This window comes from Lithobates pipiens, unplaced genomic scaffold (genome assembly GCF_037356315.1).
Source record: "Lithobates pipiens isolate NorthernLeopardFrog02 unplaced genomic scaffold, aLitPip1_a1.2 Scaffold_8, whole genome shotgun sequence".
Taxonomy (NCBI): Eukaryota; Metazoa; Chordata; class Amphibia; order Anura; family Ranidae; genus Lithobates; species Lithobates pipiens.
In genome coordinates this window covers 499,325,116-499,469,294 of record NW_027507903.1, presented here as the reverse complement: position 1 = coordinate 499,469,294, position 144,179 = coordinate 499,325,116, and the positions used below count along the sequence as shown (strand labels likewise).

Genomic DNA, 144,179 nt, shown 5'->3' with positions numbered 1-144,179 from the left:
ACTATGGCTTTTCAGAGACGGAATCATAGATCAACAGATTGGAGTTTGAGTCCTTTGAGCACATGCGCCTATCAATACCAAAGACTTTGGTATTCGGTCTGTTGTCACCAGTTTGAGGAGATATCTTGTTTGTTCCTTTGAGACAAGACTTTTAGTAAACAGTTTATAATTTAGAGATATCCAATTTTGTGGACTCCCATAGAGAAGACGGGACTAAATATAATGAAGGCAACCGTAAGAAAAGATGTTGACAAGGAGATGAAGCAGGTTCAGAGAACTTCAATCTCTAAAAATGAGTAACAAAATGAAGGGAACAAATAGAGCTGGTGGTCTTTGGATCAGAATCATTATTTCCCCCTCAATGATGCCCTCAAAAAGAAGTGGTACAATACATAGTTTTTGCCCAGGATTAGCAGAGTAGCAAGCCTAAAGCCTAAATCCTTGTGAAGTTCTAACTGAAGTGCAGACCTGGGATGTGAGGTACCTGTCTACTGTTATACTTTTTTGTTTTGTAAAGATCTTGCTCTGCCTTTTCTAGGAAAAAATAAAACTCTCCCTGGTGAATTTCAACTCATCAAGAGAGCCCCAGGTAAGAGCTACAACTTACATTTAGATATTACATAGAGCAAATAAAACAGTTATAAAATAAAAGTATTAAAATACTTAAACTAAAAAACTGAAAGGAAAACTGAATATAAAAGTTTCCCTTTTTGAAAAAGGGCTTCAGGTGTTTTATGTCTTCTGTTTAATGAACTATCTAGCTAAAATGTGGATTGTGGCACTGGTGAGATACATTTCTTTGATTTAGTTGCAGAGACATGTTGATGGTTTCATAGGAATGGGAGATCGATCAGAATTGCCAAAAACTGAATAACTAGGAAGATACCAGGAGTGAAAATAATCTGCTGAAAGGCTAACAGTTCAGTTGAACTAGTACTGAAAAGAAACAAATTGCATTACACAGCTAAATGTCTGTTCTCTTTTTTTTTAAATAAATTAGTTATTTGCGACAGATTAAGATAGAGACAGCAAACATACATTGGTGCAAAGGACATAACAATTTTGTTTATACTGTAGATACATCTCGACTGGTCAGACCATGTTAATCAAACAATAAGGCATGCTGTGTCCCCAGTAAGCTTGCTGTGTCCCCAGTAAGAGTAGATTCCAATTTGTAAATAAGTAGTGTGGGGGAGAGTACGACCTATGGGTCATCAGTTCTATTGAGAAGCTAAGAGAGAATACTAGGTAAAATGAGATTAAGAAAGAGAGAGAAGAAAAGGGGAGAAAAAAAGGGGGGAGGGAAGGATTGGAGAGGAAAGAGAGGGGGGGAAATGGGGGGGGGGACCCAACCTCCAGTCCTTCCATTGGGTTCTCAGTCTTCATTCCGGATTTCCCAATCACTAGGTATTTATGCCAGCAGCCTTGCATACTCCTCAGAATAGAAGAATTCAAGCCAATAGAACCATTTCTTGAGGAACTGCTCTCTGAGTCCCCTGTCGATTGCTACAAGGTCCTCCATTTTGTGTATATCAGCTATCCTCCTTAATCACATTGCCACCCCCCTGAGGCTCCGTCCTCTTCCAAAACAGGGGCATACAACCTTTCGACGGTGCTGTGACCAGCAGGGGTAGGATTGATTTCCTGTATGTCTTGCTTGATATTTTATGGTGATGTAGTAGAAAGAACTCGGGAGTCCTTGGCAGCTCCCGGTCTGTGAACTTCTGTGTGATGCCCTGAACCTCTGTCCAAAAGGGGGTCAGGAACCTACAAGACCAGAAGATATGAAGGGTGCCCACCTCTTCTCCACATCTCCAACATAGGTCTGAACTCTGAGAGAACATTCGGTGCAACCTGACTTGAGTGTAGTACCACTGTGACAACACCCTGTTTCCTGTTGGTTGGCACACACCGATGTTTTATACGTGAAGAGAATTATTCTTTCCACCTGTCTCTCGGTTAGCTGTATTCCCAGATCTCATTCCCCCTTGGCTATATAAGGAACTCTGGACCCCTTGGTGGGTGTGAAAAGGAGTTGGTATGATAACGAGATGGTATGACGCACTGGCTCTTGCTCTGAGCAGAGAAGCGTAAAAGATGGCAAGGCTCTTAAAAAAGGCGCCGGAGGGGGCTGCGATCTAATAAAGTGAGCTAATTGGAGCTTTTGCCCGAAGGAGAGGCTTGCTAAAAGAGGATCAGCCATGATTTTTTCCCTGGACATCCACTTTCCATTATTAGTGAAGTGGCGAAATTGACATCTGTCACTCCCTTTCAGATCCTGAAATCTGGGATCACTCAGTCCCGGGCTAAAATCAGGATTCCCAGTTACCAGGGTAAGTGGTGAGGGGATGGGCATGATCGAGTGCTCGCAAAAGTTTTTTTGGGCCATTCACCACGTCTCTCCTACCGTAGGATGGTTTATTACATGGTCTGGTAGGTTCTTCTGACACCAAGGTGATCCATCTAATTCCGCCCCCGACAGAAGCTGCTCTATTTGGATCCATTGTTTTAGTGTCCCGTGGCGACACCGATCAATGATTCCCATCAAGTGGCAAGCCACGTGATACAAAGTCACATCTGGGAGGGCCATACCTCCTAGCGTTTTTGGTAAGCGTAAAATTGACTGAGCCAGCCACGGGGGGTTTCCGAGTCCAAATGAACCTGACCAATGCTCGGTTCGCTGCTCTAAGGAAAGCATTCGGGATCCTAACGGGGAGGGTCTGAAGGTGATATAATAGTCGGGGCATAATGTTCATTTTTATTATGCTAAACCGTCCAAACCAGGAGAACATACCCGTCTGCCACTTCTGTAGGTCTTTTTGATGTCCATCAAAAGGGGGGGAAGTTGAGGGAAAAGATATCCTCAGTCTTACTAGGCAGGCGGATGCCCAAATATTTGATGTAGGAACCCGTCCATTTAAAGGGGAAATCTGCTCGCAGCAGGTTGTCCAAGGAGGTTAGCATGGAGACATTTAAAGCCTACGATTTCTGGAAATTGACCTTGAAGAAGGACAACGTTCCGTATTTCTGCAATTCTGACATCAGGTTTGGTATAAAAACCAAAGGATTGGATATAAAAAAAGTAAGTCATCAGCAAAAGCTGCTATTTTAGCGGACAGGGAGTCACTTAGATGAATTCCCGATATGTTAGGGTTGTCTCTCAGGGACAAGATAAATATCAATGGAGACAAGGGGCATCCCTGCCTCATCCCATTGGTTATCCCAAAGGGGGAGGAGAGATGACCATTTGCTTTTACTTGGGCTGAGGGCTTGGAATAGATGGCTCGTATCCAGTTCATCATCTGCTGACTTAAACCTACGTGACAAAGGGTCTCAACCAGAAAGGGCCAGTGCACCCTGTCAAATGCCTTTTCAGCGTCGGTCGAAAGGAGCAATATCGGGGTTCCCTGTGTTTTGGCAGTATGGATAAGGTTAATTGCTTTTTGTGGTGTTGTCCCTCGCCTCTTTCGAGGGCACAAAACTGACCTGGTCTGAATAGCGATGGAAGGTCAACGTTGAGGAGGGATATTGGTCTGTAGTTTTGACAGAGTAAGGAGTCCTTGTCCTTCTTGGGTATCACCGAAATAAAAGCTCATAGTGAGTCCTCTAGGGGAATCACCCCCTCCCCAGCATCGTTATAGGCTGCTAGAAAATGTGGCATCAGAAGAGCGCCGAAAGTCTTGTAATATGCTAACGAGTACCCGTCGGGGCCTGGGGCTTTGCCATTTTGCATTTGGGCTATGGCTAGCGTCACCTCCTCTCCCGATAGCGGCACCTCCAAAACATCAAAGCCTTGTCCGGCAGCGGAGGAAAGCCAGATTTTTGAATATACTCCCGTATGGCTTTCTGTTCTAGGGACTTCTCTTTTTCTGATGATTGACACGGCAGATTATACAATGAGGTATAGTACTTGCGGAACTGGTCCGCAATCTCATCAGTGGTATGCACCTTGGAGTTACCTTCCCCCATAAGCTCAGGAATAAAGGCTTGCGCCCGTTTTCCACACTTGTTACTATGCTCATAGAAGGTACGTTTGCATTTTGCAATAACTGCCTCAGCCCTGACCAAGGCCAGGGATCTCAGTTGATTTCTCAGGGTTGTGAGGTCCAGCAGTACCTGGGTAGATAGGGATTGTTTATGGGTGGACTCTAGAGCCCTATTTTTTTCTAGAAGTGTTTGCTGAGCTCTTGCCTTCTTGAGGCGGGTACTAATTTTTATTAAGAATCCTCTAATGGTACACTTATGGGCTTCCCAGACCATCAGGGGAGCACTGTCCGAATCTGCATTAGAGTAGAAAAAAATCCTCAATTCCCTGGAGACCTCCACCACCTCAGGGTTTTGAATCAGTGTGTCATTAAGCTTCCACTGCTATTGTTTGGGCACTGGAGGCAATATATCTGTGTCCACAAAGACCGAAAAAGTGATGGACCCTATAGAGGCTCATCTCACCCTAGAAAGTAGTGATTGGGGCAACATGAGTGGAATGATTCTAGTGTAAGAATCATGAGGGTGTGAATTGAACGTATAGTCCTTTTGGGTCAAGTTAAGAACCTTCCATACGTCCACAAGGTGGAAAGAATAAAGGTTATTTTTTCAGATGTTTGAGTGCTGCATAGGAAACCTGGGAGGTTTACCTGGATGTGTCCAGGGAGGGATCCATGGTGAAGTTGAGATCACCCCCAGGATCACTGCTCCCTCGGCAAAGTCTTGCAATTTTGTCAGCGTAGACTCAAGGAATCCAATATGGCCAGTGTTGGGGAGGTACAGGTTCACCAAAGTCACCAAGGAGCTGCCCAGAGTCCTTTTCTCAAACAGGGCCCGCCCCTCATTGTCACTCCACCGGTCACGCATCGTCCATGGTGTTGTGGATCATATCAATACGCTAATCCCTTTGGACTTAGACTCAGAGGAATACCCGTGATAGGCAGTCGGGAAGCAGCGATCATGGAGTCTCGGTGTTCTATCGGCTTGAAAATGAGTCTCCTGGAGGAAGCATATGTGGGCTTTTGCATGTCTAAAGATGGATAATACCATGGAGCGTTTTTCCGGGGTATTAAGTAGTGATGCACCGAAATTTCGGCCGCCGAAACATATCGGCCGAAAATGCCCTTTTCGGCAATTTGCCGAAAGAGAAAAATGGGCGATAATGGAGCCGAAAATGGGGCGGGGCCTGGGTGGGGGGGCGGGGCTCCGCCCCCCTCCCCTGGTGATGCCCATCATGGGGGCCGCCTCCGCCGCCTCCGCCGCCTGTTTGATCACAGCGCCGGGAACATCACAGCTTTCATTTCAATAGCTGTGTGTTCCTGGCCGCGCGCCGTCACACACAGCCCCTCCCCCTTGTCCGGGCACTTAGATAGACAGATCATCCGCAGGATTGGACGGATGATCTGTCTATCAAAGTGGCCGGACAAGGGGGAGGGGCTGTGTGTGATGGCGCGCGGCCGGGAACACACAGCTATTGAAATGAAAGCTGTGATGTTCCCTGGGCTGTGATCAAACAGGCGGCGGAGGCGGCTCTCTTCCCTGCACACAGTGCACAGGCTGGCTGCAAAATGGCACACAGGCTGCAATGGGACACACTGGCTGCAATTGGCTGCAATGGGGCACACTGGCTGCAATGGGGAACACTGGCTGCAATGGGGGATGCCTCCTGTACCACGTCCTCTGTCTCTGACCATCTCCTGTACCATGTCCCCAGTCTGACCATCTCCTATACCGTGTCCCCAGTCTGACCATCTCCTGTACCGTGTCCCCAGTCTCTGACCAACTCCTGTACCGTGTCCCCAGTCTATGGCCACCTCCTGTACCGTGTCCCCAGTCTCTGACCCCCTCCTGTACCATGCATGCAGTCTCTGACCACCCCAGTCTCTGGCCATCTCCTGTACCATGTCCCCAGTCTCTGGCCATCTCCTGTACCATGTCCCCAGTCTCTGACCACCTCCTGTACCATGTCCCCAGTCTCTGACCACCTCCTGTACCATGTCCCCAGTCTCTGACCACCTCCTGTACCATGTCCCCAGTCTCTGACCACCTCCTGTACCATGTCCCCAGTCTCTGACCACCTCCTGTACCATGTCCCCAGTCTCTGACCACCTCCTGTACCATGTCCCCAGTCTCTGACCACCTCCTGTACCATGTCCCCAGTCTCTGACCACCTCCTGTACCATGTCCCCAGTCTCTGACCACCTCCTGTACCATGTCCCCAGTCTCTGACCACCTCCTGTACCATGTCCCCAGTCTCTGACCACCTCCTGTACCATATCCCCAGTTTCTGACCACCTCCTGTACCATGTCCCCAGTGTCTGACCACCTCCTGTACCATGTCCCCAGTCTCTGACCACCTCCTGTACCATGTCCCCAGTCTCTGACCACCTCCTGTACCATGTCCCCAGTCTCTGACCACCTCCTGTACCATGCATGCAGTCTCTGACCACCTCCTGTACCATGTCCCCAGTCTTTGACCACCTCCTGTACCATGTCCCCAGTCTCTGACCACCTCCTGTACCATGTCCCCAGTCTCTGACCACCTCCTGTACCATGTCCCCAGTCTCTGACCACCTCCTGTACCATGTCCCCAGTCTCTGACCATCTCCTGTACCATGTCCCCAGTCTCTGACCATCTCCTGTACCATGTCCCCAGTCTCTGACCATCTCCTGTACCATGTCCCTAGTCTCTGACCACCTCCTGTACCATGTCCCCAGTCTCTGACCACCTCCTGTACCATGTCCCCAGTCTCTGACCACCTCCTGTACCATGTCCCCAGTCCCTGACCACCTCCTGTACCATGTCCCCAGTCTCTGACCACCTCCTGTACCATGTCCCCAGTCTCTGACCACCTCCTGTACCATGTCCCCAGTCTCTGACCACCTCCTGTACCATGTCCCCAGTCTCTGACCACCTCCTGTACCATGTCCCCAGTCTCTGACCACCTCCTGTACCATGTCCCCAGTCTCTGACCACCTCCTGTACCATGTCCCCAGTCTCTGACCACCTCCTGTACCATGTCCCCAGTCTCTGACCACCTCCTGTACCATGTCCCCAGTCTCTGACCACCTCCTGTACCATGTCCCCAGTCTCTGACCACCTCCTGTACCATGTCCCCAGTCTCTGACCACCTCCTGTACCACGTCCCCAGTCTCTGACCATCTCCTGTACCATGTCCCCAGTCTCTGACCACCTCCTGTACCATGTCCCCAGTCTCTGACCACCTCCTGTATAAAAATATTTTTTAAAAACAGTCATTTTTGGTATCGGTGCTGTTTCGGTATCGGTTTCGGTTTTCGGCCTAGTGTATTTTTCATTTTCGGTATCGGTTTCGGCACCAAAAAATCCATTCGGTGCATCCCTAGTATTAAGTCCCTTCACGTTAATAGACATTAGTCTAAGCCCATGTACACACGGTCGGAGATTCCGACAACCAAATCCGTCGGATTTAGTCCGTTGGATTTTGTCCGACGGATTTTGTCCGAAACTGTTGCATACACACAGTCGGACAAAGGTGTTGGAAAATCCGACGTGATTACGGTATTTCGTTACAACGAGACAACGTTCACGCTAGTAGCCAATAGTTTTGGTGTAGGAATTTGATTGAAGTATGTCCGATCGGAGCATTTTGTCGGAAAATTTTACCAACAATTAGGAAAACTTGGTCCGTCGGAAACAGTCCGATGTAGACCACACACAGTCGGAATATCCGACAAAACGATCCGATCGGACACATTCCGTCGGAAATCTCCGACTGTGTGTACAAGGGCTTAGGCCGCGTACACACGCGCGGACTGTTCGCCCAACTTTGTCCGCTGAACAGTGTTTGGGCGGACAGTCCGCTCGTGTGTGGGCTTTCAGCGGACAGTTTCAGCGGACAGTTTGACGAACAAGGTTTTTCGGAAATTCCGTAAAACTGTCCGCTGAAACCTTGTTTGAGCGAACAGTCCGCCCGTGTGTAGGCTTGTTCGTCAAACTAAGTTCCGCGCATGCTCAGAAAGGATTTACACGCCGAAAGTTATAATGCAGTGTATAGGACGTCGTATTTTTCGTCCCGTCGTACGTGCCGTTCACGTCATCGCGCACGGTTTCAGCAAACTGTTCGTTCGTCGTGTGTGGCCATGTCCGTCCATGCTAATTTTGAGCGGACTGTTTGCCGAAACTGTTTGACGGACAAAGTTGGGCGAACAGTCCCCGCGTGTGTACGCGGCCTTAGAGTTTCCGTTGGGCTATGTCTGGTTTCTTGATTTATGATTTGGGTTGGTTTATGAGCTGCTTCAGTTATCTGATGTGCAGCGTGTTTGTTACAAAAGTTTAGTTGGCAACCAAGGTCTTATAAGGTTGTCAGTATGAGATACATGGAAACCAATGCTTATAGGAAGTATAATATTAAGGGAGTGGTAGATGCGTGAGTCCATGCCAGGCAGGAACTATATTTAAGGACATGGTAGCCCACTTTATAATTGGTCTTCACTCACTCACCCCCTGCCATTCCAATGCCGGCCAACATTCGGCCCATGTGTACTAGACATTACCACCTTTAACAGGAACTCCCAGCTCTCCTGACAGGACTCTACATAGTTGTCAGATTTGGCTGATAACGAGTGTGTGTACCTGGATACACACACAACCTACAGAATTTCAGGAATACCTGAAAACAGGACTGAAGGCTCCGTCCGGAATCTTCAAGCTCCTGACCCTGATCCAGAACTATCAAATGCAGAGAAAACTTAAGACAGTTTTCTCTGCTCACAGAACATCCATCTGCTGGCACTTCTCAAACTGACTCTTCGAGAGTCATGTGTCTTTTTTAAACCCATTTACATAGTGGCAGGGATTCTCACTGTTTCAGAAGATATATATTTGGCATATATTTGGAGAGGGTTAGGGGTACGGGAAACCCCAAAAAATAAAACATTCCTGCTGCTTAACAGTATCCTCTAGTATCTTGTTGCCTCTCTCATAGGCTAATATTGATTTGGTAGGCCAGACTGACAGCTACCTTTAAAGAGGAAGTAAACCCTGATGGGTTTTACTTCCTCTTTTTCCCTGCAAAGTAAAAGCATAATGGGCTAGTATGCATCGCGTAGTAGCTCATTATGTGGCACTTACCTGAAAATGAAGGCTGCGATGCCAGCGATGTCCCCACTGGTGGCCACATCCATCTTCACCCCTCTTCCTTCTGGGGCCGTGGACTCTGGTTCTGTGACTGGCCAGAGTCGCATTATGTCACTCCCGCATAAATGCACCCGGGAGCCGCCAGTCACGGCACGACCCCCTTAGTAACGGCATGATCTTGCCCTTTCTTCAGTGTGTATGCGCCGATGATGTCAGCGCAAGTGTATATGGTAAATATCTCCTAAACTGTGCAGGTTTAGGAGATATTTCCAGTACCTACAGGTAAGCCTTATTATAGGCTTACCTGTAGGTAAACAAACCCGAAACAATACCCTCTAGTCAGACTTTAAAGGGCAATACCTCCGAAAAGAGCGTATACAGATTCATTAAAAAAAGGATTGTTTTTATTAATACAAGCATCTAAAAGACACAGCATAAGTTGTGTGAAACAAGATACAAAAATAGATAGAAAATGTATAGCATATTGTTCATCATGAAATCAAATCCACTAATTTAAATAACTTCTGCACTAGTGCATAGAGTGATACCCAATGCGTTTCAAGATCATGCTTTTGTTCCTCTTCCTCAGGAGAAAGTGGCAAAAGTATTTATGATACCTGCAGTTTATGAAACTGAAAAAAGAAAAATGAACAACAGATCTATACATGCAACTAATTGTACAAAGATAGAAAGATATATGAAAATAGATATATATAACAAACAGTCATTGTATAAGGTAAATCTAGTGTCTACTAACCATGTGGAAGCAGGGGTCTTGATGTGTATCATCAAGACTTTGAAAACAAAGAAGTATGGCCGTGCTGGCCAGGCAATGCCCAGGAGGCTGGAGATGAGAGCGGCCATCCCGGATGACAGCACAAAAGGGAGGGCAAAGAGAGGAAACCTGAATCGGTAGGTGGACCCACACTACAGGTCAAGATACCAGAGATCTGGCCATAAACATAAAATAATAATAAGTATGTTGATAGAGATCATTAAAAAAAATTATTTAGCTCTAAATATATTAATTATGTTAATTTGTTTAGCCCTATCTGTGAGTGTACAAGGTATAGTCACTCACAAAGGGCCTGAAACCCACATCGGTCCCTGGGCACAATAAGGAAAGAGGGAGACCAGGAATGAACCTCTCACATAGCGTCTCTCACCAGGCGAGATGGTCTGGACTTATATCCTCACTATGCAAAACCTGGGAGGCAAAGACCCTTCTAGAAGGTCCCCTCAAGCACTTCCTCAGCTCTCTTCACTTGAATAAACTTCAGTGATTAACCAAGGCAGAATAAATATTCATAACTACCATACATTGTAACTACTGGAGAATACTCAACAGCTAGCAGGTCTTCAATGTTCTGAGATTTTGGAAACCCAACAAGCTCAGAAAATATCAACAAAACTCAGGGTGGCTAGAGCCTAGCTGCAAACATTACATTTAGAGAGGGATACACCACCTTAATGCAGGGTCCCTACATTTTTTTATTGCCAATCAGGTGACATAATAATAATAAAGGCATGCCCTTTTGACCACTTCAGCTCTCAGTTTTGAAGAGAAACTAAAATAAGTGGTGGAAAGGCCAAGTTTTTCTTAGCCAGCTAGTCACTTTTTGGCTAGCCTCTAACATCATGACAGTGAAGCCACCAAATATTTTGAAAATATGAATTCATTTTAAGTAAAATGATTTATCTCTCAAAGTAGGGACAATGCAGGTTACAGAAGAACATACAGCTTTAACATCTTGCTTTACACTAAATCCATTCAGTCTTCAGGTCTCTCTGCCCATGTCATCTTGCTTGTGTTGCAGATTTTGGTCCAAATAATTGCTGTTGTTCAGTAATAATAATCAATAGAATAAATTAAAAATAAATCTATTCTTTTGATGCAAGCTTAACCACTTGGTTCCCACACTACGTCTATTGACGTCATGGGGTTTCGGTGGTTATATCTAAATGATGCCTGAGGCCACAGACATCATTCAGATATTGCCGTTTTCAGCCGGCGATTCCCTACACCAGAAGAACGATCATAGCGGCTGTTCCACCGCTTGATCGTTCTTACGGGCGGCGGGAGGGGATGCCCCCCCTCCCGCCGCCCTCCGGTGCTTCTACCGACTCACCGTTTCCATTGGTGAGTCGGTCACAGGATCCGCCGGCCCCAGCAAGTAATCATAGAGATTTCCGGCGGACTAGATTGTCCCCGGAGTCTCTATGATCGTTCGGAGGCCGGGCGCGATGTTATGACGTCACGCCCGGCCTCGGTATTCAAATTAATGGCGCCGATCTGGCTAGGAAGCCATGATCGTTTTTTTTTTTTTGTTTTTTTTATTCTTCCCAGCCTAGAGGTGAGATATGGGGTCTTATTGACCCCATATTTCACTGTAAATAGGTCAGATCGTGCCATATTCCTATTACAAAGGATGCTTACATTCCTTGTAATAGGAATAAAAGTAATCTTTTTTTTTATTTTTTTTAAGTGTAAAACTAAAAAAATAAAAATAAAATTAACAATAAAAAAAAAAAATTTAAAGCGCCCCTGTCCCTGTGAGCTCGCACACAGAAGCGAACGCATACGTAAGTCCCGCCCACATATGAAAACGGTGTTCAAAGCACACATGTGAGATATGGGGTCTTATTGACCCCATATTTCACTGTAAATAGGTCAGATCGTGCCATATTCCTATTACAAAGGATGCTTACATTCCTTGTAATAGGAATAAAAGTAATCTTTTTTTTTATTTTTTTTAAGTGTAAAACTAAAAAAATAAAAATAAAATTAACAATAAAAAAAAAAAATTTAAAGCGCCCCTGTCCCTGTGAGCTCGCACACAGAAGCGAACGCATACGTAAGTCCCGCCCACATATGAAAACGGTGTTCAAAGCACACATGTGAGGTATCGCCGCGAACGTTAGAGCGAGAGCAATAATTCTAGCCCTAGACCTCCTCTGTAACCCAAAATATGTAACCAGTAAAAAAATTTAAAGCGTCGCCTATGGGGATTTTTAAATACCAAAGTTTGGCGCCATTCCACGAGCGCGTGCAATTTTGAAGCGTGACATGTTGGGTATCTATTTACTCGGCGTATCCTCCTCTTTCACATTATGCAAAAAAATTGGGCTAACTTTACTTTTTTTTTAAGTATGAAACAGTTTTTTTTCTGAAAAAAACGCGTTCGAAAAATTGCTGCGCAAATACCGTGCGAGATAAAAAGTTGCAATGACCGCCATTGTATTCTCTAGGGTCTTTGCTAAAAAAAACATATATAATGTTTGGGGGTTCTATGTAATTTTCTAGCAAAAAAATTAGGAATTTTACATGTAGGAGAGAAATGTCAGAATTAGCCTGGGTCCGAAGTGGTTAAAAGCATATTGGTAGAATAAATGGCATTGGGCAGACACAGTTTAATTCTTGTCACTCCTAGGCTTTACATGGTCATATATTTAGCAATATGCAATTTAAGTGGATATGAACCCCATAATAAATATATTGCAGTTTACCAGCCCTTAGATGTGGTGGCTACATTTTCCTTTATTTTCTCCTAGTGATCCTGTCATAGGGTGACGACACTTACGCACCCCCCTCTCTTCTCTATAGAATGTATTGAAGTGTCCTGTAGTTCAAGGAGGTGAGTTGGGCTGGACTGATAAGACTTGAGATAACACTGCAGAGTACACAGGACACAGGACAGCACTGGATTTCTGGCAAGAACAAAAAGCATTGTTTCACTTATTTTACAGATATAACAAAATGCTATCAATGATATAACAGACCAAAAGGAAGACAATTAGAGATGTTCATGGTTAGGGTTTATATGTACTTTAAACTTTACTTCATCATTACAGGATGTGTTTAGCTATAAAAAGAACATTGTATCAAAAAGTAATGAAATATAAAAAGGGAAAGATAAAATGGAGTTGCACCTATTCGTACATATTGAAAAGGGGAGACATCATTAATTGCCACCCTTCATAATAGGCTGTTTTTTGTACCATAGATGTGCTAAAAAATAATTTTGCAGTGTTCTTTAGTACTTTTCATGGTCTCCTATTTTTTTCCACAAGAGGGAGCAATCATCTAGAACTCAGCTGAAAGACGCGTGCATTTTCCATCATTGCCAATTACAGAAGTGATAATATATCTAGGCAAGCCTTGGGATGTGAGCCTGAGAAGGGAAGAACAGACAATGAAGTGGATTTTCTCTGACTTTGGAAACTTTTTTGTTCCACACTTGTCACTCTGGTTGGGTCTCTTCCCAGAACAAAAAAAAAAGTTTTAATGATTCTTCTATAGCCATTTCTTATCCACAGCCTAAGACAGAAGATGCATGCAATTCTCACTTTCTGAACTTTTCCTAACAAAACCCACTTTTCATTTGTCTGTTATCCATTCTCTGCACTCTACCTTGTATAAAAAGAAGTATGGGATTTTTTTTTGGGGGGGGGGGATCGTACTTAATGAATAAGTGCACCTGTTAGTGTGTGAAACGTGTCTGCCATTTGAACTGTCTGTAACAGTTGGGATGTTCGTTTATTAAAGAATTTTGATGGATCTTGGAGTGCAGCCATTTCTTCGGTGTTGATCATATGTGGCGGCAAGCCGAGGTGGGCACCTGAGATATCATTAGGCTTCCTGTCTCACCTGGAGCAGCGAGTTCTTTTGTTTGGAGAATCATACTTACTTAGGTAGATGAGCAATCTGTGTTCAAAGCTGCATCTGTCCCTGACTGAGAAATGAGCAACCAAACACCGCTGATCAACGGTTCTCAGAGCTCCATGAGCAGGGAGCCGGTGACTGTCAGTAATCGACTGTCTACTCTGCCCCCCCCCATGCTCACTGGAGCGCTGGACTGTGGAGGGGGCAGGAGCGGCTGGCTCAGGCTCTCAGAGGCTCGCTGAGAGGCTGAGCCAGGTGCCAGTCCAAGAATGTGGGCCGATCCCGACCATATGGTCTTGATCTTTCTCGAGCCTGGACCAGGTCTGTGAAATCAGCCAGCTTCAGCCCGCTGTCTACTGAAAACAGGTCACAGGAGTACAAAACAAACTGCACTCCTGTGAGGCACAGGGGAAGTACAGCCAAACGAGCTTTGGCTGCACTTCTCCTTTAACAGTCAACATATTTTTCGGGTTGGTCCTCCCATAACTAGTCTGCACACCTGCTGTTCCCATTAGGAGGTACTGACCCTGTTGGATTTTCATTTATTTTCTATTATGAAGAATACTTGAGGTGATTGTAGCCATATATCATGGAGAATGTAACAAAAGGAGCTGAAATACATAAAGGTAGCGGGAACAACAAAAACTCCCAGGAGTACAGAGACACAGACATTAATGGGAGGGCGCTCTAACTGTTGGAGATTTATAAGAACTTGTCCATTATTTGTGATGTATATAACAAATCAGCAGACATGTAAGTGAAATTTTTAACAAATTAAGGATTTTTTTTCCCTAAAAGTACCTAAAGAAATAGTATGAGGGTGGGAACACATTACTGTGATATGATCGGTCTTTGGAGCAATCATTAAAAAAGAGAAGAGCAGAAAAGGGTATGTTTGTATCCTAAGCAGACAGCTGTGGTTGGTGGCCTCATTTCTGGGAAACAGTAAAAATAATCTCTGGAAATCCATCCCAGGTGATCAGATTTTTGTGGGATCAGTCAGCTAAGGGAACTTTTAAATGGCTTAGATGATGATCATTTTATCTATGTGATACCCTAAAGCACATCTAGAGTATAAAGTTACACCTTTAATAGATTAAATGTTAAATATGAAAATAACTTTCCACGCTATCCTTATATATAAACCACCTATTACTCATCTCTACATACTATAGGAAGCAGCTAACACCACTATGCATCCAACAACCTGTTCAAAATGCAATAAATATATAGTCACAAAAAAGTGCATTGCTCGCCTTCAATAAAGTGCATTTAAATTATAGTGCATAAATATCTAAAAACAGCGTAAAAAATACATTTACGTGAGTCCATATTTTCTTTTAAATACACATACAGTCCATCAATAAATGATTCAATGTCCATGAAAAAAAAGTGCAGTCCCATACACCAACAGTTCTTCGGTAATTGATCACCACAGTGCCCTTCACCCTACCTATGGGTGTCTTCTCACCTGCTCAAATGGACCTCACTAATTAAAGGAGGTCTATATGTGCTTTGCAGTGTTATAAGTGGTACTGCTCCACTGGCTGTACACTCCAAATTTGTGGCTCTCAGCAACATTCATCGTGGTGTCAATCATATGTGAGGAAAGAGTAAAGAACCATAGTGCAAATTGCTAATAAAAAAGTATTTCCATATAAAAATCCGCTCACATTTCAGAAGTAAAAAAACGAGCATTACACAATACAATCCTCAGTATACACAGCTCCACCTAGTCCCAGTGTGATTATGTCACCTTTCACCTCACGCTTAGCACCCAATAGGCTTTCTCTAGCGTTCAGGCTGGGTGCAGGCAGGGAGCTCATCTCAGCTCCATAGAAGGCAATGAGGAAGGAAAAGAAGTTCCAGGAGCCACACATCACATAAAACTACCATGTAAAGTGACTTCGTCCAGCCCAACATGTTTCAACTAAGGGCGGGGAAAAACATATCGGGGGTGTTGTCTGGACGGAATCTAGGCTGAGGCTGTTTCCCCTCTTTATGTGAGGGTTTTGTGTGATATGTGGCTCCTGGAACTTCTTTTCCTTCCTCATTGACCTTTAATAAAATTTCCTTGGATAATGCAATCTAGTGAGGGTAAGGTTATCCTATACTAGAAATGAGTAAAAAATTAAAATTTTGCCCAGCGGAACAGTGATCGACTGTTTTGCTTGCGTCTATTTAGCAAGGTTACTTTGTGGTATAAGCAAGGAAGCTGAGACCTCTGCAGTGTGTAAATGTGCTTTTACTATACAATATTAGGAATACAATAGAAGACTAACAGATATTTATAACAAGCAAAATGCCTACCAAATAAACAGCCTATGGTCTATAACAGTAGAAATACACTTAAAAGTTACTTAGCTCCAGTTGCTGTGTTCATGATCTCCATTTCTTCTGGAGAACAGGCACCTTCTTGTTCGCTGATTACAGATTCGAGTGTCCTTGGGTGTTAATCCATGTTGAGTGGGCTTCACTATCAGTCGCTACTGCTCCTTTTATTTGGGCTTTTGTTTACCAGTTTGTTGACAATGGTTAAAAAACAACCAAACTTCCAAATGCCAACAGTTCCCATTGTTACCAAGGCATTCGTTGGAGAAATATCCTCAGACAAAACTGATCTCTGTTAGAATAGCAATCAGACTAGTTTTTATCACAGTTTTATAGAAAAATCATATATTTCTTATCAAACGCAACACATCAACAAAGGATGTCCTCTAATAGAGATCATACAGTCATTCCACAAACAAGAAGCTCACATCTCAAGTAACCCAGCAGACTTCAATTAGTATCCTACTATTACTTCCAAAGGGGGTCATGTCTGAAACACAGGCTTCCTGCTCATTCTGCAAGCTAGAAGTGGGCTGTTGGACTACGTTACCAGTTCACAAACCTAGTTTAACCAGTTGATTTAGTGTTGGGGGTTAAGTGGTATGATTGGCAAAAGCAGACCATAGATGGGGTCAGAAGAATTGATATTTGGTTCATTTTAAAGGGCATTACATTTCCAGTAGAAGAAAACATGTACTAATCATCATCTTATATGTTTTTTTGGTTAAGGGTTTCAGGTGCATTTCTACAGGAAAACAAGTTAAACATGGTAATTCTGCCATGTTCCAGGAGGATAAGTGCTCTATGCGGTTTGTTTGGAATTGCTCCCTTATATCAACAAACATTGATGTACATTTTTCTGGTTGTACCCCAACAGATCAAATTTTCAATATCTCTTGCACCTTACACAAGTCCTTGGTTTAGTATTTATGACAGCTGTTTTATCTAAGGGAAATTCTCAAAACATTGCCTCTTGGGAGTATATGAAGAATGAGGTTTGGAACCACTGGTGTAGGGGTAGGGGTGTAAAGGGATAGTTGAAAGCCCATGGCAATATGGTAAGGTGACCAGATTTTTAAAATGAAATCAGGGGACATACTTTTTTTTTACTAGTAATGGCAGCAATCAGCGACTCATAGCGGGACTGCGATATTGCGGTGGACAAATCGGACACTAACGCCGCGTACACACGACAGGACTAGAAAAAGGAAGTTCAATAGCCAATAGCTTCCATCTCGTACTTGCTTCAGAGCATGCGTCATTTTTGGTTCGTTGGAACAGCATATAGACGAGCGGTTTTTCCGATAGGAATTGGTTATGTCGGAAATATTTAGAACATGTTCAATTTTAGGTTCGTCAGAATTTTCAGGAAAAAAAGTCAGATGAGGCACACCCACGATCGGAATATCCGATGAAAATATTCTGTATGACTTTTTCTGTCGGAAATTCCGCTCGTGTGTACGTGGCATTAGTGACACTTTTGACACTTTGTGGGAACCAGTGACCCTAATACAGTGATCAGTGCTAAAAATATGTACTGTCACTGTACTAATGACACTGGCTGGGAAGGGGATAACATCTAGGGCAATCAATGGGTTAAATGTGTGCTTAACAAGTGTTTTCTCACTGTGGGGGGGGGGGGGGGGGTGCTTTTACTAAGGGAAGACATAGATCCCTGTACTTGCTTTGCAGGAACACAGGATCAATGTCTTCTACACTGACAGACTGGTGAATTGCCTTGTTTACATAGGCAGACGTCTAGGCGAGTCCGCCCGATCCGCTGATTGGCTCTGACTCTCAGAAATGCAGGATCACGTATATAAGTGATCCTGTGCAGCCCTACCGCCCTGTAGCAGTAAATCTGCTATCAGGCGATCGGCAACTGATCAGCATTATGATAACTCACAGGCAGGGGGCGCTCTATCATGGGCCTGGCTGGCTCTGTCAGCATTATGATAACTCACAGGCAGCAGGCACTCTATCATGGCTCTGGCTGGCTCTGTCACAGTGTGTCACATAACATGACTGCTGGGTGCTGATTTTGTTAACTTATGACCAATAAGTGCTGCTGCCTGTGAGTTCTGATACCATCCATTATGCCAGAGAGACAGACACAGTGCAATGTAGTCTATTCACAGACACCCCCAAAGCACACCTGTGTTGAAGCCTTGAAGGCACTGCCAGCCCCATGATTGGATCTGCTTCCCCTCTATTCCTGCTGCTGGATATCAGCTGAGCTCAGCTGCCTCTCTCTGCCCGCCGCCACCACCTGCCTCACAGCCTCTCAGGTCTCACTCTCCAGGCCTGGTTACTACTGGGTGGGCAGCGGAGGAAAATGACTCTGCCGGGGAAGGCAAGGAGATAATCAGGCAGACGGCTGGCTGGGATTTGAGCCAAGGCAGAAGAATATGTGAGCATAGCTGAATGGGCATGTGCCGGAAACTGAATAAATAGTCCATCCATCAGAAAGGGACACAGATAATGGAAAAAATACACCCCCTAAGCTAGTAGGAGCAGGGGTGTGTAATTCTGATTTTTTTTTTTATTCTGCACTGACTGTCTTTGAAAATTGCCCCAGCTCCTGTTGAAGTCAAATCCGGGGACAAAACCGGGGACAGAATTGGTCCGGGGACAGTGTCCTCAATCTGGGGACTGTCCCCTGAAACCGGGGACATCTGGTCACCCTACAATATGGCCTACACTAGACAGAAAACTACAGGCTGGACAAAAGTGTACCTTATCTACTCTAACCTACATTCACCATGTTACAAGCCCTGTTCTTTGGATACACCATGCATTACTCCACTTAACTTCAGACCAGGCATTAAATGGGTAATGGTACCTTTACTGAAGGTAGCCATTACACAAGAACCTTTCTTATCAAGCAGCTTCTCACATGAATTACCACACATCAACAGGTAACAATTTCACAGGAAAGGCAGCAAACTTTACCCAGATAACTGAAGAGCATGAGTCAGCACAGAGAAAATCATTAACCTTTCTGTAACCCTTCTGTAGTCATCTGCCTACAAGGGGACCTCTCAAGGTTACACCCAGAGGGCACTTGGTTTCATATGGGACATTCATTACATATATGGTTCATCATAACTCTAACATAAGCTTCACTTTGACAGTTTTATCTTGGAAGACCACTCCGGTACTTAGGTAACCAGTGTTAACCAAAGTCCTGATGTTTCATGCATAGTTGCCAGCAGTTCTGAAATGCCCAAGAATCCAGGCAGAATCCTGAAAATTAAGCTCTGCCACAGACAACTGAGACTCTAGGGCGATGAAAGAGAGATCTCTCAACCCTACCTCCTCACAGGGGTGCCAGGATGAAACAGCACAGGAAGGCCAGGAAGAAACAATATAGCATAGGCAGGGGGGCCAGGAGAGAACAGGGTAGGGGGACCAGGAGAGAACAGGGTAGGGGGACCAGGAGAGAACAGGGTAGGGGGGCCATGAGAGAACAGGGTAGGGGGACCAGGAAAGAACAGGGTAGGGGGGCCAGGAGAGAACAGGGTAGGGGGACCAGAAGAGAACAGTATAGCACAGGAGAGCCAGGGGGAAATTGAAGGTTGACTTGGATGGGCTATATAACCATGTAATACTGGGATCTGTAGTGGTTAGGCAAGCTACTGAATTGTATCTTGTGCGCTGATTCCTGCCCGCCTTCCTCACAAGTGATGTCTCACACAGGCACCTGGAGAGGACAGGCTGGGATCTGCACACAACAGTGATGCAAGTTGTTTATTTCTGTGCTCTGCAGCCTGGCAGCTATGAGAGAATGTAATTTACCATTTGCCATCTTCTTGCAATGAGCAGGTAGATCGTGGCGGAACCCCTGGGGACCTCTTGCATGACCCCGTTTGAGAAATACTCATGTAAGTCATCTCAAACTCTATTTAACCCCCCCTCACCCCCCACGATTCGGACGCCTCATTTTTATTTCTCCTGTTTCTTATAGAACCACACCTATAATAAAAGAAAGCCCCACCCTTAAAGTAATGCTTCACCTACAGTGGTTTTCTGGACACAGAAAAAAAAGGTGTCCCTAAAAACTTTTTTAAAATGTTGGTAACTAGGTTTCATGCAGTGCCGAATGTTTAGGGTTGTGCCAGATAGTGTGTGAAATCGAATTTGGGGGAAATGAAGGAGCATGTAAAAAGTACTGGCTATAAGTGTTTGTGAGAAGGTGACTAGCGTGGAAGTGGGAAAAATGTCATTAGCACAGCAGAGGCTGCTTTTGGGATGGAATCTGAAAAATAGCAAGGAAATGCCTTTTGTAGCTTGAAGCTTGAAGCTCCAAAACGCTGGGGGAGAAAAAAAATCAATTGTTCTCCATGGAGATGGTTCACATCACTCCAAGTCGCCTAAAGCCAAATACCAGAAGCTCAAAGAAGTTCTGGAGCTTTTTTTGTAGCTCAAATCGGGCAGATTTGAGCATTTTTTGGTACGTTATTTGTTCCCATAGAAATTAATAGAAACATGCCATGCGTGCGGTTTTGTGCCCTTTGCACGTTTTGTCGCACATTTGTGCGTGATTTTTTGCTCAAATTAAAAATCGTAAAACATAAAATACCAATAATATATGAATAAATAAATGTAAACTACATTCAAAAATAACTAAAAATCATCATGAATAAATAAAATAAATGAATAATATGTAATAATACATAAATAAATGATAATTAACTCCTAACTTTAAAAAAATTTAATAAATTATTATAAATAATAATAATAAATAAACGCCCAAACCCAAAAAAAAAGAAAAAAAATATTAATATCATTAAAAAATATTAACATTAGTAATTTATTTATTTTGTGTTAGGGTGTATAAAAACACATCAAAATCGCAAAATAAAATTTCAAGAAAAACACTAGAAAAGCGGTCAAAGACGCTACATTCAGGTGTGAATGCAGCCGTAGAGGGCTTTGTAGTTTGGAGTTATAGGTCAAAATCAAAATCTGGAAGCAACAGGCAGCAAGATGATGGACTGTCACAGAGGAGCAGCATTTGAGGAGCTAAAGTCATTTAAAACATGGGGTTGGTGCTGCTTCACTGTGGATGGCTTAGCTTGGATTGTTGCTTGAGACAAAAGCTAAATAATTGTCCATTATTTCCTCTAAAAATTTACTTTTTTAATATGATGTTTATACATTTAAAAGTACATTATTTTGAACAGGAAGCAAAAATATATTCACAGGAAAAAATTATAAAGACCTGAGCTTAAATGTCTTAACAAGCAGGATAAACATATGCTATAATGTATACAAAGTATAGTTGAATGATATATGTGCTAAACATATGACCCCGCTGCATCAAAATTGGCTCTTGTACTGTATATACACAGAGCTTCTGTTGTTGCAGATTTCAGCAAGTCTTACAGAATATAATCCAGCGCCATAAATAGTCAGAGAAAGTGCTAAACACATTTTTATAAGCTTACATATACATAGATAGGTGGGGGTATGTGTGTTTAGGACCTTAAAGGAAAAGTATAGTGTATTTCAGGGAGCACATTCTTTGAGTCGTGTGACTTTCACATTTTTACTCTTCCATACTGCTGTTCTTGTATTAAATATTGCAGTTTGCAGGTTAGCCACTAGAAAGAGCAAACAACCAGGGGTTGATTTACTAAAGGCAAATAGACTGCACTCTGCAAGTTGCTCCAGATCTTAGTAAATTAGGTAAAACTTCACTTTGTAAAGAATACCCAATCACACGCAAGAAAAAAAGCCCCCAAAAAACAGCATTTTTGCTTGCACATGATTGGATGATATAAGTTAGCAGAGCTTCTGCTCATTTACTAAGTTCTGGAGCAACTGCACTTGCACTTTGAAAAGTGCACAGTCTATATGCCTTTGGTAAATCAACCCCACTGAGAGAGCAGAATGAATTGTGGACCCAGACAAAAAAAAATTAAAAATGAATTAATAAAAAATAAATGACGGGAACCTCTGGAACAATACTTAAGGGGACTAAATGTACACAGATTTATGGGGACTAAATGCACACAGATTTTTTTTTTAAGAAACCCGATGAACAATTGCGAATAAAAACTTGAAGCATATATGTAATTTTTGTTTTTTTATATTTGAACCACTTTAAAAGACCAATAGGGAGCCTTGGGAGAAAGGCCACATTCAGTTTTTACTGGAAAAGTGAATATTTGCATATACTGTAACTTCAGCTGCCTATTTTTCAGGATCTACTGGTCATTTTGCCATTTGGATTTTAAAGCAGGTAACCTCTGATAAGGCATTATTAAATATTTTATTTAGTGGTATGCGACATACAATGCAAAGGTAACTTCACACAAAATGAAATATAAACAATTACAAACATGTGATCACATAGCATGGGTATCTGAGCCAATGATGAAAATTCAAAGGAAAATAACACATGTGCACCTTTGTGAACACGTCAAGAACCCGAATACCCAGGAGGTGTAAAAATAAGGCTTTAATACATTGGGTTCCCCTAGCACCCAAAGTACTATAGGTATTAGCCCCGATACCCTTGGAGAGTCTTGGTATCTATATATAGGGGAAGAGTATTATTGCTCAGTGGTCAGTTGGGGTCGGGACATGGGAAAAGAGATTCGTTTTGGGAAGGAAATTATGGAGAAGGGAGAGAAGAGATGGGGGGATTTGGATAAAATGGAGGGGGTGGGACTTCCACCCAGGGAGCAAGGGACATCTCCGGCCTGCAAGCCCGTTCGTTGGTCATGGTTTGGAGCAATAACCACTGGCGGTCATAAGGAGCATACTATGTCTCGCGGTGATAAGGCATTATAATGAAATGTTCTGTTTGAATTGCCCCAGTTTGTGAAAACTGATAGTGTGTATGGGGCTTTAAAGCAATGAAGGGGAAAGACAGAAATTGTTAGTGTGAATCTTAGCTTGACAAGCGACTTCTGCAAAATGTCTTTTTCCAGTTTCAAGTGGATGCCGGGTGTTCGGATGGAGAGGACATTCCACGTCCATGTTCTGTAAGAGAACATTTTGCTTCCATAAGCAGAAACCCTTGTGTGGTTAATGTTAAGTCTCCTAAATCCCACAATGCACTTCTTTGAAGCCTATCTCATGGCACAGTGACAAGACTACTGCAGTTAGCACTGAGCAGGGGTCATCGTGACTGATGGAAAGCATTCTGCAGATATTCAGCCTCCAGTTTTTGGAATTCCGCAGAAGCAGCGGCTCCAAACAGCAGCCAGATAAACCAGCAAAACTTTCCGGGAAAGAAACCATCTTAAGCAATGAAGTTATGGGAAGAATTTCCTGCATTCTCTAAGCTCATTTCAAGACTTTCTTCCATCCAATTCAAAATAAAATACAGCAAACTGTGTTTTATATCTTGGAAACAGTCAAGCTTATATAATGAGGTTGACAGCAGAGAGCTTACCCATTGTGTCCAATTGGCAATCAATTTTATTGCCCTGTCTGGCAGGAAATACATACAAAAGCATCCTTTGCACAGCTTTTTAACAGTTTTGCTGGAATGGATGAATACAAAACAACAGAAGGCCTGAAACAGGAATGGGACAAGGGGTAGGCAGTAGAAGCACCTGCCCAGGGCGCGGTGGGGTTTTTGGGGGTTGTAGTAGAAGGGGTGATTTGTAGGGGGGATTTATACTAGGTGAGTGGATGTCTGCTAGAAAGGAGGATGCGGGGGATTTGTGTTAGTAGGGATGATTGAAGGGATTTGTGCTAGGAGGGGAAAGGGAATTTTGGGGGGAGGATAATTGTTAGTAGAGGGGATATGGGCTGGGAGGCGGGTATTTCGCTGACACATAAAGCTTGTACATTTTTTTTGGGGGGGGGGGGCCTTTTAGCATCTTCACCCTGGGCGCTAGCTGGCCTTAATACCATAAATGTCAACTGTCTTCCATACAAAGGGGTGGGACTGTACAGAAAGTGGGTGTGATTTAGGCAGGAACACCCAGAAAGAGGGTATGATCTGGACAGAACCACGAGAAGGTAGGCATATAAAGTGGGACCATTGGAGTGATGTAACTTTGGTAAGTCTGAAATACTAATAGCCCAATTCCAGTTAAACCCTTCCTAAGCTTTTCAAAATATAAAAAAACTCCAGCTCTGGCTCCAATACTCACCTACTCTTCGGTGCTGTCCCCCAGAGAGTTACTGGTTTCTGGTCTAGTGCTGCTCCTGTTCTAAGTTGAATGACATCCACTGTCCTTCAACCCATGTCCTGTACATGCAGGGCATCGTGGACCTACCCACTGGTGGTGTGTCATGATCCAGAGAGCATCATGTTGATGTGTTCCCTGTATATCAGAATGGATTATGGCCAGATGTGGGATGCTGGAGCAAGTGGGGAATAAGGCCTCAGCAAACAAAAGAAAATATGTTGCCAGCGCATACCAATCTTCTTGCACTAAAACCGCTTATATTTGCATATGTTTTGCATGTTTAAAATCAGATTGAAAGATTACGAAACCCCCAGGGCTCCAGTCATCACTTCATTACTTTGTCTGATGGAGAGACCCATATCGGTTCTGAAACATTGCCCTCTGTTTGCCGACATGCTGAATATATGCAAATATAAGCAGTTTTACTGCAAGATTGAGGGATGATATAGAGAATGGCACTCTCTGCATGCACCCAGGAGGTACATTGTACCAGCACCTTAGAGACACTGTGGAATGGTGTGGCAGTGTACACCATAAAAAACTTGCAAGGGCACAGAAGAAAGGTTTTGAGATACATTCAAAGTATCTTGTGTTACAAAAAAAAAGACAAGTTTTGTATTTCATAACCCCCCAGCCCAGAGGAGTAGCTTGAGGCTTGTGGGCCCGATGCAAAAGTTGACCTGCCCCCCCACTACTTACATTGTGCGTTCAGATACATCCACCGCACGCCAGGATACTCAAAGTGGCTTAAGAGTTTTTAGTTCCCAGAGTTCCTCTTTACTTCAGAGGACATGGATTACCGCTGGAGAAGCAGAGGACAGGGATTACCGCTGGAGAAGCAGAGGACAGGAACCCCTGGCAGGTCACTTGGCAGAGCTCCTTTCCCATCCCAGCACTGTATACAGCTCCCCCCCCACACTATATAGGGCTTAAATCACATTCCTTTACATACAGTCTGTCAGTCTTCACAGGGTGTATCTGGCTTTTATGTTGCCCTTCTGAACCATGAAATTCTGTGGTCGGAACGGCAGTGTAGTTGCAGTAGGCAGACACACCCTGTGCAGATCGTGGCTAACTGGCTGTGTTGTAAAGGAATGTGATTTCAGCCCTGTGGAGGAGGAACAGTATAGAGTGCTGCAATGGGAAAGGAGCTCAGCAGCTGGGCATAGCCTGCAGGGTAGATGGGGTGGTCAGGGGGCTTTGGGGTGGGGCAACTTAGATCTGGGAGGGCAAAGCCATGTGACACAAAATCTGGAGCCTGCAGCCCTTCAGGGGCCCCCTGAGGAGGTGTTAAGGGATTTGTTTTAGCAATTTCTGAAGGTTTCTCTGTCAGTGTTGGGAAGGTATGTGTCTTTTCCCCAGTTGTCAGGGAAGTAGGGTAAGTAGACATCCCTGGGTGGTACAGAGAATCCCAGCTTGTGACTAGGAGACACTGAGCGGTGTCATACCTCACCAGTGACATTGGTCCCATTGTGGCTACAGGACGGCACTCTCCTCTTGCCTCGCTGAGCTCGGTTAACATGCCATGTTGCCAGCACACAACACAGACACTTCCCCATCCTGGGCTGTTCTCACCCCATGCTCCTCTCCATTCAGGAAATGGCTCACAGCTTCTCCCCAGCCAATGGGAACAGAGGGGTGTGGACTGTGGAAGGCAAAGTAGAAGCCCAGTACTGGAGTGTGGCTGTGGGGCCCTAGGGCAGATCGGAGCTGGATTTTGTGGAGGATATGATAATATGACAGGGAGGCTGCAGGGACCCCCTGGATTTAGGCGTGGGGTTGCAATTGTGACCTCTGCAACCCCTTATGCTACGTCGATAACCCAGCCTCACCTTAGCCTCTTAAATGCACTAAACTGCACCACGCAGCTCCTTCTACAGGTGCCTATTTACCTCCTCCAAAGCTAAACATCTCCTGCGTTGTTTTCAGGGTGACCATTAAAAATCTAAAGCTGGGCTGATAGCACTTGCATACTAAGGTCCTAGACTTGAATTGGAGATACCCATACCGCAGGAGCAATGTCCAGTTCTAGGCTATGAGATGTTGGTGCGCTGGCACCAATTTTTTACTGGCCAGGCTGTGAAAAATGTGAGCGGCCACTAACTTTTGAAGACTTTTGGCTTATTTACACCAGATGCAGTTACACAGTATGAACATCAATGCAAGAAAAATAATGTGTTTCAATGAGTTGGGTTAACACCATTGTAGTGCTTTCAAGTGTGCTTAAAAAAAAGACAGCATGCTGGATTTTTTCACACAAAAAAATAACTGCATTTAAACACGCATGGGGGGACCCCACCTCCTTGTGATGCCATTGACTGAGCATGTCCCTGGCCGATTGTGTCACAAGGGGGTGGGATCACCAGAAACTGTCTAATGTCTTTTTTTTGGGTAAATGAGTAGGGGTACTGTGTACCCCTACTTATTCACATGGGGGGGCAGGATCTAGGAGCCCTATTGTTAAAGAGGGCTTCCAGATTTCAAAAAGGCATCAACATGGGGACAAGGATGCATTCAGGAGCCCCCCTGCCCAAAAGCACTCCTACATGTTGAGGGCAAGTGGCCTGGTATGGTTCCAAAGAGGGGGGGCACTCATCCCCACCCTTTTCTGACCTGCCAGGCTGCATGCTTGAATAAGGGTCTGGTATGGATATCGGGGGGGGGGGGGGGCAATAGGAAAAAAATGGCGTGGGAGTTCCCTTCAAATTCCAAAGGGCCTGGTATGGATTGGGGGGACTCTACGTGTTTTCTTCCCTGATTTTTTAATTGCTGATAATTGTTTTTTTACTTTCAGCTGTCAGCGGGGAATCCCGCTGACAGCTGATGACTCATGGGTTGTTAAGGACGCTGCGGCTGTCTGCTCATTAACAACCAGGTTATTTACTGGTTGTTTAGGATACCGGCGGCTGCCAGTTCCTTGAATATCGCATGCCGGGACCACTTCTTATTTATCGCATGCAAGGTTTTTTTTGTGAATTGACTCATACTCCTGTCTTATACAGTATTTACCAAACGTTTTTACTTTATGCAGTAAATATTGTGAAAAGCAGTAGTGGATTTTCAGGATCTCATGCGGTATTTGGCAAAACACCTAAATACCGCATGAGATCTGGTTCTGTGAATGGAGCCCATTGTCTTTAGTATCTCTGTTGTGAATTTCTCCACAATGTCTATACCTACAAAGGTCAGTGAGGGTTGTTCTATTATTGCTTGTTCGGAATATGTACGTAATCTATTGTTATTGTCATTAGCATAATGATGGGGAAGAGGAGGAACCAGGGGAGGCAAAATATAAGCAGATTAAACTTCAGCTTTATGTTATGAAGAGTATGAAATATTAGAAGTTTTGTTACTTTGGCAATTTGTATGTCCTTTTTTATCCCTTGGACTGTAATGCCGCGTACACACGATTGGATTTTCCGATGGGAAATGTTGGATGTGAGCTTGCTGGCTGAAAGTCTGACCGTGTGTATGCTCCATCGAACATTTGTTGGCGGACTTTCCGCCAACAAATGTTGGCTAGCAGGTTCTCAAATTTTCCGCCAACAAAACGTTGTTTTCTGACTTTCCGATCGTGTGTACATTAGTCCGTCGCTCAATAGTTCACGCATGCTTGGAATCAAGTACAAGCTGGAAGTGTTTGGTCTTGTAAAACTAGCGTTCATATTGGAGATATCACATGACTATAGAACTTCCTTTTTTTTCGGCTCGCCGTACGTCTTGTACATTACTACATTCGTAATTGTTGGCCAACATTTGTGTGACCATGTGTATGCAAGACACGTTGGAGCCAACAACCTTCCAACAAAATTCCATGGTTTTGTTGTCGGAAAGTCCGATCGTGTGTACGGGGCATTAGACTTCATGTTACACTAGCCTACACAGGCAGTGTAGGAGCTTTTGGTGTTTTTTGCCAATGCTCCTAAACTCAACTGCATAAAGGCCTATGTGTCCATGTACACAGAGGCTTTTAGCATAAATTAGGAGCTGCCGCAGTTAGGTGAGCTTCTACCTCCCTTTCCTGAACGCGGAAGAATCGGCACATTACCATAGGCTTAAATGGAAGGAGTTGACAAGCCTCAATTCCTCCCAGACTCGACATGTAGATCATTTTTACTGCACATCTACGCAAAGTGACACAAACGCTATGTTTTTCAAATGTGAATAGCTCTGTCCATTATCCATATTATCCATTGCAGACTACTTTACTAGGCTTTCGAGGAGTGGCAAAAACACGCCTCAAATGCCTGTTTCTAATGCCAGTGTGAATGGGGCCTTTTTGCTTCTGTGTTCTCAGTCGAGAGGTTTACCATCCCTTTCAGGATTAATTGACTAAAGAGGTAGCGATTGTTCTCTTAGGAAAGTGAATGTTCACTGAGCTTAGTGAATAAGATGAAGCTGCGTTTACTTCAATCATCCAATCATTTGCAAGCAAAAATAATATCTTTTTGACTGTTTGACCTTTTCTGTAATCCTATGTAAGGAATGACCCTGGACTTCAAACAAGTTTCATATCAGGTGATAACATATGAAGCCCACAGGACCGATTACAGCATAGACAGAAACATAGAGAATCGGATAATGTTTGGGTTCTTCAGGCGGTCGAGCTCTCACGTGCCACATTCCTGACTCTTTCCAGATGTGTAAGAGTGGAAAAAAAAATCAGCCAGCCATAAGTCAATGTACTAGAGGTTTCAGAGAGCACAGAAGCAACTACTGGGAGGATCAGCAGCTGTACTCAGGAGAACAGGTCCTTCTGAATACAAGCACACATCCCTCTGAAGAAGATCGCACAACCTACAGGGGCCACAGAGACCATGTATCTTCTACCCTGCCTACTACTGCTCTTCTACAACTATGTGGAAGCCAACTTCACCAGAAAGTGGCAACGAGGTAAAAATATATGGATTTTTTTTCATGTGTTTATATATATATATATATATATATATATATATATATATATATATATACATATATATATATATATTTTTTTTTTTTTTTTGTGTCTTTGTTTGTGTTATATAGTTACATGATTTTTTCCTTATTTTCCTACTTTTTGTGTGTGTGTGTGTGTGTGTGTCTGTGTATGCTTGTCATAGTGTCCATTTTAATTTTATTTGTTTTCGTATATAAAATGACTTTCACCAAAAAAATAAAAAATCAATCTATAGCAATACATTAGTAAAATTTATCAATCCTGCTGTCATTCCCAGACAAATGGGACATTCCACCTGCGCATGTAGCTCTGATTTGAGTCACGCATGGCAGGCTGGGTAAGTATTGTTATCTGTGTTTTTTTTTAAGATGTTATTTTTTTTATTTATATTTATTTTTAAGGCCAGGTTTGCATCAAAAAGGTTTTAAAATTGAAAGTTAAGAGGAAAAATCTATATCATACTTATTTATTCAAACATTGCAATATGTGCATACAGAAGTGTCAAGTAATATGGAGTGATGCTTGTAGATACAGAAAACTTTTATGTGCACTGTTTTTAATCCCTTGAAATACAGAAGCACAAAGAGACTGTACAGTAAAAAACTTTCCAAAAAAGAAATTCCACTTCCACGTATTGATTTTTCTGGTGACGTCGGTCTGTTGGTGATGGAGGCTTTATTTCAATTTAAGTTTCATGGGGAACTTTTTTTTTTTAAGAGGTGCAAATGATCAGCTGGAAATTAAATTGTTCTGAAAGGAAATGTGAGGATAGAAATAGTTGAGAATCATGGTCGACTTGTTTATAAAAGTACAGGCTCCAGTTCTATAATCTCGATCCTGGCTCTAGTCCTACATAGCCACTGATTAAAAACAAAAATATAAGCCAAACATTAACACAGTAATAACCCAAAAACATTTATTATATTGCATACCTCCCAACTTTTTTAAATGGGAATGAGGGACACCTATTGGTAAAAGCATGCAGGCATAGGACACACCCCTTGCCATGCCCCTTAAACGTGCATTTTATATACATCTATATAGATCAGACCAAAATGAGACCAAAATGAGGGACAAATGAGGAGGAATGAAGGACAGAGGGACATTGCTCCAAATCAGGGACATTTGGGAGCTATGATATTGCAGCTTACCAATTCTTAGATATGATGGCTGCATTCATTTTCTTTTTTAGGCTTCCTCTTCTTCTATTTTTGATTTGGTGATCCAGACAGTAAGTCTGTTGTTTTTCAAAAGAACAAGCTCTCTTGCAGTTACAGGGATGAGACAAACCATTTACCGCTGCCAGGGGTATTTAGAATAATCAGCTGTTATTTATTAATGGAAAACCTTTATCTGTAACTGCTTATAAAATGTTAGCTGGAGTTTGGCTTCAGTTTGTTAGTGTATCTAAAGGCAGGCATACATGGATCGCAATTCGGCCTGTTCAGCAGGGACTGGGCGAATTTTGATCCATGTATGGGCACCCTGGTTGTACAGAAGTCAGTTGGTAAACAAGACTTTCGGGTTTTTCCTGATCAATCAGTGTCGCTGGCTATAACTAGCAGCATTGATCATTGTATTCTGACTGCGGGGAAGGCTTCTCACTGTAAGAATAAAATAGCACAGTGAGAGGATTCCTCCATCCACACTCATTCAATCAGATCAAATGGGGGAAATCTCTAATAAATAAGAATTACTTTTTTAGACAGCTGTCACCGGAAAGGGTGTCCACAGTGCAGTGGTGGCCTGTCCATTAGGGGTGCCCAGGCGTCGCCACCCTCTATCCTCACCACCCCCTATATGATTAAAGGATAGATTCATGCATAGCATGAATCTAATCATGATCGCTGCGGCCACTCCCTAGTCAGGTGTCCAGCCTCTTTCAGGACGCCGGGCACCTGAATTACAGCGGCGGGGGTATTTTTTTGAAGCACCTGATTAGAGCCAGAGGCTGTAATAAGATTCAAAATAGGATTGCTCTTGGCGCAGAGCATTGCGCTATGAACCCACCCAGGTATTAAAACAGCAAATGAGTATTCGCTGTTGTAACACCGATTCTCAATCTGGCCAATCAGAAGCGGGTGTGAGACCTGTTTTCTGATTGGCCAAAAAGATAAGACTCCAGATTGGCCACTGAGAAGGAGGGAGGAAATGGAAGCCCCCACTGCCCCAGAGATCTGGGGAACGGGAGGCCGCAATGGGGTAAGTGCAACTGACCGAAGGGGAGGTGTCAGGGGCATACTGTTTGCCGCCCCCCCAAAATAAAATTCCACTGGCCGCCACTGCCACAGTGGAAAATGTCCCCATATCTCCTGTTCTGGTGACAACTGTAAAATGTTGGATTTCCCATCACTTTTTATATCACTGACAATGGTCACAGGGTAACTAGAGGTGGTGAATCTCCCCAGAGAGGACACAGACAGATCAAAATAATCAGGGATTTTAACCTTTATTTTATTCAAAACTGAGGTTTATAGTCCCTTTAACTGGTTTATTTATCTTATTACAGTATATAGCGTCATTCATTTACATATGTATTCTACATTCACATCAGTTCCTGGTTTCCTCCGGGTACTCTGATGGGAGGAAATCAGAGTACCCAGAGGAAACCTATGCAAGCACACGGAGAACATGCAAACTCCTTGCAGGTAGTGGTGTGGTTGGGATTTGAACCGATGACCTCAGTGCTGCCAGGTGTAAGTGCTAACCGCTCAGCCACTTTGCTGCCCAACCTAGAACTGATGTTTATCCTGCTTACATTTTACCTGGTTGACCTTATTGCTCCTGGTCAACACAATAATGAAATTTTTAAATAAAACCTTCCTGTTTTCATTTCATAACGTATTTCTTACCCAGTGAGGTCATCACTGAATCTCTGTGCTCCTCTATGCATTGCAGGCAGAATGTGGCTAATGGGATGTGCATCAATACTCCTCTCAAGAGCCCTCAGCCCTGATGCAAGCTTTGAGCTGGCTCTTGAGAGAAGTTATGCAAATATTAAAATGCCTTGATGAGTGGATGTTAGTCTGGAGGCATGGGCTTTCCTAGACAGGTGTATTTTGCTTTCAACCTACCCTAGGTAATGTCCACATATGATGTTGAGATTCTGTGTTTGAAATCCAATGAATGAAAGGGGTGGCTCAAGGACAGTCAGGCTGGGGTGAAAATAAATTAGATGGTCTCTATCTGACTTGCAGGAGCTTCGAAATGCACATTGTGAGAAGCTCACAGTGTGCAGTGAAAGCAGAGTAAGCAATTTCAGTACAGGAGAGGGGCCTGGAGTTCAGCTTTTAGGAATAGTTACAAGTTTAAAGATTTTAAAGATTCTATTATTCTAAACTGATATTGTGTTTCTTATAAATAGATACAGATATACGGTAATTTAAACTCAATCTCTAATATGTCATTTTACAATCCCTTGAGACAAATGCATTAGGTAATTAATGCAGCTTTTTTCTAAGCCTCTCTTGGAATGATAGAACACATGACGGATGGAATGCATTCATTTCTTCGTTTTGGATCGTATCTGAACGATGACTGAACAGTCAGACCCATACAAGTCACATGGTTTAATCCTCTCTCTTGTCCAGCTGGCAGCTCAACGAGGCTCCCTTTGACCCCAGCTTCCTATGCGTTCAATCCAATCAGTATCATATGACAGTATTCATGGAACTTGGACTCCTGAAATGTGTTTAATGGCAGAACAGCCTTAGAATTTGGACAGAACTGTTGATTACAATCGTGTTTTAACAAGACAGAGTAGGGAGCTAACCCATAAGTCAAAGCAATTGAGAAGCATTTTCAACAGGGGTGGGAAAAAGACCAGGGGCTTCAGCCTGAAGGTAAATTTGATAACCCCTCCCACATTTTAAAGTAAGTCCAGCCCAAGCTCCAACCATTGCCCACCCTCACCCCTACCCAATGTGGGCTGGGCTGTGGCCTGTTCCAGTGCTGTCCGGTGGGCCTCAGTGATATCACACTGAGTCCGGGCTGAAGGCTCACTTGAGCTGGCTGTAGAGTGTGTGCTGCTGCGGCCTGTTGCTGTGTTGTCCCGCGGGCAGCAGACCGCAGCCCAGCAGATGCGGAGGAGAGGGCTTTAAAACAGAGCTGGAACTGGATGGAGGCCACACTAAGACCCCTTTCACACTGTGCCACCCATAGCATCGGCAGTAAAACGCCGTTATTTTTAGCGGCATTCTACCGTCGGATTTGTGGCGCATTTCGGTCACTAGTGGGGCGCTTTTAACCCCTCTAGCAGCTGAGAAAGGGTTAAACGTGCTCGCAATGCACTGCAATAGTGGCCTTTTTTGCTGGCGGTATAGCCGTGCTGCCCCATTGATTTCAATGGGGAGCAGCGGTGGAGGATCGGTAAACACACCGCTCCTTCACCTCTCCAAAGAAGCTGCTGGCAAGACTTTTCCTAATGCCCTGCCGACCCACCGATCCAGTGTGAAAGCCCTCGGGTTTCACAATAGAGACAATGGAGCAGCTGTTTGGGCGGATTGCAGGCGTTATTTTTAACGCTATAGCACCTGTAAAATGCCCTCAGTGTGAAAGGGGTCTTACACTTGTGTAACCGGTCCCCCTCCCCCCAATAAATTATTAATTTGGTTTCTGCCATTCTCATTCTGGGATCCGCCTGATGAGTGAGCAGTGATGTTTGAAAACTGCATACTACAGCCCCAGGGCCGGACTGGAAATAAAAAACAGCCCTGGAAGTAATTTCATGCAATGCATTATGTATTATAATGCATTATTATACCAGCCCAATAGCATAGCGTCATTATTTTCTTGTTCACAAAAGGGAAAACCATGCAATTTAACAACTTCAATACAGGATAATTTCCCCCCCCCCCCTTCCTTCCCAGGCCAATTTTCACTTTTCAGCGCTCCGATCTGCCATAGCGCCCCACAGCCATGCTCCAGTACTTGGCTTCCACTTGGCCTTCCACAGTCCACACCCCTCTGTTCCCATTGGCTGGGGAGAAGCTGTGAGCCATTTCCTGAATGGAGAGGAGCACGGGGTGAGAACAGGCCACAATGTCTGTGCTGTGTGCTGGCAACATGGAATGGTAACCGAGCTCAGCGAGTTTAGAGGAGGAGAGTGCCATGCTGTAGCCACGATAGGACCAAAGTCACTGGTGAAGTAAGACACCGCTCAGTGTCTTCTAGTCACTAGCTGGGATTCTCTGTACTCTCCCACCTGTGGAATGTCTACTTACCCCACTTCCCTGAGAACTGGGGAAAAGACACTCACCTCCGGGAGGTGACCTTCCCCCAATGCCTGCCAACACTGACAGAGAAACCTTCAGAATTTGCTAAAACAAATCCCGTTACACCTCCTGAGGGGCCGCAGGCACCAGATTTTGTGTCACATGACTTTGCCCCCCCAGATCTAAGTTTCACCCCCCCCCCCAAAAAAAAGCCTGAACACCCCCTCCATCCTGGATGCTATACCCGCTCTTGAGCTTCTTTCCCAGTACAGCACTCTATACTGTTCCTCCTCCGCAGGGCTGAAATCACATTCCTTTACAACACAGCCAGTCAGCCATGATCTGCACCAGGTGTATCTGCCTACTGCAACTACACTGCTGTTCTGACCAAGATCAGAACGGCAGCATAAAAGACAGATACACCTTGCGAAGGCTGATTGTGTGTAAAGTAATGTGATTTCAGCCCTGTGTATTGTGGAGGGAAGCTGTTTATAGTGCTGGAATGGGAAAGGAGCACTGCTAAATGACCTGCCAGGGGTCCCTGTCCTCTGATTCTCCAGGTGTGATCCCTGTCCTCTAATATAATGCTGCGTACACACGATTGGAATTTCAGCCAGAAAAAGACCGATGAAAGCTTTTCATCGGAAAATGCGACCATGTGTATGCTCCATCGGAATTTAGCTGTCCGAATTTCCACCAGCCAAAAATTAATAGCATGTTCTCAATTTTCCAGATGGAAAAACTTTCTATCGGTAATTCCGATCGTGTGTATGCAATTCCGACACGCCAAAAATCACGCATGCTCAGATTCAACTACGAGACAGAAGCTATTGGCTACTTGGCTATTGAACTTCCTTTTTCTAGTCACGTCGTACGTGTTGTACGTCACCGCGTTATAAATGATCGGAATTTGGTGTGACCTTGTGTAGGCAAGACAGCTTGAGCTGAATTCCATCTGAATTTCGTCGGGAAAACCATCAGAACTTTTTCCGACCAGAAGTCCGATCGTGTGTATGCGGCATAAGGAGGAACTGTGGGAACTCTAAACTCTTTAGCCACTTTGGGTATCTTGGTGTGCGGTGGGTGTATCTGCACACAAGTGGTGGGTGGTAGTGGGGGGGGGGGCCAGGTCAACTTTTGCATCTGGGCCCACAAGCTTCACGCTACGTCTCTGGCTGTAACATTTTGAATGACAATTGTGCGGTCATGCAACACTGTACTCAAATTATTTTTTTCTCACAAATAGAACTTTCCCCACAAATAGAGCTTTCTTTTGGTGGCATTTGATCACCATCGTCAGTTTTTATTTTTTGCGCTATAAACAAAAGAAGAGCACCAAGTTAAAAAAAAAAACACAATATTTTTTACATTTTGCTATAATAAATATCCCAATTTTTTTTTTGTAAACACATTTTTTCCTCAGTTTAGGCTGATATGTATTCTACATATTTTTGGTAAAAAAATTGCAATAAACATATATTGATTTGTTTGCGCAAAAGTTATAGTGCCTAGAAAATAGGGGATAGATTTATGGCATTCATATATATATATATATATATTTTTACTAGTAATGACGGCGATCTGTGATTTTTATCGAGACTGTGCCATTGCGGCAGACATATCGGACACTTTTGACACTATTTAGGGACCATTCACATTTATACAGCAATCGACGTGAGTTACACGTCTCTAGTCTGTACTGTATAACATACATTTTCTATATGCTCTTTTGTATATGTATATATATATATATATATATATATATATATATATATGTATATGTAGCGCCGGGCTCCTGAAGAGCACGCACTATGTTTTTGTAAATTTAGTTTTTCCTAAGACCATAGTTGGGTCTTAGGGTTAATTGCATTCAATTATGGTCTCAGTATCAGTTTGGCTGGACGGTGCTATGTTCTGCCTGGTCATAGGTGTCACCTTTGGCAGGCATTGGAACGCAGTCTGGTTGGATGCATTGGGTACCAATTTCTCTCCTAGAGCCAATCAGTGGGTGCGTTGTCTCGCTGTGTATTCCAGGAGAGGGTACTTAAGGTGCTGAGATCACGTGGTTCGAGGTTCTGGTCCAGAAGTATGTTCTGACTCCCTGGTCCTGGTCCTCCTGACCAGCCCCCAGAGGCCCTCATTGCCTGGGGTGCGGATCCATCAATTTCTGAGTCTCGGGGCTGGCTAGCCCGAGGCACAGTAGCTGGAAGGAGGGTTCCAAGGTGGTCTGGTGCCGTCTCGGGTTAGGAGAGGCCCAGCAACTCAAAACGCAACCAGGGGAGGACTCTTCAGAGGAGGGCCACGCACGAGGCTGGCTACTCGGTAGGAGCCTGGAAGCTAAGTTGAAAAGACACCAAGTGGATCCACATTCTCAGGGTATCGCCAGACCGGCTGCAAGATGCTGGTACTGTAAGAGGGTTCCTAATTTCATCCTTCAGTTCCAACTAAGTTTCTGTGAGAGACATTCTGTTCTATTCTAAAGTTCTACAATCAAGTCTGTGGGAGAGACTTTGCTATACTTAAATCACCTGTCGGTTGCTAAATCCACCAAAAAGGTATTTATCCGATAGTTAAAATATCCAGTTGCGAATGGCTATTCCCTGGATCACCTAGAGAGAGACATTTTAAGTGTCAGCAGTTCCAAGAGTACCTGAGCTTTACTACCCATACCCTCTATTCCCTACTGAGAGACTGTGTTCTGTTCAGAGTTTTGCAAATAAAAATTCCTAAAGGGGATCAAGTGTCAGTCTACAGTTTATTGGGCCATCTACCTCAGGAAACTCCTAGACGAGCACAAGGTGGAGAAGGTAACCGTAAGCCCAGCAAAACCAGCCGCTCCTTCGGGGGTCAGTGCTATATATACATACATATATGTGATCTCTATTTTATCTAGAGCACTGCGATGAGGATTGGCCTAGAGTCAAAGGGAACCAATCATTCACCACATGATACATCTCCCTACTAGCCACTCCTCTCCTTGTTGATCATGTCGGTCTACCTGTTTGTACAGACTTTGTTCCTATTTTCAATTCTCTGATGAAGAGGTTATCCTCAAAACGCGTCAGCCTAGTTTTAAGCATTTGCCCTTGTATGGGCATGTCCCACTTTCAACCTTTTAGTGCATATTCTGTAACCCAACTTTTACGATACGTAGTATATATTTATAGATAGATTTTTTTATGTATGTATTTTATTGTACAAGAATAAACCGTATGACTTTGATGCAATCGTTTGATCACGCGCGCGTGCCTTACATCCACCCTTCTCACACGGAAGTGCTAACCACTCAGCCACTGTGCCGCCCAACCTAGAACTGATGTTTATCCTGCTTACATTTTACCTGGTTGACCTGGATGGGAGGAAATCAGAGTACCCAGAGGAAACCTATGCAAGCACACGGAGAACATGCAAACTCCTTGCAGGTAGTGGTGTGGTTGGGATTTGAACCGATGACCTCAGTGCTGCCAGGTGTAAGTGCTAACCGCTCAGCCACTTTGCTGCCCAACCTAGAACTGATGTTTATCCTGCTTACATTTTACCTGGTTGACCTGGTTTCTCCTGATCAATACAATAATGAAATTTTAAAATAAAACCTTCCTGTTTTCATTTCATAATGTATTTCTTACCCAGTGAGGTCATCACTGGGTCTCTGTGCTCCTCTATGCATTGCAGGCAGAACGTGGCTAATGGGAGGTGCATCAATACTCCTCTCAAGAGCCCTCAGCCCTGATGCAAGCTTTGAGCTGGCTCTTGAGAAGTTATGCAAATATTAAAATGCCTTGATGAGTGGATGTTAGTCTGGAGGCATGGGCTTTCCTAGACAGGTGTATTTGCTTTCAGCCTGCCCTAGGTAATGTCCACATATGATGCTGAGATTCTGTGTTTAAAATCCAATGAATGAAAGGGGTGGCCCAAGGACAGTCAGGCTGGGGTGAAAAGAAATGAGCTTGGCTCTATCTGACTTGCAGCAGCTTCTAATGCACATTGTGAGAAGCTCACAGTGTGCAGTGAAAGCAGAGTAAGCAATTTCAGTACAGGAGAGGGGCCCAGAGTTCAGCTTTTAGGAATAGTTAAAGTTTAAAGATTCTATTATTCTAAACTGATATTGCATTTCTTATAAATAGATACAGATATAATTTAAACTCAATTTCTAATATGTCACTTTACAATCCCTTGAGACAAATGCATTAGGTAATTAATGCAGTTTTTCTCTAAGCCTCTCTTGGAATGATAGAACACATGACGGATGGAATGCATTCATTTCTTAGTTTTGGATCGTATCTGAACGATGACTGAACAGTCAGACCCATACAGGTCACATGGTTTAATCCTCTCCTCCTTGTCCAGCTGGCAGCTCCACGCGGCTCCCTTTGACCCCAGCTTCCTAGCCGTTCAATCCAATCAGTATCATATGACAGTATTCATGGAACTTGGACTCCTGAAATGTGTTTAATGGCAGAACAGCCTTAGAATTTGGACAGAACTGTTGATTACAATCGTGTTTTAACAAGACAGAGTAGGGAGCTAACCCATAAGTCAAAGCAATTGAGAAGCATTTTCAACAGGGGTGGGAAAAAGACCAAGGGCTTTAGCCCGAAGGTAAATTTGATAACCCCTCCCACATTTTAAAGTAAGTCCAGCCCAAGCTCCAACCATTGACCATCCTCACCCCTACCCAATGTGAACACACTGAGTTTGGGCTGAAGGCTCACTTGAGCTGGCTGTAGAGTATTCATGCTCAACCAGGGTTGCGTGGAACCCTGGGGTTGCTCCAGAGGTTGCTAGAGGTTCCTTGAGCTGTGGCTGTTGAACCACCTATTTAATGATGCCTACAGAGTTCAAGGTTCAATACCACTTAGCAAAGCCAGCAGCATGACACCAAAAATCTTTTTAGCTGTCTTTAACCACTTCCCGACCGCCGCACGACGATGTACGTCGACAGAATGGCACGGGCAGGCATAAGGGCTTACATGTACGTCCTTGCCTGCCCGCCGGTCGGGGGCCCCCGCCCGGTGCCTGCGGCGGTCGGTATTCGTTCGGGAGCGATCCCGGACGAGGGGACGGCCATTCATTCATGGCCACCCCCTCGCGATCGCTCCCGACGAATGAAAATGTCCCGTGACATCATTTCCTCTCCTGTAATGTAAACACAGGAGAGGAAGTGATGTATTCTCTCCTCCGTGTCGGTATTTTTCGTTCCGGCACCGAGGAGAGAGGTTCGGTGAGTTGCACCAACACACCACACATACAGTAGAACATGCCAGGCACACTCACACCCCCCCTTTACCCCCCGATCACCCCCCAATTACCCCTGCCCCCCCAGTCACAGTGACACCAATTGCTTTTTTTTTTTTTTTTTTTGCATTGGTGTCATTTGTGACTGTAATAACTGTTAGGGCAGTTAGGGTTAGCCCCCTTTAGTTCTAATGTGCCCCCCTAACCCCCCCAATAAAGGTTTAACCCCGTGATCACCCCCCCGTCGCCAGTGTCACTAAGGCTGGGTTCACATTGCAGCGGTTTATGAGAACGAATGTGATTCGCACCGCACTGCAGTGCAAATCACATCCGATCTCTGTGCGATTCGAGTTCAGCCATACAGATAGTATGGCTGAATTCGTGCCGCACCCGCCGCACCCGCCGCACCCGCCGCAAATTCGCACGGGACCCTTTTTTTGGCCCGCAGCAGAATCGGATCAGGTAGGTATTTAGGTTCGCCGCAGCTTTTTATAGCGCCAGGGACCCCCATATACTACCGCATAAAGCCCCCTGATTGCCCCCTAGTTAACCCTTTCACCAGTGATCACCATATAACTGTTACAGGTGACGCTGGTTGGTTAGTTATTTTTTTATAGTTTCAGGGCACCCGCCATTTATTACCTAATAAAGGTTTAACCCCCTGATCATTTGTGACTGTAATAACTGTTAGGGCAGTTAGGGTTAGCCCCCTTTAGTTCTAAGGTACCCCCCTAACCCCCCCAATAAAGGTTTAACCCCGTGATCACCCCCCGTCGCCAGTGTCACTAAGGCTGGGTTCACATTGCAGCGGTTTATGAGAACAGATGTGATTCGCACCGCACTGCAGTGCAAATCACATCCGATCTCTGTACGATTCGAGTTCAGCCATACAGATAGTATGGCTGAATTCGTGTCGCACCCGCCGCAAACTCGCACGGGACCCTTTTTTTGGTCCGCAGCAGAATCGGATCGCATGGGTGTTCACACCATGCGATCCGAGTTTGCAGATCGCACTGCGATATGCGAACTGATCTGGGGGTGTCATTAACATTTCACTGACACTCCCAGCAGTTCGCATAGGGCAGTGTGAACTGCCGCCGGGAGGCATGTGATGCGGGAACCCGCCGCGGATTCGTGGCGTTCCCGCATCGCTCCAGTGTGAACCCAGCCTAATAAGCGATCGTTTTTCTGATCACTGTATTAGTGTCACAGGTGACGCTAGTTAGGCAGGTAGGTATTTAGGTTCGCCGCAGCTTTTTATAGCGCCAGGGACCCCCATATACTACCGCATAAAGCCCCCTGATTGCCCCCTAGTTAACCCTTTCACCAGTGATCACCATATAACTGTTACAGGTGACGCTGGTTGGTTAGTTATTTTTTTTATAGTTTCAGGGCACCCGCCATTTATTACCTAGTCTCACTAGTGTACCCCTAAATTTAGGGGTGTCTACTTTCCAAAATGGGGTCATTTGGGGGGGTTTGTGCCATCTTGGCATTTTATGGCCTTCAAAACTGTAACGCCCTTAGAAAGCCTGAAGGCGGTGCTTGGTTTTCGGGGCCCCGTACGCGGCTAGGCTCCCAAAAAGTCCCACATATGTGGTATCCCCGTACTCAGGAGAAGCAGCAGAATTTATTTTGGGGTGTCATTTCACATATGCCCATGGCATGCGTGAGCAATATATCATTTAGTGACAACTTTGTGAAAAAAAAAAAAAAAAAAAGTTTGTAATTTTCCCGCAACTTGTGGCAAAATATAAAATATTCCATGGACTCAACATGCCTCTCAGCAAATAGCTTGGGGTGTCTACTTTCTAAAATGGGGTCATTTGTGGGGGTTTTGTGCCATCTTGGCATTTTATGGCCTTCAAAACTGTAATAGGTAGTGAGGAGTGAAGTCAAATATTTACGCCCTTAGAAAACCTGAAGGCGGTTCTTGGTTTTCGGGGCCCCGTACGGGGCTAGGCTCCCAAAAAGTCCCACATATGTGGTATCCCCGTACTCAGGAGAAGCAGCAGAATTTATTTTGGGGTGTCATTTCACATATGCCCATAGCATGTGTGAGCAATATATCATTTAGTGACAACTTTGTGAAAAAAAAATAAAAAAAAATTAAAGTTTGTAATTTTCCCGCAACTTGTGGCAAAATATAAAATATTCCATGGACTCAAAATGCCTCTCAGCAAATAGCTTGGGGTGTCTACTTTCTAAAATGGGGTCATTTGTGGGGGTTTTGTGCCATCTTGGCATTTTATGGCCTTCAAAACTGTAATAGGTAGTGAGAAGTGAAATCAAAAATTTACGCCCTTAGAAAGCCTGAAGGCGGTGCTTGGTTTTCGGGGCCCCGTACGCGGCTAGGCTCCCAAAAAGTCCCACATATGTGGTATCCCCGTACTCAGGAGAAGCAGCAGAATTTATTTTGGGGTGTCATTTCACATATGCCCATAGCATGTGTGAGCAATATATCATTTAGTGACAACTTTGTGTAAAAAAAAAAAAAAAACATTTTTTTTTGTCATTATTCAATCGCTTGAGGCAAAAAAATAAAATATTCAATGGGCTCAACATGCCACTTATCAATTTCCTTAGGGTGTCTACTTTCCAAAATGGGGTCATTTGGGTGGGTTTTGTACTGCCCTGCCATTTTAGCACCTCAAGAAATGAGATAGGCAGTCGTAAACTAAAAGCTGCGTAAATTCCAGAAAACGTACCTTAGTTTGTAGATGTGACAACTTTTGCGCAAACCAATAAATATACAATTATTGACTTTTTTTTTACCAAAGACATGTGGCTGAATACATTTTGGCCTAAATGTATGACTAAAATTGAGTTTATTGGATTTTTCTAATAACAAAAAGTAGAAAATATCATTTTTTTTCAAAATTTGCGGTCTTTTTACGTTTATATCGCAAAAAATAAAAATCGCAGAGGCAATCAAATACCATCAAAAGAAAGCTCTATTTGTGGGAAGAAAAGGACGCAAATTTTGTTTGGGTACAACATTGCATGACCGCGCAATTACCAGTTAAAGCAGCGCAGTGCCAAATTGTAAAAAGACCTCTGGTCATTTACCAGCAAAATGGTCCGGTCTGAAGGTGGTTAAGGGTGACATTCTAAACACGACTTTAAGGGGGACATTCTTCCTATTGACTACAAATATAAGGAGTATTGTTCCTATTGAGCCCTTATGATTTGGTTTTAGTAAGGGTTCCTTGAGACATGAAAATTTTTTTTGGGGTTCCTCTAGGGCAGGGGTAGGGAACCTATGGCTCTCGAGCCAGATGTGGCTCTTTTGATGGCTGCATCTGGCTCTCACCTCTCAATCCGCGGATTGCGTGGTGTGCCGATCCGTGGATTGAGCCCATAGGAAAGGCCGCAGCTTCGGCCTAGCTCCAGGGCTGTGGCCAGCTTGGTACACCTGGCGGCGGCCTAGGTGAGCGGCACGCTGATGTCATCATCACCCGCCTCAACTGCTCATGGATCTGCCTGCTGTGTAGTGGTAAGCAAGCAGGGGAGATGGGGGAGATGTGCATATTACAGTGGGGGAGATGACGTGGGTATTACAGTTATAACTGAAATTAGTTGATTAATCGATTAAAAAAAAAATTAGTTTTAAACATATTGCATGGCTCTCGCGGAATTACATTTTAAAATATGTGGTGGTCATGGCTCTCTCAGCCAAAAAGGTTCCCTACCCCTGCTCTAGGGTAAGGTGACCAGATTTTTTTAAATGAAATCCGGGGACATATTTTTTTTTTTTTTTTTACTAGTAATGGCGGCAATCAGTGGCTCTCTGTCCATTGCCGCCGCCACTTGCCTCACAGCCTGTCAAGTCTTAATTTCTGGGCCCCGGCTAATACTCGGTGGGAAAGAAGATCACTCCGCCAGGGAAGTCAAGAAGATAAGCAGGCAGGCGGCTGGCCGGGACTTGAGCCAAGGTGGAAGAGCATGCGAGCGGAGCTGAATGGGCATGCACCCGAAACTGAAGAAATATTCCCTCCACTCCAACCAGCACATGATCATCAGAGAGGGGCACAGATAATGGAAAAAAATACAGCTTCTTAAGCTAGTAGGAGCGGTGGAGCAGGGGTGTGTAATGCAGAATTTTTTTTTTAATTCTGCACTGCCTGTCTGTGAAATTGCCCCAACCCCTGTTCAAATCCAATCCAGGGACAAAACTGGGGACAGACTTGGCCCAGGGACATAGTCCTCAATCCGGGGACTGTCCCCAGAAATCGGGGATGTCTGGTCACCCTACTCTAGGGTTTAAAATTTGAGAAAGCCCACTGTAGAGTGTGCTGCTGCTGCGGCCTGTTGCTTTGTTGTCCCGCGGGCAGCGGACCGCAGCCCAGCAGATGCAGAGGAGAGGGCTTTAAAACAGACCTGGAAGTCGGAACCGGAACTGGATGGAGGCCACACTAAATCTGGTGTAACCGGCCACTCTCCCCCAATAAATTATTAATTTGGTTTCTGTCATTTTCGTTCTGGGAACTGCCTGATGAGTGAGTGATGAAGTGTGCAAACTGCATACTGCAGCCCCAGGGCTGGACTGGGAATAAAAAAACAGCCCTGGAAATAATTTCATGCAATGCATTATGTATTATAATGCATTATAATACCAGCCAACAGCTTAACATCATGATTTTCTTGTTCACAAAAGGGAAAACCATGCAATTTAACCACTTCAATACAGGGCATTTTTCACCCCCCTGCCCAGGCCAATTTCACTTTTCAGCACTGTAACCATGGGCGTAGCATATGGGGTTGCAGGAGTCACAATCACAACCCCGCCCCTAGCTCCAGGGGGCCCCTGCAGCCTCCCTGTCATGTTATCATATCCTCCATAAAGTCCAGCTCCGATCTTCCCTAGGGCCCCACAGCCACACTCCAGTACTGGGCTTCCACTTTGACTTCCACAGTCCACACCCCTCTGTTCTCATTGGCTGGGGAGAAGCTGTGAGCCAGCCGACAATGGGGAAGTGTCTGTGCTGTGTGCTGGCAACATGGAATGGTAACCGAGCTCAGCGAGTTAAGAGGAGGAGTGTGCCATCCTGTAGCCACGATAGGACTTAAGTCACTGTTGAGGTAAGACACCGCTCAGTGCCTTCTAGTCAACAGATGGGATTCTCTGCCCCCCCACCTGTGGAATGTCTACTTACCCCACTTTCCTGACAACTGGGGAGAAGACGCACACCTCCTGGAGGTGACCTTCTCCCAACACCTGCCAACACTGACAGAGAAACCTTCAGAAATTGCTAAAACAAATCGCTTAAAGTGGTTGTAAACCCTCTGGGACCACTTTTACCTACAGGTAAGCCTAGATTAAGGCTTACCTATAGGTGCAACAAATATCTCCTAAACCTACATAGTTTTGGAGATATTTGCAAAAGACTGGCACCGATGTCTACGGCGCATGAGCCATAGACAGCTGCATGCAGGCGCACTGAGCATGTCGCTGCTAACGGTGATCATGCCATTAGTGGGAGTGACGTCATCGCAGCTCTGGCCAGTCACAGCGCCAGAGCCGCAATACCCAGAAGTCATTCCGGGATAGATGGTGGCAATGGAAGAGAAGAATTAGGGTCGCTTTGGGGGGCTTCCAGCTCAGGTAAGTTATTCATAATGAGCTAGTATGCAACTTTTGCATCGGGGCCCACAAACTTCAAGCTACACCTCTGGCTGTAACATTTACAATTATTGGTATTTGATCACCTCTGCGGTTTTTATTTTTTGCGCTATAAACAAAAGAAGAGCGACAAGTTTGAAAAAAAAAACACAATATTTTTTACATTTTGCTATAATAAATATCCCAATTTATTTTTTTAAACAAATTTTAAACAAATTTTTTCCTCAGTTTAGGCTGATATGTATTCTACATATTTTTGGTAAAAAAAATTGCAATAAACATATATTGATTTGTTTGCGCAAAAGTTATAGTGCCTAGAAAATAGGGGATAGATTTATGGCATTTATATATATATATTTTTTTTACTAGTAATGACGGCGATCTGTGATTTTTTATCGTGACTATGACATTGTGGCGGACATATCGGAGACTTTTGACACTATTTAGGGACCATTCACATTTATACAGCGATCAACGTTTTTTACGTTTTGCTATAATAAATAACAGGGTTCCTGGGTCTGCATACCTGTTGTTCTCATGATGGGGCGCCCACCACCCCCGTGATGATTTCCTGGGTCTGCACACCGCTATGCTCATTATAAGGGTTTCCCAGGTCTGTACACATGCTGTGTCTATCATGAGGGGCTTATGGCATCCCTATGATCTCAACAATGGAGTCCCCAAGAAAAATAAGGAGTTGGCTTGGTTTTAGACAACTGAGCTATATCTAAAATAGCAGAATCAATTTTGGGTGGACTTCTCAAAGCAGCTTGCCAGTCTGTTTTCATCTGCATTAGTAGAAATGTAAAATTTTAGGCAGAAACTGCACACATATTTTACTAATACAATACATTCCTTTATATAATAATGAACGTATGTCCTGGCCAGAAGCCTGCTTGATTATTACCCAGAGGATGTTTTGTAAAGAATCAAAATTCCTCCCCATGTGCATTATGCTTTGTCTCGTTTCATCCTGGAACATATACTATATGGCCAAAGACTTTTGGACACCTCTCTGAATTATTGTACGACAGTATACAAAGACATTTTAGACAATTGTGCTCTTCCAACCTTCTAAGAACAATTTGGGGAAGGCAGTTTCTTTTCCAGCATGACTATACCCCATAAACAAAGGCACTAACTGCATAAAGACATGGTTTGACGAGTCTGGAGTGGAGGAACTCAAGTGTCCTGCACAGAGCCATGACCTCAACCCCACTGAACTCTCTTAGGATGAACTGGAATGCCAATTTTGAATCGGGTCTTCTCATCCAGCATCAGTACCCCTAGCTCCCAACTGTCATTTATCTGAGACTGTCACTCTTTTGAGAACAAATCCCTCTGTCCCTCATTCAGCCTCAATTGTCCCTTTTTTTTTTTTTTTTTTGTACATCTCTATAGAAAATGTACTATTTTACCTCCACAAGTGTTATGCTGTACTAATTTATTTTATTCAACCTCTATATTACTGCATTTGTTATTTTGAAAAGCCAATATAAAGGAACGTATACAAAATAGAGGTTAGAAAAATACTTGTATGGTTCAGCCAATCTTAGATTTTTGTGGTCTGTGGCCGTGAAAGGAACGTGTCCTTTGTCTGTAAGACAAAAACAATTCCATAGCTCAACTCACCAACCAGTCTGCTGACCAACCAAATTAACCTGTCTAACCGTCATTTCAGAAAGTTGGGACTATGCAGTACCTGACCTAGCTGGCAAGTCCCTGCAGTAGTAGAGCTATTACAACTACCTCTCTAACAGCCCAGGGATCAAGAAAATATCTGATTGCCTCTTGGGAGACCAGGAAGGGTTTTTTTCCCTGCTGGAGCAAACTGGAGCATGCTTTGCTTGGGTTTTTGCCTTCCTCTGGATCAACTGTGGGTATAGGATTGTGTATGAGGGATTGTATGATATATAACCGCCATAATGTTTGACTTTCATATGAATGCGGTCCCCACCTGGCCCCAGGCTTTGATGAGCATGCTCCGTGTAAAAGGTACCCTCACGTGCAAGGCGAGTTGGCCTCACCCACAAGCTGACATGGTCACTTTAGAAGAAAGGCACTGATGTAATTCATCTATGTACTTTGTAAAGTGCAGTAAATATTTCAGCACTAAATCATTTCGGGAATAAATTAGTAAACTCCCCCAGCTCATATCTTCTGTTTGCTACCAGATATACAAAGCTTAAAAACAAAGTCAAAGTTGTTTAAAATTTGTCGGCCCTTTTAACACACATGGGACTAAATCCTTACAGGTGCCCATGTGGATCGTATCCCTTTCATGTTCCGTGATCAAAGCCTTGCAGCATCAGGAAAAGGTTTTAAAGAGTCGTCATGAGTTACTAGGTCTAACTTATAATCCTGTGTGCCGTATACATCTGCTGACCAGTCAAGCACAGACGTACTTAAATTATGTTTTGGACTGGGCATCTGAAAAGTTCCTGGGCAGACCCTAACATTTTAACATATGTGGTAATAATTAGAGCTCTCTCTCTCTCTCTCTCTCTCTCTCTCTCTCTCTCTCTCTCTCTCTCTCTTTCTCTCTATATATTTATTCTGTATATGTGTAGAACACCACAACTTGATATTAGAAAGTTCTAACTTTCAGTGCAGATCTATGATACACATAGTAACAATTATGCCCCTTTCACATGGGACGGATCCGTGATGATCCGCTCCGTGAACATCCGCTTGCTCAGCGGGGATCGCTCTGTTTATCCCCGCTGAGCCGGCAGATGACAGGGCGGTCCCTGCACACCTGCGCCCTGTCAGATCTCCGCTCTCCTCTATGAGGGATCGGATGAACACAGACCGTCTGTAGGATTTTCCTCTGTCTGCAAAATCGGCCCATAGCAGAGACGGGTGATATCGAGTGTCAGAGGATGTTCATCCGCTGACACCCGATATCCCATAAGGATGCATGTATGTCCGTATTTTATCTGAAAATGGATGGATGAAATACGGACATACTGTCCGCACGTGTGAAAGGGGCCTTACTTTAACACATTTCCAGGCAGACTTGGCTTCCATAGAGATGAGAAGATGTGTGCAACTTCTTATTACACAACACACTGCTTTTTAACAGTGACATTTTTATAACACTATATTGTGATTTGATAAACTTTATGCTATGTGGACAAAAATACTTTTTCACAGCACTGTATGTCAGTAGGTCAATGAATCTGTGTCCTTCGTCAGGCAGTTCCCAGGGAAGACAGACCAGAGCCTCCCAGTTCAGGCAGCTGGAGCCCTTGGGTTGTCTGGTAGAGATGGCCATTCTGGGTAAGGATGCCACCACCAAAAGAAAGCTTGCAGCCATTGAAAAGGCACAAAAAAGAGAAAAGGAATGGGAGACTGCAAAAAACTGAGCCAGCACCCCTGTGCCTCTCCCTGCAGTACGGGAGACCCAAAGAATTTCCAGGAAGGACTTTAAGCCTTACAAAGACAAAACGGGGGATGTGGATGGGACTTTGAACATCAATGCAACCTACTGGGGGTCTCGCCCACAGACTGAACCCACCTTGTAGTAGGACTGCGGGGGGGGGGGGGGCGCTGAGGCTTATCGAATGATGGACCCTCTCAAGAAACGTAGCTATGAGGACCTAAAACGGCATTACTGGACTATTATGCTGTATCGCCAGAGGCCAGCTGGAAGAGGCCCTCTCCCGCGACCCTGTCCTGGTAGCTCCAAACTACAAATGAAGGTTCATTGTACAGACGGATACCTCCACATATGGGCTGGGGGCTGTCCTCAGCCAAGTAAATGAGGAGGGGGAGGAGCACCCGGGGGTCTTCCTTAGCAGAAAGTTGCTGGACAGGGAGGTGGCCTATGCCACCATCAAAAAGGAGTGCCTGACTATAGTATGGGCCTTGAGAAAACTGCAACCCTATTTGTAGGGCTCTCGCATCAACAAGATTCCCAGTAAAGCCCAGCAACCCACAAGTGCCTCTAGGGTAGCCTGTTGATGTTTCCCTTTTGGCACTCGTAAAGTGGAGGGGAGAGGGGCCGTCACAGGGATCCTTCTTCCCCTGATTGCCCTACCATTCCCCAGCACCAGTCCCTCCCTGCTGATAAGACTGTTTACTGATGAGAAGTCTGAATACACCTGACCTGTGTGTCTATTGTTATTGGACAGTTTACCCCACCCTGAATCCAAGGGTGGGGGGGAGGGAGTGTCACTGAGTTGTATATCTGTGGTTATATGTGTTTGAATAAAGAGTGATGTTTTTTGTGCCCATTATGAGGAACTCCTACCATCCCTGTCATGGGTTCCCGGATGGGCTAACCCCACCCCTGCGCTAAGTTTCAGAGTCTATACACCTGCTGAGCCCATTATGAAAGGTTACGACCATCCTTGCACTGAGCTTCTTGGTCTGCGCACCTTCTGTGGGATATGTGAGATTCCCACCACCCCCCTGAATTCCCAGGTCTGCACATGTGCTGTGTCTATTAGCTATATCTATATGGGGTTGACTTAGCCCACCAGACTCCACCTATAACTAAAAAAATCACTTTGGGGTGAAGTGACCCTTTCACCTTTATGCCTCTGGATTAATCCAGCAGGCATAGAACACGCAAAAATGAAGCCATGCATTGCCTGCAAAGAATATCTTCATTTATGGAAAGTAAGACTTCGGACAGGTAAGGGTTATTGACTATAGTATTGGGTAAGCTGGTAGTAAAATGCAGTGCGGAGCTAAGTCTGGCACACAGCACACAATGACCCCTTTCAGCCTTTTCCCCTCCACCCACTAGCACACTGACCGGCTTCTGTTCAGTGCCCAGGACACACCTAGCCCTGCGCCAGCTGTGTGTGGAGGTATTTTTAACACACTGGCAGTGATGAGGGCTCCCAGGGAGACATATGGAAAACTGACATCTGCCAGTTGACTCACTGTTTCTTTTTTAGAAATACCCATTTCAATTTCTCTGAGCGACGAGTAATAAATTCCTACAGGGTAATGATTCTGCAACTTTTCCCGAGTGCTTGGGCTGTGATTAAACCAAAAGTGAGCCTAAAATAAAAATTGTTTAGTGTCAGAGGATCTTCAATATTCCTGTCTATAAATAAGTGACAAAATAAGCACTGTGCTTAAAAATAATAAAAGTAAGAGGCAGCTAGCACCGAAGGCAGTATAGCGGGCCTTAAATAAGCTTATGTATCAAGTGCAGCGCCAGCAAATTTAAAGTGACAATTTAATCACAGTCCCACAAAGTCCAAGATAAATCTGTGCATAAACAAGAACAAGCTGGTGTAACCACTCCAATAAGTACAGGTGCATTATTCAAAACCGTATGCAAGTAACAGTCTACCACCTTCAGATAAAAATAAGGAACCCACCAGAAGTAATGGCTACCGTTACAACAGCATGTCCGCCAGGGAAATGAGGTTAGTGGCTGGTGAGGCGATGGCTAGTAGCAGAGCCAGATACACACAGGTTACACATTTACAAGTTACGTATTTAATTCTCATTATGTAGGTGATTGCAGTTCTATTAGTTATACTCTTTTAACAAACAAACGCGAACATTAGAGTGAGAGCAATAATTCTAGCACTAGACCTCCTCTGTAAGCCCTTGTACACATGGTAGGACATTCCGACGGAAAATGTCCGATCGGACTGCATTGTTGGATAATCCGACCATGTGTGGGCTTCATCGAACAAAGTTTGAGAGCTGGATATGAAAATATTCAGACAACATGATCCGATTGAACTTTGTCCGATCGTTTGTAGAGAATTCCGATCAGACAAAGTGCCACGCATGCTCAGATCAAATTCCTAGACCAGAGTTATTGGCTACTAGCCTGAACGTAGTCCTGTCGTAACTAAATAATGTCATCACGTTCCAAACGATCGGATTTTCCGACAATTTTGTCTGACCGTGTGTATGCAACACCAGTTTCAGACAAAATCCGTTGGCAAAAATCAGACGGATTTTGTTGTCGGAATGTCTGACCGTGTGTACAAGGGCTAACTCTCGCAATTTTAAAGTGTGACATGTTAGGTATCTATTTACTCAGCTTAACATCATCTTTCACATTATAAAAAAAAAATGGGGCTAACTTTAGTGTTTTTTATTTTTTTTTATTCATGAAACAGTTTTTTTCCAAAAACGCATTTGAAAAATTGCTGCACAAAATACCATTAAAAAACATAAAACTGTTGCAATGACCACCATTTTTACATGTAGGAGAGAAGTGTCAGAATTGGCCTGGGTGGCAAGTGGTTAATTACCATATGTCAGTAATAAACAAATAATTATTATATATTGTTTTTAAGGTAATTTACTATATTTTAAAAAACTGTACTCAAGCAGGTGGCTTAACGGACAAATTACTGAAGTTTGAAGTTATAACTTCAAACCAGTAATTTCACAGTAAATAGATAAATAATAAATTATTATGTTATAAAATATAGCATAATAATACATAATTTACCTTTAGATTAAAAAAAAGTACCTTTTCAGCAGCAGCAGATTCTCCCTCTTAACTGTGTGGGAGAAACATGGGATTGTGGGTAAATCCTATACCCATAAACCCGTGTTTTTTCCTTGCAGTTAAGAGGGCTGGGCTGGAAGGGAGCATGTGTCTTTTAGACACATGCCCCCTTCTATGACACTGGAGGGAGAGGAGAGCCTCCACAGCAGCATTTTTATTGGACAGTTTGGAGCAATGGCTCTTTACCAATGGTCCAAGGCTCCAAGCTGTCCATTGAGCCCAGTGCCTCTGACAAGAAATCAGAGACACTGTGAGCTCATCCTCTCAGTCTGCTGCATACAGCGTGTGCCAGCTTGTATTTTAACTAGCCACACTGTATGTAGCTTCTGACAGGCTGCGCAAGGAGCCTTGAATTTCTGGAACCATAGGTGCTAGCTCGGCAACCTAGGGGTCACAGAGACCCCATATTTGGCCTACCCCCCAAATGTGGGGTCTCTGTGACCCCTAGGTTGCAGAGCGATGACCCTCGAAGCTCGATCCTTTTTTTTTAACCACTTCCAGACCACCGTCCGTCGGTACTTTGAAGGAGGATATCGTTGTTATGGCAGTAGCTAGCTAGCATAACCTATGGTTCACCCTAGGCGGTGGTACTGCCCGATGAATACGACCTAGTCCTAGAGTATCATTTTTGTTGTGGCTTCACATCAAAGCATCTTGGCTAGAGCTTGGGTACATCCCTCTCTGAATGTGTCTCAACTGTCAGTTTTCACTGAGACCCCCTCCTCCCCACCGCAGTTGTAAACTAGGTTTAATGTAAACATTACAATAATATTAACCACTTAAGGACCAGGCCCCTTTTTCGGACTTGGTGTTTCCATGTTTAAAACAGTTTTTTTTGCTAGAAAACTACTTAGAACCCCCAAACATTTTATATTGTTTTTTTTCTAACACCCTAGAGAATAAAATGGCGGTCATTGAAATACTTTTTTTCACACCGTATTTGCGCAGCGGTCTTAGAAGCGCACTTTTTTTGGAAAAAATTCACTTTTTTGAATAAAAAAATAAGACAACAGTAAAATTAGCCCAAATTGATACCCAACATGTCACGCTTTAAAATTGCGCCCGCTCGTGGAATGGCGTCAAACTTTTAGCCTCAAAAATCTCCATAAGCGACATTTAAAAAATTCTACAGGTTGCATTTTTTGCGTTAAAGAGGAGGTCTAGGGCTACAATTATTGCTCTCGCTCTACCGATCGCGGCGATACCTCACATATGTGGTTTGACCACCGTTTTCATATGCGGGCGCTACTCACGTGTGCGCTCGCTTCTGTGCGCAAGCTCGTCGTAACGGGGTGTTTTTAAAAAAAAAAATTTTTTTTTTCTTATTTATTTTAATTTATTTTATTTATTTTTACACTTTTTAAAAAAAATAAAATAAAATTGATCACTTTTATTCCTATTACAAGGAATGTAAACATCCCTTGTAATAGAAAAAAGCATGACAGGTCCTCTTAAATATGAGATCTGGGGTCAAAAGGTCCTCAGATCTCATATTTGGGCTAAAATGCAAAAAAAAAAAAAAAAAAAAGAAAATCTGACATTTAAAAAAAAAATATACCTTTAAGAGGTATGGGCGGAAGTGACGTTTTGACGTCGCTTCCGCCCTCCTATGGTATAGAGACGAGTGGGGGCCATCTTAGCCTCACTTGTCTCTATGCCCAGCCGACGGAAGGACCCGATCGCCTCCACCGCTACCGACGGCTCCGGTAAGCGGTGGAAGGTGCGGGAGGGCGGCGGGAGGGGGGGTGGCACCTCTCCCGCCGCCGATAGCGGTGATCTCGCGGCGAATCCGCCGCGGAGACCACCGTTATCGTACAGCCGACCGCCGCCTGAAGAGATGGATATCTCGGTTGTGGCAGCAGCTGCTGCCGTTACCGAGATATCCCTCTTCAAAAAATGGACGTACATCGTCGTGCGGCGGTCGGCAAGTGGTTAAAGTTCCCCTTACTTACCTGTTGTAGAGAGGAGCCTTCTGTTATATGTATTAGCAATTTTAAGCTCAAAGGAAAAGTAAAGTTGAAATAGTAGCAACAATAAAAAGGAAAAAAATCCACTATTAGCATTCACAAATTGTATATTAAATTATATGTCATTATATTAACTAGGGTTTGCTCTGTAGTCAGCATATATAGTTACATTTATATATTCTGTAATTAGTCTGGTTGAAAAAAGACACAAGTCCATCCAGTTCAGCCAATACAAGGGGGAAAAATGTATACAATTCTATATACACAATCCTATTGGATCCAGTTGATCCAGAGGAAGGCAAAAACACCAATAAAGCTTGATCCAGTTTGCTCCAGTAGGGGAAAAAATTCCTTTGTGATCCCCCGAGAGGCAATTGGATATTGCCTGGATCAACTTTACCTATAAATATTAGTATCCAGTAGGGATGAGCCGAACACCCCCCGGTTCGGTTCGCACCAGAACTTGCGAACGACCCCCGCGTTCGGTACGAACGTTAGAACCCCATTGAAGTCTATGGGACTCGAACGTTCGAATTGGAAAGTGCTAATTTTAACGGCTAATATGCAAGATAGTATGCTAAAAAGGGTTTGGCGATCTGCCTCCTGCCTCAGGGGACATGGGTCACTGCAAAAAAAAGTTTTAAAAACTACCGTTTTGGCGGGAGCACTGATTTTAATGACGATTAAAGTGAAAAAAAAAAGTGAAATATTCCTTTAAATATGGTGCCTGGGGGGTGTCTATAGTATGCCTGTGAAGTGCCACGTGTTTCCCGTGTTTAGAACAGTCCCTGCACAAAATGACATTAAACGGAAATAACACCATTTAAAACTGCTTGCGGTTTTAATGTTATATCTGGTTCCTGCAATATGGTTGAAAATCATTCAGAAAAATGGCATGGGTAGCCCTCCCTGCCCATTACCAGCCTATTTGGGTCTTGTACGCACATTAAGGGGAACCCCGTACCCATATTAAAAAAAAGGAAATGCGTGTGGCCCCCAGGCCCTATATACTCAGAACAGCAGTATACAGGCGGTGCAAACAAGACAGGGACAGTGTAGGTTTGTTGTGTTAAGTTGAATCTGTTTGTCATTTTCAACCGGTACATTTTTAAAGTGTAGCTCCAGTCAAAAAAAATATCTTTAAGCTTTTTGGAAAACATAGGGAAGGGTTATCACCCCTGTATAATTTGTTTTGTCGTCCATCTTTTTTCATCTCACTTGCTGTTGTCTCCTTCCGTTTGCAAGTAGGAGATGTTTGTAAATTGGATGTTTGAAAGTAGGGGCCTGCCCTATATGCTCTGCAGAAATGGCGGAACAAGGTGTTGGTTTTGCAACAACATTGTAAGCCCTCAAAGTGACTCTTGGTGGCCGCTGGAGCGCCCTGCTGTGAACGATTATATCAAGAATTGTAATTACATGCCATTGTTGAACAGTGGTAGAAAAATTGACCTTTGGTGGTTGTGGTGCTGGTGCCACAACACTATAAGTCCTCACAGTTACTCTGGGTGGGCACAGGAAGGGGCCCTCCTGTGAAATATTATATCAAGAATTGTAATTACATGTCCCTGTTAAACAGGGGCAGAAAAATTGGGCCTTAGGCACTGGTGCCATCACACTGCAACCTCTGCCATACACTCTAGTTTTTTTGCAGGAATTAGCCCTGCTGCAAAGCATTGCATCAAAAATTTTACTTAAACGCCCCTGTTAAACAGGGGCAGAAAAATTGGGCCTTAGGCACTGGTGCCATCACACTGCAACCTCTGCCATACACTCTAGTTTTTTTGCAGGAATTAGCCCTGCTGCAAAGCATTGCATCAAAAATTTTACTTAAACGCCCCTGTTAAACAGGGGCAGAAAAATTGGGCCTTAGGCACTGGTGCCATCACACTGCAACCTCTGCCATACACTCTAGTTTTTTTGCAGGAATTAGCCCTGCTGCAAAGCATTGCATCAAAAATTTTACTTAAACGCCCCTGTTAAACAGGGGCAGAAAAATTGGGCCTTAGGCACTGGTGCCATCACACTGCAACCTCTGCCATACACTCTAGTTTTTTTGCAGGAATTAGCCCTGCTGCAAAGCATTGCATCAAAATTTTTACTTAAACGCCCCTGTTAAACAGGGGCAGAAAAATTGGGCCTTAGGCACTGGTGCCATCACACTGCAACCTCTGCCATACACTCTAGTTTTTTTGCAGGAATTAGCCCTGCTGCAAAGCATTGCATCAAAAATTTTACTTAAACGCCCCTGTTAAACAGGGGCAGAAAAATTGGGCCTTAGGCACTGGTGCCATCACACTGCAACCTCTGCCATACACTCTAGTTTTTTTGCAGGAATTAGCCCTGCTGCAAAGCATTGCATCAAAAATTTTACTTAAACGCCCCTGTTAAACAGGGGCTGAAAAATTGGGCCTTAGGCACTGGTGCCATCACACTGCAACCTCTGCCATACACTCTAGTTTTTTTGCAGGAATTAGCCCTGCTGCAAAGCATTGCATCAAAAATTTTACTTAAACGCCCCTGTTAAACAGGGGCAGAAAAATTGGGCCTTAGGCACTGGTGCCATCACACTGCAACCTCTGCCATACACTCTAGTTTTATTGCAGGAATTAGCCCTGCTGCAAAGTATTGCATCAAAAATTGTACTTAAACGCCCCTGTTAAACAGGGGCAGAAAAATTGGGCCTTAGGCACTGGTGCCATCACACTGCAACCTCTGCCATATACTCTAGTTTTTTTGCAGGAATTAGCCCTGCTGCAAAGCATTGCATCAAAAATTTTACTTAAACGCCCCTGTTAAACAGGGGCAGAAAAATTGGGCCTTAGGCACTGGTGCCATTACACTGCAACCTCTGCCATATACTCTAGTTTTATTGCAGGAATTAGCCCTGCTGCAAAGCATTGCATCAAAAATTGTACTTAAACGCCCCTGTTAAACAGGGGCAGAAAAATTGGGCCTTAGGCACTGGTGCCATCACACTGCAACCTCTGCCATACACTCTAGTTTTTTTGCAGGAATTAGCCCTGCTGCAAAGCATTGCATCAAAAATTTTACTTAAACGCCCCTGTTAAACAGGGGCAGAAAAATTGGGCCTTAGGCACTGGTGCCATCACACTGCAACCTCTGCCATACACTCTAGTTTTATTGCAGGAATTAGCCCTGCTGCAAAGTATTGCATCAAAAATTGTACTTAAACGCCCCTGTTAAACAGGGGCAGAAAAATTGGGCCTTAGGCACTGGTGCCATCACACTGCAACCTCTGCCATATACTCTAGTTTTTTTGCAGGAATTAGCCCTGCTGCAAAGCATTGCATCAAAAATTTTACTTAAACGCCCCTGTTAAACAGGGGCAGAAAAATTGGGCCTTAGGCACTGGTGCCATCACACTGCAACCTCTGCCATATACTCTAGTTTTATTGCAGGAATTAGCCCTGCTGCAAAGCATTGCATCAAAAATTGTACTTAAACTCCCCTGTTAAACAGGGACAGAAAAATTGGGCCTTAGGCACTGGTGCCATCACACTGCAACCTCTGCCATACACTCTAGTTTTTTTGCAGGAATTAGCCCTGCTGCAAAGCATTGCATCAAAAATTTTACTTAAACGCCCCTGTTAAACAGGGGCAGAAAAATTGGGCCTTAGGCACTGGTGCCATCACACTGCAACCTCTGCCATACACTCTAGTTTTATTGCAGGAATTAGCCCTGCTGCAAAGCATTGCATCAAAAATTGTACTTAAACGCCCCTGTTAAACAGGGGCAGAAAAATTGGGCCTTAGGCACTGGTGCCATCACACTGCAACCTCTGCCATATACTCTAGTTTTATTGCAGGAATTAGCCCTGCTGCAAAGCATTGCATCAAAAATTGTACTTAAACGCCCCTGTTAAACAGGGGCAGAAAAATTGGGCCTTAGGCACTGGTGCCATCACACTGCAACCTCTGCCATACACTCTAGTTTTTTTGCAGGAATTAGCCCTGCTGCAAAGCATTGCATCAAAAATTTTACTTAAACGCCCCTGTTAAACAGGGGCAGAAAAATTGGGCCTTAGGCACTGGTGCCATCACACTGCAACCTCTGCCATATACTCTAGTTTTTTTGCAGGAATTAGCCCTGCTGCAAAGCATTGCATCAAAAATTTTACTTAAATGCCCCTGTTAAACAGGGGCAGAAAAATTGGGCTGCTGGCATCACCCAGAACCAAAAATGTTCTTCCAACATATCAGCGGAGGAGGAAGAGGATAGACAATCAACATAACAGGACAGTCACTCAGCATCAGCATAGGCAGTCTTGAAGGGATGTGGTATTTCAAAAAAAATTATTCGGTTACATCAGCTTCAGGTGCTTGGTAGCTGTGGGTGATCCAAGACTGATTCATCTTGATGAAGGTCAGTCGATCAACTGATTCGGTGGACAGGCGCACCCTGTGATCGGTAACGAAACCACCAGCAGCACTGAAGGTGCGTTCCGAAAGAACACTGGATGCAGGACAGGCCAGTAGCTCAATTGCATACTGTGCAAGCTCTGGCCAGTGATCCATCCTCAAGACCCAGTAAGCCAGAGGATTTTCAGTGGGAAAGGTGTCCAAGTCTGACCTTGCCCCTAGGTATTCCTGCACCATGTAAATTAGACGCTGGCGATGGGTGCTGGAACCAATCATACCTTGGGGCTGCGGACTAAAAAATTGTCTGAAAGCATCAGTCAGACGGCCACCTTCTCCACCGCTCCTTCTGACTGATGCCTCAGCAACACGTTGTCCAGGACCAGGAGTTTGTGACCTCCCAGTCTCTGGGAACGCGTTGCACAGAGCTTTCTGCAAGGCCTCCCGGAGATGTCTCATCCTCTGCTCCCTCTGCGATGGCAAGATAAGGTCGGCAACCTTACCCTTGTACTGTGGATCAAGGAGAGTGGCCAGCCAGTAATGGTCCCTCTCCTTGATCCGAAGAATACGAGGATCCTTCCGCAGGCTTTGCAGGATCAGGGAGGCCATGCAGCGTAGGTTAGCTGAGGCATTCGGTCCGGAGTCCTCTGGGTCACTAAGGACAACATGATCCGCAGCTACCTCCTCCCAGCCACGTACAAGTCCACGTGTTTCTTGGGACTGTAAATCATCCCTATAAGACTGCTGCTGCTGATGCTGAGTGCCAGCCTCCACCTCCATGCTGACACAATCATCCTCCTCCTCCTCTTCCTCCTCCTCACCCTCTTCCTGTGTGATGGGTGGCACAGCAGGAACACTGTCTGGATAAAGGGGGCCTTGAGAGGCAAGGAAGTCCTCCTCTTCCTGCCTCTGTTCTGCCTCAAGTGCCCTGTCCATTATTCCACGCAGCGTATGCTCCAAGAGGTGGACAAGAGGTATAGTGTCACTGATGCATGCACTGTCACTGCTCACCATCCTTGTGGCCTCCTCAAACAGTGACAGGACAGTGCATGCATCCCTGATCATGCCCCACTGGCGTGGTGAGAAAAAACCAAGCTCTCCTGACCCTGTCCTGGTGCTGTAGTCGCACAGGTACTCATTGATGGCCCTCTGCTGCGTGTGCAGCCGCTGCAGCATGGCCAATGTTGAGTTCCATCTGGTGGGCATGTCACATATAAGGCGGTTCTTGGGCAGGTTCAACTCCTTTTGGAGCTCAGCCAGCCGAGCACAGGCATTAAATGATCGGCGGAAATGCACACAGACTCTCCTGGCCTGTTTCAGGACATCCTGTAAGCCGGGGTACCTGCCCAAGAACCGCTGCACCACCAGGTTAAGGACGTGAGCTACACAGGGCACATGGGTCAGTTGTCCCTGTCGGAGGGCGGAGAGGAGGTTGGTGCCATTGTCGCAAACCACCATTCCTGGCTTAAGCTGGCGTGGCGTCAACCACCTCTCGGCCTGCCCCTGCAGAGCTGACAAAACATCCGCCCCAGTGTGGCTCCTGTCCCCCAAACAAACCAGCGCAAGCACGGCATGGCATCGTTTTTCCTGCGTACTTGCGTAGCCCCTGCAACGCCTACGGAGCACCGCTGGTTCTGAGGACAGAGCACTGGAAGAGGCCATGGAGGAAGAAGAAGAGGAGGGGGTGGAGGAGAGAGGTGTGTCACAACCAATAGTAGCATTTTGGAGGCGTGGTGGCGGAACAACCTCCAATACTACTGCACCTTGTCCTGCATCCTTCCCAGCAGCCAGAAGAGTGACCCAATGGGCCGTGAAAGACAGGTAACGTCCCTGTCCATGCCTGCTGGACCATGAGTCAGCGGTAATATGCACCTTACCGCTGACCGCCCTGTCCAGCGAGGCAAGGACATTGCCTTCCACATGCCGGTAGAGAGCCGGAATTGCCTTCCGTGAGAAAAAGTGGCGTTTGGGGACCTGCCACTGAGGAACCGCACATTGTACAAACTCACGGAAGGGGGCCGAGTCTACCAACTGAAAAGGCAGCAGTTGAAGTGCTAGCAATTTAGCCAAGCTAGCATTCAACCGCTGGGCATGTGGATGGCTGGGAGTAAATTTCTTCCGCCGGTCCAGCAGCTGGGGCAGGGACATTTGTCTGCTATAATCGGACGTGGATGTACCACTAGCAGAGTTCCCGGAAGCACTTGGCTGTGACACACCTAATTCTACACCTTCATTCCTCTCAGAGCAGGTTTTAGAGAGGACTGAAGGTCTAGTGGGGTTGGAGATGCCAGCTGATGAGGAGCAAGGAGAGGTCCGCTTTGTTCTTTGGTGTGGGTCTTTGAGGTATGCTTGCCAACGAGTTGCATGGCAGGTCAACATATGTCTGGTCAAGCATGTGGTGCCCAAGCGGCTGATGTTTTGGCCACGTGAGATACGCTTGAGGCATATGTTGCAAATAGCAGCGGTGCGATCTGATGCACTCGTCTCAAAAAAGGCCCACACCAAAGAACTTTTAGAATAACGCGCAGAGGAAGCGCTCTGCGCAGAGGAAGCGCTCTGCGCAGGCGGAGCTCTGCGGTGTGATTCAGTCGGTGTGCTGCCCCTAAGCTGGCCCCCGGAGGGCATCCTGCCTCGTTGGACATGTGCCTCCTCCTCCTCCTCCTCCTCCTCCCTCCTTCCAGGCACCCACGTGGAGTCAGTGCCCTCATCATCCCCTCCCTCTTCATCGCTGTAGCAAACCTGGCAGTATGCTGCAGCTTGTGGAACATGACTGCCAGATTGCTGTCCTTCTTGAGCATCCCCTCTCTCTGTGCTCACGCTACTGCCTTCCTCTAGCTGAGTGTCATCATCAGAGCCCACCAAACACTGGGCATCCTCCTGGAGCATGTACCCAACACTGTGCTCAAAGAGTTCAGGAGACTCCTCAGGAGGACGTGGTGGGTCTAGGGAAGGAGTCACTGATGATGACATTGAGAGGAGGGACGACGATGTGTTGGCAGCTGCTTTTCTACTACCCTGAGACTGGGTGAGAGAGGATGAGGAGGATGAAGAGGGCTTGGTCATCCACTCTACCAAGTCGTTGGCATGTTGCGGTTCAACATGTCCAGCTGCAGAAAAGAAGGACAAGCATGTCCCATGGCCACGTGCTGATGACAATGCACCGCGTCCCCGACCAGCACTGTTGTCTCTAGACACAGAGCCTGCTTGCCCTCTTTTATCGGCTCGCGCCTGTCTGCCTCTCCTTGCTGGCCTTCCAGACATGGTAATGGCCTGAAGGAAGTTGGGTAAAACAGTAGTTGGGTAGTTTATATTGTGCTGGAGGCACACAACACCCACTAACTCCTGCAGATGCCTTTTTTATAGAACAGCAGAGTTAAAGGGGTATATACAGATGTATACTGTGCTGTGCTGGAAGCACACACAACTTCCAATAACTCCAGCAGATGTCAATCGGGCCCAAATAGAGAACAGCTATGTAGGTGGATAATAGCGGTATGTACTGGGTACAGAGCAGGCACACAGCACGCACTATCTCCTGAGTGACACTGCTGACTGCAAGCTCTATTGTTAAAGATGGACCACTAGCTATATAGGTGAGGTGAATATCATGGTGTATACTGCGGTCAGGGCACGCAGACAATAACCAGAAAACAGCAGAGTTAAAGGGGTATATACAGATGTATACTGTGCTGTGCTGGAAGCACACACAACTTCTAATAACTCCAGCAGATGTCAATCGGGCCCAAATAGAGAACAGCAATGTAGGTGGATAATAGCGGTATGTACTGGGTACAGAGCAGGCACACAGCACGCACTATCTCCTGAGTGACACTGCTGACTGCAAGCTCTATTGTTAAAGATGGACCACTAGCTATATAGGTGAGGTGAATATCACGGTGTATACTGCGGTCAGGGCACGCAGACAATAACCAGAAAACAGCAGAGTTAAAGGGGTATATACAGATGTATACTGTGCTGTGCTGGAAGCACACACAACTTCCAATAACTCCAGCAGATGCCAATCGGGCCCAAATAGAGAACAGCTATGTAGGTGGATAATAGCGGTATGTACTGGGTACAGAGCAGGCACACAGCACGCACTATCTCCTGAGTGACACTGCTGACTGCAAGCTCTATTGTTAAAGATGGACCACTAGCTATATAGGTGAGGTGAATATCACGGTGTATACTGCGGTCAGGGCACGCAGACAATAACAAGAAAACAGCAGAGTTAAAGGGGTATATACAGATGTATACTGTGCTGTGCTGGAGGCACACACAACTTCCAATAACTCCAGCAAATGACAATCGGGCTCAAATAGAGAACAGCTATGTAGGTGTATATAGTGGTATGTACTGGGTACAGAGCACGCAGACAGCACGCACTAACACTACTGACTGCAAGCTCTATTATTAAAGCTAGATCACTAGCTATATAGGTGAGGTGAATATAGTGGTGTATACTGCGGTCAGGGCACAGACAGTAACCACTACACAAGAGCAAAATAGTAAATCAGCCAAAAACGATTGGTGTGTAACTGTGTTGAAGGTACACAGAACACCCACTGCTTCAGATGCTAACAAACACTACACGAGGCCGCCTGAAAGGCAGCTTTATATAGTGTGGGGCGTGCACTACACAGTCTGAGCTATGATTGGCCACAGGCAGGATGCCTGTGGCCAACCATTGCTCTTCCCGCTACTGGCGCTGCGATTGGCCAAGCATGCGGGGTCACAGTGCATGCTTGGCCAATCGTGAGACAGCAATGCATTGCGCCATCGCAGTGCATTGTGGGCCACACGAGTTTTGCCGCGAACGGCCCAAACGTTCGGAATTCGGCGAACGCACGAACGACCGATGTTCGAGTCGAACATGCTTTCGACTCGAACACGAAGCTCATCCCTAGTATCCAGTTATATTATGTGCATTTAGGAGAGAATCCAAACAATCTACTGCGTAGAAATGTGCGATTCAGTTCATAATGAATGGATTTTTCGTACGAATGTTAGTATTCATACATTCGGATCAATTCTAACATCCGAATAGCTGAAAAAAACAAAATACGAACATTCCGAAATTATGAATAAGCAAAATAACGAACATGTGAAAATACAAACTTACGAACAGAAAAACTTACGAAAATATGAAACTCCAAAACAGTAAAAGAAAGAAAGTGACATCTATAACAAATGATTTACATTTCGTGTTTTCAATCCTTTGTTCATAATTTCGTATGTTTGTATTTTCATTCATGTGTTCGTAATTTAGTTTTATTCGTCTGTTCGTAATTTCATTTCTTCATGTTCTCGAATCGATCTTTTGAATGGACAGTGTAAGTGTATCTTAATATGTATGTTTGTAATTTCATGTTCTTGAATCGCTCAAATGGGCAGTGTATTAGTTAAAGATGTGTTTTCCTTAATATCTTTAGCCAATCAGCTTGTCCCTTTTGTGTCTGAGTCACACTGCATTCCTGAATCTTTTTAGATTCAGTTGAGGAGTCAGGTCTCGTGATTGAAGTAAGTAAAGGACTTATTAGAAAAGCAAGCATTGGATTATTGTTCTTTATTTTCTATGAAAGTATGAATCAACGAAAAGGCAATCTCAGAAAAGACAGAAAAACAACAATTACTAAATTACGAGTAGTGTACCAAATAAATGAAAATTTATCTAACAAAATTACGAATTTCGAATCAAAGAAAATTAGACGGAATTACGAATCATTTTTTATCAACGAAAATAAAACTGTCCCGAAAATACAAACAAGTCGGAATATGAAACCTTGTGTCTTACGAAATTCCGAATCATTAGACTAACAAAATTACAAATTCGTACGAGTCCGAATATGAAAATTTGCTTCTTACGAAATTACGAATCGTTACGAATTAACGGAAACTTAAAGAAACGAAACAAAAAAAAATGTTTTTGTTGTGCACATGTCTACTATGGAGCTGGCCAGAACCAGCTCTCGAGGGAGTGTATTCCACATTTCCACAGCTCTTACTATGAAGAAGCCTTTTCGTTATTTGGAGATTAAATCTCTTTTCCTCCCGACGTAAAGAGTGTCCCCTTAAGTCTAAAAGTTCCCATATAATACAATGCATTTTCAATGTCCTTAGCGGTTCAGTCAGAGTTTTCCTTTAAAAATCCTCTTGCTATGGGCACAAGATGAGAATACAATTAATATTTTCCAGGATTTCCATATCCAGTATTTTTTTTTTAACCTCCAATAATTCATCATTGGCTTTTGGAGGGAACACCCCGCACGTCCTCTGGTCTCGTGCATTGATTGCTTAAACAAAGCATTATATACACAGCCCATCGTCACCTACACTAATACACAGCGCCAACATACACAATCTGAAATGCGCTGGAATGTTTCATGCAGATGTAGACATACATTCCATGACGTAAGTCAGAATCTTTTTATATAGATATTTATATTGGCGTACATGTGCATTTTATTCTCTGGGCTTTGGAAATCACTCCTAAGCTTCAGAAGGTTGATCCATATAAAGAGAAGAATGAAACTTGTGCTATAATAGTGTTGTGGAGTTCACTGTCCTGCAAATCTCTGGCTTTAACCATGGCGGAAGCTAAAACTATATTTTTTTATATAAAAAGTAATATTTTGTTAATAAATTAAATCAGTACTAAACATTCAGCAGCTGTGCCTGCATAGTTCTTCTCCCATCTAATGCTGATGCTTTGATCAAGTAATGTGAGAAGAGTACCCACAGAACCTTTTTTTTTAAAGCACAGGTATAAGCCTTGTTTAAAGCTGCAACCCAGACAGATATAAAAGACACAAATTAATGCAGCTCCATATTTATTAATATATCATTTCTTTTTAAGCAAGCAGTGTAAATACCTGAAGCTGATATCGGCAGGGGAAGAGATTATGTAAGTTAGGTTCCACTTTAAGTATTGCTTGCTTTATCAGCTGCCACTTGGTACTGAGCGGTGCTGCTAAGCTAGTCATTGAAGTAGAGCTGCCACAACGAGGCGACGTAATCGATTACATTGAGTACAAAAATAAGTCGACGTGCGTGCAGGGCGTCGATGCGTCACTGTGCTCAGTATCTCCCGCTCTCCTCCGTGCTGCCATCCCCCTCTCCATGCATCTGTCCCCCTCCGTGCCGCCACCCCCCTCTCTTCTCCCCCTCTGTGCTGCCGTCCCCCTCTCTTCTCCCCCTCCGTGCATCTGTCACTCTCCGTGCCGCCGTCCCCCTCTCTTCTCCCCCTCCGTGCTGCCGCCCCCCTCTCTCTTCACTTCTCCCCCTCCGTGCTGCCGCCCCCCTCTTGCTTCTCTTCTCCCCCTCCATGCTGCCATCCCCCTCTCTCTTCTCTGTGTCCCCCTCCATGCTGCCGTCCCCCTCTCTCTTCTCTGTGTCCCCCTCCATGCTGCCACCCCCTCTCTCTTCTCTGTGTCCCCCTCCGTGCTGCCGTCCCCCTCTCTCTTCTCTGTGTCCCCCTCCGTGCTGCCGTCCCCCTCTCTCTTCTCTGTGTCCCCCTCCGTGCTGCCAACCCCCTCTCTCTTCTCCCCCTCTGTGCTGCCGCCCCCCCCCCCCTCGGTATCTCAGGATGGAGAGTGGAGGTAAACCCAGCTCCTTCGTTTTCAGAATGGACAGAGTCAGTAACCACTGACTCTGTCCATTCACATAACTGAAACATTGTAACCTCCTGTGATTACGATGTCTTAGTTAATGAATGGAGAGAAGCCGCTGGCTTCTCTCCATTCATTATCAGTGCAGCAGAGGCTGCAGAGAAAGGGACTGGGGAATCTCTGTCCCCGGTCCCTTTCCCTGTCTCAAATGGGAGATGTCAGAGGTCTGTTAAGACCCCTGATATCTCACCATAGCCCCCCCCCCCCCCCAACAGGGCTAATAAAAAAACATTGCAATAAATAATAATAAAAAAAAATTGTAAAAAAAAATAATAAAAAAACAAAACACACTGATACTGTCCCCACACACCCTCCCCCTTAAAAAAAGAAAACATTGCAAAAAATAAATTATAAACATTCATGAACTTCTGAACAGAAAATATAAAGTTAAGATAAAAGATATATATATATATATATATATATATATATATATATATATATATACAGTGCCTTGCGAAAGTATTCAGCCCCCTTGAACTTTTCAACCTTTTGCCACATTTCAGGCTTCAAATATAAAGATATAAAATTTTTATTTTTTGTGAAGAATCACCAACAAGTGGGACACAATTGTGAAGTGGAACGGAATCTATTGGATTTTTTAAACTTTTTTAACTAATAAAAAAATGAAAAGTGGGGCGTGCAAAATTATTCGGCCCCCTTGCGTTAATACTTTGTAGAGCCACCTTTTGCTGCGATTACAGCTGCAAGTCGCTTGGGGTATGTCTCTATCAGTTTTGCACATCGAGAGACTGAAATTCTTGCCCATTCTTCCTTGCAAAACAGCTCAAGCTCAGTGAGGTTGGATGGAGAGCGTTTGTGAACAGCAGTTTTCAGCTCTTTCCACAGATTCTCGATTGGATTCAGGTCTGGACTTTGACTTGGCCATTCTAACACCTGGATACGTTTATTTGTGAACCATTCCATTGTAGATTTTGCTGTATGTTTGGGATCATTGTCTTGTTGGAAGATAAATCTCCGTCCCAGTTTCAGGTCTTTTGCAGACTCCAACAGGTTTTCATCCAGAATGGTCCTGTATTTGGCTGCATCCATCTTCCCCTCAATTTTAACCATCTTCCCTGTCCCTGCTGAAGAAAAGCAGGCCCAAACCATGATGCTGCCACCACCATGTTTGACAGTGGGGATGGTGTGTTGAGGGTGATGAGCTGTGTTGCTTTTACGCCAAACATATCCCTTTGCATTGTGGGCAAAAAGTTCGATTTTGGTTTCATCTGACCAGAGCACCTTCTTCCACATGTTTGGTGTGTCTCCCAGGTGGCTTGTGGCAAACTTTAGACGAGACTTTTTATGGATATCTTTGAGAAATGGCTTTCTTCTTGCCACTCTTCCATAAAGGTCAGATTTGTGGAGTGAACGACTGATTGTTGTCCTATGGACAGACTCTCCCACCTCAGCTGTAGTTCTCTGCAGTTCATCCAGAGTGATCATGGGCCTCTTGGCTGCATCTCTGATCAGTCTTCTCCTTGTCTGAGCTGAAAGTTTAGAGGGACGGCCAGGTCTTGGTAGATTTGCAGTGGTCTGATACTCCTTCCATTTCAAAATGATCGCTTGCACAGTGCTCCTTGGGATGTTTAAAGCTTGGGAAATATTTTTGTATCCAAATCCGGATTTAAACTTCTCCACAACAGTATTACGGACCTGCCTGGTGTGTTCCTTGGTCTTCATGATGCTCTCTGCGCTTTCAACAGAACCCTGAGACTATCACAGAGCAGGTGAATTTATACAGAGACTTAATTACACACAGATGGATTCTATTTATCACCATCAGTCATTTAGGACAACATTGGATCATTCAGAGATCCTCGCTGAACTTCTGGAGTGAGTTTGCTGCACTGAATGTAAAGGGGCCGAATAATTTTGCACGCACCACTTTTCAGTTTTTTATTTGCTAAAAAAGTTTAAATTATCCAATAGATTTCGTTCCACTTCACAATTGTGTCCCACTTGTTGGTGATTCTTCACAAAAAATTAAAATGTTATATCTTTATGTTTGAAGCCTGAAATGTGGCAAAAAGTTGAAAATTTCAAGGGGGCCGAATACTTTCGCAAGGCACTGTGTGTATATATATATATATATACATATATATATATATATATAATTTCTTTTATCTTAACTTTACAAAAAATAAGTACATAAAAAAGGTAAGAATATAAGTACATACGCTCGTATCAGTTACATTGTTCCAGCCATCTCTATTGACTATAGAACATGTTATGGAAAAGGGGAGAGAGGGAGGAGTTCTGTAGTCCTGTTCTAATGTGACAACGCCTCTCTTCCATAGTAGTAGCAGTAGTAGGATAAGTGAATGTAGTCCAGGATCACCAGCTGTAATTAAAGGAACAAAAAGTCTGGAGGACAACTACTTGAGCCATCACATTCAAGCACTGGTAAACTGCAATATATAACATTTGTCGCCTTGAATTTAGGAGAGGGGGGTAATTTGGTGTACTGAACAGAAAACAGTCCAAGTTGTTTTAGGGCCTGAGGCACATGAAAAGGTCTGTGAAGTCCAGTTGTGTGAAAATCTGTGGCTGTTGCTCTTAGATTTAGTAAAGCTTGAACATGTATTCCAAACTCTGTCTCCTGGTGTTTTTTTACAACTGTAATCCCTTCAATGTATAGAAGCCAATGGTATTACAATGGTTCAGGTACATATCTTTCTATTTTTGTACAGTTAGGCAACACTTCTTTAGATAGAGTGGGTAACAGTGGTGGCCCTTCCATACAGGGGAGCAGGGATTCCAATGTGTTTTTTTTTCTAGAAGCACGTTATTAGAGCCAGAGGCACTAAAAGGCTTAAAAAAAAGGGTGGGCTTGGGCACAGTGTCCACCCAGTTGTGTAACAATAGCAAATTAATATTCGCTACTGCCTACCTGATTCTCCTTCCGGCCAATCGGGAAGTGATCGTCCTGAGACCCGTCACCTGATTATCCGAGAGGAGAAAGGATCCTATTGCCTGCCGAGGAGGAGGAGGAGAGAGAAGATGCAGGGGAAGCCACTAGGAGGAGGAGATGCATGGTGAAGCCACCGCCCGCCGTCCGGATGAAGCGCTGCCTGTGAACTAGGTGGGGTAAGTGCGGGGCTGGTGATCGACACCCCCCCCCCCAAAAAAAAAAATATGCCACCAACTGCCACTGGTGTGTAAGTATTAAGAATACTGTATGAAATTCTACATTGTGTGGTTGTCACTGGAACAAGAATAAAGGGTAAATCTAAGAGAGACAACTGTTTTAGTGACAACTGTCTATTATTATTATTCAGGATTTATATTGTGTGCATAGGTAGGAGAAAACAAAGTCAAGGGTGTTGTCATCAGTGTGAGTAGAAGCAAGTATATATTGCTTCTGGACAAAAGAGGAGGTTAGACGGAGGTGTTTAGAAGTAGCAGGAGTGTTAATATTAACTGGGATGTTAAAGTCAACGAGAATGATTGTGAGGATTTCAGAAGAGAGAAAGTAGGGTAGCGAAGCAGAGAAGTCTTCAGGGAAGGTTAATATCAGTCCAGGGTTTGGGTGGTAAATCACAGCAATTCTTAAAGTGATTGTAAAGAAAAAAAAAGATTTAAAAAAAATAACACGTTATACTTACCTGCTCTGTGCAGTGGTTTTGTACAGAGCAGCCCCAATTCTCCTCTTCTTGGGTCCCCTGCCAGTGCTCAGCCCTGCCCCCCGCCTCGCTAGCTGTGAAGGACTGCAGTGGGAGCCAATGGCTCCTGCTGCTGCATCTCAGCAAATTACTAGGAAGAGACCTGGGAGGGCCTCGGGTCTCAAGCACATTGCTGGATCGAGATCGGGCTTAGATAAGTATTAAGGTTTTTTACCTTCATGCATAGAATGCACAAAGGTAAAATACCTTCAGCCTTTACAACCACTTTAAAGAAGCTGGAGCAAATAGACATATACAATGTGCCTCAAATGATGAGAGTGACAGAGAGGGAGGTGGGTAAAGTACCTGAAAGGTGCTATGTGGGGATGGAAGGATTCCAACTCCACCTCCCTTCCATCCACTGGGTCTGGGGAGTGAGTCCAGAGGAGGCCACCATGGGAGAGGGAAACAGGAGCAGTGTCGGATTCATGAAGCTAGGTTTCAGTAACAGCAAGTAGATTAAAGGAGTTAGTGATATAGAGGCTGTATACAGAGGTGAGTTTGTTACAGACAAAGCGGGCATTCCAAAGGGTACAAGAGAAGTGGAGGCTGGTTTTGGGAAGAGGAGTAATAGAAACAAAATTGTGTGAATTGCAGGTGCTAAAAGAAGGCATGGGGTGATGTGAATGTTGAGCAAAGTTTGGGTAGAGGCCCAGGGTTTAGGGATAAAGCTTCAGAGGTTAAGAGAAGCAGAATGGTGAGGGAGGTAGTATGGGAGTGTGATTTATATGAAGGGACATGCCCCAGTGTCCTGGAGGTTTTATTAGCATCTGGGTTTAGAATTAGCAGGAGTTGGTGAGTGCAGTAATAAGGAGAGGGTGAGGAGAATTCCTCCACTTTGAAAATATTTTCTTTCACTTCCAGTTGTGTCTCCAGAACAGGAAATTAATGATAGTTTCGACAATAGGACACAACAATAAATAATGGAGTTTAAATATTCCTTATATTATTTAAATTTAAAAAAGTATAATTAAATATACTTTAAAGTGTTTGTAAACCCAAAATAGTTTTTTAATTAAGGCTTGCATCTTGTACAGTATAGGATTTCTTGTCATCTGTGCCCAGTCTTGCCATGAAGTGTTAATCCAGATCTGAGCAGTCCTCCTATGTTTTTTCAGTGAGATAAAAACTGACACAGAGAAAAAGGAGTAAATTCTTCCCCCTTTCTGTGAGTTACAGGTGATTTGCATATCTCATGCAGGAGCCTGAGAGACGCATTTTGTGTACTTCAAAACCCCTCCTCCACACCTCAGCATGATTGGGCATGCTGAAATCATGTGGTGACTTTTCTGGGTTTTGACTGGATGTTAATGATCACAGCAGAAGTTCAGTGTAAGAAATACACAGGAGAAAATGCATGTTGACAAGGGGAGTGTATAGGTGGGTGGGGGTCTACTGACATCACAAACTCCACCCACCGAGCTCCGGATAATAGACCCACCTACAGAATCTGCAGTTTTTCAGGTCTCATAACAGACAGCGGGGAGACAGTGGACAGGTAAGGATACATGCAGGAGGCATGTATATCCTTCTAGATAACCACTATGGCAGTAGTTTAGAAAGGATGAGAGTGGGTTTACATCCACTTTAAATTTAATTTGCCATTTAACTGCACGTTACCCATTTCTCATGATCTTTCAAAAAAAATTGTCCTGCCGTGTTGTCAAAATTCTATGTAATTCTGTTTCATCAGCAAAAAGCAATGTTTTGTCCACAGCAGTTCTGATAATTCATTGACTGTTAGAAAAGCAGACACCCTGCAATTCCGCTGGCCTTGTGTATATATTATATAAACAATATTATATACACAGGCCATCATCATTTCCTTATATCTCATCAACTGCGCCAAAAAAAAAAAATCCCCAATGCACTTGCATGGTGCTGTTTCACATGCGTGCAGATGTAGCATACTGAAGACACACATTCCACAAAAGGAGCCAGGATTTTTTGTACAGACTTGTACAGTATGTTGGAATACGCTGCCTCCATTCCACACACATGCTTTTTATTCTTCCAAGTTTCAGAGGATTTTTGTAGATAAAGAAAAGAATGGAAATCAATCCACTAATAATAATCATTGTCATGCAGATATCTGGCTTTACCCACTACTATAATGAGAATTTGTTCTTTAAAAGGCAATTATTATTAAATTAAAGGAACAATGAGCATATTTCACAAACTGGTTATATCAATTTAATATTTTTCAAGTATAAATATGTAAATACTTCAAATGAACAGAAATGGGTAGGTATAAAATCAAATTGGGAAACTGGTGTAAGATAAAACTCACTTCTTTCTTGCCAGCAATACCATAGTCATCACTTTTTAGTCTTTTAATTTTCAGCTAACAATTTATATTGTACAGGAAAGTCATTACCATTATCATGATTTGTTATATTGTACAGTAGCTTATCATTACTCGCTACATTTAAAGCCCAACTCTGGGTTGCTTTAAAACCTACCCATGTTGTGAAGTCACCCCCCTGCGCTGCATGGGTTAATGCTTATTTTGCTGGGGGGGGGGGGGGGATTTCTCTCTCCTCTGCTGACTGGCTTCATGTAAACCCTAAGGCCCCTTTCACAGTGGGGCGTTTTTCCGCTGCTACATCGCAAAAAATAGGGCATGTATAGCGCCTGAAAAAAAACGTCCCCCTTTCACTCCAGTGTGAAAGACGGAGGGCTTTCACACTGGAGCGGTGCGCTGGCAGGACAGTGAAAAAAGTCACCGCTCCTAAACCGCTCCTACCCATTGAAATCAATGGGGCAGCGTGGCTATACTGCCGGCAAAGCTCCTGCAGCGGTGCTTTGCGGGTGGTTTTAACCCTTGTCGGCCGCTAACAGGAGTTAAAACCGCCTGCTAGCAGCCGAATACTGCCGCTAAAACGACGGTATAGCGGCTCTATTTTTACCGCCGACGCCGCTCCCTCCCCAGTGTTAAAGGGGCCTTACTGAGTGACATTTAGTTAACTAAGGTACTGTTTATTGCAAACAATTGCAGAACAGTGGGTTTGTGGTTAGAACCTCTGTCTTGCAGCACTGGAGTCTTTGGTTTGAACCCTGGTTTAGAACACTATCTGCACAGCGTTTGCATTTCCCTTTGTGCTTGCATGGGTTTCTTCACGTTTTCCAAAGACATGCTGGTAGGTTAACTGGCTGCTGTCTAAATTGGTCCTAGTATATGCTGTATGTACAGTTGTACTCATAATACTCTGGCAGAATTTATGATTTCTTGGCCATTTTTACAGAACATGAATGATAACACAAAAACTTTTCTTTCACTCATGGTTAGTGTATGGCTGAAGCCATTTATTATCAGTCAACTGTCTTTACTCTTTTTAAATCATAATGACAATAGAAACTGCCCAAATGACCCTGACCAAAAGTTTACATACCCTGGTGACTTTGGCCTGATAACATGCATACCAGTTGACACAAAGCGGTTTGAATGGCTATTAAAGGTAACCATCCTCACCTGTGATCTGTTTGCCTATAATTAATGTGTGTGTATAAAAAGTCAATGAGTTTCTGGACTCCTGACAGACCCTTGCATCTTTCATCCAGTGCTGCACTGATGTTTCTGGATTCTAAGTAATGGATAAGGAAAAAGAATTGTCAAAGGATCTGCAGGAAAAGGTAGTTGAATTGTATAAAACAGGAAATGGCTTTTAAAAAGACATCCAAGGAATTGAGAATGCCAATCAGCAGTGTTCAAACTCTAATCAATAAGTGGAAAATACAGGGTTCTGTTGAAACAAAACCACAGCAGGTAGACCAACTAAAATTTCAGCCACACCTGCCAGGAAAATTGTTCGGGATACAAAAAAGAACCCACAAATAACTTCAGGTGAAGTACAGGACTCTGAAAACATGTGATGTGAGGCACAATAAGGAGGCACTTGAAGAAAGATGGGCTGCATGGTCGAGTCGCCAGAAGAAAGCCATTACTACGCAAATGCCACAAAGTATCCCGGTTACAATACGCCAAACGGTACAGAGACAAGGCTTAAATCTTCTGGAGTGGCCATCTCAGTCTCCTGACCTCAGTCAGCCACTCTGGGGAGATCTCGAACGTGCAGTTCATACAAGACAGCCCAAGAATTTACAGGAACTGGAGGCTTTTTGCCAAGAGGAATGGGCAGCTTTACCATCTGAGAAGATAAAGAGCCTCATCCACAAATACCACAAAAGACTTCAAGCTGTCATTGATGTTAAAGGGGGTGAGAGCTGGGGTATGTAAACTTTTGATCAGGGCCATTTGGCTAGTTTCTGTTGCCATTATGATTTAAAAAGAGTATATACAGTTGATTAATAATAAATGGCTTCAGCAAAACACTAACCATGAGTGAAAGAAACATTTTTGTTTTATCATTCATATTCTCCCATATTCTTTGAAAAATGGCCACAAAATCATAAATTCTGCCAGGGTATGTAAACTTATGAGCACAACTGTATGTGAGATGAGGACCTTAGGCTGCATTCACATGGACGATTTGCTGGTAAGAATAAGTAGACACTGCATGCACACTCTATGTATGAACAGCTGCAGCTGTCAGACTTTTACTCTGTAAAAATCAATGGCAGGTGCTGCTGTTCGCAGTCAGTGTGCGCCCAGGGTCAGAGTTCTGGCCGCAGGTAATTGTTCAGTTTATATGCAGCCATAGCACAGTGTTACTATGCCCAGAGGTGCATATTCGGTCATGTGAATGTAGTCTTGTGGTATTAAACCAAAAATGTAATATATTACAGCTTACCAATCATGAGGTGTGGTGGATGCATTTGTTTTCTTTTTAGGATTTTTTTTCCCTCTGCATTCATCTAGTGATCTAGCCAGTAACACACTTCCTGTATTAGAGAGCCCCACACTGGATGAAGGAGAACAGGGGACTTTGGACAGCAGCATTGTCAGTCTGGGGGAGAATCAAAGTGATAGATGGACTAGCAGATTTAGATACACTAACAAATTAAAGCCAAACTCCAGCTCACAATGCAATTACAGTAAATTTTTTCTTCTTTTGGGATAAAGGTTCTTACATGAATAAATAAAATCTGATCATTGTAAGCACCCATCTCAGTGGTAAATGGCTTGTCTCAACCCTCTAACTGCTACATTTGTAGTAGTTTGTTTTGTAGAAAAAACATAGACTTGCTGTCTGGATGTAAATAAGGGGCAGAAAGCCTAAAGGGTAACTCCATTTTCATGAGGGAAAAAAAATAGCAAATAAAGAAAAATAATATAGCACATATAATTATGAGACTAATCATATTGTAATTGAATGTTATTAAAAATGACCTTTCCTTTTCAATCTGCAGCCACTGTATTTTCTGAGAATGCAATATGGCTACCTGGAGTTGTTCTATACACAGAATGTGTACTGACCACTCCCCAGAAACATAATTTACTGCTTGTGTGATTGGCTCACCAATTTTCCCAGAAGTCTGCCAAAGATACAAGTCAGATTTCAGGCATCCCCTGCAACAAAAGTGTCATTTTTGGAGAGATACTTTCAATAGGAACACGTCTAAAGGGATGCAGGCCCAGCAGATGTCCTCATTAGTGCCCTGCAGCTGCACACTTGACAGTTAATTATGAAACCACTCCCATTAGACCCACTCAGTACAGAGGCACAGACAAACACACAGGGATTTCTTCAGAATAACAGAAGGAAGGAATCTGCAACAAAGGTTGTTATAATTCTTGCAATGTACATCGATCACCCAGAGGGGAATGTTTTTTTTTTCTCCACAAAAGTGGAGTTACGTTTTAAACAAGAAAACAAATGTAGCCATGAGCCATCACATCTTAGAATTGGTAAGCTGCAATATAAAAAGTGCTTTTGGGTTTAATGCCACTTTAAGCTCTTCGAGGACTGGTGGACTTTGATGGACTGATGTGAAAGAACAATATAAAGGACGTTATATTCTTTTCCCACTCTATCCAACATAGAAAAAAACATTTTGGCTTGACATAACGTTCTTTTCTCTTTACATTTGGCTTTCAATCGTGTTACTTATGACGTGTGTACTATATTCACCCCACTACCTGCTCTCTTGTATTTTTAGTGGTGTTTTTTCCATCCGCCCATCGGGTGCGGCGCTCCTCGCCTGAATTCCTGGACCCGGTTCTTCAGAAATCTGTGCCTGAGGTGGAGTTGCTTTATGAGGTCAGTGGAAAATGTATACATCATTTCCAGGATGAGCCAAGACAAGAGACTTGTTCTTCTATACAGAGCTGAAATTGTTCTACTTAAGATTTACATTCTTTTCTCCAAAACACTTACAGACATTTCATACTTTGCTACTAAATTACTATAAATACATTTTAACAAGTTGGCTGATGTTAAAGCTCAAATCTACTTTACATTTTTTATTCTTAAATAAGTTACTCAGTGATTCCAAAAAATAAAAATATGCAACTCTGCAATGCTCACCTCCTCTTCAACACTGCCCTCCATAGACTCACCCGCTCTGTGATCTCGTACTGGTCCTCTTTACTCACCTCCTCTCCAGCACTGCCCTCCACAGACTCACCCGCTCTGTGATCCATCATGGGTGCTCTTTACTTACCTCCTCTCCAGCACTGCCCTCCACAGACCTATCCACTCTGTGATCCAGCACTGGTGCTGTTTATTCACCTGCTCTCCAGCACTACCCCCCACAGATTCACCCACTCTGTGATCCAGCACTGGTGCTGTTTATTCACCTCCTCTCCAGCACTACCCCCCACAGATTCACCCACTCTGTGATCCAGCACTGGTGCTGTTTATTCACCTGCTCTCCAGCACTACCCCCCACAGATTCACCCACTCTGTGATCCAGCACTGGGGCTCTTTACTCACCTCCTCTCCAGGAATGCCCTCCACAGACTCACTCGCTCTGTGATCCAGCACTGGTAATCTTTACTCACCTCCTCTCCAGGATTGCCCTCCACAGACTCACTCGCTCTGTGATCCAGCACTGGTAATCTTTATTCACCTCCTCTCCAGCACTGCCCTCCACAGACTCACCCGCTCTGTGATCCAGCAATGGTGCACTTTACTCACCTCCTCTCTAGTATTGCCCCCCACAGACTCACCCGCTCTACGATCCACCACTGATGCTCTTTAATCACCTCTTCTCCGGCACTGCCCTTCACAGACTCACCTCTGTGATCCATTGAGGTTAAATAAGGCCCAACATCAGAGTTATGAACAGCCTGAAACACATGTATGACTTCAGCTGGGGGAACATGAGCCACTGATTGAGCACCACTCAACTAAAGACTTCAGATGTCTATCAAAATTTTTAAAACACATACTTTCCATCCAAAAAAGTCCAGTGCTGTCTTCTTTGCCCCCAAAGTCTCTGCAGCTTTTTTTCCTGCACCACCATCTTTGATTCCAAAGCTGCCTTGCATTTCTTGATCACTTACAGATGCCCCCATTGCTGAAGCGATGCTCTGCATATGTGAGAGTTCAGGAAGACTGTCCAGAAGCCTACCAGGGGGTACATCATCCTCGCCTAAGTCCATGCACACTGGACGTTATAAAAACACCAGTAGCGTTAGCTGTAGAAAGCTGTAGCTGTAGAATGAGTATTGCAGTATTTTTGCAATAATGTTTTTCAGCGTTTTTTATTAGGGTTAGAGCATTTTTACAGCTGAAAAAAACTCCTCTTAAAACCCACTAGCTCTGGGGGATTTTTTCCAGCCAGAAAACGCCCCTGCCAAAAAACTGTAAAAACATCCAGTGTGCATGAGGCCTTATACTGACCATACATGTTAGAAATGATATTCAGTTTGATTGTTTTTTTTTTTTTATACAATTATTCATTACTTATCAATACTGTCTTTACTTTTTTCTCTGCAATCCTTTTAGGCTCTATGCACACTAGTGTTTTTTTAAGTTCCTAGAAGCTATTATAAGCATTTTATTTCTGCTTCTAGAAGCTAATAGTGTTTATCCTATGTGTCTGTGCACACTATTTGACGCTGGAGGCGTTTTTAAAGCTTTGGTATTTAGGAACAAAAAAAAATAACGTTTTTGTAGAGTTTGTGGGAGCATTTTTCCAGCAGAAAACAATGCTAAATGCTACTAAACGCTCCTAACAGCTTTTTTCAAGCGTTTTTCTTTTCTTCATGTACTGTAAAAACTGATAATAAAACGCTAATTCTCCTAAAAGCTTCTAAAAACTACTAAAATGCTACTACAAGCCGGCACATAAAAATGCTATTAGCATTTTTCATTCAGCATTTTTACTAGCGTTTTTTGAGCTTATAAAAAAAAACGCTAGTGTGCATGGAGCCTGTCAGGGAACAAGCATAAACACAGCAAACCTTCAAACAATAGCAGAAGATCTAATTACAATTAACAATACAAACAATGATCACCTCCCTCCTCAGCCTAGTAGGCAACAGATTATAGCAGAAGTAGACTGTTCGGCCTGTGACCAGCTCTTTCAATTAACATGTTGAGTTCAGAATCAAAGAAACCAGGAATAGTCTTTATATATATCCTGGGAGATATTGTGGATAAATATTACTGTTGCATTTTAAGTAACTACCTTCTCATTGTCCATTAAACAGCTGTCCATCATTTTTCTCAGTCACCTTGTGCCCCTAATAGACACAGGATGATTTAGACATCGGAGGTGCATGAGGAACTGAAACAAGGGCTTCCCAACCTATTCAAGGGATTCTGGGTTCCATGGGCCCCCCGACCAAAGTCACTCCCGTCACAGAGCTTTAAAGTATGATTGACCCGATTACATTTAAAGTAAAATCATTACAGCTTGTATTCATTGGTGTTACTGTCATGCACTGGCTTTTACCTTCAAACACACTGAAACAACAACACATGCATACTTTGCCTACAATGAAAATGCATCTCCAATAGGACTTGCTTGGTTCAGAGACTTCAAGGAAACACAAGGCAGGCCATGTGCATCCTCAGAAATATCATCTACACCAGTGGTCACCAACCAGTAGTCTGTGGACCACTGATGGTCCATGAGTGTAGAATATGTATGTGTTGTATTTACATAGCTGAATGAGGACCTGGGGGTGGGAACAGGAAGTAGGAAGAAATAGGTTTTACATGTGTCTCTCTGCTGGCTGGAATAAACAAGCTCTTCACAAGATCCATCTGACTATTCATCATTGCTTCTACAAAATCGACATGGTAACATAAGTGGAATTGCTGAAACATCCTGGCTCAGAACATGGCATAAAACACCTAATCTTTGATGATAAAATTGCTAACAACTAGCATTGTGTATATAAGGTTGGCAACCACTGATTATTGAAGTGAATGGGAATGTACTGATGCTAGTTTCATAATTCATCTCAATCAATGCTAGTGAAAACAAGCCTTTAAGTTGACCATAGATGACTCTTTTTGTTAAACCAGCCAGCAGGCTGATTGAAAAAAATAATAGATTCATTCATCCACACAGGAGAGGTGAATGGAGGAATCCTCCCCGCTGAAACATTGTATTGTGACAGTGGGACTCCTCCTCTGTCACAACACACTGATCAGTGGCTGCAGCCTCTGATTGGGAAATGTTTTCCAACATTTCCATTCAGCAGACATCGATTCAAAGATCGACTTCTGTGGGGATGGTCATAGATGGATCATAGATGGATCGGTTCCTGCTGATCTGTACTGAGACTCATTTTGATCCATCTATATATTACAATCACAAAACAAACTTGAACCCTCTTTTTTAAATTGCGACATGTGTAGGCTTCAGGAAGGGGAAGCACAAAAAAGGCAGGCCAACCAAAACATAATTGTACTTTTTGACCATAGGTGTGCGCAGGAGGTGTGGCTTGGCACACCCTAATCACTACATGCAGTGCCAATTCCCCCTACTGCCCAGGCTTCCCCCCGTGTTGGTCAACCCCCCACCCCGCAGTGCTGCTGGCTTCCTACCTCTCCTCTCCCCTGGCTGTTGAAGAGAATGTTTTAGGATGGACAGTGAGGGAAGGGGCTAGTAAATATTGAATTTACTGGCCCTTCCTTTTCTAAATGAACACAGTGAACACTTGCTCGCTGTGTTCATTTATAAGTGAAGCATAGTAAACCGTGTTTACTATGCTTCAGTTTGTGAATGAACAGGAAACCGCTCAGCACAGAGCACTTCCTATTCCTTCACTGTCCGAGAAAGGCATGTGTGTTTTGAGCTTTGGGGCGCACACCCTAATGCAACAGGCTGTGCGCACCAATGTTTTTGGCAGAGATCTTCTTTAAAAGCTAAGTCTGCCTTTGGGATGTAACATGAAACATGGTCAAAGTCTGAAACCCCCTCCTCTCTGGCATTTTCCACCTCCTCCTATTCAATCCAGGGTTTCTTCTCCCCACAGGCTCAGACTATTTTTTTATTGGATAGAGATCTGAGAATGAAGAGACTATAAGTCCCATCTTCTACTGCAGTAGTTCATAGTTCTCAATATGTTATCATACTTGTAGTCCACTGAATTCTTCCAGCCTTGTAATCAAAGGTCCAAACCTCTGTACAGACCTACAGCTGGAGGAATAGTCCACAGGAGGCTGTGCATTGTACCAATACATCTCTGATTAGTGTTGTAACACATTGCAGGCTGCAGTGCAAAAATAAATGAAAATAAAATGCACATTATATATTTTTTTAACAATGTAAGTGCATTTATTATTTTTTTGCAAAAAAAAAGTACAATACAGAAGAGGTTAAAAGCCTGAGTTTTCAGGTACAGAAATTATTTTGTAGTAGACATTGATACATGTAGCCTAAGTGCACCACCCCTTGGTAAGTAAATGAATAACAGCTACTAGAACTCATTTTATTTTATTTTTTTAAATTGTAGCATTCTACTGCAGCCATGTGTAGACTATAGTCCTCCAATTGTATAGGTGATATAGGGAAGTTTGCTTGCTGGTCTCTGTATTTTCAAAAAAGAGTAGGCAGAGGTCAAGTGACCCAAATGACAGCCACCTATATTTTGTTTTCGTCGTATTTATGTTTTTTTTTTATTATTATTTTATGGTTACCTCACCTTGCTCATCAGACCTATTCCCTGTAAATTCTTATTAAAGCTCAGTTAAAACCTCACACACATTTTTTTCTCTTTATAGTTCTCCCCATGTATGCATCTCAACCCAACTTGGGCTACCATTGTTTTTTTTCCTGTTTTTTGTTTTTTTATTTAGGTCCCACAGATGATTAAATACACTCGAAAATGTTTTTGTTTCATTACTCACGTTAGTGTGAACTATACTTCTGTTGTTCTTTTTTTTTTTGCAACATGATGTCCTCAGTCCTCCAGGTTAAATGAAGCTTAGTGCCGAACCTGAAAGACTGAGAACATGTGAGTGCAGGGTGTCATGGACCCACCCCCTCATGGAGTGTCCCCGTGGTGCCTTGAACTCAAGAGCATCATTGAGGACCACCAAGCAAAGATCCATAGAGGAACAGAGGTAAGTATAGTGAAAAAAGCATAAAATAAACAAGGGGGACATAAAGATGTTTGGGGGTGGGGGCAAAACACAGGTTTTGAAATACCTTTTCCCTCAGTGGACACTTATGCTAAGGGTTGTGCTAAGGGGTGCGGCTGTTACTCAGCTCTGCCAGCATTGAGCAAAAGAGTGCCCTCCCACTCTTTTGCTCAATGCTGGCAGAGCTGAGTAACAGCCGCACACCTTAGCACAACCCTTAGCATAAGTGTCCTAACAAAGAGCTGTAATGAAGAGAAATAGGAGAGGCGTGTCTGACCAGGTCTATTAGATTACAGAGTACACTGCACAGCACAGTGAAACACTAGACCCTACTGAACTGTGCAGTCATATTTATACATTCAGCACAATGGTTTTACAGGACAGTGGATGTAAATCAGTGACGGCCTGTCCATTACGGGCACGTGGGTGTCGCCCCCTCTATCCATGCGTCCGGCCCTCAGATCTACATACAAGGCGCCGGACTATGGATTCCAATGGGGGATCGTTTTTTTTCTTTTAAGCACATCGTTAGAGCCAGAGTCTCTCATAGGCTTCAAAAAAAGGGTGGGCTCAGGAGGCAGAGCACTGCGCTCCATGCCCACCCAGCTGTGTGAGAATAGCAGTCGGTGGTCGTCGGGGAGGGGTTGTTTGCCCTCCCCCCCCCCCCCCCGCAAAAACATAAAATTTTTAAAAAATGACAACCGCCACTGACCAAGTATAGAAATCGATGTTGTATTTCTGTATCTGTGGATTGAATTTGGCCTTTAACCCCCCTGACGGTATTCCCGAGTCTGGCTCGGGGGGGAATTTTTATACCAAAAGCGGTAACCCCAAGCCAGACTTACCTTCTCCCTCGGATACAGCGATGTCCCCGCTCTGTACGAGCGAGCCGTGTCTCACTCGATCTATCACGGAGCCGATCTCCGTGCCCTGCGAGCGTTGCGATGCACGGGGACATAGATCGGCGCCAAATTCAAAAAGTGAAACACACAGTATACATACAGTATAATGTAATCTTACAGATTACATTGCTGTATGTAATTATTTCACATCCCCTTTGTCCCTAGTGGTCTGCCCAGTGCCCTGCATGCAGTTTTATATAATAAAAACTGTTCTTTATGCCTGGAAACTGGATGTCTGCTAGACTCTGGTTTGGACAGATTTAAGTGAGTTATTCCTAAGAATTACAGGACTACAATATAAAACGCCAAATTTTCATGTAAAATAATTGTACCGCTTTTAGCACCTAAAATCCGAAATAATCGTACCACCAAGGAGGTTAAGGAGCAACTGCATTGAACAATAAACTTACAATGATGGTGAATGAGGAGGTAGACTAGACAATGTAATTGGCTATCCTTTAGTACAGGTGCATCTCAAAAAAATTGAAATATCATCAGTACAGTTAATTTATTTCAGTAATTCAATTCAAAAAGTGAAACTCGTATATTATATAGATTCATTACACACAAAGTGATATATTTTAAGGATTACTTTCTTTTAATTTGTATGATTATGACTTACAGCTAGTGAAAAACAAAATTCTGTATCAGAAAATGTGAATATTGTGAAAAAGTTCAGTATCGTAGACTCATGGGGGATTATTTACTAAAGGCAAATCCACTTTGCACTACAAGTGCAAAGTGCACTTGAAATAGCACTGAAAGTGGACTTGGAAGTGCAGTCGCTGTTGATCCGAGGGGGACATGCAAGGAAAAGAAAAAAACAGCATTTTAGCTTGCACGTGATTGGATAATAAAATCAGCAGAGCTTCCCCTCATTTCAGATCAACCCCTCAGATTTACAGGGACTGCACTTCCAAGTGTCCAGAACACAGTCATTGACGCTGGCTGTTCACAGAGTGATGTATTTAAGCATATTAATGGACAGTTGAGCGAAAGGAAAAGCCGTGGTAGGAAAAAGTGCACAAGCAACAAGGATAACAGGAGCCTTGAGAGGATTGTGAAACAAAGGTTATTCAAGAATTTGTGGGAGATTCACAAGGAGAGGACTACGGCTGGTGTCAGTGCTTCAAGAACCACACGCAGACGTAGCTAGGACATGGGCTACTATTACTATACTATACTATAACTATTGCATTCCTTGTGTCAAGCCACTTCTGAATCAGAGACAACATCAGAATCGTCAGAAAAAGGACTGGACTGTTGCTCAGTGGTTCAAAGTCCTCTTTGCATTTCGTTTGGAACTCAAAGTCCCAGATTCTGGAGGAATAGTGGAGAGGCACAAAATCCAAGTTGCATGAGGTCCAGTGGGAGTTTCAATAGTCCGTTATGATTTGGGCAGCCAGGTCATCTGCTGGTGGTGTTCCACTGTGTTTTATCAAGTCCAGCGCAGCCCTCTACCAGGAAATTCTAGAGCACTTCATGCTTCCCTCTGCACACCAGCTTTATGGAGATACTGATTTAATTTTCCACCAGGACTTGGCACCTGCCTACACTGCCAAAAGTACATCAATACTTGGGTTAATGATCATGGTATCACTGTGCTTGATTGGCCAGAAAACTCACCTGACCTAAACCCCATAGAGAATCTGTGGGGTATTGTCAAGAGGAAAATGAGAGACACCTGACCCAACAATGCAGAGGAGCTGAAGCTGAATCAAAGCAACCTGGGCTTCCACAACACCTAAGCAGTGACAGGCTGATCGTCTCCATGCCTCTCTGCATTGATACTATAATTCATGCAAAAGGAGCCCAGACCAAGTATTGAATGAATACAATACTGTACATGGACATACTTTTCAGTAAGCCAACATCTCTGTATTAAAACTCCTTTTTTTTTTTTTATTAGTCTTATGTAATATTCAAATTTTCTGAGATACTGAATTTTGGGTTTTCACTAGCTGTAAGCCATATTCACTGAAATTAAAAGGAAGAAATGCTTGAAATATATCACTCTGTGTGAAACGCATCTACTGTATATAATATATGAGTTTCACTTTTTTAATTGAATTACAGAAATAAATTAACAATTTCATTCCGGGTCGCATCAGCATTATGGTTGTCCTCAAAGTGTCGGTTGTATCTGTAAGACTATGGGGTTGATTTACTAAAGGCAAATAGACTGTGTGCTTTGCAGAAGTGCAGTTACACTCTGCAAGTGCAGTTGCTCCAGAGCTTAGTAAATGAGGTAATGCTTCACTTTTCAAAGAATACCCAATCATGTTCAAGGAAAGTAAAAAAAATAGCATTTTTGCTTGCACATGATTGGATGATGGCAGTCAGCATAGTTTTTGCTCATTTACTAAGCAATGAAGCAACTGCTCTTGCAAAGTCTTTTTGCCTTTAGTAAATCAACCCCTATGCATCTACTCTTTATCATATTAAATCATTGCCTCTGCATTTGATTATTACTGGTTTTAGTACTAACCTAAATTATTAAGTAAGAGCATAGGTGTAAGCAGCCTGTTGAATTAGGGTGTGCACCTTAAAGCTCAAACACATGAAACACGTGTGTGTCTACATATATATATATGACCCCGGCACATCGATCTCCATGCCAGAAAGGGCGGAAGCACTTCTCTTATGACAGAGCCAGTAAGAGGGGGATCTTTCCCATCTTCCTGCTGACACATAGAGCGATAATGAGCGATGATGCTAATGTGCATGGGGTGATTAGGGTGTGTCCAGGCACACCTGGCACACCCCGTGCACATGCCTGTGAGAGAAAGAGCAGAGTTCAGGAGTAAACGGCACACAGAGAGCAGAATTGCGCTAGGTAGAGAGTGCAGAGTTCAGAGGTGTGCTGTGTACAGCATGCAGAGTTCAGGGGTGTGCTGTGTACAGAGTGCAGAGTTCAGTGGTGTGCTGTGTACAGAGTGAAGAGTTCAGGGGTGTGCTGTGTGCAGAGTTCAGGGGTGTTCTCTGTACAGAGTGCAGAGTTCAGAGGTGTGCTGTGTACAGCGTGCAGAGTTCAGGGGTGTGCTGTGTACAGAGTGCAGAGTTCAGGGGTGTGCTGTGTACAGAGTGTAGAGTTCAGGGGTGTGCTGTTTGCAGAGTTCAGGGGTGTTCTCTGTACAGAGTGCAGAGTTCAGAGGTGTGCTGTGTACAGAGTGCAGAATTCAGGAGTGTGCTGTGTACAGAGTGCAAAGTTCAGGGGTGTGCTGTGTGCAGCGTTCAGGGGTGTGCTGTGTACAGAGTGCAGAATTCAGTGCAGGGTTGAGCAGTGCATTATGCACAATGTGCAACACAAGCTGTCCACACTTCACTTCCACCTCTCCTTCTTGGCTCTGCACCACTCTCCTCCATCCCTGGTCTCTGCACACATCTCCCTCCTCAGCCCTCATCTTTCTCCCCCCTACAAACTTCCTCGTATCTCACCTACCTGGCCTGGCTCTGCTTCGCCTTGCAGGGAGATCATTGGTCAACCTCTCGATTGTGCTGTGCCCTGCTGTGAGTGCATGCAGGAATCTGCGAGAGCCGCAAGTTGTCGAGAGCAACGGTGTCCTTGTAAATACAGAAGGCTTCTGTGTTTACCAGTGATAGTCGTGAGCGGAGGGAGAGGGTGACATGACATGGCCTGCATAGCTCCCAACTTTCTAAGATGGAAATAAGGGACACCTGTTACCAAACACAAAGACATGAGGTTTGGGGCTTTGAGTGAAGCAAAATAAAGTGCCTCCATCTCTGGTTTAAGTTGAGAATAAAAGGGAAATTGGGACTTTAGATGAAGCAATTGAATAGCGGAGGTAAAAATCAATATAAAATAGTTTTATTGATAATATAGATATAAAAACAGTGATAAAATAATTTCATTTATATACATAAAGTGTGCACAAGGCATGAACATGATGGATAGATGAGTACATACATAACAACACATGATGATAATGAATACATGGTAATTCATGTAAATATATACAGTGGCATGGCATACATGATTGGTTAAACCCAGAATTGCTTTTTTACCACTAATATTCCTTTATATTGGCTTTTGAAATGTACAAATGCAGCAAATTAGAAATTGGATGAAAGGTTTAGCACTGTAAAACACTTTTCATTGATAAATAGTGCTTTTTCTATACAATTATATAGATCAGACCAAAATGAGGGACAAATGAGAAGGAAAGAGGGACAGAGAGACAGTCCCTCGAAATCAGGGACAGTTGGGAGCTATGGGCCTGGAGGGCTGCATGCGGCCCATGGGCATTTTGTTTGACATATATGAATTAGATAATCTCTGCTCTCTCCTCCTAGTATCATGTCCCTTGTTAGTACATCATTACATTACATTACATTACAACATATTGGCTATTGGTGCCGCTTCTCCCTTTCACAGTCTTAGTTTTGCCGTACAGTGTACAGAATGCACAAGACTGACAGAAAGTCAAAGTCAGGTACTTACACTGTTTATATTTAAAAAAAAAAATGCAACAATGTATTAAAAACTGCAATGATTTGTTTATTTCATACAGTGCCTTGAAAAAGTATTCACACCCCTTGAAATTTTCCACATTTTCTCATGTTACACCCAAAAACATAAATGTCTTTTATTGGGATTTTATGTGATAGACCAACACAAAGTGGCACATAATTGTAAAGTGGAAGGAAAATTATAAATGTTTTTTTTTAAATCGTTTACAAATAAATATTTGAAAAGTTTTTCCGTGCAATTGTATTCAGCTGCCTGAGTCTCAATCCTTTGTAGAACCATATATTGCTGCAATTACAGCTGCAAGTCTCTAACAGCTTTGCACATCTAGAGAGGGACATTTTTGCCCATTCTTCTTTGCAAAATAGCTCATGCTCTGTCAGATTGGATGGAGAGCGTCTGTGAACCGCAATTTTCAAGTCTTGCCACAGATTCTCAATTGGATTTAGGTCTGAACTTTGACTGGGCCATTCTAACACATGAATATGCTTTGATCTAAACCATTCGCCAAAAAGTAAAATTTTGGTCTCATCTGACCAGAGCACTCATCTGTCCCCCACATGGCTTCTTGCAAACTGTAAACAGGAATTCTTATGGCTTTCTTTCAAAAATGTCTTTCTTCTTGCCACTCTTCTATAAAGGTCAGATTTGTGGAGTGCACAACTAATAGTTGTCAGGTGGACAGATTCTCCCACCTGAGCTGTGGCTCTCTGCAGCTCCTCCAGAGTTACGATGGGCCTCTTGGCTGCGTCTGATGAATGCTCTCCTTACCCGGCTTGTCAGTTTAGGTGGATGACCATGTCTTGATAGGTTTGCAGTTGTGCCATACTATTTCTATTTTTGGATGATGGATTGAACAGTGCTCCGTGAGATGTTCAAAGCTTGGGATATTTTTTTATAACCTAACCTTGCTTTAAGCTTCTCCATAACTTTATCCCTGACCTGTCTGGTGGGTTCCTTGGCCTTCATGATGCTGTTTGTTCACTAAGGTTCTCTAACAAACTTCTGAGGGCTTCACAGAACAGCTGCATTTATACTGAAATTAAATGATGGACAGATGGACTCTATTTACTAATTAGGTGACTTCTGAAGGCAATTGGTTCCACTAGATTTTAGTTAGGGGGCTGAATACAAATGCACGCCACGCATAAAGGAGGCTGAATACAAATGCACACCATCTTTTTTAGATATTGTTTTGTAAAAAAATGTTGAAAGCCATTTATCATTTTCCTTCCACTTCACAATTATGTGCCACTTTGTGATGGTCTATCACATAAAATCATAATAAAATACATTTATGTTTTTGATTGTAAAATGACAAAATGTGGAAAATTTCAAGGGGTAAGAATATTTTTTCAATACCCTGTATCTGACTAAACTTTTAAAGTTTTTTCTACTTAAAAAGTGTGTGTAAACCCTAAAAATTGAAGTTTTTATTTTCCCCTTTTGGTATGTTAACCACTTACAGACCGGACCATTTTGCTGGTCAAAGACACATTTTTGACACATTTTTGGGACCATTGTCAGTTATACAGCAATCACTGCTATATAAATGCATTGATTCCTGTGTAAATGACACTGGCAGTGAAGGGGTTAACCAGTGGGTAGCAGTGTAGGGGTTAAGTGTTCCTAGGGGTGTGTTACTAACTGTGGGGGGTTGGGCTTTCATTTAGTGAACACTGATCTCTGCTCCAATCATATGGAGCAGAGATCAGCGTCACTAGTTGCTAGGCAGAATGGAGAAATGCTGTTTACAACGGCACTTCTCCATTCAGCCGTCCCGTGAGACGATCGCAGGTATGCCCACGGCGATCGAGTCCACGGGACTCGCGACCGGACTCACGGGGGTCCCGATCGGTACGGCGGCACGCTCGCAATGGCAGGGCGGCATTGAAGATTGGACGTACCTGTACGCCAATATGCCTGCCCGTGCCATTCTGCCGACTTACATCGGCGTGCGCTGGTCGGGAACCGGTCAAATAAACCAACGAAGCATTTTGTTATATCTGTTCAATTTCTTCAGAAACAGTCTTTCTGCTGCTTCTGAATCATCACAAAGTGTTTCTTCACCAGCAGCATCTTCAAGTAAGGAAATGTTACAAACCAAAATTACACAAAAATACACAAAACCTTAATTTAAGGAGAAAATTACCCCCGAAAATCAGGAGAAAATTGATCAAGCTCTCCATAGAGCAACATATGCTTCTGGACCTGCATTATCAATAGCTGAAAGTGCATACTGGCAGGAAGCTTTTACATTATTATGAGCGAAAGGGGGGTGGTGACCTGTTCTCATGTATAGGTGAAATGCTCTGAACATATACAGTCCTTGTTATTCCATTTGTAATGTACCCCCCCCCCCCAATCGGTCGGTCAGTCAGTCACCAGCCCTGCACTTACCCCATCTAGGTCGCAAGCAGCACTTCCTCCAGGCAATGGGCGGCGGCTTCCCCTGCACCTCCTCAGCATCATGGCAGCTTCCGCCGTGTGTCTCCTCCCTCCTCCTCTTAGGCGGCCAATAGGTTCACTATTCCTATCAGCCAATCAGCTGACGGGTCTCAGGACCCGCTTCCTAAGTGGCTGGGAAGAGAACCAGGAAGACAATTGCGAATAATAATTTGCTATTGTTACACAAGTGGGGGGCCCCACTCTGCGCCCAGAGCCCACCCTTTTTTGAAGCCTATTAGAGCCTCTGGCTCTAATCATGTGCTCAAAAAAATAATAATTGAAATCCATGCATCCAGTGCCCCGTATGTAGATTAGGGAGCCAGACACATGGATAGGGGTGGTGGTGCCCCTGCGCCTGCATTCGTTTATTTATTAATCAACTATTTGCCGACCAGCGCATGCCAATTTACATCAGCAGAATGGCGCTGGTGGGCAAAAGGGCATACAGGTACGTCCCCTTTAAGAAGGGGTGCTGCGGGTGCCTGCGCACTGCCGGCGGCACGCCCGCACACACGCTACAGTCTCCGCGACCATGACCGTGGGCACCAGGCAGACATAAAGATCATGTCAGGGAGAGGTAGAACGGGGAGATGCTTTTGTAAACAAAGCCTTTGCCCATTCTGTCTAGTCACAGGACAGAGAAGATCACTGCTCTGTCATCGAGAGCAGTGATCGCCGTCATATGAAGCGTAGCCCCTCCCCCCCACAGTTAGAATCACACCCTAGGATACACTTAACCCCTTTACCGCCCCCTAGTGGTTAACCCCTTTACTGCCTGTGTCATTTACACAGTAATCAATGCATTTTTATAGCACTGATCGATGTATAAATGACAACGGCCCAAATAGTGTCAAAAGTGTGCAATCTGTCCGCCATAATGTCACAGTCCTGATAAAAATCGCAGATTGCCACCATTACTAGTAAAAAAAAAATCAAAATAAAAATGCTATAAACTATCCCCTATTTTGTAGACGCTATCAATTTTGCGCAAACCAATCAATATACACTTATTGCGTTTTTTTTTTTTTTTTTTTTTTTTTTACCAAAAATATGTAGAAGAATACATATTGGCCTAAACTGAGGAAAAAAATGTTTTTATATATATTTTTGGGGGGTATCTATTATAGCAAAAAGTAAAAAATATTGCATTTTTTGTCATAATTGTCTCTCTTTTTTTGTTTATAGCGCAAAAAATAAAAACCGCAGAGATGATCAAATAACACCAAAAAAAAGCTCTATTTGTAGGAAAAAAAGGATATCAATTTTGTTTGGGTACAAAGTCACATGACCGCACAATTGTCAGTTAAAGTGTCGCAGTGCAATTTCAAAAAGTGCTCTGGTCAGGAAGGGGGTAAATTCTTCCGGGGCTGAAGCGGTTAAATAATTGTACTTTTATTTCAAGCATAATATTTTTATATACGGTACACTGCATTTCATCTTCCCAGTATAAGAAAATTTATTTCAATGTGTACAACTATACTACACTGATTTTTTTTTTCTTTTTTATTATTCCAAATATTTCCATTATTTTCGGGGGAAAAAAACAGGGGAAAAAAAGTTTTTCCCAGAAATGTTACACCTCTATTCAAGACACCCACTTACAATTAAAAAGCAGCAAACTTATATCTTTTTTTCTCTTCATTCATTCAGTTCCTGTCGACTGGAGTTCAGATTGATCCGAACAGCAGACTGACCCTCCGTGACCCAGAGCTGTCTTCTTTACGAAAAGCAACCACCTTCGATGTTTTGTGCAATGATGTCATCCCCAAGGCCATCTCAGATATCCGGAGGTTGGGAGACCAGTTGTCCAGTGTCCCTGGGCCATTGAAGAAGGAGGACTTTGAGAGGACAGCATTAACCATGGCTTACACAGCCTTAAAAACTTCAAAGTTGGAGAACGAGAACCAGAGGAGAGTATGGATGGAATCCCTTACCAAGCTCTTTGTGGCACTAAGAAGAGACTTGATGGCCCTGTACCATAAAGATGGTCGACAATGACCAATGGCCTTGCCAAACTCTCTACAATACCTGCATGTGATACTCTGCCAATATAACCGTGAATATAATTTATTTACTTACTGAAACTCTAGAAATTAAAGGGTTGTCTATCTCAGGAGGTTTTGAACAATCCCTCCATTCTCCGACTTTCCACTTATCTATCTGCTGGATACCCTTTCTTTGTGTAATAAAGGAGTTTGGGTGTGTTAAAAGTACACTTACCTAAATAAAAAAAATAAAAAAACTTTAATTTAACTGGATAAATTCTATGTTTCAAAAGTGAATTGAAAAAAAAATTGTAAACCCTAAGCAGAGATATTTAGGAGGAAGAAATAAGGAAACAAAGACTTGTTTCCAGTGAAGAATTGGTGCAAAGTGCAACAAAGACAAACATAAGTAGCCAATAGCAACCATACAGACGTCAGTCTACTGAAGTCACATTATAGTTTGCAGTTTTCATTACTGTGTTAAAAAGTCCATCAATACCCAGTGTACATGGAGGGGGGCAGCTTTGTAACTATGCAGACTAACTGAGACAAATCTTTCGTTATGCTGAACATTGCAGCAGAAATTCCTTTATTCTTTAGTGTCCAACCTGCAGCCTAGCGGCCATATGTGACCCTTTGGTAGTTGTCGTGCAGCACTCCGTGCTCCTGCAGACAGTAGTCCGTCTTACTCAAGTGCTTAGTCAAGCCTGTTCTTTCACACCTTTTCTATGGTGTCCATCTCTTTTTTGTTTTAAGTTTTTTTTTTTTTTTTTGTCTGATCTTTTATGGATTTTGCTGAGATGAATATAAAATATACCACAAGCAATTTGTAAGAGGGCTGTAGGGAACACAAATATGGAAGTATTGATTTGTAAATGGGTTCTTTGTTCTTGTAATAGCAATGATTTGTAGCAGTCATATGTAAAGTGCCTGAAGCAAGTCCACCATCTACAACAACTCCTATTGCTTGTCCATAGTCTGTGACCATCTCCTGTTGCATGTCTGCAGTCTCTGACAGCTTTCTGTAGCATTATGTTCACTGAATATTGTGTGCGACCCTTTGGTTATATCAGGGGCTGAACTTCAGGACCATGTATCAAGTAACCACAACTGGTTTAGTCCTTACTGTTTTTAAGAAGCAGATTTAGGATGTCTGCAGTGCTAAAATTACCATTGTTCAATTCAGACAATTACATTTATTTATAAGTGTACTGTATGTAAAACCAATTAAAACATACTGTATGTTTAGCCAAAACGGCTTATTTTATAGTTTATGCTAAAGTAGGGAAAGGGTAAAATACCATCAAGTTATTTTATGTTCTCTGTGCCCAGTTGGAGAAATTGCCTATTAATTTAAGGCATCTATTACTGGAACAAGATTTTCTCATTGTAATATGTCCCCTCTATTTCTGTTTTTGTTCCATGGGCAATGCAAAATTATGATTTTTTTTTTCTCATTCTCAGTTATGAGGACAATGGTAACCAGAACAAATACAGATGGCGAATCTACCCATAGGGGATACCATCAATATTTGTCTGGAGGTTCTAATCCTCCCCTACTCTATCCGAAATGACAAAAAAGTGGTGCCCATACATGCACCTTAATAATAATGCAACTGAAACTCAAATGGGAAGCAGCAAATTGAATAGCTATCCATGACCCAAAATATTGCATGAAAATTTTGGCCTGCCATACTGCAATGTCCAACTTGATAACTGCCAGTGTGAGCCCTTTGGCCAACCCATACTCTTTCATTTGTTGGTGGGGAATCTGGCTGGAGTCACAACCACCTTTTAAATGCTTCCTTCAGCTGCAGTGTGAACAAGCCCTTAAAACGACAGACATTTGAATAATAAATAATAAATCACCAGATTCTTAGAAGTGCATTTAAAGGGTTCAGTGCTCTTAAAAAAAGAATAGAGTCGAGTGGTACATTCAAAAAATGTCTTCCCAACATCCCTAAATAGCCATAATACAGAAAACAAAAATCCCAGAGAGACTTTAGCACCAAAATCATAAGTATAATTTTAAAAGGTGAATACAATTCTTTATTATAAGCATAATAAAATTATTTTACAATCTCAAGAATTATAAGTGTTCCACATATTACAATGCATAATCAAGGATACCCTTCTTGTCTGAGATACACCCAAAAAAACTGCCAACAACCATTTAATTTGGTCAGTTTGGGTATGATAATCGGGACGAGACCCGACGTGTATTGGAAAAGAGTTCCTTCTTCAAGGCAAGAAAGGGGAATACCAGATGTATAATGCAATCATAGTGGTAAGTACATTATATATAGTATGAAAAAAACATAACAGGTTTATTAACATCATAAACTAATCCAGAGTCATATTCTACTAGGTAAAAAAGGATAAAATAAAAGCAAAGATCAGTCAACTTGGTTGGTGTTTGCTGGCCCAACAGGCAATTCACAGGGGAGGGCCATCCCATGGTCCACCACGCACAATGAAGTCGAATAATAACATATCGAAACCAGGCAGGACCTCAGTGATGTAGGTTTATTAACAGGTGAGAACATACAGGTTAATGTTCAAAGTATAAGATGCAGGTCTAATTTATACAGTTTTAAGCATATTAGGTACAACATGGTTGGTTGCTAAGATCTACATCAATGTAACTAACTATAAATCTGATACTTATCATACAACCATAATTCCCAGAATTTCTACATTTTTATGAAAATGATTTGTAACTGTTTTTGTCTATGGTTTTAGCCGTTAAAATACTTGTAAAGAGACAATATGGCACCCAGTCATGTTAAATCAAACCCTATTTGTCCTGATAACTCACCAACTCAAAGATAACAGATTTACGACTTTGGGGAAATTAACTTGCAATAACCTTACCTTATGTGTTATATCTTATTGTTTTTGACTATACAATCCTATACGTATGTATTCATATATTGGTTTCACAAAAAGGTACAATATTATTTACATAAAATAAATATATATACACATATATACACAAAGCTAACTACATAATTCAATATTGTCTAATTATTAATATATACATACACATCAGTGTTATCTTATTCAATGTATTTAAAAGGACACAAGCAGACCTTACTAAATTAATATACATAACTTTGCTATATTCCACATAATTACTTTTTAAACCATCAGTATAAGAAGTTTTCACTTATTCTTGACAAGGTTTATTTATTACCTTTAAGGAATGTTATCTTATCAGACTATGGTTCAACTGCTGTCAAAGTGTTTCTTTTCCAATTAGGGAACTTACAAACTAAAAATGTACTATATTAATACACATTCACCCAGTAAAGATATTTATGGAATAACATAGTATACATTAATAAAGATTAATAACTATTGCTTTACTATTGAATAATAATATTGATAAGACCACTACTATATTATATTAATAATAATATGAATAATTATTATCAATAAAACATATGCAAATTAACATGAATAACATAAAATATATTGGTTAATATGAAATTCTACTACAACACACAGGGGCTGAGTACGTAAAAAATAAGGAATTAGGGACCCCAATACAGGCAGTCCCCAGGTTACAAACAAGATAGGGTCTGCAGGTTTGTTCTTAAGTCGAATCTGTTTGTAAGTTGGAACAGATCCATTTTTTAAGTGTAGCTCCAGGAAGAGCTAACACCCCTGTAACATTTGTTTTGCTGTTTGTGCCCCTGTTCAGAAGATTTCACCTCACTTTCTGTCAATATGACAATTTGATTTTGAAAATTTTAGATTGTTGTGGAAACAAGGATTGGTGACAAAGCTTCAGTGGAGACACCTTTTTCCCATAATAACTCTTACAGGAGTGAATTTCTCTTCATAGGGGTAAATTTCTTCTCACTTACTGCTCTCTCCCTCCATTTGTAAGTAGGAGTCGTTTGTAAGTCCGATTTTTTTTATTTTTTTATTGACAGATGCACAAAAGATGACAATTACAGGTCGAACGTGCTATATCACAGTTAGGGTAATAACAGTCAGCGTAAATACCACAATTTAACATTATCTGTTTATATGATTGAAAAAAGCTGTTTTGTGCAATCAATAACAATTCAGAAACCTTTGAGAAAGTAGTAACTAGTAATGATGGACTATATCTTAAATGGTGTTGGACCATGATAAAGTGCATTAATTTTTGAGCTGAAGCAAACATTATAATGGGAAAAGAAAAAAAAAGTGAAGAAAAGGATGAATTGGGGGGGGGGGGGGGGGCAGGGGAGAGCATGCAGACAGTGCCCCGCTAGCCACACGCCATTAAGGTCATGATAGGCAAAAAATTGGTTTCATAAGTATTGAGAATATTCATCAGAAAACTGATCCCAGTAGAACCATTTGGTTTTGTGTTCTTCGGATTTGTCCTGAAGAGCAGAGGTCAGGTGCTCCATGCTTTCTATATCATTCACTCTGGCGAACCATTGTGCGAGGGTAGGAGGAGATTGTTGTTGCCACATGGTTGGAATGCATTCTCTAGCTGCATTAGGTAAAGGTTTAAGTAATGATTTATTGTATTTTTTCCAGGAAAGAGGGATCAGGTTAAGAAGAACTGCTGCAGGGTCTCTGGATACTGAGATATTGGTAAATTTGTGGATCAATTGAAGGACTTGCAGCCAGAATGGCTGGATGCCTGGGCATTCCCAGATGTGTAAAAATTTGCCCTGTGGGAATCACATCTCGAGCATTGATCGCTCAATTGTGGGAATAGTTTGGCTAGTACAGATGGGGTTCTATACCACCATGCCATGATTTTCTAAGTGGTTTCCTGGTACTTACTACATATCGATGATTTATGAGCGAAGAAGAGAATCCTATCTTTTTGTTGTTTCATAAAAGTGACCTGAAGGACTTTTTCCCCATTTGGAAAGAAAGGGAGGTTCCGATTGCGCATGGAGATTTAGTAGAGCTTCATAAGAAAAGGGACAAGTATTTCCTTATCAGACCAATCCCCAAGACAGAGTTCCTTAAATGGCCTGAGAGGCCTCTCAAAGAGGGGTGGCTTGGGTAGTGAGTAAGTCGGATGTTTGTAACCCGGGGACTGCCTGTATACAGTACCATATGTATAATGATGAGAGTAGAGGAGAACAGAATTGAAGATTTAACAAATAGACAGTTTTTTTTCCCCTCTCCCTCCCTCTCCCTTCCCCATTTTCATCTGTTGTACTTGAGATTTCTTGAGATTGTGGAATAATTTTATTAACCTATAGGTCTTTTGTTTTGTTTGTAATAATGATTGGCATTCGCCTTTTAAATTTATACTTATGATTTTGCTGTTAAACTCCCTCTGGGGTTCTTGTCTTTTTTAGTAATCTTCTGTCACCAAGACTTCCAGGAGTATTACTTGAGAAGTCCCTTTCCCCAGTATGGCCAGCTAAGTCAACACAGAGGGAAACAGACACATGGCTGTTATACTATACTGATTGACAAACTGTGAGCTGATCACATTCTCTCTGCATTTGAATTATCATTAAAGTATATATGAAGCCAAAACATTTTTCCAAGTTGGATAAAACCTCAAAATATTAAAACCTCTGTCTGGATTGTATTGCTTTCTGTGCCTCTGCTGAGGAAATTCACCCTCTCTAATTATCTTAATGAAAATAAAATAAAAACCTTTTGCTTAGTGTATATGCAAATGTAAACAGTAGGGCTTTGTAAATTAAAGATTAAGAGCCGGTTCACACTGCGGGCGATGCGAGGCGACACGACTTGCCTCGCCTCGATCTGACAAGTCGCCCCCGTTCTGTACAATGGAACCGTTCTGAGAGGAGCGTCTCGAGTCGCTCCGACTCAGAAAAAAGGTTCCTGTACTACTTTCGGGCGACCTCGGGGCGACTTGCATTGACTTCTATACAGAAGTCATCTGCAAGTTGCCGCTGAGGTCGCGGCAGGTCGCGGCGAGGCAAGTCGGTGTCGCCTCGCATCGCCTGCAGTGTGAACCGGCCCTTATTCCTCGATTAATTGATGAATTTTTTTGATCAATCAAAATTCTTTTGATCGGTACTAACCTCTCCGCCGGCTTCCGGGTCTTCAGTGAGTTCTGTCGGAGATCCGGTGATGTCGTGGACATCGACGTCACCGGACTCCTCCCCCCTTCCCCAGGTGCCTCCGTCTGCTAATGAAGGGAAGGGGGAGGAGTCCGGTGATGTCGAAGTTTCGATTGAATGTAAAGCGTACGGGGGAGGAGCTACGCATGAAGTCACCTGCTGCTGCCCTACGGGACTAACACGATTGTCGGCTTTGCATGCTGCGCTTTTATCATCTTTATGTGAGTAGTTTGTGTTTGAACACAAAAATTAAATCTTATACTTAAGCAGCGAGCACTTAGTTCTTGTCTTTCTACCCATGACCTGGCGTTCTTGCTGAGATCTAAGGAGACGTGAGAGAAGTTTATGGTCCGTGTTAACCCTTTTGATACCCGCTTGCATGACCACCTGTTTGCACAGGGGTCCATGCCATAAGGTGATAGTGATTAGTTTGACCGGAGGAGGAGGGATTGTCATGCTACTGTGGGGAAAAAAATTACTTACGTCAGTGCTACAGTTTGAATTTAAAAAGTATTTGTGTGAACTGTGATGTTAAGTCATGGATTGTGGAAACTAACTAGTGTCGGGTGATTGTATATAGTGTATACCACATTTACCACTGACTAATACAGAGTTGCAATGCAAGGAGATCAGCTAAAAGTAGTTGGATCTGTATGTGCGTTATAATTAATCGAAATTAGTAGATTCATTGATTTAAAAAAATCGAACACGAAAATTTTAATCAGTAACAGCCCTAGTATACAGGAACAGCCGCACTCAGATATCTGAATATGAGATAAATAAACCATAAATGCATAAAAAGGTGTGTTGTTCCTCTAAATACTATCTAACCAGTGATAAATGTTATCAAAAATGAATATTCATAATAATGTTTAAATAAATAAATGAATACATTAACCACTTCAATACAGGGCACTTAAACACCTTCCTGCCCAGACCAATTTTGAGCTTTCAGCGCTGTCGCACTTTGAATGACAATTGCGCAGTCATTCTACACTGTACCCAAATTAAATTTTTATCATTTTTTCCCCACAAATAGAGCTTTCTTTTGGTGGTATTTGATCACCTTTACGGTTTTTATTTTTTGCGCTACAAATAAAAAAATACCGAAAATTTTGAAAAAAAAATGTTTTTTTTTGTTTCAGTTTCAAAACTTTGTAAATAAGTACGCTTTCTCCTTCACTGATGGGCACTGATGGGGCTACACTGATGGGCACTGATAAGGCGGCACTGATGGGCACCAATGAAGTGGCACTGATGAGGTGGCATTGATGGACACTGATATGTGGCACTGATAGGCGGCACTAATGGGCGACACGGATGGGCGACACGGACGGACACTGATAGGTGGCACAAATTGGCACTGATAGCTGGCACGGATTGGCATGGATGGGCGGCACAGATGGGCATAGATATGCGGCACAGATGGGCATGGATAGGCGGCACAGATGGGCATCGGTGGGCACTGATAGGTGGCACAGGTGGGCACTCATAGGCGGCACAGGTGGGCACTCATAGGCGGCACAGGTGGGCACTCATAGGCAGCATTGGTGTTATACTATAGTAATGGATGCCAATCAGTGCCAAACAATAATGCATGCCAATCAGTGATGCCCATTGTGGGCACTGGTTGGCATCCATTATGGGCACTGATTGGCATCCATTGTGCTGACTGGCATCCCTGGTGGTCTAGGGAGGATTACCTTTTCCCTGGTGGTCTGGTGGCGTCCCTGGTGGTCCAGTGTGGGCATCCTCGGGGGGGCTGTGCTGATAATCGATCAGCACAGACCCCCCCTGTCTACTCGCGTCTGACAGACGCGAGTGAGGGAAAGCTGATCACCGGCTCTTCCCATTTACACTGTGATCAGTCGTGATTGGACACAGCTGATCACGTGGTAAAGAGTCTCCGTCGGAGACTCTTTACCGTGATCGTAGTTGCCGGGTGTCAGGCTGACACCCTGCAACAACGATCGCCGCGATGCGCGCCCCCGTTGTCGCAGCCGTCAATTGCCTATAGGGCGGGCGGCAAGTGGTTAAAGTGTAAGTAAACCCCCCTATCGATTTCAGCCAAGGAGCTGCCATCTTTGCCTTTGTTTAATCTAACGACTGCCAAGATGCTGTACGTGATCAGTTATGACATCAGCCATCGGATGGTTTGACAGTTTGGTTGAGAGCACACGCAATGGGAGTGTTACATATCCGGCATGTGTCGGAAATGAAACTGTTTTATGGATGGGTGTACTTCCACTTTAAAGCTCCAGGCTCCTTCAGAAAAAATTAAAAGTCAGCAACTTTTAATATTAGGACACTTACTGGTACATGAATCCAGCGGTGTCTTCACCCAAGCCAATTTTTCAATCGGCTCTCGGATGCTGCTGCCGCCATCTCGGCTGAGAGAGACCGGCAGTGAAACCTTATTGCTTCATGAAAGGCCCAGGGGCGGGGAAAAGGGAAAAGCGGGGGGCAAACTTCTGGCTGAGGTTGCCATGGCTAAGTCAGCCAGAAGTCAAACCCAGGTACCCCCCCCCCCCGAAAGGGGTGCCAAATGTGGCAGCGAAGGGGGGGGGGGGGACAAATAAGCGTAGCTTTCCCTATTGGACGAAGCTCCGCATTAAGTGATACAAAAAATCAACAGTGCAATAATATAAATCATGATAGCCCATGCCAAAAAAGTCTATGCAAAAAAGTGATGATGTGACAAACCACCAATTGCACAAGCCTCTTACAGTAGACAATTGATTTCTATGTTATAGGAGGTCCACAGCACATGTGGTAATATAAATCGTTGCTCACCACCACGCTCCAATGCCGATATTCCAAAGATGACCCCCAGTACAGTACTTCACTATGTCAATCTCAGTGTAACTGCCATAAGGAAAAACAATCCACATTGTGTAATACCGGCAGTAAAAAATTGTTTATTCACAGTAGGATACTCACAATGTAAAAGATAGAGACAAGTACAACAGCATCGCCGCACTCGTGGAGGAGAGCATGATTATGTCTTGTCTAGGCTCCTACTGATGCGTTTCCTCACTAGAGAACGTCTTCAGATGACAGGATTCTTGACTCGTAGTGGTGAGCATGATGACTTCATGGCCAGGCTCTCCAACGTGTTTTGTCACAAGAGAGCACCTTTAGGGGACAACACCTCTGTCCCCTGAAAACATTCTGTTGTGATAAAGCACATTGGAAGAGACTAGCCATTATTTTATGTTGCTGAGTGCAGGACTTCTGTCCCCTAAAGACATTATTTTGTGAAGAAACACGTCAGGAGGATCCTAGCTGAGACATCATCATGCTCTCCCCATGAGTGTGGAAATGCTGTTGTGCTTGTCTCTATCGTTCACATTGTAAGTACCCCACTGTGCAATAAACTGTGTTTTTTTTCTACTTCTTCTAGTAATAAGAATGTTTATGAATATTATTTTTTTTATATATCAATTATCACTGGTTATATAGTATTTAAAAGGGACAGTGCATCTTTTTATTTATTTATCTTAGTGGTGGTTGTCACTGAGAAAAACAAAAGGTAGGATATTTTTTTACAGGTTTTAACGGATCAGTGGGGGAAAATCTTTCTATGGGGACACTTATTCTGATGACAAGTCTATGAGAGAATTTTCCCTTATGTTGGAACAATTTCCTGTCATTTCTGGTTGTGGCTCTAGGACAGAAAGTGATGGTAAATCTACCCAGGAGGACAAAAGACAGCAAAGAGATTAAAAAAAAAAATAAGTTTGGGCCTTCAATATACTTTTTTTTTTTCAAATATATAATTTTATTGATTTCCAGAGGGGTCGAAGCTCCTCAGTACATATAATAAAACATATACACAGGGCAAGGATTACAAGAGAGGCAGTACAAAAACCAAGTCATGAGACAGGAGATAACAAATAGTATTCCGTTGTACATGCAACCAAAAGAAAGAAGGAGAATATTTATTAATAGCCCTTATCAACGTTCAGTTGGAAAGCACCGGAGCACAAGTCGACCCCTATGTCCCCCCCCTGTAAATAAGGGGGGGGGGACGTCCCGAGCTACTAAATAGAGGAGCTCGGGACCAAAAGGTAACAACAGCTAAAGACATAGGGGGGTCAGAAAAGGGAAGAGAGAAAAAAAAAAAAAAAAAGGGGGAGGGGGAAGAGAAAGGCAGAGATCGGGCGTAGAAAAGATTAAAAAGGTAAGAACTAGCATGGACACGACGGTGGCCCCAGCCCATCCCTCACTCGAGATGGTGGAGAAGGGTCAGGACGACAATAGACGCTGACCTTCGGCCGAAAATATAAACATGCACCAGATGTCCCAGGTCTTTTTAAAGACTTCTTGTTTGTGTTGCGCTGTGAGAATCACGTCCTCCAGCCTCCGCACATCCTCCACCTTCCTCAACCAATGTGCCACAGTTGGGGGAGAGTTTTGCTTCCAATACAGAGGGATGCACGCTTTGGCCGCATTGAGAAGATGGCAGACCAGGGATCTCTTATATTGTTTGACTGGTGTCGGGGAGTGGTGTAGTAAAAAGTAGGCCGCCTCATTCGGAACCTCATATGTCGTAAATTGCTGAGTGATGCGGCGTACCTCATCCCAAAACCCCCTCAGTCTAGAGCATGTCCAAAAGACATGAAGTATAGTACCCTCCTCTTCATTGCAGCACCAGCACCGGTCTGAGGAGGAAGGGAAGCATTTACTCAGACGAGAGGGGGTTAAATACCAACGGTTGAGGACCTTAAAGTTAGTCTCCTGGATTTTGGTGCAGGATGAGGACTTAAGAGCCAAGGTGACAATGCGCTGCGCTTGTGCTGTCGAGAAAGTGCATTGAAGGTCTCGCTCCCATTTGGATAGACAGGCTAGGCGGAGCGGTTCCCGCGGTGTGGATAGCAAGGCGTAAGTCTGCGAAAGAATGTGGGTCAATGGTTCCGTACCGGAGCCTAAGAGCTCAAAAGGGGTTAAACGTTGCTCAAAGTCCCGCGGTCGTGGCAACGAATAAAGGAAATGGTGTAGCTGTAGGGCTTTCCAGAAGGGGAGTCGATATGTCCCTGCCGCTGCCGAAAGGTCTGAAATAGAGGGCCAGTGTCCATCGGCCAGAAATTTGGCCACGTAATCATGACCGGAGTCTCTAAGGCCGCGTACACACGGGCGGACTGTTCGCCCCAACTTTGTCCGCTGAACAGTGTTTGGGCGGACAGTCCGCTCGTGTGTGGGCTTTCAGCGGACAGTTTCAGCGGACAGTTGGACGGACAAGGTTTTTCGGAAATTCCGAAAAACTGTCCGCTGAAACCTTGTTTGAGCGAACAGTCCGCCCGTGTGTAGGCTTGTTCGTCAAACAAAGTTGCGCGCATGCTCAGAAAGGATTTTCACGCCGAAAGCTATAATGCAGTGTATAGGACGTCGTATTTTTCGTCCCGTCGTACGTGCCGTTCACGTCATCGCGCACGGTTTCAGCAAACTGTTCGTTCGTCGTGTGTGGCCATGTCCGTCCATGCTAATTTTGAGCGGACTGTTTGCCGAAACTGTTGGACGGACAAAGTTGGGCGAACAGTCCGCGCGTGTGTACGCGGCCTTAGAGACTTGTAGTTCGTCTGGTCGAGACCCGGTTCGAACTTCGGGTGACCTAGAACGGGAAGTAAAAGGGATACAGATGACAAGAGGGACGCTTGAGCAACGGCCCGATGACTCTGCGTCAACGTCACCCCTATCAAGGGGTGTGTCTTCAATGTAGTCGGAAGGTCTTTGTAGCACCAGAGTGCTCCAGGCAGGGATATATGGGTTTGGGATTGTTCTATACAGATCCAGAGCTTGGAGGTCCTATTTCTGCGCCAGTCAAGAATCCGTCCGAGATGAGATGCTAGATAGTAGCGACGAATGTCGGGGAGTGCCAAGCCTCCCCACTGTTTGGGAAGAGTCATTTGGGAATAACGCAGTCTGGGTTTCTTAGCAGCCCATACAAATTTGGTAAAGAGAGCCTGTACCTGTTTAAAGAAGGAGGGAGGAATATGTATGGGTAATGCTTGGATGAGATAGATAAATTTGGGTAAGACGGTCATTTTGAGAAGATTGCACCTTCCGAACCAGGAATGGAGACCCCCAGTCCATGATTCAAGGAGCAAACGGGTAGAGGTCAATAGGGGTGGGAAGTTAAGATCAAACGTCCGGGAAATGTCTGCAGGGATTTTCGTGCCCAGATACGTGAGGGCTGTGGTAGTCCATTTAAACTTAAAACTGGCCTGAAGATCTGATAAGGTTCGGGTGGGGACTGCCAACCCCATGGCTTCCGATTTGGTAAAGTTGATTTTTAGATGAGAAAGCTTCCCAAACTTCCCAAACTCCTGAAGTAAATTCGGCAAAGATACGCGGGGGTTCGTTAGGGAGAATAAAAGGTCATCTGCATATGCGGAGATTTTATAGTGGGAATTACCGATCTGAAGCCCCGAAACTTCCGGATTATTGCGAATGGTACAGAGAAACGGTTCCAGGGAGATAGCAAAAAGTAGCGGGGATAGAGGGCAACCCTGTCTCGTCCCATTCCTGATAGGAAAGGGAGTCGACAGGACCCCATTGGCTTTAACTTGAGCTGAGGGAACCGAGTAAATACTGGTGATCCACTTCATCATTCTCTCACCTAGGCCTATATGTCTGAGAACAGAGAACATGTATTGCCAGTTAACCCTGTCAAATGCCTTCTCGGCATCAGTATTGACCAATAGGCACGGGATTTTACGGGAGTTGGCAACCTGGAGCAAGTTCAAGACCTTGATAGTGTTGTCTCTTGCTTCTCTGTTGGGTATGAACCCCACCTGGTCCAGGTGCACGAGGGATTGTAGATGGTGTGCTAATCTAGAGGCAATAATTTTAGAAAACAGTTTCAAATCCAGATTTAACAGGGAGATCGGTCTGTAACTGCCGCATTGGTGGGGTTCTTTCCCCTCTTTAGGGATCAGCGATATGTGGGCTCTCAACGTGTCCCTGGGGAAGCCCGTGCCCGTGCTTAAAGCATTAAAGAAAGACACCAGGTGGGGTCCCAGAATTGGCAATAGGGTCTTATAATATTGGGCGGTGAAGCCGTCCGGGCCCGGGGCCTTATCCGCCTTCATTGCAGCCACAGCAGCCTGCAGTTCCTCAAGGTTGATCGTCGCTTCCAATATGGCCTGGGCCTCTGGGGATAGCGAGGGGAGTCGAGAGTCTGCAATATAACTGTCTATTTGTACTTGTGTGCAATTAGAACTAGGTAGATTATAAAGACCTGAGTAAAATTCGCCGAAGGCCGTGGCAATCTGCTGCGGGGTGGAGGCCCGTTGGCCCTGCGCATCTAGCACCTGGGGGATGTAGGACGCTGATTTAATCGCTTTGACCGACTTGGCCAACATCTTCCCGCATTTATCTCCCGTTTCGTATGACAGTCTACGCGAGAATTGCACCGCCGCTTTCGCCTTGTATTGGAGGGCTTCCGTTATTTGTGCGCGAAGCGATGTCAATTCTATTTCTAAAGGTTGAGTGGGGGAATGTTTATGGGAAGACTCCACAGAGACCAGCCGAGAGAGTAAACTGGCTAAGTGAGCATTTCTCTTTTTTTTCAGAGTAGCTCCATGTTTAATTAAAACCCCCCGAATGACCGTTCTATGCGCTTCCCAGAGAATCCCGGGGTCGCCGTCTTGGGTGGCGTTTTCCTGGAAAAAAAGGTTAAGTTCTTTGGAGATATCTGCGAGGACCTCAGGAACTTGCAGAAGACTTTCGTTCAACCGCCAAAATAGGGACCTGGGCGAAGGTTGGGCGCTAAGGGTGTAAACTAAAGAAATGGGAGCATGGTCGGACCACGTGATTTGACCCAGGGCAGTGGAATTGACTAAGTGCAATTGATCGTGTGGGATCAAGAAGAGATCTATCCTAGAATAAACTTTATGGGGAGAGGAGTAAAAAGTATAATCTCTCTCTCCGGGGTGCTGAAGTCGCCAGATGTCTATTAGTTGAGTGTCATGCAGTGTCTGCGTTACCCGTTTCCTGCAGCTTGGTGGTGCAGAGGACAACCCAGAGGACGTGTCAGACGCTGGGAACAAAGGCACATTGAGATCACCTCCTAGAATCAACTGGCCTGTTTTGATTTCCATCAATTTGGAAAGGGTGTGTCGAAGGAAGGTGTCTTGGTGGTCGTTAGGGGCGTAAAGCGTGGCCAGCGTGAATTGCGTCTCCCCTATCTGTCCCACCAAGAAAAGGAAACGCCCCGCCGGGTCACTCGTAACCATATGGCACAGCCAAGGTAGCTTACTGGAGACCAAAATAGACACTCCCCGGGATCTAGAGAGGGGGTTAGTGGAGTGATAAACCCTGGAGTAGTGTCTGTTTTGAAGTAGGGGGAGTTTATCAGATCTGAAGTGGGTCTCTTGAATAAAGGCTATGTCCGCGTCACTTCTCTTGAGGTCATGGAGGAGCATACGTCTCTTTTCTGGGGTGTTCAAACCCTTAGCATTTAAGGAGACCACCTTGACGGAGGCCACCGCCATGTCCCAAGAATGCGATAAGAGAGGACAGAAAGGAAACCGCAAAGGAGGCGATGTAAGAGACAGACAAGGAGGGGACGGGAGGGCAAGGAAAGGGAGAAAGGGGGCGAAGAAAGGAAAGGAGAAGGGAGAAGAGAAGGGGGGGAGTAAAGGGGGGAGTAAAGGGGGAGGGTCTGGGAGTAAACTAATAGGAAGGCCTAGCCTTCGGTAGTGTACAGCACCGAAGTACCGGGAGTACACAGTGGCCTATGCGGGGTGAGGGCAGACGGGGGACCGGTGGTGAGCCCCCAGTCCTCCCCCCCAACCCGGCGCACTCAAAAAAGAAGAAGAGGATGACTCTGCAAATATATAGAAAATTGGACGTAGAGCATATATCATAGGGAGAACAAAAGAAAATAGGAGAGATAGTGAGGAACAAGCATACATAATAACAATATCCAACAAATAACATCAACATAAATTGTAACCGATTGCAATCGTGGTCCGAGACTCATCGCTGGATGTGGCCCCCAAGCTGAGGGACCAGGATGGAACATATAACCAAACAGAAACCTGGCACTTGTCGTGCAAACCTAGGCGGTTAAAAAAAAAAAAGGGGGGGGGGGAAGGGGGGAGGGGAAAAAAAAAAAGGGGGGGGGGAGGGGAAGGGGGGGAGGAAAAAAAAAAAGGGGGAAGGGGGGGCACCAGGGGCGAGGAGAGAAATAGCTGTCAATTATAGTATACAATTCCCCTCCCCCCCAGCACCCCACCACAGCAGCACCATCATATGACCATGGCACGGTACTCGGAACCCCGATGGGTCAGAAGAGTCTCGTGGAGCCGCAGCCCCCCCGGCCAAAAACATAATGGACAACCCCCCCTCCTCCTCAGTCCATACCGTGCGAGGGCGTCCATTAGGCGGGTGCAGTATCGATGAGGAAATGTCCACATCCGTTCGTCTGGTGGCGCAGCATCTCCAAGGCGAGGGACCGGTAACAACTGACCCCCAGCGCCCGGCCGTGAGAGAAAAACACCCCCCTCCGCCAAAACGGTGGGCGGTGGCGGTTACCAATGGGGGCAACAGGCAGTGTGGGCCATTAAGTCAGGAGAGGAGAGGCCGTGCAACAAGGGGACGTGAGCCTGAGGGCACATAGGAGGGTCCAGGCAGGGAAACCAGCTTTGCATCCGAGCGATTAATTGAATGAGGTACTCGCCAGGTAGCTGGCGGCCTCACTCTCCACCGAATCTGGCGCTGCGGTGGACATAATCCGGGGGTCACGGACAGCAAGAACCCATCTCAAATTTTATGCAAGGGGTAGCGGGGGGCCAGGGAAAAGAAAAGCAATACACATCAAAAATAAAGGAGGTAGGGGGAGAGTTAGTGGGATAAAAAATAAAGGGAGAAGGTGCCGGCAAGTTCAGGACAGTAAATGGGAGGTCTAGATACAGTACTTACGCCTCTCTCTCCCCATCCCGGGATATGGAGCGCGGACGGCGGGCCTCACGTGACCTCCTTTGCGGCAGTGGTGCGCTCCCCCTCGGGACGACTGAGCGACTCTGCGAGCGGGGGATGTAGGCCAGCCAGTCGGGAACATCGATGGGGTCCGTGGCCAGAAAAGCAAATAAAGCTGGAAGGGCCTCCGGAGATCGTAGCAGGAAGGATCGCTGGTTCTTGTGAAAGGTAACAGAGAGGGGGAAGCCCCAGCGATATGTAGCGTTACAGCGTCTGGCCAGGTCCAAGAGCGGCTTGAGGAGTGCTCGGCGATGCAGGGTCGGTCTGGAGACATCAGGTAGTATCTTCACCGCAGCACCATCGAAATCCACTGCACCCAGTTCCCACGACTTACGAGCGATCAGTTCCTTATGTGTGTAATGGTGCAGCCTGCACAGAACGTCTCTCGGCCGGGCCGGATCAGAGGATTTTGGACCCAGGGTCCTGTGTACCCGATCAACTTCTAGGCGTTCTGGCAGTTGGTCGCCTCCGATCCGCCGAAAAATCGCCGTGACTGTGGCCAGAAGGTCAGTAGCACCAGTAGCCTCCGGGATGCCGCGGAGCCGCAAATTATTCCTGCGGCTCCGGTCCTCAATTTCCTCCATGCGGAGCTGAAGGTCCACCGCTGCCATGGAATGAGCACTGTGTCGGCTCTCCAGCGCGGAGACCCTGTGTTCCAAAGCGGCCACCGATTGTTGCCCTGACGTAAGGCGAGTGTCTAGAGAGCTGACCTCTTGACGGACAACCGCCATCTCCTGCCTGTGTGCCGCTTCCACTCGTCCCACAATCGCCTCGATATCTGCCTTGGTTGGCAGGGACTGAAGGATCGCTTTCAGCTCAGGGTCAGTGCGGTACAGTAGCGGTAGGTGAGGAGGTCCCCCGGGGTCTGTCAAAGGTGCCGCCTGTGAATTCGGGAGAGGGAGCGGATTTTGGGATCCCTCTGGAGTAGCCGGCAAATCTTCCTGAGTTAGGGCCGGGGGATGAGAGCCACGCGGCGCCGCCATCTTGGATCCCGAGACACCCGGGCTCGAACGGCCAAAAAGTCTTTGTAGTTCCCCAGCTGCGGGAGTGGTAGGGGCAAGAGTGGTCCGGTTTTTGTGCCTCTGACTTGTCCGCTTTTTAGATGAGTGCATCCTAAGTAAAGCCGTAGCTAAGTGCCAGGTTAGGAGGAAGGTGGCCGGGAGCTCAGAGCAAACACCTCTTCACTCGGCCATGTCCAGACCACGCCCCCCCTTCAATATACTTTTAAGTACTATGATATTTGAGGGTTCTTTAGCTTCTGTGTAGAGCACACCAGTGAGCAGAGTCCATGCCAGTCATGCCATTTAAGGGCTTGTTGGCCCACTTTTATTAAATGAAAAAGAAAACAAGTCTAATAACAGCAGGGTTGCCCACACAGGGGTTTCAGCTTTCCACAGCAACAATGTAATAATAAACGGAAAAATATCAAGCCACCTACCTCTCTTCAGCAGTACTGCCATTTAGGCTTTACACTTCAGCCCTCTTGGCCATATAACAGAAATCCCATACCAATATTGTACCGCTTCCTTGCTGCTCAGCCCACAGCTTTGAACCCTCTGACTATACCATGCAGACATGCATGCTTCTCCCTTGCTTGCCTGGACTCCTCGGGAGGGTGGAGCCCAGAACCCTGGTCCTGGCTCTGTTATAAACCCAGGACCCACCGGCTCAACCAGCCAGACTCCTGGCTGTTCCCAAAACCCGATCCCAGGATTGGAGATTCCGTCCCACCCATAACGCTATGGAATCTCCAGGCTCCAGGTCCCCAACTGGATTTTTGTACACAATGAGGAAACTGAAAAGCCAGTTTCCTCCCAAATAAACAACTCCCCTGGAGCCCCTCAACCTGCCTGGTTGAGAACCCTGCATCCTTCTGCTGGTGGGGTACCACACTACCACATATCCCCCCCCCTTGTTTCGACCCAGAGGGCGGAACACACAAGTTTCTTTTGGCACCTCTGTGCCAGCTACCATTTACAGGAGTCCAATCCTGTCCAACCTCACTTCTCCTAAAGGGGAACTCTACCCAAAGCCTCCTTTGGTGTCTCCTTCTAAGCCTCACTGTCACTCTGCTATGAGCTTTGATGCGACCTTCCCAACTTTTCTTCCGGGTACATTTCCATAAGCACTTCCTCTCCTGAAATTTTAATGGGTTTCCCCTGGTCTTTCAACCAACCTTTCTGCCTCCACGCTTAAGGTTCCCAGGTTTCCTAACACCTTTGGATACCACACTGTCATGTACCTTTAACAAATTATTTGGTTCATCATTGAAAAACATATTTAAACCAACATTACACCTCTCAATGTTGCCCAGGTCACCAATGCCTTTTTTTTCAGCATTTTCTAGGGCAGTGTCTGCAGAGGGCACACATATCGGAGGGCTGCCATCACCCACAGGAAACTCACAGGAACCTCACAGGACGTCACCTCCCTTGGGTCCACCCACTCTGCAGGGAGCTGTCCTACCACTTGACCTGTTCTGATGCCATCTGTATTTTTATCCACCTGAACAGACAAGCTCTCTGATCCACATATCATTTTTACCACACTCCTTATCTGTTCCCCTGTCTTGAGGAGCTTATTAGGTTTGTCACCTAAACCAAACATTGGACTGGGGACCCCAGTTTCTTTAACCACCTTAGCTTGAGCCCCAGTCAGGATCTCTGCTGCTTTCAGGTCCACACTTGGCCCTTCTATCAAATGTAGATTTTCCACCGATGCAGTATACGCGCCCTTCACCGACAACTGACCAGCATCACCATGGACCATAGCAGCAGAAATGCTTCCCATCTGGCTGTTGGGAGGTGAAACCACAGACATTTTAGGTTTATTTCACATTTCTTCAAAGTCTCTCTCAACAATTATTTCTTCTGGATGTAATCCAGCAGCATACGCAGTGGCAACCTTTAACAAAAATAACAAATTCAGGAGTAAAACATTCCTGCCCTGTTCTTCTTTGTTCTGTACAGCCTGCCATTCTGTGCCCCACCTAGTGGTACTCCGCAGTACCAGACCGTCAGACTGTGGAGGAGACACAATAGTATAGAATGGCTGTACATCGCAAAGCATTTGCCCTTACTTGGCGTTTCCATCTCGTGAGCAACATCTGCAGTAGCAACTGCACCCTTGCATATAAGTTGCTCTGCAGGTCCTTCATCTGGTACCTCAGAAGTCATGTCTGCTACACTCTTACCAACAGATGCCTTTTCCAACAAACCCAACAGGCTTTTTGCCCACATGTCCCAGTCTGTTATCTCTGTTATCTCTGCGCTCCCAGAGGGACAGAGTGGCTCAGCAACAGACACATTGCACGTGTCACTTTTGTTCAAACCAGACTGTTGTAACACATTTTTAACCAGAGTAGGCTGCAATACCACACTCTCACCACCTTGCTCTGGTGGCGCTTCATTAAATGCATAAACGCTTTCATACCTGTCACTGCCAGACTGCAATAACCCATTTCCACCATGAGTGTTTTCAAACTTTTCAGTTTTAGCATTTAACATCCTGTTATAGCCAGGTTCAGGTACCCTCTTATCCCTCAGAGCAGCACAATAGCTGTACCAGGCAACTTCCGGCTCCAAAACGCAGAGCTCCCAGGGGGTTTCTAGGGACACCTCTGTGGCCTTTGTCACTGTTGTTACGGGAGATAGAACATCTTTAACCGCATTCATAGCAATGTTTTTACCTCTAGTAAGCTGCACTAGCCCATTAGCAACTGGACCATCAACTTTAGCCAACACAATATTAGCAGTTTTACCAATCACATTGTCATATTCAAGCTTACCATTTTCCTCCCCACTGGACAGGGCACTGCAGCGAGGCAAGTCTTTTTCCACACAGACAGTGTGTCTCCCATTTGGGGATTACCTCCACTCCAGTGTGCACGGCCACATAATCAGTCTCCTTCATGCATTTACCAGTAACAGTCTTACCCATCGTGATAGTTGGGGTCACCATCTTCATATGAGTATGGCGTCTCAAGAACCAGCCCTCTGCTGCACTTTTACTGGCCAACTCCCCCTGGTGGCCACGGGATGAAATTACAGCAGGTACCTCCCACTGTTTAGCACCCCCTGCCGACGCAAAAGGAAACTCCTTCTTGTTGCTAGGGGTGACTGCAAACATATTTTCACAGGAATCTGAGCCTGCAAAATGAAAACTTTTGCTCAGCAATAGTATCTCCAGCCATATTCCATAATCTAGGGCAACAAAACATACCATGCCCCAGCTGGCCACATTCCAGGCATGGTACTGGATGACTTTTTCCCAGGGTGCTTCTCTCCTGCTGACTCCCAGCTGGCAAAAATGCACAGGCCTCTTTGTGGAGACGCTGAGCCAAATCTCCCCTGCAGCTCCTCCCTCCAGGCAGAACTTCCACTCTCGTTGCCATGGGTGATTGCACTCTCCCAGCAGAGCTTTGCTGGATCTCTTGAACATGCTGTATTGGCTCCTCCGGAAGCCACTTGCCACGATACTTGTTAGACATACCCCATGGTACAAAGACAGCTCGACTGGCTTCCTCTGCGTTGCTATGGGCAACCACTCTCGGTCTCAGCCTTTGGTCAGCCTCTCCCCTTGCATATAGCATGGGCTTCTCTCTGCTGGATCCTGTCTCATGCTGTGACACATTCACATTTTTCACAATAGCTGCTGGTTTAACTGCAGCGATGTTGCCGGGGGCAAAAACACCCCTCTCCCAGGTATGGATATCAGGCAGCTCTCTCTTTGTATCACAGGTTGGCTTGCCTTCCACTTTAGTTTGGTCCATTCCTGCCAGGTGTCGCTTGCACCAATCTACTGCAGATTTGAACGCTGGTGGACTTTCCATACCAGCAGTCACCTGTGCACTCATTGCACCAGTGTTGCTAGGGACAACCCCAGCCCCTTTTCTCCTTGGTAAACTCTGATCAGGCAGCCACAGAGCTCTGTCTCTCATTTCAGCAAATCTTGCTTCTTTTAGGAGCTTTGATCGCCCCATACTTAGCAACTCCAGAACAACTTTACATAGTCCAGAAAAAATTAAAGTGGGGTGCCCCCTAAAAAAAAAAAATTTAAAGTCAGCAACTACAAATACTGGAGGCTGCTGACTTTTAATAATTGAACACTTATCTGTCCCAGGGTCCAGCGATGCGGAGGAACGAAGCCCCCCTCGTTCCCCACTCCACTCACAGCGCCGGCATTCTTACTGTGGGCACCCGGCTGTGGCTTAACAGTCGGGCACCCACTGCAAATGCGCGAACGGCGCCGGGCACTGTGATACGCCGCACAGTCATCTGGGACACGTGATAGGTCCCAGATGACTGTGCGTAGCGAGGGGAAGTGATGTCACCAGCTCGGGCGTTGAAGAAGGCAGACTACGAGGGACCCCCTAGCAACAGGCATTTAGAGGTGAGTAAAAAAAATAATAATTTTCCAATTATTTTTTTTTTTTTTTATGAATTTTTTGCTATTTTCTTTTTTTTTTTGGTGGCAACACCACTTTAAGCACTGTCTGTCTCTTCAAAGCAAGTTGCTTTTCTCAGCTGCACACACAGTTTTGTGCTGTCTCATGCACACAAACACAGTTCATAAAACAGATGAACTTTTTTTTTCAGGGATCTCCAGTTCTGCACCACTTCTCTGTACCACTCTTGTACCTCTTTTCAGCTTCCTTGCTGCTCAGCCCACAGCTTTGAACCCTCTGACTATACCATGCAGACATGCATGCTTCTCCCTTGCTTGCCTGGACTCCTCGGAAGGGTGGAGCCCAGAACCCTGGTCCTGGCTCTGTTATAAGCCCAGGACCCACCTGCTCAACCAGCCAGACTCCTGGCTGTTCCCAAAACCCGGTTCCAGGATTGGTGATTCCGTCCCACCCATAACGCTATTGGAATCTCCGGGCTCCAGGTCCCCAACTATATTTTTGTGACCAATGAGGAAACTGAAAAGCCAGTTTCCTCCCAAATAAATAACTCCCCTGGAGCCTGTCAACCTGCCTGGTTGAGAACCCTGCATCCTTTAATACTATGTTTTCACGTTTAGTGTGCCCTTCTACTGCCATTCTTATTTGAATGTGGTAACATTATGGCAAGTGCTGGGACCTTCAATCTATACGTTAGTGAACAGTTAACTCTGGATTATGAAACACAAAGGGGTAGCTAATAATCCTTGCAAATAGTCACCTTGGTAATATACTGTATCTTAAATAATAGCCAGTCCCTCCTCGGTCCGGAAGATTGGGGGGGAGTAACACAGGATTAATAGGCACTGAAGGATTTCTAGAAGAGAAAGACTTAGGAGAAAATCCGTCGTCACACTTACAGTAGAAAGAGTTTGGTGTTCGGGGACCTATCCTGAGCAGGATGGCGGTGTGGAGTGAGCTTCTGAGATCCAAAAACCTCCTTCTTGTTATCTCCATCCCTCTTCTTCTGCTTCCTCTGCCCTTGCTGCACCCCAGTAGTGTAAGTACCCTTTGGCTGTAACTTCCTATTTCTGAACCTTGCTTAAACCTTATCAGGTATTGATCATTAATTAAGCATCAAAGTGCAATGACAATTTGGAAAATGAATAAACTCGTCAAGAAAGCAACATTTAGTTTACTTTGAATTGGTTGCTGTTGGTTTATATGCTTTGCCTACTGTTCTGTCTACATTACTAAAGTAGCTTGTATTGCTTTATGATAAATTGTTGAAACTTAATCACTGACCTGATTTGTTAGTAAATAGGAACTAGTTGCGCTCGGCACAACTTCCAATCACATGTCTTTTCTCTGACAGTTGGAATCTGAAAGTTTCAATTAAATTAGTAGCTGTGAGCAACACAGGCAGGTCTTATTTCGTACAAGTGGATACCTAAAGCTTATAGATGCTACATTTATTTGGTTAGGCATAATACAATGCACAAATGGCAAAGGTCCTCAGCAACCAATTTTCTTCTTTCGCTGATCTGACTGCCCGTGCAGGGCAAAGCAACAGATTCACTTTAAAGGAAGCAAAGCAATTCGATTTATAATCTCCTTCTCTATCACCCCCTCCCCCTTTGGCTGCTCTGTTCAGCTGCCGGAAACAAAGAAAGGAAGCTTTGTATAATCTCCAAGTTGCGACATGGAGCTTGCACAAGGCTGATATCTCTCTTCCCACCACCATTGGGCAGAGCTAGGTGTCTGAATGGCTACCAAGCACCTGTGTTGTCACATGGCAAGAAAGGGCAGTGAGTTACATACTCCCTATACCCAGATGTACTCCCCATACCTAGAAGTACACCCTATACCCAGAAGTACTTAGTATTTTTCGCCACTCCTCACAGCTGAACAGAGCAGTGGGGAAGCAAAGGAAAGTTAAATATAGGCAGCTTGTGCATCTACTAATAAATTGAACATACTGCTTTGCTCTCCGGTAATGAAAATACATAGAGACTGTAAATGCTCACCACCTTTGGAGAATGCTGGTGGTCTAGCTCAGTGTTTCTCAACTCCAGCCCTCAAGGCGCCCCAACAGGTCATGTTTTCAGGCTTTCCGTTATTTTGCACGGGTGATTTGATCAGTTTCACTGCCTTAGTAATTACCACAGCTGTTTCATCTGAGGGAAATCCTGAAAACATGACCTGTTGGGGCACCTTGAGGACTGGAGTTGAGAAACACTGGTCTAGCTGTCTCTGGCCTCAAAACTTTATGTGTCATTGACCCAGAAAAGAACATGCAGTACGCAAAAGGAAAGTCATGACAACCAATCTGCGTACTTATTCAAAGCATTGAAAGCTTTAAATAAGCATGTCAGTCAGGTATACAGCATTTTCAGAAGAAGAATCCAATGAAATTTTACTTGTATGTAATATTACAGATCTGGGCCTCATTTCTTAGTGCTAGAAGGATCGGGGAGATCTTTAGTACCCTTGTATATAGTATTATATAGTATGTATATATAGTATTATCCATCACACTAATGCCCCATACACACGATCAGATTTTCTGCTGATTTTTTCCTTCAGGTTTACCAAAACCATGTAGTGTGAGGGCCTGCCTGATTGCATATAAATTGAAAATCCTAAGGTTTGACCTCATATTATAAGGTTTTGGTAAATATGAAGGAAAAACTCAGCAGAAAAACTGATAGTGTGTATGGGGCTTTAGACATTCCTCTCTCTGAAAGTGTTTCTCAACCTTTTTTCACACAATTCAGTTTACAATTACGCATCTTGAGGCACCCAAATCTAAAATGTAAAAAACAAAACTAATAGTTTTACACATCATCGCAACATCCACATACATAGGATACTTAACATTAGAGGTGATTAAATTTTTTCGAAAGCAAATACACCTTTACACACTGGAACTCACTAGTATTCTAGCTTTTCCCTTCTCCCTCAGTTTCTCTCCCTCATTCAGCTAAAGTGACTCCAGTGCTGACAGAAAGGGGCAGAAGAGGGGCAACCAGCCAGCAGCTGGTCCACACAGTGCCTGAGGATTTAATTCTGCTCAACAAAAAACTGTGGCATTGACTAACAAAAAGGCAGGCTTGATCTACCTGCTTGCAGGTGGGTTGTACCTCCTTATTGGGGCCAAAGTGTGAGTTACATAGGAGGTCTACCCCTGGGTGGGTTCTTCTGGGCTATGCTAGGCATCTCAGATAGGGTCACTACATGACACATGGGGTACCTTTACTGGAACAGATGACTGAACTCTTGTTAACCCTCTTCATGTTAATATACACCACCACGGTCACGCTTGCAATTTGGAGGGACATGCAAAGCCAATGCCCTCTCCACCTGTCCAGCATATCTCTGTTACCTTACTCCCAGTAATGGAATGGGGCCCTGACATGCACCTAGCATGGGCTCTATGTGCACACTTCCTTGACTCTTCTATACCTGTGCACAGGCAGAAGATCTCTGCAGTGCTGAACTGCTCACATTGCTATGTGAGATGGAACGCTCACGGAGAGAGTGCAGACAGCAAACCCTCCTGAAAGAGGCTATCCCACCTTCCACATGTACACACTTATGACAGGCTGCTTGTAAAACCTTTCTTAACCTTGGTAACTACTTGTGTCTTTACACTGTATTAAATCTTGTACTGCTATTGTCATACCCCTTTCTGTCTGACCCAACTGTGAACTATGTATGGCGGTTACTTCCATTACACCTCTTTAGTAACTTCAAACCAGGCAAGGACAATGTTTTAAAAGCTTTGCTGCAAACTCCCAGCATACAGAACAAAGTGCACAGTCTTTTCCTAACATCCTTAAACCCTAACTCAGGCTTTGTAGCTGCCCCAGCATACTTGCACAGGATAGTGTCCATTATGGCAGCTCTCCAGAGCTGGTATCTTTGGGTGATATGCAGAGCTCAGCAGTCCCCTACACTGTAAAATGGACTCTGGCAATGGCAACAGGTCTTATACTATGCGCACCCCCAGATTGGACCTCCGTCCCTTTTTTTTATACAGCACATGACTAGGGGGTTATACCCAAGAAAGACCCAGAAAGCATTTTAACTCTAACCCTCCCAGCTGGGGGGCAGCATTAAACATAACCTGCTTACATGCTAGCAATTTTGGGGTAATTTGGGTAAATTTTTAGGCATTTTGCCAAGTAATCCCTGAAGAACCCACAAGGCACCCTAGGGTGTAATGGGGCCTTGGTTGAAAATGGCTGATCTATAACATACAGCAAATTAATATTTAGTATATTTGTTTGAAATTATGGAAGAGGATGCCACTTGCTGCCTGCTTGGATGTCTAATATGGGTAGATCTGTAATCTGAAAGTTTGAATTTGTTCATCTTGGGGGCCTACTCCACTCAAAAAAAAATACACGTTTAAGTGTGTTAAATAAAATGTGGTACCTGTATCATTGTAGGTGGGAAACTATAAGGCTCATTCATTCTGTGCTGAAGTCCCTATTGAAGAATATGCTAGTGTCAGAGAGCACAGGGAGAATGAAGTTTGCACTTGTATGTGTTATATTAGACATGTTAGAAAAGATGGCTTCATAATTGGATGCTGGCAGCGAAGATGGGTGGAACATATAGATATTTTAAAGTGTATTTGCAGCCAAGTTTATTTTTTAAATTGGATAGTGTAGGGAAGGGTTGGAGCCCTTATAAAGGTATTCTTTGCTTTTAATATCTCACTTTCCCATTACTGTAGACACAACAGGAAATCATCCCAATGTAAGGGTAATTCTCTTCTTAGTTTGCATTTAAACAGTTGTCCCAAATAATAGGATTTTTATAACAGCTTACCTGTAAAATCCTTTTCTTTTCTTACATCAGGGGACACAGGGCCATAGTAATTACTATGTGTGATGTCCCATAGCAATGGCAACTGAAGGGGTGGAGACAGAACAAAAAATAGGAGGCTAGAGGACTCAAACTGCAACCTGCAGTACTGTGCCCAAAGGCATTATCCTCATGACCTTTAATATTGATTTGATAAAATCTGAAAAACGTATGAACCAAAGACAAAGTCGCAGTCTTATAGATCTGAGCCATAGAGGCCTGATGATGCACCACCCAAGAGGCACTAATCGCCCTGGATGAGTGTGCTCTTAATGTGAAAAGGAAGAATTTTCTTCTTTAAACTGAAGCTTGAATAATCACTTGACAAATCCATTTGAAAAATAGTGGATATTGACGCTGACTGTCCACATCTTGGACCCTCTGGCAGTACAAACAAAACCTGTGTTTTGCGAACCTGAGCGGTCACCTTTAAGTGGACTCTGATCGCTCTTACTACATCAAGAGAATGTAGTACCTTCTCTTCCCTAGAATAAGGCTCTGGGGAGAAAGAAGGAAGAATATCTTGGTTTAAATGAAAAACCTGTTACCACTTTTGGTAGGAATTCAGGATGAGGACATAAAATCACCTCACCCTTATGCATGAAGAAATATGGCTCTTACAAGACAGAGCCGCTAGTTCTGATACTCTTCTAGAAGTAGAAATGGCAACCAGAAAAGATTATCTTTCTTCTCAAAGAACCAAGGAAATTTCTCATAAAGATTCAAACGGCTGATTCAGCAAAGCCGATAAGACCAATTTTAAATCCCAAGGATTTAGAGGTGCCTTGATAGGGGGAATAAACCGTGTTATCCCATGAATAAGTTATGCATCAAGGATGGGAAGCAAAAGGCCATAGGAGAAAAAATTACAAGGCCGGGATCTGGCCCTTGATAGAAGTCAAGGCCAGCTTAATTTCAGATCCCATATGCAGGACATCAGGAATCCTGCCTATGACAAACTTCCTTGGGTGCCAACCCCTGGATCTACACCAATAAAATATAGTAAGTGATTCTGGAAGGCGGCTTCCTGGCATTAATCAAAGTAGACACTGCCAAAGGAGATCACCCACGATCTTTTATAGAGTGGGATTCAACAGTCAGACCTGTTACATTTTTCATCCGTAAGGTAGGATAAAATACCTGACCTTGTGCATGAAGGTCTGGCTATAATTGCAGAGTCTGAAGGACTCCTACTGCCATATTTATGATCTCAGTAAATCTTCTGGGACCCGCTGGGGCCACCAGAATCACCTCCTTTTGTTCCTGCTTAATCCTGCGGAGAAGGCGCGGAAGTAGCAGAACTGGAGGAAATGCATAGATCAGTGAAAACTGATCCCATGGGAAAAATGTTGCAGCATAAAGTTAAATATAGATGTTTGCTTTTCTTAAATACTCCAAACTTGCGAGTTAGGACTCATATACACTACAGAATACAACCAGTCAGGCACCTAAAGAACTGAAAACCAGGAGGTTTTCAGTTTTTTTTTTTTTTTTTTAAATAGTTTAGAACTTAATTTGCCCAGATTTAAGAAAGTGCTTAGGTCACTTTAATCTCTTCTGCCTGCAGACCTAGCAGGTGGTAACTTCCCCCCCGGTTCCTCTTTTCTCCACTAAGGCTGCTACTTTTCTGGGAAAAAATACCAGCTTTATAATCTCTTTACTTTCAGTTAGACTGGAAACAAGTCCCATTTTTACTGGCCTGGCCAGTAAAACACCAGCCACATGGGAACCTTACTCTTCTCTTCTGAGCAGTACTCGCTTTCCAACCGTCAGTAAATTTATGAAACAGTTTGTAAAAATCTGTGATTTTTTTACAACTGTCTATAAATATCAGGGGCTGATTATTTGTCATGCTGTGTTGACCTTTTAAGTGTAAACCAGGCAAATGACTTGTTATGGGTATTGTCAGTGTATCCATACTGTGTTTAAATATTGATTGTCTTAGTTTTTAATAGGAGTTCTGTAATTTTTCAGATCGTCAGTAAAAAAATATGTTCTGTCAGTAAAATGTCCATGTTTTGTCAGTAAAAAATGCTGCAGAAGGTTGGCAACACTGTTCACTTTGTATTAGTAAGCCACGAGGGAGCAAACACACCACACTAGCACTGTAAGGAACTCTCAAGTGATGGGTAGTGATAGCATTTGTTAGACATGGCAGTGTGCACAACGCGTCATACCAGTTTAGGGACCTTGCCTTAAGATGGAGAACCCTAGTCTAAATTTTATGTTTAAAATGTAGTGGTGATGGCGCATAGACTAATACAGCAAACCTCGCCAAAAAAAAAAAAAATCCATAAACCATATATGATTATAAAAATTCTTAAAAGAAAGTTCATATAATGAGCAAAAGTCCCTCTATGAGGAGGTGCTGCTGTAGTAAAATCCAAAGGAGACTGGATGGAAGGAAACCAAACATGACTAGGGTAAGAGCTCATTTGAGACTGCCCCTACCTACAGTATGTCTGCCTCAATTATCTCCCTTTACTTATCAGGAATGACCACGCAAAACATAAATGGAGTTAAAATGGCCGAATAGCCTTTTATAAAACATAACATAACCATACATAACTTATCCAGCTATCAAGATTCAAGGTCCCCTGACGGTGCCACATTGTCAATCTTTTTGTGTCTGCGGCACCAGATAGCTACGTTGTGACCCCAGCCGCAAAGCACCAGCTCAGAGCCTAAACCAGCTAACCTCAGACACTCACAGGTCTTAACACCAATATGCATTGTACCGTACGCACTGGAGGACTCCATACCTCAGATGGATCCCCACCGTTTTCCCATTGACCATAAATAGACCTTCCGTCAAGGACCCCAACTACCAAACAGCAATTAAGAAAAACAGTACAACCATAAAATCAATAATAAGAAGGGTGGGTGGGGTGCTCTTCCAATGATTTCCTCTCAGCAAGCGAGACCTCCCCTTCCAGACAACTGAACTCCCGGCCTCTCCCCATCACACCATGCCCTGGGCCAATAAGGTAAGTGCAAGGACTGACCATGCTAACATTACAATAGATTAACCCCTGCCGATCAGTTCCCCTTATCACCCGGTCATGTATGCCCTTTACTGATTCTGTTCCTCCTCTGCTCTGGGCATATCTAATTGTCCACAGCACAAAACACCACTGTTAGATGGAACCAGTCTGTGATGAAATATTCTGCCACCAAATTGGTTAGGTGTTGCCCTGAGGTGCAATGCAGTGTCTGGTGTGGACCATGTGTGGTTCCAACAAACAACCCAATTGTACCTGGTGAAAGGTAGTATCATGTGAAGTCATGTAAAAAAACTCTAATGCCATGTCCAGATGAGGAAGTAAGCAAGAAAAATCTTAGGAGAATGAATACAAAAAATCTCAGAACATTTGTTTGTCATTCGAAAGATTTAATTTGTTTTAAACATTTAATTTTTGGAATTAATTAACTTTACCAATCGGAAATCACATACTGTAAACTGCTACAACTTTAGTTTGTTTGAGAAAATTTTTTCAACCTGCTCCTTTGAATTTTGTTGCCATTGTAGTTGAAAACAAACATCATTTTGACTCACTAAGGATCAGAGAAACAAACTTTCTTAGAACTTTCTTTCTTTTTCCAAGAATTTCCATTTTGAAGTCTACCCATCACTTCAATACTGGGTACTTTCACCAGGCCAATTTTAAGCTTTCAGCGCTGTTGCATTTAGAATAACAATTGCGTGGTCATGCAACACTCTACCCAAATTAAAATGTTATACATTTTTTGAGACAGATTTCTTTCGGTGGTAGTTAATCACCAATCTGAACATTTTGAGAAAATAAACGTTTTTCTTAGGCCGCGTACACACGCGGGGACTGTTCGCTCAACTTTGTCCGTCAAACAGTTTCAGCGAACAGTCCGCTCAAAATTAGCATGGACGGACTTGCCCACACACGACGAACGAACAGTTTGCTGAAACCGTGCACGATGACGTGAACGGCACGTACGACGGGACGGAAAATACGACGTCCTATACACTGCATTACAACTTTCGGCGTGTAAATCCTTTCTGAGCATGCGCGGAACTTAGTTTGACGAACAAGCCTACACACGAGGGGACTGTTCGCTGAAACCAAGTTTCAGCGGACAGTTTTTCGGAATTTCCGAAAAACTTTGTTCAGCAGACTGTTCGCTGAAACTGTCCGCTGAAAGCCCACACACGGGCGGACTGTCCGCTGAAACACTGTTCAGCGGACAAAGTTGGGCGAACAGTCCCCGCGTGTGTACGCGGCCTTAGTTTCTGTTATAAAATTTTGCAAATAAGTAATTTTTCTTCTTCACTGATGTGCACTGATGAGGCTGCACTGATGGGTACTGATAGGCTGCACTGATGGGCACTGATAAGCTGCACTGATGGGCACTGATGAGACAGTACTGATGGGCACTGATGAGAAGGCAATGATGAGGCTTTATGCTGCGTACACACGATCGGAATTCTCATCGTAAAAAGCTCTGATGGTTTTCCCAACGGAATTCCGACGGAATTCGGCTCAAGCTGTCTTGCCTACACATGATCACACCAAATTCCGATAGTTTATAACGCGGTGACGTACAACGTGTACGACGAGACTAGAAAAAGGAAGTTCAATAGCCAGTAGCCAATAGCTTCTGTCTCGTAGTTGAATCTGAGCATGCGTGATTTTTGGCGTGTCGGAATTGCATACACGCGATCGGAATTTCCGATAGAAAGTTTTTCTGTTGGGAAAATTGAGAACATGCTATAAATTTTTGGCTGGCAGAAATTCGGACAGCTAAATTCCGATGGAGCATACACACGGTCGCATTTTCCGATGAAATGCTCTCATCCGTCTTTTTCTGGCCGGAATTCCAATCATGTGTACGTGGTATTACTGAGAGGTGGCACTGATGGGCACTGACAGGCGGCACTGGTGGGTACTGATAGGCGGCACTGATAGGCAGAACTGATGGGCACAGAAAGGTGGCACTGATGGCCACTGATAGGCTGCACAGATGGGCACTGCTGGGGCTGTACTGATAATCAGTGCCCTGATTATCAATGTAAATTATATACTGACAGGCTTGCTGGTTAACGGCTCTCCTTTCCTCCCACAGACACACTGTGCAAGGAAAGGACTGCTGATAACCGACAAGTCTGTTTACATGTGATCAGCTGTGATTGGACACAGCTGACCACATGATAAAGGCCCTTTATCCCAATCTGTACTCAGCTGTATCTGAAGGACACAGCAGTTACAAAGCTCACCGATGCATGTCACAGGCAGCATGCAGGGGGCAGGGGTTCTGGGATGGCATCCATAGATGACCACACTGCTGCCATAGTTCGGCTATAGTGCAGTTGACAAGTGGATAAAGAGTAATTCCACTGTTGTTCCACTGAGAAAAAAAAAATCCCCTCTGGGTGTTCTGTGTACATTGCAGGGATTTTAACAAACTTTGTTGCAGATTCCTACATTCTGTTATTAAGAAGAAATAGCTGTTTTTTTTTCTGTGTCAATGTGCTCAGTGAATCTGTATGTGAGGGGTTTAATAATTATCAATCTGCAGGGCTCTTATGAGAAAATTGGCAAGGTCTGCATCTTTTTGGGAGTATCTCCCATTTTTGTTGTAGGGGATGCTCAAAATCTGATTTGTATCTTAGTGCAGACTTGTGGGAAAATCAGTAAGCCAATCACACAAGCAGGAAATGACATCTGGGGGGCGTTCTGTACACCATCTATGTACAGAATGCTTCCAGGTAGCCATATTGCATTACAGAAATGACAACGCTGCAAAGTGAAAACGAAGGGTCATTTTTTTTAAAACATTCAATTACGATATGACTTGTGTCGCAAGTGTATACGCTACATTAATTTATTTTCCTACGAAAGTGGAGTTACTCTTTCCACTTGAGTCCTTTGGTCTATGTACACCCAACCGCACCTGGGAGGAACAGGTGCACTGTCCAGCAGCCTGTTGAAATCTATGACAGGCTGAAATACACAGCAGCTTGATGCATTATCACGCTATACTCGCGTTTAGGGCCGTATGCATTCAGGGACATATGCCTGAATGTTGGAATTCTGTATGTGTGACACGTAGACTTTAGCAGTCTTTTCTTTCTAAGTCTTAAAATCTTTTTTTATTTTTCCCTTTGCAGGAATCATCTTGTGCCTATGTGCTGATAGTGACAGCGGTGTACTGGGTGTCGGAGGCTGTGCCACTAGGAGCTGCTGCATTGGTACCAGCGTTTCTCTTCCCTCTGTTTGGAGTGCTCAAGTCTAGTGAGGTCAGACATCTATAAAAGCTAATATGTATAGCAACAGCAACTGACTGCCTGTATTCCTTGTCTGACACAACAATGTACATCCACATTTGGCATCCCAGCAATCCTATTGGCTGTACTGTATTATAATAGGGTTGAGCTATAAAACGTAGTCATTGTGGTAGATATAAATGCAATTAAAAAAGATTTGTGGCTCAGAATTCTGCATTTGTACATCTACCTATAAAAAGAATGCTTTTCAAATTGTAGCCTCCTACTATCTCCTTGCAGATTGGAGAGACTTGACTTCTTTCTAAGTGTTTGGTTTCTAGTCTCTTTTCCAGCTAAAGAGCACATCGGTTCAGATATCTCATTTTTAACATCATTCCTGGCCTCTTATTCGTCTCCTCAAGCTTTTTTTTTTTTTTAAATATCTCTTTATTAATTTTTTTTTACATATCCATTATACATTTCACCATTCATCGCTCTCTTCTGAGCTTCCATAAAATCCATTCATAATAATTTCCTCAAATACTACAAACTTATACATATACATTTATACATTCATATACCTCTTACCCCCCCCCCCCCCTTTGGTGTGGCTTGCCCTATCTCCATACTGTTTTATCCTGATGCCGTTATGGAATTTTCTATCCAGCTTGCCCATACTCTCTCATATTTCTCTCCATGTCCTCTACTCCAATATGTTTCCCTATATAGTGGTAGATTACTATTTACTAAATGTTTCCACTGTGTTAACATTGGAGCTTCTGCCTTCTTCCAATTCAGCACTATTGTCTTTCTAGCATAAAAAAGCAACAGACCCACCTGTATTCTCCTTCTTATAGGGTGATATTATTCCCTACTATTCCTAATAGGCAGATCTCTGCCTCTTGATTTAAAGAGACTGATGTTACTATAGTAATTACTCGCAAAACCTCCCTCCAGAATATCACTATCTTTGGACAAGACCAGATAATGTGTATGAAATTTCCTGGGGTACTTGCACATCTCCAGCAGTTTTGAGAGTTAGCTGAAAATATTTTGTATAATTTGTATGGCGTATAATAACTTCTATGTATTATTTTAAATTGTATTAATTTATCTTGCAGAGATACTAGTATTTGGAGTGGAGATCTCCATATCTACTCCCAGGAGATGTTGGAACATCTCTTGTCCAGCTTTCACATAGCTTGCTTATATCTGAAGATGTAGTTTTGGATAAGTAGCTATATAAAATTGAAATTTGCTTTTTTTTGGTCTTTTTCCTTACCATTTGCTCTAATTCTGTTTCTATCAATTGTGGGATCCCCTCCGGGAACTGAGCCAATAAAGCATGGACCAACTGCATGTATCTAAAAGTGTAGTTCCCAGGTATATTCCAACATTTTTTTTATTTCAGCAAATTAAATAATTCTCCCTTCCGGTACAACTTGTGATAGTTTTTTAATCCCAAATCTAGTCCATGTTCCTGGATCTTGGATGGAATCCAAATGTGGGAGCTCTGGATTTCTCCATAGTGGATTGTTTGGGGATAAATCCCCTCTCAAATGGTCCTCTTTTGCCATGGCTGCTCTCCATATTTTTACTGTCGTAATCATCAAGGAAGTCAGATCTTGCCTATATTTTAATCCACGGAAGGGCAATGACTGCAGTGCCTCCAATGACTACACCACTGCGGCCTCTACCATCGTGGCAGAGTCAAATCCATCCGGATTCAGCCATTTCCCTATCGTCACCAACTGTGTATTAATGTAGTATTTATAAAGGTCTGGGAAAGCCAATCCCCCCTGTACCACCAGAAGCATAAGTATGCTTAGTTTAATTCTAGCTGGTTTGCCTTTCTATATAAATGTAGAAAACATACCGTGTAGCTGTGTAGAAAACTTCTTAGGCAACCACTGCGGAGAATTTCTAAATAAATATAAAAATTTAGGAAGAATCTTCATCTTTATTAAATGTATACATCCCAGCAGTAACAGGGGCAATGCCTCCCAGATCCTTAACTTTTTCTTACACTCCTGTATTACTGGATCTAAATTTTAAAGTCTTTGACCTGTCGAGATATTATTATGCGTAGATACTAAGATTCTGATACCCATTTTAACGGTAGATCTGGGGGAGCTGTATCTTGTGCCTCTTTGTCAATAGAGAATAACAAAGACTTATCCCAATTCACTTTAAGCCCTGTAAACATTGAAAACATATTCAATAGTTCTAGAGCTCCTTTCAATGAAGGACCTGCAACTCTCAAAAACAGCAACATATCATTGGCATACAGGGCTACCCTCTCCTCCAGCCCCCCCAATCCGAAGCCCCTGAATATTCGGCGAGGTCCTAAGAGCCTCTGCCACTGGCTCTATTGCAATCGCAAAGAGTGCCGGACAGAGAGGGCAGCTCTGCCTCGTGCCTTTATGCAACTGAAATGGGGACGAGAGCCTTCCTCCCAATTTTACCAATGACATGGGTTTTTTATATATTGTTTGTATCAATTTAATAAATATTAATGGACTGGACCTAGATGTTGTAATGGGGCCGGGAAGAGGAGCGGCCCCCCCCCCATCCTCCCTTCTCTCCCTATACCCCACTTTTCCCCCTATCCCCATACAACTGCCCTTCTAGGGTCCCTCTTATGGACCCCCCTGCTCCCTTCATCCCCATGTATTACCTTCCCTTCCCCACTTTTACCCTCTTCTCTTTCAACTCCCTATAGAGTTCTCCACTTCATTGGCACACTACCCAATGACAAAACCCCTCACTTCGTGAGGGAATGATACCGGGAGGCGCGTCGACCCTCATAAACTTATCTGCTAGTCTTATGCTCCCTCTGAGGCCGTAGGGGGGCCGAGTTTTGGCGTCCCGGTGGCCATAGTCCACTCTTGATTACGCTAGCCACCACTAGATTGGAGCCTCCCGGGAGTTCGTAACTGTTGGTAGTAAATACACTGGTTATACCCGTTTATTAATTATATTTACGTAGTACATTGTGTACTATATCTTTTCATGTCTAGTAACTCAAATGTTTAGCCTCAATATGCTTTGTCATTGTACCGCACAGTATTTGTTGTTACCTTTCTGTACCAGTTTGCTATGACATGTATGTGATTACTTTATCTTTGAAAAATAAAAAATTTTTTGTGGAAAAAAAAAAAAAATATTAATGGACATCCCATCCTTCTAAGTATTTCCCAAAGAAAAGGCCATTCGACCGTATCGAAGGCCTTCTCTATGTTCAGAGAGACCACTGTTCTAGATCCCTCATATATGTGGTGGGTATGTATGTTTGTATGTAATCTGTAGGGTTTCAATTTCTGATATAGTTGTAGTTTGATATTCTTGCTGCGCTAATCTTGCTAGAAATCTCCCACCTTTATCTCCTTGCTGAAAAATATTTTCTCTGTTTTTATGTAGTTCCAACCTTGTTATTTCTTCCATATGTAAATGGAGGTCTCTTTGTACAGCCATCATTTGCTCAAAATTTACAACACTGGAGTCTTGACCATATTTCTCCTTTTTTATTTCTATCTGTTTTTGCAATTCCTGTATCCTAACTGTATCCTTCTGTTTTTTTATTAATCGCAGCGATATTTGAGATGTATTGTCCTCGTATATATGCTTTAAACGCATCCCAGACAATGTCCACCGAGGACGGCCCTGCATTATTTTCCCAGTACTCCACTTTTAGGGATGCCATTTTTCCTTCTATCTCGGGGTGTGACACCCACTGCGGAGTTAACCTCCACAATGATTTCACTCCTCGGGGTGGGGACACTTATTGACAAAAATAAGGGAGAATGATCTGATAGGCCACTCGGTAAGTATGTTACTGCTGAAATATCCGTTAACATTGTTACATCTGCAAATTCTAAATCTATTCTGGATGCTGTTTTATAGGAGGCAGAAAAACAGGAATAGACTCTTTTTTCTGGATTTCTCCATCTCCAAATTTCTGTTACTCCTGTCACTTGAGCGCAATTATACAAGTCCGCTGAAAATTGCTTAGGAGGTTTTGGTCTATGCAGCTCTGGCAATAGAATTGAATTAAAATCTCCAATAAATAATAACTTTGCTGGTAGATATTCGATTATTTTCTCCATTATCTCATTCAAAATTCCCACTGCAAATGGGGGTGGTATATAAATTGCCACTGTAATGTATTTTGTTGCCCAATTGTATAGAATAAAATAACATATTTCCCTTGTATGTAAAAGTTTTATTTACTAAAACGCATACTCCTCTAGCATAGGAGCAATACGTGGCGTGATATACTTTTTTTATCCAGGCTTTTTTTAAAGTGGTTAATCTTTTACCCATTAAATGTGTCTCCTGAAGTATGATCAATTGAGGGCTATATTTTCTTATATATTGAAACATTAATGCTCACTTAAACTTCAAGTTCAATCCTCGGACATTCCATGAGAGTATTGAATAGCTATTATTTTTACCTGTCATCATATTGGAAGTGTGGGAAGGTTAAATACCTCCACCACATCATAGAGGACGTCCATAGGGTTCTTAAGCTACACCCTTGTTGCACCCATCCATACTTCCCCCTTACACTTCCTTCACCTCTCTCCACCCATCCTGCCCCATCCCCTTCCACTCCCCTCTCCACATTCACTTCACCCCCCTCCTCCCATCCCACCCTGTCCCTTTCCACTCCCTTCCCTATTCTGCAACCCCATCCATTCATGGATGGGAATGGAGAAGAACTTCTCCTTAACCCTTCATCACTGAGCATAGTATATAGTCCATGTTCAGTACCCAACATATCCAAACAAAACTATAAAAAACTATCACCCTTCCATTCCATTGTGGGGCGGGCTCTCTATTAATGGGTCTCAAACCGCACCTTTATACAAAAAAGGTTATTTTCCCTTGTCCTTCCCTTTTATCATTCCAAAAATGATATTATCAATCTATATAACAATTATCATAATTTATCATATTACAATTATACATAAAAATAAACAAAAATTTTTTTTTTCTTTTTGTGTTGTTAATATATATAATAATCATAATTTATCGCTTTATAAATTTTGAGAGGGAGAGAAGAAAGAAGGGAGGAAAAAAAAAGACCCTCTATATTTGTGCAACACTCCATTTAATGTATGTTTTTGATAATATTCAGTGAAGGAAAGAAAAAAAAAAGAAAAAAAAGAAATACGCATTCTACATTCCGTGTAGCAATCTATTTTCAACCACCCCTCCTTTATTCCCATGTGCCATTGTCCTATTTATATATGTTTTCCTGTGTCATATAAAAATAAAAATAAAAAAAAATATATATATATATTCTTATTCAATATTAGAATTTCTTTACATCATTAGTGCTTAGTGCTTATTATCCTTTTTCCTTTTTTCCCCTTCCTCCCTCCCCCCTCCCCCATAATTCCTCAAACTTTACTTATATTATTTTTTTAAAGTGTATCTAAAGCCAAACTTTTTTTTAGTTTTTGATGGAATAGGGAAGGTGTGACAGACCTAGCTGGGACAGAGGCTTTTGGAGAGGATTGAATGCTGGACTCTTGCATCTGATTATGGGCCCTGGATTTTAAGGGAACAATACTCTTTGCAAGGTGAATGAGAAATCCAGTCTGATCTGTACTAATCGGACTCAATCTTGTATATATGTATATATTGTATATTGTCTCATTTTGTTGTGGACTCTTTGCTGTGATCGTTTGGGGTGTGGCTGTATTCCAATGTTCTATTGTGTCTGTCTGCCTTGGATATTATGGGATGTTTATCTCTATGGAGGGAGGGGGGATTCCTCCAGCAGCCCCCCTGCTGATAAGATTGTTTACTGATGAGAAGTTGAACACACCTGACCTGTGTGTCTATTGTCATTGGACAGTTTACCCAGCCGTGTTTTCCAAGGGTGGAGGAAAGAGTCTCTGTTGGTTTTTACCCTACACTGAGGTGTTGTCTGGTGACTTGGGGGCTGAAGAGTCTGGGATGGTTCTAGTTCTGTTTGAGGACAGAGGGTTCATCACAGAAGGGTAGAACCCCTATCAGACTTTTACTGCTGTCTGTGTCTCCGCTCAAGAAATTATCCCTCTATAGTTGTCCTGTTGACCATTGTCCCTTGGACAGGAATTTATTAGAAATCTGAAATTTTATGTTTTTCACCAAAACATGGGGTGAGGGTAAATCTTTCCATGGTTTGGCTGCCATTTGTCCTGGTTCCCCAGGGACAGTCTATGGTTGCCTTTTGTCGCTATGCATTACTTATTTCTGACCCCATCACTCTGTGTTACTACTGACCCTGCACTCTGCAATACTTTTTATTGCCCCCACACTTTGCATTATATACTACTGACCCCCTTACACTACATTAGTTAATACAGACCCCTGCACTTTGCAATACTTACTCCTGACCCCAGAATTCTACATTACTCACTACTGAGCTTTGAACTCAGCATTACTTGCTCCTGACCCCTGAATGCTGTGGTTCTTACTTATGATCTTAGAACTCTGCATTACTTACTACTTACTCCTTGCACTGTGAATGAAAGTGAATGCCAAGTTTCTCACTGAAATTAAAAATGTGAGTTAAGTTTATATGTTTACACTCACATTTGTATTATTATATTTTTCAATTTTTTTTTTTAAACAAACCTTCACTACTTTTTAAGAGGGCCTTGCTATTGAAAAAAGCATGCTGAACCCTGGTGATCATTAATCAGTAGAGTGGTAGTGATGTGCCAGGTGCTGGAACGCTCTTTGCGTTCCAGCACCCAGCAATGAAAGAAACCAGAACTGTCAGGTGGAGTGATTTATGCCTGAAAGTTGAACTATACAGTCGTGGCTCCAATGGGTGCAAGAGCTTGGAACGTGGGCATGTGTTCAGGTAATGATTGCCAATTACATACACTTTGGGGCTGATCTTAATCCCACACTGCATTCCATACACCATGAAGCAACAACATAATGGAAATCTATTCATTCTCTCTTTACTCCTTGCTTGTTGTTCCAAATGTCTGTGACCAATGGTTTGAGGGGAAGGCATGTTTAAAAAAGAGGTGTAGTGTTGTGGGTGTGGCTATAAATAAGAGTGTCAACATGACACAAATGTTATAAACGGAGTTGCAGTTCAGTGAGTAAATAAGCATTTGATCCCCTACCAACCAACAATAATTCTGGTTCCCACAGACCTGCTACAGTATGTGCTCATGTGGTAGTGGTATACAGATTAGTCCAGTCAATTTCAGAAGGTGCTCCTAACGACAACTCATTATGTTTATAAAAGACACCTGTCCATAGAATCTCTTTCTTCCATTCAAACCTCTCCATCATGGGCAAGACCAAAGAGCTGTCAAAGGACTTCAGGGATAAAATTGTAGACCTGCACAAGGCTGGAAAGGGCTACAAGACCATTTGCAAGAAGCTTGCTGAGAAGTAGACAACTGTTTGATCGATTATTCGCAAATGGAAGAAATAAAAAATAACCATCATTCGCCCAGTCTGGAGCTCCATGCAAGATTTCACATCATGGGGTAAGGATGATCATGAGAAAAGGGTGAGGGATCAGCCCAGAACTACATAGGAGGAGCTTGTGAATGATCTCAAGGCAGTTGGGACCACAGTCCAAAACACACCATTGGTAACTCAATACGCCACCATTAATTGAAATCCTACATTGCCCGCAAGGTTCCCCTTCTCAAGAAGGCACATGTACAGGCCTGTCTGAAGTTTGCCAATGAACATCTAAATGATTCAGAGAAAGATTGGGAGAAAGTGCTGTTGTCACCAAAACAAAGATTGAGCTCTTTGGCATTAACTCGACTCGCCATATTTGGAGGAAGAAAAATGCTGACTGTGACCCTAAGAACACCATCCCTACAGTCAAGCATGGATGTGGAAACTTTATGCTTTGGGGCTATTTCTCAGCTAAAGGTACAGGTCGACTTTGCTGCATTGAGAGGCCAATGGACGGGGCCATGTATCATAAAATCTTGGATGAGAACCTTCTTCCCTCAGCCAGAAAACTTAAGATGGGTCGTGGATGGGTCTTCCAGCATGACAATGACCCAAAACAAATACTGCCAAGGCAACAAAGGAGTGGCTCAAGAAGAAGCACATTAAGATCATGAAGTGGTCTAGCTAGTTTCCAAACCATAATACTATAGAAAATTTATGGAGGGAGCTGAAGCTTCGAGTTGCCAAGTGACAGCCAAGAAATCTTAAGGATTTAAAGATCTGTAAAGAAGATTGGATCAAAATCCTTCCTGAGATGTGTGCAAACCTGGCAACCAACTAGAAGAAAGGTCTTACCTCTGTGCTTGCCAACAAGGGTTTTTTCACCAAGTGCTAGGTCATGTTTTGATTTGGGATCAAATACTTATTTTACTCACTATACTGCAACTCAATTTATAACATTTCTATCATGTATTTTCTGGATTTTTGGTTGATAGTCTGTCTCTTTGGACAAATTTACAAAATCTGCAGGGGAAATAATTATTTTTCCCCACTGTATACAAAAAAAAAAAGTATTCACACCCCTTGAAATTTTCCACATTTTGCCATGTTACAGCCAAAAACTTAAATGTATTTTATTGGGATTTTATGTGATAGACCAACACAAAGTTGCACATAATTGTGAAGTGGATGGAAAATGATAAATGGTTTTCAGATTTTACAAATAAATATGTGAAAAGTGTGGCGTGCATTTGTATTCTGTCCCCTTTACTCTGATACCCTTAACTAAAATCTAATGGAACCAACTGCCTTCAGAAATCACCTAATTAATAAATAGAGTCCACCTGTGTGTAATTTAATCTCAGTATAAATACAGCTGTTCTGTGAAGCCCTCAGAGGTGTGTTAGAGAACCTTAGTGAACAAACATCATCATGAAGGCCAAGGAACACACCAGAGATAAAGTTGTGGAGAACGTTAAAGCAGGGGACATTCATTAAATCCACAATTCTTACGGTATCGCTGGACCGGCTGAAAGATTCTGGTACAGTAAGAAAAGTTCCTACTTCTACCCTTCCAGTTGTAACTAAGTTTCCAACCAAGTCTGTGTGAGAGACTTTGAAAACCCAGAATTACCTGTTGGCTGCTAAACCCAAACTTAAGGATTTATCCAACAGTTAAAGGATCCAGTTGTGAGGGGCTGTTCCCTGGATTGTGTACAGAGAAAGAGACTTTTATTGAAGTCAGCAGTTCCAAGCACCTAAGCTAAACTTTACCCTGATACCCTCTATTACCAACTTAGAGACTGAGTTTGTTCACTTGTTTTACGCAAAATAAAAATCCTAACAAGGGATTCAAGTGTCGGTCTCTACAATTACTGGGTTATCAACCCTGGGAACCCCTAGACAAGAACAACGAGTGCGAGCTGGTGGAGGTAATCAGTAAGCCCAGAAAAATTCAGCAGTTCCTTCGGGGGTTAGTGCTACATATATGTGAAAAAAGTTATATATAAGATGAACTAAGACAAAGTTCAAAACAAATCACTGAAGGTGCTCCAATCCAAAGTGAATGAATAAAAACTTCAGGTGCACAACACCCCCTTAGGAGTCCCCACTCACCAGATCCACATGACCCAAAGCTTTTCAGTCTGGAGGATCAGTTAAGGCTTGGTATGGATGTCTTTAGGATGGTGTGTGGAAAGCCAGGTTAGCAGATCCAGGGTTCCTCAATGAAGAGTTTGAGCCAAATAGACACGTACCCAGAAGTAAAAAAAGGGGGAACTAATAGTGAAGTACCATCAAAAAAATGATTTATTTGAATAAAAGATGAGTACTTACAAAATGGAGGGATTAAACAAGCATTAAGCATGGAACAGATCGTATGAAACCATCGTTAGTAGTGTGCATTCCAAACGTGCATTCCAAATGACCGGAACTGACGTCAGTATTCCCGGAAGTAGCGTCAATGTTTCCCCAAATAGACATGTACCCAGAAGTAAAAAAAGGGGGAACTAATAGTGAAGTACCATCAAAAAATGTATTTGGGCATCATGAAGGACCTTGATGATGCCCTGTGGGAGGGCGAAATGTTGACGCTGCTTCCGGGAATACTGACGTCAGTTCCGGTCATTTGGAACGCACGCTACTAACGATGGTTTCATACGATCTGTTCCATGCTTAATGCTTGTTTAATCCCTTCATTTTGTAAGTACCCATCTTTTATTCAAATAAATCAATTTTTTGATGGTACTTCACTATTAGTTCCCCCTTTTTTTTACTTCTGGGTACGTGTCTATTTGGCTCAAACTCTTCATTGAGGAACCCTGGATTTGCTGACTTGGCTTTCCACACACCATCCTAAAGACATCCATACCAAGCCTTAACTGACCCTCCAGACTGAAAAGTTGGGGGTCATGTGGATCTGGTGAGTGGGGACTCCTAAGGGGGTGTTGTGCATCTGAAGTTTTTATTCATTCACTTTGGATTGGAGCACCTTTAGTGATTTGTTTTGGACTTTGTGTCAGTTCATCTTATATATAACTTTTTTCACATATATTTTTTTTTATTTCCATTTAGTATGTTTGTGAGGGCTGTATTTATATGTTTCATGTGTTAGAATGGCCCAGTCAAAGTCCAGACTTAAATCCAATTGAGAATCTGTGGCAAGACCTGAAAATTGCTGTTCACAGATGCTCTCCATCAAAGCTGGCAGAGCTTGAGCTATTTTGCAAAGAAGAATGGACAAAAATGTCACTCTCTAGATGTGCAAAGCTGGTAGAGACATCCCCAAAAAGACTTGCAGCTGTAATTGCAGTGAAAGGTGGTTCTACAAAGTATTGACTCGGGGTGGGGGGCTGAAAATTGGTTTGGGAAGGAGGAGGGTGAAAGTGCCCAGTATTGAAGTGGTTAAACTTTCTCTACTCGATTCAAAAACGAAAAAAAAGTTTTACTTTAGATACATTAAAGAAGGAAACTCTCCTAATCCAATCCACCTAAACTGATCTATCTTGCTGTAGCAATAAGATCCATAGAGACCCGCTGGGGTAATAAACTCTGGCATGCTTTTTGTTAGTCTTTATCAGACATCACGGCAATGCTTTGAGAAATCTGCAACTAATTTCTGCACAGGGTCACTGGGGGGCCTAATTTTTGTTCTGTGGCTTTAGGCCTGATTTCTGAGTTCTTGCAACTTTTGGACAGTGTGTTAAACTAATCCGTATTTGGAGTTACATTTTGCACTCATGGCTGAATATTACATTCTGGGAATTTTTTCAAAGCTTGATCTGTTTATTTTCTACACAGAAATAACATAAGACAGATAATGACCTGGACTTTTAGGCCTTGGCCTTCTTCCCTTTGTATGGAGCTTCCCAGCGGTGATGATTAAACCCAGCATTACTGGTGCCTCTGCCACAAAACCCAGCCATTTATTTTACCAGCATATTTTATGAACCTGGCATAAATTAATTACCTGCTCTTCTAGAACTACAGGTCCCCATTATTAGTATTTCTTCTGTGTATTTGGCTGTTGGCCTGGAGTTCAGCTTTAATATCAATATTCATTCAGTGGATGGAATCCAAGAGCTGATATTACTTTGGTATCTGAAAAATAATTCACCAAACATATCAAATATTGGGGAGAAATAATATCACGAAACAAGTAGCTAATAGTCAAAAAGAGCACTGAAGTTCTTTATAACAAACACAACGGATGGTAAAGGAAATGTGGGCTCTTGATATAATAATCTTATACATTCATTTTTTAGAAATTATTTTCGTATGTAAAATTTTTATCCATTATATATGTTCATACAGTATATAAACAATCAGCCATAACATTGTGACCACTGACAATCAAAGTGAATAACAATGATTATTTTATTGCAATGGCATCTGAAAGTAGGTGGGATATAATAGCCAGCAAGTGAACATGTTGTCCATGAGGTTGATGTGTTGAAAGTAGAATCAAGTTTAAGGATTTCAGTGACTTTAGCAAGGAGAAAATTGTAATGGCTAGATGACTGGGTCAGAGCAACGCCAAAACTGCAGCTCTTGTGGGATGTTCCTGATTTGCTGTGGTTAGAACCTACCAAAAGTGGTCCAAGGAAGGAGAACTGGCAAACCAGCGACAGGGTAATGCATGGCCAAGGCTCACTGATGCACCTTTGGAGCAAAAGCTGGCTCGTGTAGTCTGATCCAATCAGAAGAGAAGATTTCGAATTAAAAGAGCTACTGTAGCTCAAATTGCTGAAACAGTCGATGCTGGTTACCTTAGATAGGTGTCAGTACACACAGTGCATCACAGTTTGTTGTGCAACGGACTGGTCCGGGTGCCCATGCTGAGCTGTGTCCACAGTTAAAATATCCTACAATGGGAATGTGAGAGTCAGAAAAGGACCACCCAATGGAAGAAGGTGGCCTGTTCTTATGAATTCAAGAATGGTTTGAGGAACACAACAACAAGTTTGTGGTGTTGACTTTGCCTCCAAATTCTCAAAATCTCAATTCAATCAAGCATTTGTAGGTTGTGCTGAAAAAAACAAGTCTGATCCATGGAGGCCCCACCTTGCAACATACAGGACCTAAAGGATCTGCTTGTAAAGAGGTTAAAATGAACTAGTTAGGTGCTGCCCGGGCTAGGGCTAGGAGGAGGTCTAGGGTTAACTTAGTTCCCGTTTTTTTCTTTTGGCAGGATATTCGGGTCTGACCCACTGCTCCTATGGATATAAAAAGGAACAGTGGTCCAGGGCCACGGAGGAGTCCCATGGTGGAGCCTGAGAGCCTCGCCATTTGTCCACCTATCTTATCCTGTGAGGAGTACGGCCATTCTGCTGACTTCCATCATCCAATGATGTGTATGCACAAATGCTGTTTTTTTTTTCCTTGCATGCAATTGGGTATTCTTTGTAAGGAGAAACTTCACCACATTTAATAAGCTCTTGGACAAATTCCCTTGCAGAGTGCAACCTCCCTTGCAAAGTGAACAGCTATTTTGCCTTTAATAATACAACTCCCATGAGTTGGTCAACCCTAAAGTAAGAAGATTAGAAGAGCTCACGGGATTCAGTGGCAGTGAATCAGCAAGTCTAGTGAGAGAGACTGGAAGCTCAGTGGGCTGAGAGTTTACAAGAAGTCACTGTATAAAAGTAAAGGAGTTTGTTGCTATCTGTGTTAGGAACTGTTCCAAGACTGTTGCCATAGGAAACAGCGATCCTACACATGCAGATGTGGTGTCTTTCCCTGCATGGCTGTGTACCTGTAGAAGTGTCAGAGTCTGCTAATTGACATTATAACTTCCTAAGGCTGTCCTGGCCCTAAACCCTCTCTCCCACTATTCTGTTCAAGAGAAAATAAATCTCTTTGCATTCAAGAAGTGTTTGGCACCCATGAATCTACCTTACATTACACCCAGTATGCCTTGCAACCTACTCTATACAGAAGGATGTCAGCTGTCCCTGGCTCTGTGGGTTCTCATAATGCCGCATACACGTGATTGGAATTCCGTCCAGAAAAGACCGATGAGAGCTTTTCATCGGAAAATGTGACCGTGTGTATTCTCCATCGGATTTAGCTGTCCAAATTTCCACCAGCCAAAAATTGATAGCATGTTCTCAATTTTCCCGACTGAAAAACTTTGTATCGGAAATTCCGATCGTGTGTATGCAATTTCGACACGCCAAAAATCACGCATGGTCAGATTCAACTACGAGACAGAAGCTATTGGCTACTGGCTATTGAACTTCCTTTTTCTAGTCCCGTCATACATGTTGTACGTCACTGCGTTATAAATGATCGGAATTTGGTGTGACCGTGTGTAGGCAAGACAGCTTGAGCCAAACTCTGTCGGAATTCTGTCGGGAAAACCATCAGAGCTTTTTCTGACGAGAGGCCTGGGACCTTGCTACACTTGTTTTAATATTCTTACATGGGAGTGAATTACCTATGTGTTTTATCAAATTTTAATAATAACACAGAGAATTACTCTATGGATACCACATGATTTTTTTTACATATATTCATCTGAGAAATACACTGCCCTGCTGGAAAACCGAAAGAAGCTAATTCCTTCCTATAGCAAAAGGCGATTGAACCACCAATATATGGTGAGTGGGGACACATGAGGAGGGGAGCACGGAACGGCGCACGGAACGGCACATCTTCTTTTGTACAATTCCTTTTTTTGTTTATCACTGGCACAAGTTTACATAAAGTACCAATTGCACTTTATGAAGACTAGTAAGAATTCACTTATTTACATATGGACTGAAATGATCGTTAAATCTTTGATGTTGCACTTGTTTAATATTTTGCACAATATTTATACATATATATTTGATGTTTTGAACATTGATTATAAAGGGACATTTTGATTTTAGTGCACAGGTTTAGACAGCACTCTGGATACATATATCAATTGAACTTTAAGGTATCACACCTTTTTACCACAGCTGCAGTCTAAGTACATCAGTCATTCCCCATAGCGCAGGAAATACTAAACATATTGATTTTTGAATTCCAGCCTGAATGTAACCCATAAACATCACAAGGGGGTGGGGTCTACGGGTTAGGTCACCACTTGGCCACGCCCCATAGCGACGGGAGCCAGCATCAGAGGAGGAGCATCTTTTTTTTTCAGCAGGTTGGTGGCGGCAGCGGAGGAAGACATTCTGATTGACGTTGGAGCATGGGGGACATTAGTAATATTTAATAAAGGACTTTTCAAAAATCATCTCATGTTTTTATTACACTACACAGTTTTTTTTGGGGGTGAATGGGTAGGGGTATTATGTACCCCATACTCATTTACATGGGGGGCAAGATCTGGGGGCCCCTTTGTTGAAGGGGGCTTCCAGATTCCGATAAGCCCCCCACCCGCAGACCCCCAAAACCACAGCCCAGGGTTGTGGAGAAGAGGCCCTTGTCCCCATGAACATGGGGTCAAGAGGGGGGGTGCTCACTCACCTCCCCCTCTTTCCTGACCTGCCAGCCTGCATGCTCAGATAAGAGTCTGGTATGGATTTTGGGGGAGGACCCCACGCAGGTTTAAAAAAAAATTATTTGATAAATTTGGCGCAAGGTTTTATCCATTCGGACTCATCTCAATGTTGGATCAAAATCGGATCTTGTTCATTAAAGTCACATGGAAATCAGATCCGAAGTCGCAGAAGTCGTGCAACTTTCGTGTTGGATCGGTGTGAACATGACCGCACTTGAACAGGGTAAAACAGGGGACACCTGTTTTGGTGACAACTCTCTAACTAGGGGTTCCTCCCACCCCCCTCACTTTGGGGAGATTTTCTCTTACTTCCTGTTGTGTTTCTGGAAAAGAAAGTGAAGTGAATCTTCCCAGGACAAACACAGAAAAAATGATATGGTTTAATCATTTCCCCTCGCTACCCAAAACTAGAAAATAAAGTCTTGGCTTTAGATATGCTTTAGGTAGATTTCTCATTCTGATTGTAATGTGCATGGACAGGTTACGATGCAGAAAAGGAGGAATATCATTGCATGGTCAATTAGTTACCGTACATTCTTATGGTAAAATGAAAACATTTCCTACCTAGTTTGTATTTTAAGTTTTAAGCTTTTGGTTATGCAGATTGTAAATAAATAAAATCCCCTGCCTTTGGCTGTCACCTTGTACACAGGCAGCACATGGTCTGTTTGGAGTAGATGGCAGAACATTATAAACTTTCACTTCCTCAGTGGGGTGTCAGAGGGATCAGGAAACACAATGCAGCCTTTCAGCTTGTGGCCACGGGACTCCAGCCCACCGAAATAAGCAGTGTTTTATTAGAAATAACTGCACATGAATCAAAGGAGGGGTGGGGGTTGGGAAATGAGGTCATCCCAGTGGGGCAAAGGTGGTAGGACTGCCAAACACGTCACCAAGGCTACTGAAGAACTCTTATAATGGCAGATCTGTGCAAGGGGACCTGTCCTGGAAACACAAGATGACCCTAGAGCAAATATCTCTACAGATAGCTACGAAACATTGAGTCATTGACTCACAAAGCAAACTGTAAGAAGGATTAAAGCAGAGCTCCAGTCAAAAAACAAGATAAACATGAATATCCCATTAAAAGATAAAATAAGAAAATCAGCTTGTGCAATGTTTCACCTTCAATTCGAAAATTTCCCCCACAGTACTTTTCTTCTGCAACTAGATATCCTCAGTCTAATAGCCAGCATCATTCATCCCATTAAATCCTGGCCCTGGCCCTGCCCCAGCCGGTGACTGGACAGTGAAAGGAGAAGCAGCACAGTGATGAGCTCATCTCTGCTCTCTCCACCTATCAGAATGCTTCTTGTCATTAACTTATTGGCTTCTTGTGCTTCTTCTTCCTCATAAGAATAAAAAATCATTAATGTATTCATGATTACAGAGCTGTATTATTTTGTGCCATTTATATCTGCCTGGGGTCAGTGACAGCCCGTAATGCAAGGAGCAGGGGCACCGCCCCCTGCTGCGGCTCCCGCGCAAATTTGCACAGGAGCCCTGTGTGTCTTTTGGTCTGTTTCAAGTCCAAATTCAACCCAAATCTAACCTGAAATGATGAACCAGGATGCACCGGACCCCTGCTACTGCTTGTTTTAAACTCAGACTCTGAACATACTACCAACTTGCAGGTAAAAGCTGAGATATATAGATATATATATATATATATATCTATATATCTATCACATATTTTAAAACCTTATATGCAGTGTTATTTTCTATTAATTTGCAAGCTGGCGAATCCTCAGGCAGAAGGCCCTGTCAGGTTGGCTGAATCAGCCCTTAAATATTGTGGAGCCTGGCAGGAGAATGGGAGGGGACCCCAGGTTGAGGGAGGGGACCCCAGGTTGAGGGAGGGCTCAGCCTCCAGGCAGTAAGCTAAAAGAGGAAGCTATGTTGTGTAGACTGGAAGGAGACCTTGGGTTGATGGGGGCTCTGCCCTAGGTTTGCCACCTGTCCTGGATTCACCCGGACAGTCCGAGTTTTGAATCTTGTGTCCAAGTTTCAGGCAGACTGAAACCCAAACACATTATTCAGACCAGGCTGTGGCTCCCCAAGTAATCAAGATAGTCACACACAAATCTGTTGCCATCCGGGAGCAGTTGGCGGCTGTCTGGGGGCAGGTTTGGCATCATTGTGGGGTGGGGCGATGATGTCAGCAAGAGCATTTTGGTCACACCCACTGCACGCTATGCACACCACATTACTATTCTCCTTAGGACACCCAAAGGTGTTCAAGGCCACTAAAGTGTTCGGGTTTGGCATGAAGAAAAGGTGGCAACCCTACTCTGCCAGGCAGGGAGCTGAGAAAGCAAGAAGTACTGAGGCATCTCCACTATCCCATGTTGATAGACACCCTGGCTTACAGAGAAGGACCTGTACAGTAGGAGGCCTGGACAGTCATCTCTTCAGGGCAGCAGGCTTTCCAGGGACAGTGTGAGTACTTCTACACCCCCCTTGGCAGAAAGGTTTAAACTTGCCAGATGTAATAACAAAGCAAGATTTTCTGGAACTGTGCTAGCTGTGACCCAATCACTTGCCCTGGGACATTTTGCTGAGCAGTTAGGCTTGCTGTTTTTTGTTTGCTTTGTTTTTTGTTTTTTTGAGAAAGGGGACATAGGGCTCCTGCACATGAGATTCTGCTACAATTCTACTGTGGGAAACAGAGCTCCTGTACAGGGGGATTTCTTTGAGATTGTTGCTGTTCCAGAGGGAAAACAGTCAAGTGCATGTTCATTTTTCTGGATCACGTAGAAAGAATGTTGTCCTCATCATTGTTCTTTAAAGTGACACTAAAGTCTAGTTTTGTTTTTTGTATAAAAATAACAAACATGTTATACAGTACTTACTTGCTCTGTGCAGTTGATTTGCACAGAGCAGCCCATATCCTCCTCTCTTCGGGCTCCCTCATCGGAGCTCCTGGCCCCTCTCTCCTACTTAGTGCCCCTGCATTAAGCCGCATTAAGCAGCTTGCTACTGGGGCACCCAAGCAGAGCTGCAGACCCGTTTTTAAATTCAGACACAGTGCCGTGACTCCACCCTCTCTCGTCATTGGCTCACTGACTGTGACAGCAGTGGGAGCCAATGGCACCCTGCTGCTGTCTTAGCCAATGAGGAGGAAGCGCCCCGGGCAGCCGAGACTCTCATGCAACATCGCTGGATCAAGATGGGCTCAGGTAAGTATTAGGGGGGCTCGGGGGGCTGCTGTACACAGAAGGTTTTTCATCTTAATGCATAGAATGAAAAAAAAAAACTTCTGCCTTTAGCACCATTTTAAGTCAAGTTGGGCATCACATAATCCCTATACCTTATCCAAGTTGTTTTCCCCAATAAAACAAGCTCATCGACTGACTCCTTATGTCTGAATGAGCATTGAAAATGTGTGTTGCCTGGCTGTGCAGGAGTAGGAGCACTCAATATCTAACGGCTCCTGTGGGGATAGCACTAGACATGTGATAGTCCTCTCCTCCTTTGAGGCTGGGTTCACATATGAGCCTCATGCAGCTCACAGCAGGGGTCCGGTGCATCCCGGTTCACTGTTTCAGGTCCAATTTTAGCCCGAATTTTGGGCTGAATTCAGACCTGAAATGGACCAAAAGATGCAGAGTGTTTTTGTGCTAAACAAAGGGGCCTGCTGCGGAGATATGTGAACCGACTCCATAGAGAGCCGGTCAAAATCTCCTGCTATTGCTAATTGAATGCGAGTGTTTAATTGTTCTCTATGCTGGCCCAGCTCCTCAGCCCCTCCCATCATCTTCCTACATACCTTTTTATATGGCTGCTGATATCACATGCAAGATGATTGCACCTAGCAACTCTATTAGGACTTTTACAGGTAATGTCTATATATATTTTTATTGAACAGTCTGGCGATAGGGTCTCTTAAAAGAAAAAACTTTGCCCCAAAACCATTATAGTTTCCATATTTGTATTACATTGATCTCTTTCACTTGTTTTTCTAAAGTTGTATTGACTCTATAGAGATGAGCAGAAAATGCAGTTACTCAGTACACATGTTTTTGAATAATTTCCCCGAAGCTCTGGTTTCCCCAGAATTTAGTCAGAAAAGGCTTATTTACTGTTCCACCCAATCACAGGAGCCCATTATATTAATGAATTTCTGATGTGCAAACACGTTCTCCAACCAGATCTCCCAGCTGGTAATATGAAGAATGATATGTTCCTAATTCCTTTCATTTATCTGGCAGTCTCAATGCTTTTTTTTTTTTTTTACAGCATTCATGTGGTCTTCTTTATGAACTGACTTTACTGTAAAAGCCTCTAAGTTAATTATCCCAGACACCACTTTCCTTGGACACAAAAAACACGCTAACCATCCAAATTCCCATTAGACTACATGGTAATCACATTTTTTTTCTAAATCATTGAAAGAAAGAAAAAAAAAGAAGAAGAAAACAACTTTCACTTGTGTTCAGCTGAAATAAAGATAAATTAAAGCTCATTAAATTTCACTGGCTCATTTATCATCATGATTTTCCATTCACACTTTTTATAACGGTGCTTGAACATCAGACAGATAATTGAAAAAATCAACTAATACATTAATGTACTTACAAGAAGAGCGAGGAAAAAAAAATATGGTTCAGGTTTTAATTATGTCTGTGATTTCTTATTGGGGAGATTTTCTCTCTATTCCTATCCCTGTGCGACACCATAAGAAATAGGGGGTCGCCAGGACAGGAAGGGGTGGACAGCAAAAAAATCGCTGTCAGATGAGAAGACTGAGGAAATGCCTCCTACTGCCTGCAGAAGACTGATGGAATCCACTCAGCCTAGGAAAGTCACTCACTGGAATACAAGCATTACATTTTTCTAATTAATACAGCTGTTTAAAACCTGATACTGTTGGTGTATTATTTTTATGGCATGTCAGGAATGTGTTTATGCAGAAGTTACTGGGTCCACTTAAAATATTTACTTCAATATAATAGTTTCTTCCTGTAGGTGGCTGCAGAATATTTTAAGAATACAACGCTACTGCTTATGGGAGTCATCTGCCTGGCTGCGTCAGTGGAGAAGTGGAACCTTCATAAAAGAATCGCCCTAAGAATGGTCATGTTATCTGGGGCAAAACCAGGCATGTGAGTATATATAGTTCCATGTCTGAGACATGCTAGTCCAGTGATGGCGAACCTTGGCACCCCTGATGTTTTGAAACTACATTTCCCATGATGCTCAAGGACTCTGCAGTGTGGTTGAGCATCATGGGAAATGTAGTTCCAAAACATCTGGAGTGCCAAGGTTCGCCATCACTGTGCTAGTCTATGATTATTGTTAGCTAGCAAATGAAGTTAATACCTCCTAAAAATTATATTAGGAGGAATCTGAGAAATTATTTTACTAAGCTATTTGGTTCTTCTCAAATTTTCTGCTGCTTTAGGCTTCATGCACACCGGATGTTTCTTCTGCTGCTTCTAGGTGCATCTGGCGTTTTTTTTTTTCCTGCCATGTTAGCCTTTGGGGCAGTGCCAGCTAGTGTTTTTTTTTTTGGCAAACAATCCACCTACCCTGTTTCCCCTAAAATAAGACCTAGCCTGATTGTCAGTGTTGGCTGCAATATAAGCCCTACCACCCAAATAAGCCCTACTCTGTTTCCTCAAAAATAAGCCCTACCCTGAAAAGAAGACCTACAAGGACTTTAACTAGGGCTTATTTGGGGGGTAGGGCTTTTATTGCAGCTATCACCGACAATCACACTAGGTCTTATTTTAGGGGAAACAGGGTATCTCCACCCAACCCCCCGGTCAGGTCACGGGGATAGCTGCCAGACCCCCCTCCCTCCGGTCGGTTGGTCTGCCGGGTCACAGGCGGCACCCCCCCCCCCCTCGGGTCAGTCTGTCAGTAGTCTGGGCCCCACACTTACCCCATTTCCATATATATATATATAAAATATTTTTTTATATTCTGTTCCATTGTTTTTCTATGTTATTCTTTTCTATTCTATTCTAAACTTTTCTACTCGAATTTGAATTCATGCTATA

At 43.6% G+C, this 144,179-nt stretch overlaps 2 protein-coding genes across 2 annotated transcripts in view; both read left to right on the top strand.

Moving 5' to 3' along the window:
• Nucleotides 1-28,925: 28,925 nt before the first annotated feature.
• FAM180A (family with sequence similarity 180 member A) lies at nt 28,926-90,974 on the top strand. The gene is made up of 3 exons (XM_077469211.1): nt 28,926-29,146; nt 75,496-75,596; nt 90,372-90,974. The coding sequence occupies exons 1-3, from the start codon at nt 29,071-29,073 to the stop codon at nt 90,717-90,719; spliced, it is 525 nt and encodes a 174-aa protein (XP_077325337.1). The 5' UTR covers nt 28,926-29,070; the 3' UTR covers nt 90,720-90,974.
• A 21,815-nt stretch (nt 90,975-112,789) lies between these two features.
• The window catches only part of SLC13A4 (solute carrier family 13 member 4), a 107,004-nt gene continuing 75,614 nt past the window's right edge, over nt 112,790-144,179 (top strand). Inside the window, exons 1-3 of the mRNA XM_077469207.1 lie at nt 112,790-113,198; nt 123,156-123,284; nt 143,143-143,279. Of these exons, the coding sequence (XP_077325333.1) occupies nt 113,100-113,198; nt 123,156-123,284; nt 143,143-143,279 (365 nt within the window). The 5' untranslated portion in view covers nt 112,790-113,099. The remainder of the gene's footprint in view (nt 113,199-123,155; nt 123,285-143,142; nt 143,280-144,179) is intronic.

Coding starts and splice junctions, on each gene's coding strand:
- FAM180A (XM_077469211.1), top strand. CDS start 29,071: ATGTATCTTCTACCCTGCCTACTACTGCTCTTCTACAACTATGTGGAA. Junction 29,147..75,495: donor CACCAGAAAGTGGCAACGAG/GTAAAAATATAT, acceptor TTGTATTTTTAG/TGGTGTTTTTTCCATCCGCC. Junction 75,597..90,371: donor AGGTGGAGTTGCTTTATGAG/GTCAGTGGAAAA, acceptor TCATTCATTCAG/TTCCTGTCGACTGGAGTTCA.